The sequence below is a fragment of the Colias croceus genome, chromosome 1 (assembly GCF_905220415.1).
Source record: "Colias croceus chromosome 1, ilColCroc2.1".
Classification (NCBI taxonomy): domain Eukaryota; kingdom Metazoa; phylum Arthropoda; class Insecta; order Lepidoptera; family Pieridae; genus Colias; species Colias croceus.
In genome coordinates this window covers 9,660,469-9,771,325 of record NC_059537.1, presented here as the reverse complement: position 1 = coordinate 9,771,325, position 110,857 = coordinate 9,660,469, and the positions used below count along the sequence as shown (strand labels likewise).

Here is a 110,857-nt window from a genome sequence, read left to right as displayed (position 1 = left end):
ATGACTTTCGCTTTTGGGATTTTTATATAAATAATGGGAGCGTACGATCGAAATTGGATACTTTAACAGTGTAGGCACAGTAGGTTACATTATTTTTATTATTACTTTCAATTTAAAAATTCTATACATAAAGAAAAAAATTTTGGCTACATCAAAACATTACATTACATCTGGGGGCACGGTAGTGCCCCCGCCAAGACGAGCAAAGCGAACAAGCGAAGCGCACGGGCACTACCTACCTTTTCTCGAAGCGCTTCGACGTTTTTTTGAACCCTCATAACTTGGGTTTGGATTATGCTAGATCAACAAAATTTTCGGGATATATTGCCAATAGCGGACTTATTGAAAATATTAAGTTTTAATTACATTAGCTTTTATACTTCAGATTTTATTTATATCTAAAAAACGCTAATTTCGTCACTGACTCACTGATGATCATCAAAATTCTTAAGGTATTTCCTAATGTCCTAGAAAGCTGAAATTTTGTATGTAAGCTAGTATTAGCACACAAACAACAAAAAAATTATAAAACTTGTAACTTTCATCCCCCAACCCCTTAAACTAGGGGATGGGAGTTTGTATGAGACCTGTAATTTTAAATTAAATTTTGATGACGCTAGAGGTCTAATCTAATAATCTAAAACTTGGTTCCCCTAGATATATATATGTATAGGTACTCCTTGTTAAAAAAAAATTAAAACTTTAATCGACATACTTATAAAATTTTGTTACAAACAACTTACAAAAAGAAATGAAATCCCACCAAAAACATTTTCATGTAAAATGTTGCCAAGACGAGCCCATTTATGACTCGCACTGTCAAAAAGTTATCAGATCTCATGTAGAGCGAAGCTTCTAACACTACACGCCCTAACTCTACAAGGCCTAACTTCACAAACTCTACACCTTAGTCAAAATATGTGGCTTGGCCGTTCGTTACTACAAGAACTATTGTATAACACAAAAGTAATGCACAGTGAATTAATTTTTCACCTTACGCCGATGTGAATGTAGCGAAATGGCCAAGCCACATATTTTGACTAAGGTGTAGAGTTTGTGAAGTTAGGCCTTGTAGAGTTAGGGCGTGTAGTGTTAGAAGCTTCGCTCTACACTTTTTGACAGTGCGAGTCATAAATGGGCTCGTCTTGGCAACATTTTACATGAAAATGTTTTTGGTGGGATACATATGTGTGAATGGAAAATATCACAAAGATTAGATAGAGCAGGCTCCAAGGAGATGTTCGTTTGCAAAAATAGCGGACCAAAATCTGACTTCTGATATATATTGTATAGATCCCAGACATCCTATAGACAGATGTTGCCAACTAGTTTTGTGGTCCCCCTCCCCCCAACCCGGTAATTAAATATGGCGGCATACAAAGAAAAAAATAAAAATTTCCAAAACATGTCGTGTGTGGTATCAAATGAAAGAGCTTATTGATTAGATCACGAATATATAGCATACTATAACATTTCTTACACTTTCTCTAAGATTTTTTAGAAAATTTACGAAAATGCTCCATTTTTGAGTTAACTTTAAACCACTATAGATTGTAAACTCATGAATATATATTTTAAATAATTAACTATAGTCCATTGTTTACGTTTCAATAAGTAGTTCGTAATATAATATAAGGTGAGCTATATGTATGTGGTGGATTTGATGACCCCACAAAATGTTTTAAATTGCAAGGCGCAACTTTCACTGAAGTTACCGATTTGAAATCTAATCACACAGAGGCTGATTCAAGAATGTTCTGCAATATTTTTCATTCTGTAAACACAACGACAGTGCAGATATAATTATTCTAAGCCCTGACACCGATATTTTTGTATTAGGCCTTTATTTCTGGCATAAACTTGAAAATATACTCGCCATCTTTGAATTCTCCCCTCACTCCCCCATGCAACTATTTCACTGTACGAATTATTGAATCGTAAACAATGAACTATTGTTAATTATTTAAAATAAGAATTTAAGAAATATATTCATGAGTTTTCAATCTATAGTGGTTTAAAGTTAACTCAAAAATGGAGCATTTTCGTAAATTTTCTAAAAAATCTTAGAGAAAGTGTAAGAAATGTTATGGTATGTTATATATTCGTGATCTACTCAATAAGCTCTTTCATTTGATACCCCACACGGCATGTTTTGGAAATTTTTATTTTTTTCTTTGTATGCCATATTTAATTACCTACCGGGTTGGGGGGAGGGGGACCACAAAACTGGTTGGCAACATCTGTCTATAGGATGTCTGGGATCTATACAATATATATCAGAAGTCAGATTTAGGTCCGCTATTTTTGCAAACGAAACTCCACTGAGAGTCCGGTCTAAGAAGGAATTTCATTCATTGACATCTGATAATTTTCTGTATTATTTTTGAATCGCAGGATAGATACGATTTTATTGCAAGTAGCAAAAATGCATTATAGGTACTATTAATTAATTAATTAATCAATCGAATTATACTATTCGTATACCAATACCAGCAAATCTGTAAATTAACCGACTGTAACTGACATTATGAGACTTAAATTTGACCCATTTACAACAAACCGATTCTATTCAAACTTAATAGTTTTTTAAACTAACGGGTCCGCCAAATAACATTTTTTTTTTTAAAATGCTATTAAAAAAAACTACTAAATATTTTTTCAAATTTCTTTTTTTATTTGAAAGTACAATCCTTCCGGTTAATGATGGAATATAATTTCATTCAAATGGCTGCCTCGGCTGGCCATGCAGTACCCTACACGATCGGTCCAATTTTTGAGTACATTATCGACTGTGTGCAGCTGTATTTCACCAATGGCTTCACGAATATTGTCCTTTAAAGCGTCAATTGTCTCTGGCTTGTCGGCGTAACACTTATCTTTGACGGCACCCCACAAATAATAGTCCAACGGTGTCAAATCGCAGCTCCGAGGTGGCCAAACGACATCAGCTCTGCGGCTGATAATGCGATTTTCAAAAACAGGGCGCAAAACATCAAGTGTAGCGTCGGCTGTGTGGCACGTTGCGCCGTCCTGTTGAAACCAAATGTTGCCTATATCCTCCTCTTCAATTTCTGTGAACAAAAACTCGTTCAACATGGCCCGATAACGATCGCCATTGACTGTAACGGCGCCACCTTGCTCATTTTCGAAGAAAAATGGCCCAATTATGCCTCTGGACCAAAATCCGCACCAAACAGTGACTCGTTTTGGGTGCACCGGCTTTTCAATGAATGCGTGCGGGTTTTCTGTGCCCCAAATGCGACAATTCTGCTTGTTTACATACCCGCCAAGTTCGAAATGAGCTTCATCTGAAAAGATGATTTTTTTGGCAAAATCCGCATCTTCTGCAAGTCGATCGCAGGCCCACTTAGCGAAGCGAAAACGCATTGGATGGTCAGTTGGCTTCAACTCCTGAACCAATTGGATTTTGTACGGCGTCATACCAAGGTCTTTACGCAAAATTCGTCTCAATGATGTCTCCGAAATGTCTAATTGTTGAGAACGACGGTGAACTGATGTTGATGGCGTTTCACGCACACTATCGGCCACAGCAGCAATATTCTCGGGTGTACGCACTGTTTTTGGCTTTTCACGCGTTGGTTTATCGATGAGGATGCCAGTTTCTTTCACTTTTTTCACAAGGTAACGAACATACGGAGCTGACGGTGCTTCATTTCTTCCAAAATCCGTACGCAATTTTCGCACACATTATGCAACATTACCATGATTTTCAAAGTAATGTCGCAATATTTCCCAGCGTTGTTCAAGCGTATACACAACCATATTCGTTCAGCGGAAGGATAAAACTAATTATCTGTCAAATTAGGCATGAGCTAAGTGTTGCCATTCACGAAATAAGCACTAGTTGAAAAAAAAAAAGTTAGATGGCGGACCCTGTATTAGATATTTTTTAAATATTTTAAACTGTATTAAAGTTTATTAACGTAGGAATACGGATATATTGATGAAGATTTTCTTTAAGGGTCATACTATACGAGCGGTTTTCCCGCTGCGGGAATCCGCTCGCCAAAGCTGCCGCAGACCATCAAACTACATGCTTTCTGTTCATTTGAATTTTGAACATCACGAGCGAGCGCCGAGGTCCCGCCCGGAATGATGTAACGTAGCGGGAAACCGCCGCGCCCGTTTAGTTTAACATATAAGTAATAGAACGATACAACTTTAAGCCGTGTCTTAATTATGATATACATATATTAGGGAATAGAATTGCGGACTTCATCACTAATGTGTGCGATCAACTTTTAGTTTCCTTCCCTTTTATAATTATTATACTAGCTGTGCCGCGCAGTTTCACCCGCGTGGCTCCGCTCCTGCTGGTTTTAGCGTGATAATATAGGTATAGCCTATATTACTCGCGGATAATGTAGCTTTCGAATGGTGAAAGAATTTTTAAAAGCGGTCCAGTAGTTTATGAGCCTATTCATAACAATCAAACAAACAAACAAAATTTCCTCTTTATAATATTAGTGTAGATATGTATTTTTATCATAAGACCATTGTTATCGCTTCCTTTCCCGTTTTGCTTAAAAATAATCAATCTTTTCGGTAATCTAATTGCTATATTTAATTGTCATTGTTTGCATTCAACGAACAAAAAAGACAGTTCTTTAAAATGTAGAACATTCGAAAACTATTTGTGATTTTACCCATTTTTTATGGATTTTATGTTTTTAAAGTGAAACTTTTATTACATCGTCTCAAACTTTTTGGTCTGTGTAGCGCATATCGCGTGACGCACGATACGTACGATAACTATCGTACAAATACGATAATTTTTAGTTAAATGTGTATAGTGTGAAAAAAAGTTTCACTTTTACCGTGGTTTCATAAAACCACACAACATTTTTTTTCTTTACAATTTTAGTGATGTTAATTCTGAATTGACTGCAGATAAGTAATCAAACAATAAATTCATTTGCAGATGTTTTTTATTAACTGGAGTGATCCGTGAAACCAAAACATTCGATACCAGGATCACATGAACGCAGAAGAGTTGCGAAGTTCGAATAGGGGTGGTTTTGTGACTGTGTGCATTTGGAGAGCTTCGCTTGTGTGCTGAAACGGATGAAATTACTGAGAGGGATGGGTGATGTGGGCGTGGCCTAGAAAATATTGTTTATAAACAAGCCTGAAATTCAAAACAATGTATCAGGGTACGATGATGGAAAAGAGCTTGTGTTTTATAGTTGGTCAGATATATTGGCTACTTGGATGAGTGCCGAGAGCCCGCTCTATATTGTTAAAATTCTTCATTAATTTCCTGAAAGTTTTATAAAGAGGTTACGAACAGTATTTTTAGGGTTCCGTACCTCAAAAGGAAAAAACGGAACCCTTATAGGATCACTTTGTTGTCCGTCTGTCCGTCCGTCCGTCCGTCTGTCAAGACCCTTTTTCTCAGGAACGCGTGGAGGTATGAAGCTGAAATTTATATTAATTACTCAGGTCTACTGTCCCTGTGAAGCTGTGAAAAAATCAAACTTCTAAGCCAACTTACTTATTTATTTATTTCTTTATTTCAGGCAACAAAATATGTAGTTACAGTTAAAGGTCTTAATATAACTTCAAAAAACGCAATCAAAAGATACAGCCGTTTATGCTGCAAATTTTCGACACTTGCAAGGGAATCAAAACCTACAGGGTGCTTCCCGTGAACTCAGAATATTGAAATTTGGTTCGAAGCAACGTCTTATAGCATAGATAAAGGAAAAATTACGAAAACCATAAATTTTTAGTTACATCACATAATATATATTTTTTTTAATAATTTTAAACTTACTACCCATTTTCTCATAAACGTGTAGAGGTATTAAATTGAAATTCATACCAAATACTCAGATCTATAATACCTTTAAGCTGTAACAAAATCAAACTTCTATGTCAACGCAATCAAAAGAAACAGCAATTTAAGCTGCATATTTTGAAACTCGCAAGTACTCGCAAGGGAATCAAAACCTAAAGGGTACTTCCAGTCGACCTAGAATCTTGAAATTTGGCATGAAGCAACGTTTCATAGCACACATAAAGTAAAAATTCCGAAAACCTTTAAATTTTTAGTTACATTACAAAATATATATTTATTTTTTAATAAATATAAACTTATTACTTTTTTCCTCATGAACGCGTAGAGCTATCAAGTTGAAATTCATATCAAATACTTAGATCTAATTGCCTTTAATCCGTGAAAAAAAAAAAATTCTAAGTCAACGCAAAAACGCAAAACGCAAAAGTACAACCATTGATACCGCATATTTTGAAACTCGCAACTACACGCAAGGAAATTAAAGCCTAAAGACCACTTCCCGTTGACATAGAATCTCGAAATTTGGTAAGAAGCAATAGCTTACAGCACAGGTAACAGAAAAATTCAGAAAAGCTTAAAATTTTAAGTAGTTAAGGTAAAGGCTCCTAATACGGCGGTAGTCAAAATCGCTTCCTAATACGGTGGTATTTCTTTTTTCGAGTTTTATTCCTGTTTTATAAATTTTAAGTACACCAAAACGTAAGCTATTTATTCCAAATTTATTACTCCATGACTTAACTAACGTTTGCAAGTATAGCACATAGACAACACAACAAGATCAATCAATCTGTGTAACGGCATCGACATGAGAGGTGTTTCCATACAAACGCGAAACAACAAAAGTAAGTACACTAATATTTATAAACTAAGTTTTTCGTATTAAAAAGCCGTTCAAGTTTGTATATGTATTGTTTATTGCATTTTCCTACTATTACACTCACTATTTAAATAGCTTGTTTCATATTTGTAAGTCATTTTCTACCCAAAAAATAAGAAATAAAATACCGCCGTAATACGATACAAATTTTATAGATTAATCCTAATACGGTGGCATAACTCCGAAATAGGAAAAATACTGGGCATGTTTAATTGTTTATAACTTTAATTTTATTTACTTATTGAATTAATTCCAAGATTAGTTGGAATAATTATTAATCTGATAAATTAGAAACCATATTCTGCGGTATGTTTTCTTAATTAGAAATCCAGTTAAATATGAAAATGGTTGAGTACAAAATGTTTGTTTCTTAGAAGGGGTAAAAATAGGAAGGTGTATTTTAATGTATCACAAATCATTTATTTTGTATAACTGTTGATTTGAGTTTTACACATCTGAGCCAAAAAACTGTTATCATTTGATTAAGCATTTACATTCTCTTGTTTATCGAATTTTTGATGGGTCAGAATTAGGATTATTAAAAACACGAGTAGTTTTCCTATTACGGTGGTAGATATTTCCAGGTAACTCTGTATTAGGTTATATATGATCTCCTATTACGGCCCTATTTCATAGAACTTAAAATTACCAGATTTAGGGTTGCGTAAATAAATAAGAAGTTTTGTGTCTTTTTTTGTGGATTCTTATTTGATATGCGTGTTTTTTTTCCGATAAAACTAAAAGCATAAATGAAACACATTAAAAGTGAATCAACGTAATCAAACCAATGGTTAATGAATAAAAATCTTACAATTTACTTTACTAACACATTCCTATTATTTAACAAATATTATTTGTACGGAACTTCAATGTATATAATATCTGACCCTCCGTATTAGGAGCCGCCTACCGCAGTATTAGGCTCTGACCAAAATCATACCTCCGTATTAGGGAAAATCGACATGACTATTTAAATATTTTTTTAAAATAAGAAATATTATGAAAATAAACATAGACTCAACAGCAATACAAAATTTAAGTTCCACTTTTAAGGATAAAGTGGTTTGGCACCTTTAGAAATACTTACAAATGCTTATTTTTGATACTTACTTTCAAATGTTGCGAAATACCTCCGTATTAGGTGCTTTTACCTTATACCACCAAAAAAATTGTGATTGTAAACATAATTGTAGTTACAGCAATGACCGCGAGTGTCGTTATGAACGAACTTTTTTTAAACCTTGCAGGTTTGTACGGAACCCTCGGTGCGCGAGTCCGACTCGCACTTGGCCGGTTTTTTACTGAATACAAGATAATAGATACTTTTACGAAAAGAACTAAATGTAATTAAACTGAAATGTTTAGACTTAAACCACCCCAGTTTTTAACCTAGAAATACTTTGAAGGTTTTGTGGTTCATGAAGAAGATTTCTTTGTTTATCTACACAAATACTACCTACCTATATGATACAAGCAGTTGCATAGAGTTATAAGAAACTTATTTTTAATGCATCTTTGTTTCATTTTATTTCTATTACTTACATTTAGTTATGTGTGCTTTGGTCTTATTATTTATATGAATTTATAAAAAATAAACGAATAAATTATAATTCCATAGGAAAAATTTGATTTTGTTTGATTGCATTAAATAGGCTCTGAATTACAATTATTTTACCATTAGATAGCAAAATCACTCTTGTGTGGCATAGCCTATATATTATGTTGTTTTCAATTAATAAATCCAGGTGGAACCTGAACGAGTGGCTAGGCTTTTTTTGAAATATCATCTATTATGTCGACGGAAAAGCATCTTATAAGTGATATTAATCTTAATTTCGTGATTGATGGGCTCTCAAACTATTTATAGATTAGATTAAAATAAATTTAAATACCCCTTGCATCAATAAAAATATTAAATGATTGAATTTGTTGCTTTAAAATTAAAATGATTACAGCCTGAGATTGGCCGATTTATCTATACTAATCTTTGATACCAAAATTATAAAGAGAAATACTAATTGTACAGAGCTACTTGACCGATTTAAACTACTTTTATTATCATTAATACAAAGCTACTAAATATTGCAATTTGTGTATCGTGATGGCACAACGTCGCGTAGTAAAAGAATGTAGTCTTAATACTGTAGATAGATAATTCCTATATGAAGAAAGTCCTAAATATTTTAAAATTACACCCGTTTCATCATCTTTTATTTATTTATTTAAATAGGTACACACCGCAGCTGACAATTTTGACTTATTATACACAAATTTAATCACAATCATGTTGCGGTAAAATGCCAGCCTAATTGTATGTACACAGCACAATATTATTTATTGAGGTTAAATTTATCGTTAAGGTGATAAACAGATGAGACATGCATAAAATCTGGACTCTCTTAGTTATTCAAAGGGCAGTTGAATAATTTTTACAGAAAGATTAATCTGTTTACTTATGTTAGTCATTAATATAGGTATCATTGATGTAAATTATTCATTGAAATTGCGTATTACTACCTATTTTGATAAAACGATTGTAATTTGCACATGTTGATAATGCTTGTTTCTTAGATATGTCATATTATGATATACCTAACTGCGTGTATCAGGTAGTTTACCTAAATATGGAATGTAACATTTGAAAGTAGTTTGTCCTTTACATTTGATTGTTTTTTCACATCACTTCTCATTATTTTCATGGTAAAAGTGGCTTATTATAAGAACAATTTAATTCAATGAAAGCTTATTTAAATAGGCGAGTCCACACAGAGTAAACAGCCTCTCTAAGCAATGAAGCGTGAAGCAGCTCCGTCGTATGGACACAAAAGGTGACTTGGCTGACAAAAACGGCAGGCATGTGCTTTTGTGCTTTTTAACCGACTTCAAAGAAGGAGGTTATCAATTCCGCCGGTATGTTTTTTTATGTATGTACACCGATTACTCCGAGGTTTCTGAACCGATTTACGTGATTCTTTTCGTTTTTTGTTCGATGCGGGATGGTGTCGAATTGGTCCCATAAAAATTTTATTCGGATGGGCCCAGTAGTTTTTATTTTATGAGCATTTTTGTCTGTATTTGTAAATGTTGCAAGTGCAAGTTTGAACTCGGTTGTTTTTAACGCAGTTATCACTTGTGCTCCTTTGAGCCACGTCCATACTGAACGCAGCTTCAAGCGGAAAATGCTAGACGACAGTAGAAACAGTCCCGCTTAAATTTAATGGATTTAAAATTTATTATTATTGCATTGAAATGCTTTATAATAGATTAGCTTTTTAAGGAATAAAAAAGAAATCGATCACAAGACGGGATTCGTCCTTTTGCCATACCGCGGCAATGCTTAGATTCGTGGGTCGCCTCAGCAATCAGAGTTATTTGTTCATTTTTCAAACAGAACTTTCTTGAAGGAATTGACGTCAGAACAATAAACTATCTTTAAAGTTATCATAATTAAATATGACATGATATAAAGATAGCAATATTGGTATGGTCAATCGAGGTATTAGCTTGTGAGAAATCGGATTGAGATAGGATTATTTTTTTATCATTGTTTATCAATATTGCACTGCTTTATATTTGTTAAGTGGCTTGAAAAGGCATATACAATATTAAAGGATATGCGTAATATTTGTAGTTAGGTAAACATCGTATTTTATACGATTGAAGGCTGAAATAAATTGGAACAAAGTTCATTCATATACAAACAAATATATATGAGGTTTCAATTATTTTTATATTATTATTTGTTGAGACGCCGCGGCCGTATAGAGGTGATTTTAAGATTCGTATAATATTTTTGGGTCACAGTGGGGTTTTGGTCAGTAGGAATCCGACATAACCCGCGGCCCTTTCCTCGGAGGCCGTGGGTATCTATGCAAGATTTCCCCACTTTAAAAAAAAAAGTATCAATATTTTCGAAGAAAAAAATCGCAATTGATAGATGAATAGTGCTAACATTTCAACGACTCATTTTTTTGAATATTCATGATTACGGTTATAATATGGCAGCATATCATAAGATTGTTTATGAGCATAATATTATGAGCCCTCTTCACAATCGAGAGCGTTGGCCCAACAAATAATCGACGACGATTGCCGGCATAACGACGATAAATTATATGAATAAACATCTACGATGGTGGCCGAAGACATTTAGGCTCTATACACTATCGTGATTGTCTGTACTCGCTCAACACTACCCATTGTGAAGACCATAACATCAACTTGATAAATATAATTTGATTCAAGTAAGGTATATGTTATGTGTTAGAAATATAACATCATATTATAAAAAAGGGGATGAAATTATAAATAGGTCATTGTAAAAAAATATTGAAATAATTTATTTGAATAGTTTTTTCAGTGTCAGAGTTTCATCAGTATTCAGCATATTCAAGATTAGTAAAAGATATGTCTTTTCTAGATTCTTAGAAAGGCCATTTTGATCCAGTGCTGAGTGCATAGAGTCCAGATCTGTAATAATAATAAAAATATATTAAAGTATTTATTCATACAAGATTAGTCTAGTCAAATCAAAGCTTGTATTGCGTGAAATATTGTAAGAACTGGAAACTAAATTCATTTTATTTCATTTACAATAAGCTTTTTTTAAATGAGGCATTGTTATTATATGTTATACTAGCGGTCCGCCCCGGCTTCGCCCGTGGTACATATTCACGTTTTCTCTACATAAGAACCATCCTCGTACTTCAAGGAATATAATAAAAAAAGAATTAAAGAAATCGGTTCAGCTGTTCTAAAGTTATGCGCTCACCAACACATTTTGGGATTCATTTTTTTATTATAGATTAAATATCAGCAGTGTAGAATGACTATAATAAAGGGATCAATTATTTTATCAATCAACTAATCGATTCCCTTTTTATACTATAATAAACTTAAAAAGAAAAATATACGAACCCTCGCTTATTTAGATCAGCGCTACCCATACGCAGTGTGGATCCTGTGCATCGGTTCCTCTGAGCGTCGTTAAGGTTTCCGCACTTTTGTCCATTGAAGCGGGTTCTGTACACAACACTAGCAGCGAACAACTCGTATGCTCGGCTGTGAGAGCACGTGCTCACCAAGCAACCGGGCTGACGGTTCCTTCCACCGTTCGGGTAAAAATCAGCGTCAGAAATCGGATCGAAAATACCCAACAGGCCTCCGTCAGTGTGAATCGATTCTACGTACACGCCGTCGCTTTTTCTAAGAGCATTCGAGTTTCTGCCCCATTGAGGACCAGCAGGGTCAAGACCTGATAGAGAAGATAAAGATTAATTTTATTTGCCACACCCAAATCTATACTAATATTATAAAGCTGTAGAGTTTGTTTGTTTGTTTGATCGCGCTAATCTGAGGAACTACTGGTCCAATTTGAAAAATTCTTTCTGTGTTATATAGCCCAGTCATCGAGGAAGGCTATATGCTGTATATCATCACGCTAAGACCAACAGGAGCAGAGCCATGCGGGTGAAACCGCGGAGCGCAGCTAGTATAAAATAATGTGGACTAGTCAGTGACAAAATATTCCCATTTCTTACCTGTAATACGTCCAACTCGGTTGTTAACTGTCCTGCCTGCGTTTCCTACAACGTGAGCTCCCAAACTGAATCCAACTAAATGCACATTGTTCCAGTTACCGCCGAAATTGTTGATCAGCCATTGCAGGAATCTGAAAAAAAATTAACAAATGTTATAACATAATAATTAATTACTATAAAATGAAACGGTTAACACTTAGTAAGTACGTACTGTCCGAGATGTTGGCCAACGCTTGGAACAGCGCGTACTGATGTCGTGTATGTGCCCATAGCTGCTCTACGCCAGTCAACGATTATAACATTAAAATCGTCGATTTGCAGTAAGGCATCCCGAATTTGGGGATTCATTTTTGAAGTCCCTTTGCTGTTCCAGCCGTGAACTATAGCTTTGATGGGTCTATTGGGATTAAAGTTAGAATTCCGAATGGAGTTCTGGTCGTTGTGCCTTAAAACTTGGTGACTGTGGGGATTGCGTCTGAAAAAAATAGGTATTGTGTTCAGTATAAAATCGATTATTTCTATAGTATCCATATTGATAAGAATAAATACGAACACAAATACCTTGTATAGAGCCAATATTCATTATTAGCTCCATTAAGGCCTACAGCGTCCGCAGCAGGTGCATGTAAGTCAACAATATGTGGAACCTCGTCACCGTCGGGCATCCAAATGTAGCGGCTAACTCCTTCTACATAATGACTATTATCACCTGGCGTGGAGGAAATTCTGCCTCCAGCGCACACTATGAAAATAAAAATGATAGTTAATTACCTATTATTCTATTGTTGTATAAATAACTGATGCTATTTTACTTACATGCTACGAGGGATGTAAGCACCACAAGGAGCTTCATTTTTCGCAGACGGTACGTTAAGCACGAGCCATTCGTTTTTATTGTGGGTATATCTTTAAATTATCTAATAATTATTATCAACGATAATTGTTTTTTTTGTTAATCAGATTGGATAATAAACATGGTACATCGATTTTAATACTTTCTTTGTTACTATGTACCTATTAATGCTAAGTTCTAGATATATTTGCATAGCTTATGAATTAAAAGTTTTAATAGCTGGCTTGCATGCACGATTTATTTACGTCTTTCTTTTAAACCAACCCCTCCAGTATAATAATTATACTTATTACATTCCGATCCTGCAACCTGTACACCATGGATCCTTGGAGCATCCATGGAGCCTTTTGTGAATATTTTTGCATGTGTTGTTGTTAATTATGTTATTTTGGTACGACAAATAATCCATACTACTCAATATTATAAATGCGAAAGTAACTCTGTCTGTCTGTCTGTTACTCAATTTTGATACCTGAAGGACATAGCTACTTTTTATTGCGAAATATGTACCACGGGCGAAGCCGGGGCGGACCGCTAGTTAAAAATAAAATAAATAAACAGATTATTTTTTATGAACTGTAATCTTACTTTACTTATTTTTCAATTTTAAATCTTGATTAAAGATAAAGAAATATTTAAAAGACGCTCTCAAAAGGTTGTTGATCGATTACTGAAGGAAACAAAGAAGAGTTAAATAGTATAGTACTTACCTTGTAAGTTGTAATTTGACTTCTAGGTACAGATTATTATTATAATAATTATCATTTGATGCATTTACTCTTTAGAAAAGAAAATTTGAAAATCTTTATTTTTTAGTGTTTATTCGCGCTAAATCCTTTAGCTTTCTAGTAGTATTCTAGGTATCTATTATATTGATATTATCTATTAATATAATAATAAAATATTGTCCTAATAATAATATTTACACTTGTTTACACAAAGTTGCTCGTGCGCGCTAGCTCTAACTATCCAGTAATATTTATTTTAAACGAATAGTAATTCAAAAAAATATCATTTTTTTATATAATAATAACAGAATATTAGCAATGAATCGATAAAACTTAAGCCATGTATTATTAATTACTCATTATGATATTTAGCAGCAATATTGTTCTTATCTGAATGTACTTGTAATGCCTATTATAATATCTAGAATTTTATCAAACCGTTGATTTGCAATCAAATATATAGGAAAAAAAAATCAGGATAAAGCCTATCCTATGTGTTAATCCAAGTTACCCTCTATATTTGTGCTAAATTTCATTGTAATCGGCTCAGTAGTATTTGCGTGAAAGAGTAACAAACACACACACAAACATCCACACAAACATCCACACAATTTTTTGCATTTATAATATTAGTAGAAAGTAGTTTTCGTCATTTTAGCTGTAAAATACAAGCAAAATAGTAAACATTTGAAATTAATATACGCAATAATTAAACGGTAATGTGTGCCTGTGTGGTGGTATATTATTATGGTACCGTCGGTGCTACTCTTATGCAACTCTTATCACTAAATTATATAAATATTCATTAAGATATTTGAAACTATTGAATGTAGGTGCTTATGTTATTAAACTGAAAAATATATACGCGAGTATAGCATAAGGTAAAGGCTCCTAATACGGCGGTAGTCAAAATCGCTTCCTAATACGGTGGTATTTCTATTTTCGAGTTTTATTCCTGTTTTATAAATTTTAAGTACACCAAAACGTAAGCTATTTATTCCAAATTTATTACTCCATGACTTAACTAACGTTTGCAAGTATAGCACATAGACAACACAACAAGATCAATCAATCTGTGTAACGGCATCGACATGAGAGGTGTTTCCATACAAACGCGAAACAACAAAAGTAAGTACACTAATATTTATAAACTAAGTTTTTCGTATTAAAAAGCCGTTCAAGTTTGTATATGTATTGTTTATTGCATTTTCCTACTATTACACTCACTATTTAAATAGCTTGTTTCATATTTGTAAGTCATTTTCTACCCAAAAAATAAGAAATAAAATACCGCCGTGATATGATACAAATTTTATAGATTAATCCTAATACGGTGGCATAACTCCGAAATAGGAAAAATACTGGGCATGTTTAATTGTTTATAACTTTCATTTTATTCACTTATTGAATTAATTCCAAGATTAGTTGGAATAATTATTAATCTGATAAATTAGAAACCATATTCTGCGGTATGTTTTCTTAATTAGAAATCCTGTTAAATATGAAAATGGTTGAGTACAAAATGTTTGTTTCTTAGAAGGGGTAAAAATAGGAAGGGGTGTATTTTAATGTATCACAAATCATTTATTTTGTATAACTGTTGATTTGAGTTTTACACATCTGAGCCAAAAAACTGTTATCATTTGATTAAGCATTTACATTCTCTTGTTTATCGAATTTTTGGTGGGTCAGAATTAGGATTATTAAAAACACGAGTAGTTTTCCTATTACGGTGGTAGATATTTCCAGGTAACTCTGTATTAGGTTATATATGATCTCCTATTACGGCCCTATTTCATAGAACTTAAAATTACCAGATTTAGGGTTGCGTAAATAAATAAGAAGTTTTGTGTCTTTTTTTGTGGATTCTTATTTGATATGCGTATTTTTTTTTCCGATAAAACTAAAAGCATAAATGAAACACATTAAAAGTGAATCAACGTAATCAAACCAATGGTTAATGAATAAAAAACTTACAATTTACTTTACTAACACATTCCTATTATTTAACAAATATTATTTGCACGGAACTTCAATGTATATAATATCTGACCCTCCGTATTAGGAGCCGCCTACCGCAGTATTAGGCTCTGACCAAAATCATACCTCCGTATTAGGGAAAATCGACATGACTATTTAAATATTTTTTTAAAATAAGAAATATCATGAAAATAAACATAGACTCAACAGCAATACAAAATTTAAGTTCCACTTTTAACGATAAAGTGGTTTGGCACCTTTAGAAAGACTTACAAATGCTTATTTTTGATACTTACTTTCAAATGTTGCGAAATACCTCCGTATTAGGTGCTTTTACCTTAGTAGGTATTAATGATCATAACCATATCTTGGATAATCCATACTTAATATTATAAATACGAAAGTAACTCTGTCTGTCTGTTTGTTACTCAATCACGCCTTAACTACTGAACCAATTTGCATGAAATTTGGTATAGAGATATTTTGATACCCGAGAAAGGACATAGGCTACTTTTTACCCCGGGAAATAGGATAGATTTTATCACGGAAATCCCACGAAAACGGGAACTATTGACTGCGCGGGCGAAGCTGCGGGTGGAAAGCTAGTTATAAATAAAAGAAAGATAAAAAATAATTGCGTTCGAATATTTATCCTGCTAATAAAATAATAGCCAAATTTCAGACAGCTTCATTTATTTCCTTTCCATAACAAATAGATTGTGAAATATGCGACTAGTTTTACTTTCTTTTACTTTTAGTAATTAAAACATCTAGAATCTGTAACTACATTCTTGCAAATAAATATAATTTGAATTTTAATTTGAATTTAGGTGTTCTCACGATGATTGAGCAGAAATTGGGGACTTTTCAAAAAGGCGACTTTGAACCAGTCGTAAGGCCAAATATTCCACTCCACACTTCCACTCCACTGAAAATAAATATAAAAACATTAGTTATCTAGTTTTTTATTTAATATAATATGATCTTATTTAATTTGAACTTAAAATTATACCAAAGAAAAAGTCAATGATTTATATCTAGCAAATTATGCTATTTTCTAACATCTATCAGAATTGTATAAACTTACGATTGCTTGTTGAAATCTGTGTTACACATTGGAAAATTTGCGCCTGCGCATTTTTTCTTGCGAGCTTCATTTAGATTTACATATCTCCTCGCATTCAGATGACATCTGATAGTATCAGCAAAGAGTTCATAAGAGCGGCTGTGTGAACATGTGCCGATGATGCAGCTGGGTTGTGGGTTTCCTCCACCATTGGGGTAGATTTATATATAATATAGAAAATAGTACCTCGTAAATAGCCAATATGCATTGTTAGCACCATTTCTAGCGTTTAAAAAGCTTTTATCCGCTGGTTCTTCAAGATCAACAAGGCGGGGTACTCCCTCACCGTCGGGTATCCACACGTAGCAGCTCTCCCCCTCTACATAGTGACTGTTGTCGCCTGGTTTGCTCGGAATCGCGTTACCAGCACACACTATGATGCCTTTTTTCTTTAAATATCTTTATTACACAATTTTAATACGCAATAATTGGATAGTATGTGCCTGAAAATTATTACGTTTCTACTCATACACAATTATTATGCTTAGTTTACTTATATTCCTTTCTAGAAAATTTTGAGTCATTAGGTACATTTAGAAATTGTATAATTTACTTAAAATTACGATGAAAAAAGAACTTCTGAACTTCACCGGGAGACACGATTTGCTTATTATGACAAATTACAAATAATTTTTGATTAAATTAACCCAATAGTTCTATTGATTATTTTAATTCTACTTACGTACTACGTTAACCAACAATGCAACAAGCACTTTCATTGTTATAAACTCAGTTATAAAGATGCCACTGCAAAACATCAATGGATATATATTTACGCGTCTATCTTTTAAATATCTGTCCAATCACTGTGTTATATTTATATATTATTAAATAGGCAATTAACGATATTATTGGTATATTGAAACGACTCTATGGATTGATCGTTCAAATCAAAGGATGCGCAAGATAAAGTGCTTAACTGCGTAATAATTGCTTGATTAAATTAATAATTTTCAAAGTGTTATCCTGTGGCACTCATATTGTATTAACTATAAGTCTTTCAATAATAAGATTCACATTTAATATAATTTATTTTATTCAAATTATTAAGACTAATTGTGAGTCTGCATTCGAACTTGCAGTTCGCTTTACCTCAGGCGTGTACCTAGGGCCTCATTTCAGAGCTAATCAAGCTGTTCAAGCCTTATTAATAAAATAATAATATTAAGCATACTAGTGGTCCGCCCCGGCTTCGCCCGTGGTACCTACATGTTTAAACTATCCTATCTCTCAAGTTGGATCGAACTGCACATGGTGTGTAAAAAAAAAAAAAAAAAGAATTTTATTATAATCGGTTAAGTGGTTTAGGAGTCCATTGAGGACAAACATTGTGACACGAGATTTATATATATTAAGATTTCGGTGTTTATACTCTAGCTTTCCGCTAGCGGCTTCGCCCGCGTAGTAAGGAAAAACCTGCATAGGTCTGTTATTTTTTTTACGCTTTAGAACTAAATATTCTCACTATAAAAAGCCTACTCACTAAAAAAGTATGTGTAGCAATTTTGCATTCACTAACTAAACTTTAGTACCGTGTGAACTATGTATATGAATGATTTATAATAACTAATTAAAAAAAATCCTTTACCTCAATTTTTTTCAAAACTTAAAAATATAATAATTGCTAAACCTCAATTAGATTTGAAAAACAGTTAAAAGTAAGATAGAATTACTGGAGTGAAAGCTATTACGAAAATGAGTAGGCACATAGAGTCACGCTAAGTTGTCCAATGCTGTCACTTAAGTCACCACCATCTTGTAGAAGGCAACTGTAGACACCAATAAATCGAGAGTGGATGTACTCGTGTAGCCTTTACCTGCTGAGGCTCATGCGATTACATGCGACTCCAGTAGATTTACTTGCGAGAGTCTGGATGCAACAACAAGAAAACAAAAAAAAAAACATGTCATAAATTAAAAGATAATAAAAGTCTTGGGTAATAATTTATTTGGAAATATGAAAATTAAAATTGTCATTGTTTTATCATTTTTAATTTATTATCATATTCTCCTTTCACTATGGCCCCAAATTCCAGCATAAATTATTTTTTAGAAAGGCCATTCGGAACCAGTTGAAAGGCCGTAAAGTCCACTTCTGAAATATACAAAAATCAAAATTAATATATTAATACCATTCCTATGAAATTTACTTTCCTCACTTACAAAGTTATGTAACAAAGTAATTCATGCAAAAGACAAAATCGTATCTGCATTGAGTGTGTTAAGGTCTTTATCGTATAAACAACAATAAAAATCATCCATCATTTTATCAGAATCAGGATTTTGGTCAAGCGAAGTTAAACTTACCCTCGCTTACTAAAGTCAGTGTTGCCCATAAGGAAGTTAGCTCCAGTGCAGTTATTGTTGCGTGCCTCGTTCAGATCGGCGCATCGTCTTCCAATGAAATTATTGTATATTACACTAGCTGCAAACAGTTCATATGCACGGACGTGGGAGCAGTTGCTGAGAGAGCAACCAGGTTGGCGGTTGGTACCACCATTGGGATAGAAATTAGCGTCACCGATCGGGTCGAATATACCCAAGAGACCACCATCGGTGTGAATGCACTCGACATATACGGCATCATTCCGGTTCAAGGCATTGGAGCTATCGCTCCATTGGGGGCCAGCTGGATCTAGACCTGAAATTTAAAAATCAAGTTAATTTAGTTAGTTAATTTTTATTTCTTCATGCAACGCCTGAACAGATTTATTCATTTGAAGATTTCTTAACTCAATTGATATGGTCGCTAATGATTGTTATGTAGTTGACAACTTTGTTACTTATTGGATTGCGTTGTGATAATTTTTTTACAAGCATTGTTTTTATGGGATTCTTATATCATATAGTCGATCAGTCAAACTTTATAATTAATTATAGATATCGTACCTGAAATGCGCGCAATACGGCCACGAACGGTACGTCCTGCATTGCCAATAACGTGAGCACCCAAACTAGCGCCAATTAAGTGTACGTTATTCCAATTGCCCCCGTGATTGTTGATTAACCACTGCACGAAGTTGCCAAGATGTTGGCCCACGCTGGGCACATTTCTAACAACATTGGTGTAAGGACCACTAGCTACTATGCTCCAATCTAGTGAAATAACGTTATTGTCACCCTCGTGTAGCAAGGCATCAACGGCAAGACGTGCGGAGGTTCCATTGCCGTTCCATCCGTGAACAACAACCGTAAGAGGGCGGTCCCTGTTGTAGTTAGAGTTCCTCACGGAGTCGTTGTCGTTGATTCTCAGAAGTTGGTGATTGTTTGGATTACGTCTGAAATAAAAAGAAAATACATTCACTGAATGATTCAAGTAATATTCATTGTGATCACTTCATATGACGTTTTGTCTCATGTCGTAAAACTTTTTGCTCTTGATATTTATGTTTCTTCGCGATGTTTTTCCTTAATCGATTAGAGCAGATAAATTGTAAAATCAATTGAGTTTTGTTTGATCTTAAAGTCTTTTATGAATCTTGAATTTAAATTTAGTTGCTTATAAGTAAGTAATTACCTGGTAAAAAGCCAGTACTCGTTGTTAGCCCCATTCCTAGCGTCCGAGAAACTTTCATCCGCTGGTTCTTCAAGATCAACAAGGCGGGGTACTCCCTCACCGTCGGGTATCCACACGTAGCGGCTCTCCCCCTCTACATAGTGACTGTTGTCTCCTGGTATGGTGGGGATGGCGTGACCAGCACACACTGAAACCATTAAAATAACTTTTCTAAAAGGCAATTCACACAAGGAAAACCAAGTGAAATATTCATTTATGTATGGTATATAATATACACTATATAAACATATAAATAAAAATACGTGTATAAATGTATGTATATACACCTCAATTGAAAAATCGTCTCTGTCTATAACTGTAAAATTTTAGTTGCTCTCTCTGTATTTTTAGTCGCTCACATAGTAACTTAGCCGCAAAGTTTTAATTACTCAAATTTTTTAATCACAACACAGAATAATAACTAGTAGCTAGATCACAACCCACATTTAGTACGCTTATTAAGTATTATTATTAAACAATATTCGTCGTTTGTTTGATTGATTTGTCGCTTCTGAAGTTATACGAGTAAAAACAGTATGTCATCCTCCTACTAATAATATTATAAATGCGAACGTTTTTGAGGATGGATGGATGTTTTTTACTAGTTCACGCAAATACTGCTGAACCGATTACAATGAAATTTTTTGTGCAGGTAGTTGAAGACCCAGAAAAAATTTTCTTCGAAAACGGGGCGGAGACGCGGGCGGAAATCTAGATAATCACTAAGTTTTTTTTAGTCGCTCGTTCATTATGGCCCATTTTTTTCATATTTTCAGGCAGAAAATAAACGTTTTCTTATTTAAACATAGTTATGGTTTTGACAGGTGCGGTGATTAAGGTAAAAGCACCTAATACGGAGGTATTTCGCAACATTTGAAAGTAAGTATCAAAAATAAGCATTTGTAAGTATTTCTAAAGGTGCCAAACCACTTTATCGTTAAAAGTGGAACTTAAATTTTGTATTGCTGTTGAGTCTATGTTTATTTTCATAATATTTCTTATTTTAAAAAAATATTTAAATAGTCATGTCGATTTTCCCTAATACGGAGGTATGATTTTGGTCAGAGCCTAATACTGCGGTAGGCGGCTCCTAATACGGAGGGTCAGATATTATATACATTGAAGTTCCGTACAAATAATATTTGTTAAATAATAGGAATGTGTTAGGAAAGTAAATTGTAAGTTTTTTATTCATTAACCATTGGTTTGATTACGTTGATTCACTTTTAATGTGTTTCATTTATGCTTTTAGTTTTATCGGAAAAAAAACACGCATATCAAATAAGAATCCACAAAAAAAGACACAAAACTTCTTATTTATTTACGCAACCCTAAATCTGGTAATTTTAAGTTCTATGAAATAGGGCCGTAATAGGAGATCATATATAACCTAATACAGAGTTACCTGGAAATATCTACCACCGTAGTAGGAAAACTACTCGTGTTTTTAATAATCCTAATTCTGACCCATCAAAAATTCGATAAACAAGAGAATGTAAATGCTTAATCAAATGATAACAGTTTTTTGGCTCAGATGTGTAAAACTCAAATCAACAGTTATACAAAATAAATGATTTGTGATACATTAAAATACACCTTCCTATTTTTACCCCTTCTAAGAAACAAACATTTTGTACTCAACCATTTTCATATTTAACTGGATTTCTAATTAAGAAAACATACCGCAGAATATGGTTTCTAATTTATCAGATTAATAATTATTCCAACTAATCTTGGAATTAATTCAATAAGTAAATAAAATTAAAGTTATAAACAATTAAACATGCCCAGTATTTTTCCTATTTCGGAGTTATGCCACCGTATTAGGATTAATCTATAAAATTTGTATCGTATTACGGCGGTATTTTATTTCTTATTTTTTGGGTAGAAAATGACTTACAAATATGAAACAAGCTATTTAAATAGTGAGTGTAATAGTAGGAAAATGCAATAAACAATACATATACAAACTTGAACGGCTTTTTAATACGAAAAACTTAGTTTATAAATATTAGTGTACTTACTTTTGTTGTTTCGCGTTTGTATGGAAACACCTCTCATGTCGATGCCGTTACACAGATTGATTGATCTTGTTGTGTTGTCTATGTGCTATACTTGCAAACGTTAGTTAAGTCATGGAGTAATAAATTTGGAATAAATAGCTTACGTTTTGGTGTACTTAAAATTTATAAAACAGGAATAAAACTCGAAAAAAGAAATACCACCGTATTAGGAAGCGATTTTGACTACCGCCGTATTAGGAGCCTTTACCTTATGCTATACTCGCGTATATATTTTTCAGTTTAATAACATAAGCACCTACATTCAATAGTTTCAAATATATGAATCGGATTTTTTGATACCTTTTCACATAATATTTTGACGAGTCTACACTGTTTGCTTATATTATCATTTTAGAAACATCACAATAAATAAAATATGTATACTTCTAGATAATAAATTATTAAGCTTTCTATTTATTAGGGAAAAAATGTTTTAAATTGGTCAAATACCGACGAGATTTTAACGTTCACTTCTTACGTTACTAATAGTTTTCCCACCCTTCTTTGCGTTTTCAGTGAGTCCTTTTTATAGCTAAATTTAACAGTCAGAAAAAGAAGATCTTTTTCAAATATTTCAGATACCAAAACTTACTACATACTACGAAGAATTTATAAAGTTTATTTAAAAACATAAAAAAAAATATATCGAAATATAAAGGAAAAAATGTTGTGTGGTTTTATGAAACCACGGTAAAAGTGAAACTTTTTTTCACACTATAGACATTTAACTAAAAATTATCGTATTTGTACGATAATTATCGTACATATCGTGCGTCACGCGACATGCGCTACTCAGACCAAAAAGTTTGAGACGATGTAATAAAAGTTTCACTTTAAATATTATGTTTGAATTAAAAATGTTTACTCACGTGCAACTAGGGCGGACAATATCACAAGAAACCTCATTTTGAAAGACGGTACTGCACACAGCAATCGATTTTTATAATAAAGACTATCTTCGAATTATCTTTGTTGTCTTATCATTCTATGGCCTATAGACGAATGGCAGAAACACTAAAGAGTAGAATCAGCTCTTAATACTAATTGGATTAAGCTTATGATTTTTTGCTAATGGTTCGCTCACACGAGAAAAATATTTCTACCCAGCCGTAAATTGGTAAAATTGTTGAAAGGCAAATACCTATTTCTCGTTATTCCAGTACTTGGAAAAAAAAACCACGGCAATTGTTTAAAAATAGGTTTTCACGATTTTTTTTTCATTTAGTTTTTGAAGTGAAACTTCTTTATCGGGGTTGGTAAAAAATTTAGTGTAACATTTTTTCGTTACGCGCCATCTTTTTCTTGTCCATACCACGCGTGATTCGACGTATTTCTGTAAAGTTACACATAGAAAATTATTTTTTGAAAAATAAGGTCTTAAAGAAGGTCATAAGAAGACGCACACATTTTTTTTACCATTGAATATTACCTCGAATTTTTTTAATTCACTTAACGAAATTTTGGTATTTTATTTTTAGTAATGCTTTGAACAATTTCACTAAAATACACCTTTGGATACGAAATTTTGTACTTAAGAACGTCCAGTGACTAGAACATAAATAGCTAAGATTAGTCGTATATTCAAATGATCTATCAAAATAGTAGTAAAAATACATTCAGTGGTTCCTTCTTACGCAGTTTCTTATTAAAATAAAACCGCAGGGATTATTACAATGACTGGCTGATGCAAGATCTTAAGACTCCGAATGTAATAATGCGCATAAACGTAAATTAAATTAAGACCCGTATCCGTAATTACAATTAAAATTAAACATGTGTTTACTCAAGCCATACCATTGCTTTGGTCTATCCTTAATCTAGATATTGCAGTAAAAAATCTATACTAATTTTATAAAGCTGAAGAGTTTGTTTGTTTGAACGCGCTAATCTCAGGAACTACTGGTCTGATTTGAAAAATTATTTCAGTCATAGCCAATTTATCGAGGAAGGCTATAGGCTACAAATCATCACGCTAAGACCAACATGAGCGGAGCAATGCGGGTAAAACCGCGGAGCACAGCTAGTGTAGGTATAAAATTATTCACAAAAATCGTTTCGCCGCCATTCACGTAGACAAGCCGCCGATAAAAGGTAGTTATGTTTAATGAGATTATTTATCTTGATTATATAATGCCTATTATATACATATAATGATTTGATGACAGCTAGATAATTATAATGAATGGGTCTTTAGAATTCTTTATCTTCAGACTGTATAGTTTATGTCTTATAAAGGAATGCAATGCATAACCTAGAGGCAGGAAAGTAGTAGAATAACTACGCGTTAGTACACGCGTACTGTGTTAGCCACTCTACTCTAAATTGTAATACTCTACTCTACAAATGGGTTTCTGCATTAGTACAGTAAGTGGGATAGTTAATACTCTACCGCTCTACTCTACCGTTTACTCTACCCTGTAGAGCGGCCATAAATACGAACAAATTCACGTCAATCTTAAGTATCATATTATTTATCTGTAAAGTATCTTATTTTTTATAAATTCCGAACAATTTAATGTGAGCGTGGTCACGAGAAGAACATGATATGTTACATGTTATGTTGATAGTCATACAAAAAAAATATTTCAGGTCTTACTCAACCTATTTCTCCGAAGTTAGTTTACAGACTTGAACCTTTGAAAATAGTCTCATTCGTATTCATTAAATTATAATCTAAAGCAGATTAGGTATATCATTGAAATACTGAATAACACTGAATATGACTTTTCGTTTACACTAATTAATAATTACGAAAGAATGCTCTTGCTCTGCCAGGGCCGCCAGACCCCACATTAGTCAACGGGGTCGTACTTATTTTATTTGTATTCATCTGTATAATTTTATTATCCTAGAAGTTCAGAAATAAATTAAAGAATATGAATGCAATTATTTAGGCTGAATAAATGCAGACAGCAGTACACTATACATTATAGCATCAGAAGTGTCAAATATCTTTTTATCTGGGGGCACGGTAGTGCCCCCGCCAAGACGAGCAAAGCGAACAAGCGGAGCGCACGGGCACTACCTACCTTTTCTCGAAGCGCTTCGACGTTTTTTTGAACCCTCATAACTTGGGTTTGGATTATGCTAGATCAACAAAATTTTCGGGATATATTGCCAATAGCGGACTTATTGAAAATATTAAGTTTTAATTACATTAGCTTTTATACTTCAGATTTTATTTATATCTAAAAAACGCTAATTTCGTCACTGACTCACTGATGATCATCAAAATTCTTAAGGTATTTCCTAATGTCCTAGAAAGCTGAAATTTTGTATGTAAGCTAGTATTAGCAAACAAACAAGAAAAAAATTATAAAACTTGTAACTTTCATCCCCCAACCCCTTAAACTAGGGAATGGGAGTTTGTATGAGACCTGTAATTTTAAATTAAATTTTGATGACGCTAGAGGTCTAATCTAATAATCTAAAACTTGGTTCCCCTAGATATATATATGCATAGGTACTCCTTGTTAAAAAAAAAATTAATCGACATATAAAATTTTGTTACAAACAACTTACAAAAAGAAATGAAATCCCACCAAAAACATTTTCATGTAAAATGTTGCCAAGACGAGCCCATATGACTCGCACTGTGAAAAAGTTATCAGATCTCATGTAGAGCCAAGCTTCTAACACTACACGCCCTAACTCTACAAGGCCTAACTTCACAAACTCTACACCTTAGTCAAAATATGTGGCTTGGCCGTTCGTTACTACAAGAACTATTGTATAACACAAAAGTAATGAACAGTGAATTAATTAATTTTTCACCTTACGCCGATGTGAATGTAGCGAAATGGCCAAGCCACATATTTTGACTGAGGTGTAGAGTTTGTGAAGTTAGGCCTTGTAGAGTTAGGGCGTGTAGTGTTAGAAGCTTGGCTCTACATGAGATCTGATAACTTTTTCACAGTGCGAGTCATATGGGCTCGTCTTGGCAACATTTTACATGAAAATGTTTTTGGTGGGATTATAATATTATAATAATCTATAATTTTTTTCATATCAACCGTACATAGAAACCCACACAAACTGTGTTAACGAGATTATAAAACTCCCTCCGTATCATAACGATTGACAATCGAATGTGTTGCAAACATAATACAAATTTTAGGTAATAATTTATTCAGAAATATAATCAATAAAACGTTCATTGTTTATCTTTTTACACTTATTGAGTATTGTACTGTGTCGTCATGTTCCCAAATTCCAGCTTATATGATTTTTTAGAAGGGCCATTCGGAACCAGTTGAAAGGCCGTATAGTCCAGTTCTGAAATATAAAAAAAGAATTGAATGAATGTATAATATATTTTCTAAAAATATTTGAAGATATAATCGATTTTTTTTTGACTAAAAAAAAATATGGTAAAGTAGTAGGTATATGAAATATACAAAATCGTATCTGCATTTAACGTCTTTATGTAAATAACAATGACAGTTATCATCGTATGAGAGAACCAGGATTCTAGTAACGTGAAGTTGAACTGACCCTCGCTTGCTAAAGTCAGTGTTGCCCATATGTAAATTACTGCCGGTGCAGCTATTGTTGCGTGCCTCGTTCAGATCGGTGCATCGTCTTCCAATGAAACTATTGTATCTTACGCTAGCTGCAAACAGTTCATATGCACGGTCATGGGAGCAGAGACTGAGAGAGCAGCCAGGTTGACGGTTAGTTCCCCCATTGGGATAGAAATTAGCGCCACAGATCGGGTCCAAGATGCCCAAGAGACCACCATCGGTGTGGATGCACTCGACATATACACCATCATTGCGATTCAAGCCATTAGGGTTATCGCTCCATTGAGGACCAGCTGGATCCAGACCTGAAATTTAAAAATCAAGTTTATTTTATGAAAAATATTGTTATGAAAAACAATTTAAAACAATCTTATTTAATATTAAAATTAACGTCATAGTTTATTGCTATATTCATTTAAAATATAGAAGATTGCTCTCAATTGATATGGTCACTAAATATTGTTATGTGGTTGGTTGCAAGAATTTTTTTATAAGCAATGTTTTAATGGTATTCTTATAATAGTCAATCTGATCAACAATATAATTTATTATAGATATCGAACCCGAAATGCGCGCAATACGGCCACGAACGGTACGTCCTGCATTGCCAATAATGTGAGCACCCAAACTAGCGCCAATTAAGTGTACGTTATTCCAATTGCCACCGTGATTGTTGATTAACCATTGCACGAAGTTGCCAAGATGTTGGCCCACGCTGGGCACATTTCTCACAGCAGTGGTGTATGGGCTACTGGCTACTATACTCCAATCCAATGAGATAACGTTATTATCACCATCGTGCAGCAAGGCATCTCGGATAAGAGGATTGAGAGGGGAGTTTCCACTACTGGTCCATCCGTGAACAATAACTATAAGAGGGCGGTCCTTGTTGTAGTTAGAGTTCCTTATGGAGTCATCGTCGTTTATTCTCAGAAGTTGGTGATTGTTTGGATTAAGTCTGAAATAAAAAAGAAAATACATTCACAAAATTATTCAAGTAATATTCATCATAATCAACTTTTATTTCTGGTTCTATAGGACAAATAAGTACTTCATATTATGATGCTTTGTCTCATATCGTAGTTATGTTCGCGATGCTTTCCTTGATCGATGATAAAAATTTAAAATTGACTTTTGCACGAACAGTCTTCACAGGCAACTTTAATTTAAATTTGGTTACGTATAAATTAATAATTACCTGGTAAAAAGCCAGTACTCATTGTTAGCCCCATTCCCTGCGTCCAAAGAACTTTCATCTACTGGTTCTTCAAGATCAACAAGGCGGAGTACTCCCTCACCGTCGGGTATCCACACGTAGCGGCTCTCCCCCTCTACATAGTGACTGTTGTCCCCTAGTGTGGTGGGGATGGCGTGACCAGCACACACTGAAACCATATAAATTTTATAAAAAGGACATAAATTAGGAATGCCTGTCTTGAACTCCTAAATGAATGAATTTTATAACCTTGCTATTATAGATAGAGCTTATGTTCGAGCGTTCCGAAAAGACAGGACCCTATTAAGGAAACTTTACTGTCTTGTTGTTACTGTAAATTAAAATTTTAAGTTACAAAACGAATTAATGGGAATTATATAATTACTAAGTGAGCGATGAGAAATCAATCGAACAGCGACTTACAAACATTGATTGAATAAAAAAAAAATTAAATTGTAACGTTATAAAAAAACTAAAGCAATATAAAAGAAAATATGTTTGAAGTTAAAATGTTTACTCACGTGCAACTAGGGCGGACAATATCACTAGAAACTTCATTTTCTTAAGACGGCTCTGCAGACAGAGCAATCGATTTTTATAATTAAGACTATCTTCGAATTATCTTTGTTTTCTTATCATTCCATGGCCTCTAGACAAATGGCAGAAACGAATCCGCTAACGATACTAATTGGATTAAGCTTATAATTTTTGCTAATGGTTCGCTCACACGGTACCAATGTGTAGGCAATCTCTAGGCGTAAATTGGTGAAATTGTTTAAAATTAACGAAAGACAAAACATGTCCCGTTATTCCAGTACTTGGAAAAAGTCAAGGCCAAATTTAAAAATAATAATTATAGGTTTTGCACGATTTTCACCATAACAATTTTTTTTTCTTTTGAACCCTGTGAACAGAGCATTACTCGCTAGGATTTGGATAGAAATGAAACAGATGATAAGCGTTTTGCTATTTGTCTAAGCCCCCATGTATCTTCAGTCTTCACATCTCGTCTTCGGATTTTAAAATTATCTGTTGTCAAAATAGTCCAGAGATTAGGTACTACAAAATATGTAGAATTTATAGGTACTTACCACTTATTTCATACGCTATATATTTTTATTATTGTTTATGATGACCGATTTAAATTCTCATTTTTGAAATTGAACTGAACGCATTGCATGATTCCTTTTGCTTTTTGAGTCATGCTACTGTTGCATGAATACCATAAAATAAATAAATGAAATAGGGAATTATTGTTTTACAACCTAAAAGCTTATATAAGTAGCCTATGTCATAACCACAATAATTATGATATAACAATCACACCTCATGAGTCAAAATACTTTCAGCAGTTCCTGCTTTCGAAGTGTGAGAGTAAAATAAAACCGCAAGGATTATTACAAGGACAGGTTGATGAATAATTTTAATGGGCTAGTAAGAGAGTGCGCGCACGTAGCGACGCAACTCCCCATAGAGTTGATGGGGGAGACAAAATAGTTGCGGAAACAAAAGTTGCTCTTGCGCGCTAGCTCTAAGACTCCAAACGTTTACCACCATCACGTGGACCAAGCCGCGAGTAAAAGTAGATAATGAGATTATTTTTCTTGATTATAATCAATAATCTTATTAGGTATAATGTTTTAACGTCACCTAGATAATTATAATGAATGGGTCTTTGGATTTTTTTATCTTCAGACTGCATACCTACCTAGTTTATGACCTATAAAGGAATGCAAAATAGCATTAAATGTATAAAACTCAATCATATATTTATTCAATTAGACTTCTTCTAGAAGCACTTTTGAATCGTCACTACATTTTTAACATTTACCACCGATTCGGAAAGCAGTATCTATGGAGAATCACCAGCAAGAAACTCCATATTTGCTCTTTTAATTATCTATCTATACATATAATAAATCTGTAGAAGGGTCAATTCTGTACATTGAAAATATTGAAAAAATAAATAGCAGGAGGTGTTACTTGGATTTTTTCTGTCTGTCTGTCTGTCTGTCTGTCTGTCTGTATGTTCAGGCATCACGTGAAAACTAACGGTTCGATTTCGATGAAACTTGGTATAATTATACCTTATTATCCTGGGCATAAAATAGGATACTTTTTATCCCGGAAAAAATACGTAGAAAAAAATAAATCTTAATTTTTCCGCGCGGACGGAGTCGCGGGCGGAAGCTAGTCTGAAATATTACTTACATTTGAATCATTTTACAAAATGAAAGGGACATATTAAAACAGGTTTTTACGCGACAACTTTCCGTTGATTTAATTCTTCCATATTATGATATTCATAATAACTTGAACCGATACAATTTAAGAAAAATAAATGCATTTTTCGGTTTTCGGTCGGTCAGGTTATCTTCAAAAAGTATTATATTTATATTTGGAAAATTAACTTTCTCTACGAATTGACTCAAAAGAGTCAATATTATTTCATATTATTTCTTAACGTATTTGTTGAAATATTAAATCTTGTCCTTTTATTGTATTAAGTATCACCTTACTACTATTAGTATCGCTTTTTAATGTGGCTATCAATAAAGAACGTTGTCTCCTTAAGGTGACTAGTAGAGCAAAACGCGAGTTTGCTGCTAAATTATAATGCTTTAAAGTATATGATTAACTGCAGTAAAAAATCTCATATAGATATATGATATTCTTCAGGAGATAAACTAGCTAGATAGTGTGTTGAAAACACAATACAACTTATTTTACTCGATAGAAAAAAATCACAAAGGTACCTCTAAAAAAATCTTTTGATGCTTGAAAACCATACTAAACTACATGCAATCATTCTGTTTTTTTGGCAAATAATTCTACAAGCAACATACTAAGATAAATACTGTGTTATTTTTTTAGTCCAATCAATAGATTTCGTGTAAATCGCAAATTCTTATTCCCAAACCAAAAACGTACGCATGTGTGCGTGAACGCCTGTGTACCGACACTACCGGCCGAGGCCCGTTCGTAATGATTCGCGTATGGCGTCGGGCTGCAGCTGTGGCGCGGTGTGTGTGTGTGAGTGGAATGAAATGCTTACTCAGGGCAGCGCCTTAAGTTGTTTTAATATACTCTCTACTATCATCACTACATAGAATAAAACAAAGTCATTTTCTCTGTCCCTATGTCCCCTTGTCCCGTTGTATGCTTAAATCTTTAAAACTACGGAACGGATTTTGACGCGGTTTTTTAATAGATAGAGTAATTCAAGAGAAAGGTTTAAGTGTATAATTTAATAGGTTTTACACAAAGCGGGCGAAGCCGCGGGCGGTTAACTAGTTATTTTATAATAATATCATCAATATATACAGAAATTAAAGATAAATGAAGAAGTCACACATATCGTCGACAATTTATTTAACTTATAAATAAACATTGATGTTTTTTCAACATAACACTTTTGAGACGACATTACCGGTCCAGTTGAATAGCAATAAGTTTCCTTAGAACGGCCAAGAACGTCCAGTTGTTAAAGCATACAGTCCAGTTCTGAAATAGACACAAAATTAATAAATATATTTTCCAAAAACACAAATTTAACAAGTTACTTTAATAAAATATGGAGGCTAGGTAGCTATTGGAAAAAAATCAATAAACAAAAAACATTCTGTCTATAATACAAAGTAGGTACGGATTTCATAATATACCTATTCTGAATGGAATGACTAAGTTAAATCACTTAATTATTGAAAAATTCAAGCGATACCTACTATTCAAGTACATAAATAATTAATTGTTAACAAAGTTTTAATATTTTTACAACTTCTATGGAGTGACCTATTTTATCTATACATATAATAAATCTGTAGAAGGGTCAATTCTGTACATTGAAAATATTGAAAAAATAAATAGCAGGGGGTGTTACTGGATCGATACCAAACCCAAATATGTGATTAAAAAAATTTTTGTCTGTCTGTCTGTCTGTCTGTATGTGAAGGCATCACGTGAAAACTAGCGGTTCGATTTCGATGAAACTTGGTATAATTATACCTTATTATCCTGGGCGTAAAATAGGATACTTTTTATCCTGGAAAAATACGAGGAAAAAAAATAATCTTAATTTTTCAGTTTTATCCATAGACGTTGTTCCGTAGAACCGCGAACACACGTTGCGTATTATTATAGGCCTAGCCGTATTTGGGAATTGGGTCCAATAGATATTTATAAGATTTTATTGTCAGAGGTACCTACTCAAAATGGAGAAATAATATACCTATTCTCTTCTATTATCCACGCGAAGACCGACATCCGCGCGGACGGAGTCGCGGGCGGAAGCTAGTAAGTAATATTAATTTATCTTATAAGGTTCTCCTGTGATAAATATTTCTTACTAGCTTTCCACCCGCGGCATCGCCCGCGCAGTCAAAGAAAAACCCGCATAGTTCCTGTTCCCGTGGGATTTCCGGGATAAAATCTATCCTGTGTCCTTTCTCGGGTATCAAAATATCTCTACACCAAATTTTATGCAAATTGGTTCAGTAGTTAAGGCGTGATTGAGTAACAGACAGACAGGACAGAGTTACTTTCGTATTTATAATATTAACAATAAGTTTAGCTAAATATTGCATAATTGATTGAAAATATTGCTGGAGAAATGGCAGTTCATAATGTCCAATTAAAGAATAAACCAACCCGCGCTTGTTTAGATCACGATTTCCCATGCGAAGATTAGCACCGGTGCATCTGTTGTTCCTTGCTTCATTTAGGTTAGCGCACCGTCTGCCATTGAAGTTGTTGTATCTAACACTAGCGGCAAAAAGTTCATAGGCGCGGCTGTGAGAGCAAGTACTGACAGCACATCCAGGCTGTGCGTTTCTTCCACCGTTAGGATAGAAATCCGCATCAGCGATTGGGTCGAAGATTCCCAGCAGTCCACCGTCGGTGTGGATAGCTTCAACATATACGCCGTCACGACTGTTCAGAGCGCGCGAGTTACCGCCCCATTGAGGGCCAGCAGGATCGAGACCTACAATTTGTATATTAATAACATTTGAAGTAAAATTCCAGTTACATAATTTTTCAATAATTTACCTGTGACTCGAACAGGACGGCCTCCAACGGTACGTCCAGCATTCCCAACAATATGTGCTCCCAAACTGAAGCCAATTAGATGGAAGTTGTTCCAATTTCCTCCGACTGTGTTAATAACAAATTGTAAGAATTGTCCAAGATGCTGGCCAACGCTTGGGACATCACGCACAGAGGTGGTGTAAGCGCCACTAGCAGCATTTCTCCAGTCAACGACGATAACATTAACATCGGCTACATCAAGATATGCCGAAGTAATCAAAGGATTTATTTCTGAATTTCCATTGCTGTTCCATCCGTGAACGACAACTTTCGTTTGTCTGTTACTACGGTAATTAGAGTTACGCACAGAATTAGCGTTATTGTGAATCAGAACTTGACGGTTGTTGCGGTTGTTCCTAGAAAAATAGTTTGATATTTAAAAGTCTGCAAATATGTTGCTTCTTGAAATAGGGAATGATTGATGATTCGCCGTACGAAATACAGTAGCAGTCACATGCTACTATTTGACGCTGATTTTCTGTGGAGAAATGGTCCAAGTTGTCTGTAATCTGGGCCAACTCAAGCCAAGACGTGCTTTACTTGCACAGTGAAATTGAGAACTTAGAATGTGATTAATATACGTTTAAATAAATATTTTTTTTACCTCGTAAACAGCCAGTATTCATTCCGAGCTCCAGCATTTCTGCTCATGTCAGGTTCCTCCTCAGCTTGAAGGTCTACGAGGCGAGGAATACCTTCACCATCAGGCATCCAGATGTAGCGGCTTTCTCCTTCCACATATTGGCTATTGTCCCCGGGGATAGTGGGGATAACGCTACACGTACACACTGCAAATAGAACAATTATTAAGCATTCTCTAGTATTGTCACCATCAGCAACGTTAACAGTTTTTATTGTCAGTAGTGGCTGATTTACATAATTAGCCCAATAATTAATCTTTTAACTTGCAAACGGAAAATTAATGACATGTCAAATCAAGAATACAATATGTATTTGAATAGCTATGCAGAATTATAGCCTTTCTTGACGACTGAACTAATTTTCAGTAGCGTTTTGTTTATATCAAGGACTGATTATTATAAATACTAAAATAATTATATTATACGTTTAATACATAATATTATATCTTATCTCAAATGATATGTTTAATGTGCAGAGAGGACATTTTTGGGATATCGAATAATTTAAAGGTTTCTCAGTTTCACAACAAATGTTTTTCTTATTTTCTCCACTATTGTTAACTTGAGGATGTTAGACTTTATATTAAAAATGTAATAATTAGTATTAGTTTTGTGTATATTTTTTCTCTGAGGTGGCGGGAATGTCGATAATTTTTCAATTGATTTCAAAAAAGGAGGAGTTTTTCCATTCGATCGTATTCTTTTTGGTTTGTTACCTCAGTGGTTCAGAGCTTTCGACTGGGCTTACTGATTTTGATTATTCTTGTTGTTATTCAAATCTCAGATGTGGTTCCATTTTAATATGGTTGTATTTTGACAATATGAAATCGATATAGTTTTCTTGTTACAAAAGAATTATTATGTTTACAATTATTTTAATTAAACTTCAATTCTATTATAAAGTTTATTGCAACATAATTCATTCCCTTCTTTGAGCCAACGAACGTGGCAACTCCTTAATATATTTTAAATAAAATTAACTCTATTAATCAATAGGAATATTATCTCTAATTACTAATAATAGATAACAGTTAGAAGTCCCGTGTCACCCTGTGGGTATGGGGCAGATGCAATAAACATCTGTTTCACTTATCGATTTTCTGTACAGATAAGTAGGTGATCCACCTCTGTTCCCTGCTAGACCGTGGCATATTTTTTGTATGTCACCCCCTGGAATCGAAGCCAGGACCACTTAGTTCTACGCTAAATCGTTAACAACTCTAACAAGGAGGCGGCAAAAATATATTTTATTTTTAACGTCAACACCTGTAAGTGCATTTATAATCTACATGCTAGTATCTATCGATTTCGCATAATTCTAAAAGCACTAACAAATATTCAATAAACTCTTTATAAATTATATGAATTAAATGAATCTTTACTTACAAGTAATGGTAGCAAGTAATAAAATTGCAGACTTCATCACTTTATTTTTAAATGGCCGAATCTGAGCGACCAACACTGAGTTACATTGCTTTATATATTGCACAATATTCGTTTTATCTTTAGGAAAGTTATCGCTACCCTTCCCATCTTCTATTAATAAATTATCTTTTATGTTATCTAATTTTCAAAATTAAATCTTTTTTCCCTCTCTTAAAACGACGTTGCTTAAAGGCAAACTCAAAAACAAACTGATAATAATTTGATGATAACATTAATTAATTTGAACCAGAGAAGATTATATATTTTTTTTATTAATCATTATAACAACAAAGGTATTTTTCATAATGTGTCAAAAATTAAAACATAACGCAAATTTTAGGCAATAATTTATTTATAAATATAAAAATCATGGTCATTGTTGATCTATTTAGACTTTTTAAGTATTAGGTTACTCTGCCAGACATTACTCTGCCATCGTGTTTCCAAATTCCAGTATAGGTAAATGATTTTTTCAGAAAGGCCATGAAGAACCAGTCGAAAGGCCATATAGTCCAGTTCTGAAATATCAAAAAGAACCGAATTTTTATATGATATATTTTCTATGAAAATTTGTAAATTATTAGCAATAAAGAAATATGGTAATATATGAAGTTGAACTTACCCTCGCTTGCTGAAGTCAGTGTTGCCCATACGCAAGTTGCTGCCGGTACAATTATTGTTACGTGCCTCGTCAAGATTGGCGCATCGTCTTCCATTGAATCCGTTGTATATAATGCTAGAAGCAAAAAATTCAAAGGCACGGCCGTGGGAGCAGCCGCTGAGAGAGCAGCCAGGTTGGCGGTTGGTACCACCATTGGGGTAGAAGTCAGCGTCACCGATCGGGTTGAAGATGCCCAAGAGACCACCATCGGTGTGGATGTTTTCGACATATACACCATCATTGCGATTCAAGACATTGGGGTTATCGCTCCATTGAGGACCAGCTGGATCCAGACCTGACATTTAAAAATTAAGAACGTTATTTTTATTATTTTGGTCATATTAGGTTACATTATTTATTTAATTAGTAATTGGTTCAGAAACAATGAAGTTATCCACAAATATACATTTAAAATATTATATGGTACTTTTTTGAAGTAATATAACCATAATACATAATATTTGGTTCATTTAAGGAAAAAGTAATCAGAAAAAAAAGAAATAATTTCGATTATCAAAAGTACTACCCATAATTCTTATATCATGTAGTCGATCAGACCAACAACAACATTTATTACAGACTAGCTTCCGCCCGCGACTCCGTCCGCGCGGATGTCGGTCTTCGCGTGGATGGTTTATTTCTCCATTTTGAGACCTCTGACAATAACATCTTATAAATATCTATTGGACCCAATAGATATTTATAAGATGATCTATAAATTTTACCAAGTTTCATCGAAATCGAACCGCTAGTTTTCACGTGATGCCTTCACATACAGACAGACAGACAGACAGACAGACAGACAGACAAAAATTTTTTTAATCACATATTTGGGTTTGGTATCGATCCAGTAACACCCCCTGGTAATTATTTTTTCAATATTTTCAATGTACAGAATTGACCCTTCTACAGATTTATTATATGTATAGAAAATTTTACCTGTAATGCGCCCAATCCGTCTACGAACGGTACGTCCTGCATTGCCAATAATGTGAGCACCCAAACTGAAGCCAATTAAGTGTACGTTGTTCCAATTGCCACCGTGATTGTTGATTAACCACTGCACAAAATTTCCAAGATGTTGGCCCACGCTTGGCACATCTCTAACAGAAGTGGTGTAAGCACTGCTAGCTGCTCTGCGCCAGTCCATTACAATAACGTTATTGTCACCAACGTGCAGCAAGGCATCTCGGATAAGAGGATTGAGAGCAGTGTTTCCATCGGCTTTCCATCCGTGAACAATCACCATAAGAGGGCGGTTCCTGTCGTAGTTAGAGTTTCTTACGGAGTTATTGTCATTGATTCTTAGAAGTTGGTGATTGTTTGGATTACGTCTGAAATAAAAAGAAAATACATTCACAAATTTTTTCAAGTAATATTCATTGTGATCAACCTTGATTTTCTTAGGTAAATTGTAAAATTAATTGACTTTTGCACGAACTTAAGTGTTCTAGGACTTCTAGGCCTCTTTCATTTAATAGAAAATAATTACCTGGTAAAAAGCCAGTACTCGTTGTTAGCCCCATTTCTTGCATCCAAAGGACTCCCAACCGCTGGTTCTTCAAGATCAACAAGGCGGGGTACTCCCTCACCGTCGGGTATCCACACGTAGCGGCTCTCCCCCTCTACATAGTGACTGTTGTCCCCTGGTATGGTGGGGATGGCGTGACCAGCACACACTTGAATTATTTAAAAAAAAACTTTTTATTAATAAATTGTATGTACCCTGTAAGAGTTAACTTGATCTTTTCGACAGACTAGTGATGGGAAACATAAAATATCTGGTAGTTCAAAAATCAACGATTTAAAATACTGGTAGGTGTGACGAGATAGTGTGCCTGCTAATTGTGTCTATTATTTTAAGTGTTCCTATTTAAATGTTACTTTGAAGCAGTAAAAAGCCTTAAAATTTTTGTAGAGCCCTTGCAATCTTCTAAATGAAAAAGCTAAAGAAAGATAAAGGAAAATATCTATTTGAAGTAAAAATGTTTACTCACGTGCAACTAAAGCGGACAATATCACTAGAAACTTCATTTTTTAAAAGATGTCACTGTAAAAAGAGAAAACGATATTTATAATTAAGACTATCTTCGAATTATAGATAATTGTCCTTGTCTTATCATTCCATGTGTTTTCAGTCTTCACGTCTACTTAGACGTCTTTGGCTTTGAAATTATCTATTGTCAGAAAAGACCAGGGATTAAGAATTATCATAAAATATGTGGAAATTAAAGTAACTACTTATTTTAGACGCGATACATTATTTTACCCGATCGATTACAATTTTGATATTTGTAATTGAATTGAACGCTGTACGTTTCTTACTTCTTTGTATGAGACATGTGACTTTTTCATGGATAGATATTGTTAAATAACAATTATTGAAATAGGGGCATTTATTAAATTATAACCGCAAGCATTGCTAGCTAGCAAAACTTTGGTTGAAATTTGGCTGTAATGCGCATGGAGGTAAATTTCACTAAGTCCTCAACTTTTATTCACAATCAGAACTATTTTAACTATTGAAAATCTTTAATTTTATCTTAAATTTAATAATATTACCTAACTTCTTATAAAAAATAATATTTATATATATACTTATTTTTCTACGGAACCTATAAAACGTTTCTTTTTTTCTAATTCTACCAGTAGTTATGTAATATGTATCCGTGTGAAATATATAATATGTCATATCTTCACATTCTTTTTCTGTCTTTTTATATCATTTCTTTTTAATAACGATTTAGATATTTTATCCGTGTCAAAGATAATTGATAATTTGGGAATTTGTAGAGATAAGTTTTTAATGGGGGATCATGATGCACCGCGCTTTATCTTTTAATTAGTTTTAAAATATTTGGCACAGTTGGTCAATTCTGAAATTTAGCACACATATAGAGGGTAACTTGGATTAACACATAGGATAGGTTTTGTCCCGGAAATCCCACTAACTAAGCGGGTTTTCCTTTGAAAACGCGGGCGAAGCCGCGGGTGGTAATCTAGTTTAATAAAAAGTAAAGTTAACATTATTTTAGTAAGAAACGTAAATAGAAAATTTTATTACATTAAGGTTATATTATTTGTGATAACATTTTAGAAAGCTTTTCGAATTTTTCCAACAGCAAAAAGGGTATCTATTCTAAATGATATTTATTGAAATATCAGTAATATTGCACGCCTCATAAGCGAAGCGTTGAGGTGGGTACTACTGTCACTTCGCGCAAAACATCTGATTTTTCCAACTTAAAATGTCTTTATGTATCATACATTGCACTTGTAAGATAATACATACACACACATATTAAGAAAAAACACTATTTTTAACATTCATGATATTTTTGATGTCATTTTTGTTATTTAAACTAGTTAAAAAACAGTTTAAAAAAGTTCTGTCTTGGACGTCCGTGTGTCTGTATGTGCGGAGGATTTTCTTGTTAACACGATAGCGACCGAAATACTTTACTAATCGAGTCTTTTTTTTCTCTTACGCTTAAGTATGCTCAGGAATAGAACCCTTTCATTTTTCAGGGTCTGATTCGATGTGGTTTAATTGTTATTAAATAAACAAAAATAATAATTAATAAATAATTATTAAAAAAAATATTTTATAAAATTGAACATGTAGAAAATAAAAAAACTTTCATGTGCAATTTTGAAAAAAAAATTTTTTTTGTGATTTTTTGTTTAAAAAAAAATTCAAAAATTATTAGATGTTGGCTAACTTTAGAATCATATAATTAGGATATATTTATTAATCCTTCATGTTTGTTTACATATGTCTTGCAGTATTCACGGGTATATTCATTTCACCTCAACCGTATATTCAAACCCCTCCCTATTTCCAGTTCTGCCAACAGATATATTTCCCCTTAATTATGAATTTCCCCTTAACTATGACAATACCGACAACATACATACCGACACAGATCTATGAAAAAGGACACTGGGGGCGCTGGCATGCAAAGGTGGATATATTTACTATTCAGATCCTATAGTTTATGTAAATGAAAGACACCGCACTCTCGTGTGTAAAAGCGGAAGCCGCGTCGTAAATTTTTTTAGTGTAGTATCCTATCTATTTCTGAGATAACTAAGTATATGTGATCATATTTTTTTTTATTGTCTGTGCCCGTCCGCTTTTTACATGAAAAAAAGCCAATATCTAAAAATCGGGGGTACTATAGTTTGAGCTAATAAATAATATTAATTAAAAATAGAGTTTATTATAAAAATATTATAAAAATTGGTCAGTAACGATGGATATACTTTATTTAAGTGTATATTTTGACATAAATTGATATTTGAGTGAAAAAAATTTTTTGGGAAAAAAATGAATTTTACAACCTCAAAATACCGTTCTGATTACGGTATAGTGACTCGAAGAGCTGGCGCACACGTGCTACGCACATGTGTTGAACGGTACTTGGCGCCAGGCTCTATCGAGCCTGTTAATTTTCAATTTAAATTACCATCTAATTTAACAGTAGTGACACCTTGAAAGATCTTGAGACAGTACAAGAGCATTGGCACATGAGAACCTTTATAAATAATCAATTTTATAGTAAAGGATGAGATTATGAGGCGTGCACTTTTGGATTTTCCAAACTTTTTTTAGTATACCTTAAATTATATTTTTTTTATAATTAAGCATTAAGTACCTACAAGGTAATTTATAAGTATTACGTCACATGTTAGATAAATTTGAAGGATATTTTTTATAAATCAAGCGATATACCTAGGTATATATAGGTATACTAATAGTATAAGGATAGTCTAGTACCTAATCGAAATAATTTTAAAACAGAAAATATTTATTAACAGTGAAGGACAGCAGATTTATGCAAATGTTGTCGCGGAAGAATTCCAACCAATAAACGTGGCCCCATCATTAAAGCGGCTCGAGTGAAAACACAGTAGGGTTTTAGTCGGTAAGAATCCGACATAACCCATGGCTCCTTCCCCGGGGGCAGTGGGTATCTTTGGAAGATTTCCCCACTTTAAAAAAAAAAGGTTTATTCAAATGTTGAAATGGTTTTAATATTTTATGTGGTTGACTGGATGTTACTTATTTCCGTGTCGTTACTTGTTAATTATAAAATTATATTATACTTAAATTTTAGATTTTTACAATAATTTTAGTACCTAATACCACGCCTAAAACCTACAAAAAAATCAGCCAAAAATTTCATTAATTATCAGTATTAACTGATGTGTGACAATTTTTATAATCATATCGTTATCATATTCCCAGCCAGGCTCTTATTAAATCTTATCCTACAATAGTTATCGTGATAATTAATTATACAGATTAATTAATCTGTATAATAATTATATAGTAGATAACGATCTTGTAACGATTTAGTTGTAGTCATTACGCTCTTATACTTACACATGATCCTCGACTTTTTCATGTTATGCCTCCTCTACACTACTCGCGAAGTTCCTCGGCGAAGTACGCGGCCGATGTTGAACTGAAATCCGCGGTGCTACACTATACACTCGTTAGCTGGGTCCACACCGGACGATCCACCGCGATCCGATCGCGCGCGGCAGGCGCACGAATCACGGATCGCCTTAGGATCGCTTGGGGCGCATATTTGGGATCGCAAGTTTTTAAAGTGGATCGGCCTAACACGATCCACGATCCATGCTCCGCGATCCTGGATCGCGGATCACGGGATCGCTGGATCGTCCGGTGTGGACCCAGCTATTCAGAACGCACTTCGGGTAACTTCGTGCCCTTTGACTCGGGCGCTTTATTTGTATTATTTATAAATTGTATGCGTATTATATTGGAAAACAGTAACTAACTACCTATCTAGGTATCTATATATTATTACATAATATAATAATAAAATATGTAGAAGGGTCAAATCTGTACATTGAAAATGTTGAAAAAATAAATAGCAGGGTATAACTGGATCGATATTCGATACCAAACCCAAATATGTGATTAAAAAAAATTTTCTCTGTCTGTCTGTCTGTATGTGAAGGCATCACGTGAACGCGACGTAAACGCAACGTGTGTTCGCGGTGCTACAGAACAACGTCTATGGATACAAGTCAATAACTGCGTTAAAAACAACTGACTTCAAACTTGCACTTGCAACATTTACAAATACAGACAAAAATGATAATCACGTAAATCGGTTCAGAAACCTCGGAGTAATCGGTGTACATACATACCGGCCGAATTGATAACCTCCTCCTTTTTTTGAAGTCGGTTAAAAACTGAAAAATTAAGAAAAATTTCTACGTATTTTTCCAGGATAAAAAGTATCCTATTTTATGCCCAGGATAATAAGGTATTATTATACCAAGTTTCACCGAAATCGAACCTTTAGTTTTCACGTGATGCCTGAACATACAGACAGACAGACAAAAATTTTTTTTATCACTTATTTGGGTTTGGTATGGATCCAGTAGGTAACACCCCCTGCTATTTATTTTTTCAATATTTTCAATGACAGAAATCTGTAGAAGGGTCAATTCTGATTAATTTTTTTTATAAGATGTCATTGTCAGCTGATTTACTCAAAATGGGGAACCATACACGCGAAGACCGATATCCGCGCGGACGGAGTCGCGGGCGGAAGCTAGTAGTAATTTAAATTGTTAATTTATTAGTGTAAACTTTTTGTACTAAATAATATTACAACGAATTAAATGTTATATAAAATAATAAGAAAGTTGAAAACTAAATACATATTTGTTTTTAAATATGTACAAGTTGTTAAACACAGTGCTACTAATCATTTAATAATGAATTAAGTCTGTAATAGTCACACCAATAATAACTGATTTCTTTTTGGGCTTATCAGGATTAACGAGGATTTATTTATTTTATCGCTGGCTTTTATTAGGGTTCATTAATATCTATTTTGTATTACAGTTATTATTTATCAATTTAAGTAGATTTTGGCAGTGATTCAATACGATTAATTAATTGTGGCACTCGGGGACTGCCCATGCCGCGGTAAAGCTATTGCATAGCATGCCTGCAAGCCACACCTCCGTGCCCGTCGGAGTGGGGAGTGTGAGGTTTTTTCGTTACGGAATTTCTGGTATCGGTCCCCGCGCTCTAGGCCCGCGATAGAAGCTATGCAATAGCTTAAAAATTCATTTATTTAGTAGATACTAGATACAAACATATTGATATAGCACAATTTAAACTCGACGATCGCCTCAACTAGGTACCTATAAATTTATTTATTTTAGTCCCATCGACTATCTATGTTTTATTTTTAGGTTCACAAAAGGAGAAATCAGGTTAAACAAGAACCCTTAGGAGATAACTCTGTTGTTCATCTGTCTGTTTGTCAAGACCCGTTTCTCAGGAACGCGTGGGGGTATCAAGCTGTAATTTCTACTGAATACTGAAATCTATGGTGCTTTGATGCTGTGAAAAAACCAAACTTATAATCCAACGCAATCAAAGGATACGACATACGTCGACCGTTTATGTGGCAAATTTTCGCTGATTTCGACATACTTCCCGTGAATACAAAGCCTTAAAATTTGTCAAAAAAAGGAAAACAAAAATAGGTTTGTTCAGAACCCTCGGTGCGCGAGTCCAACTCACTCTTGGCCGATTTAATTGTTACCACGATGCTTGTAACTTAGGTACCGCTAAGCTAATCGGTGATACCTACAGCAGAGTTTATTGCTAACGAGATAATTATATTGTATTGGATGACCTTTGGAAGAATCCACATATTAGTAACATCGGTAACAAATCAACAACAGATTTCATAAATAAAATATCTTGCTGAGAACTTGGAAATTGTCGTTTTATTTAACTTAATGTGGATTTCGTGATAACACACAAACTTTAGCGGATTCCCCATATTCTGATAGGATTAGTTACAATTGTTATTTTTTATAAAGCTGAAGAGTTTGTTTGTTTGAACGCGCTAATCTCGGGAACTACTGGTCCGATTTAAAAATTCTTTCGGTGTTAGATAGCTCATTTATCGAGGAAGGTATACATAATTATATCATCACGCTACGACCAACAGATAAGGAGCCACGGGGGTGAAACCGCGCTGAGCAGCTAGTAAATAATAAATCGTGAAAAAATATTTAAATACCACAATTAAGCTCTATGTTAAAGATACTCAAGATAATTAATGAGCTCAAAGGCAGGTTTGAGTGAAACATTTTTCCTATTTTCTATCCCTTTATATTGCCACCATCATCATGCATAATCCCTGTTAAGGATCTTGGGTTTTCCTCAGATAAGTAATGCATATTATCATCGGACAAAATCTTAATATATATATATAAATCTCGTGTCACAATGTTTGTCCTCAATGGACTCCTAAACCACTTAACCGATTATAATAAAATTCGCACACCATGTGCACTTCGATCCAACTTGAGAGATAGGATAGTTTAAATCTCAAATCGTTTTAGAGAAAGCGGGCGAAGCCGCTGGCGGTAAGCTAGTGTTATTATAACGTATTGATAAGATTATGAATTAGCAATGCACGTGTTAGCTCCCTTTGCAAATTCCTTTGTAACCGCTACTGAAAACAACATAACAATTAAAGATATTGGTTTTAATACTGATAATGGAGAACAGAATTGTCTGTTTCTATTAAGGTCTGAAAGAACGGGTTTTCGTTGTTGCACAGTCCCTCTAGTGGCACAGATTACTAAATACTGTCAGTTTATTCAATAAAAAAACGTGTTTATACGATACAATACTAGTACTAGTTATTCCAAGTACTAAGGGCCGATTTTTCAATCCTTGGTTAAAATTTATCCGTCCAATAAAGTATTACACGAACATTTTAAAATATCATGTGTAAACTTTCAAATACGGACAATTAGAATACATTTTTGAAATGGTAGTTTAATACGTTATTCGATGAATAAGTTTTAACCAAGGATTGAAAAATCAGCCCTTAATAAACGAAATGTCAAAGTGTGTTTCGTGTTTTTATTAGTTTGTTTTGTTCTTTCACGTTGCAAGGGCGCGCGGGATAATGATATGAAATCTGTGTCTGGAGAAAGTTGGAGGGACTATGTGAAGGCTACTTTTAAAAGCGTTGAAACATCCCGAAAGGAGACTCCTTTGACGAGACAAGTAAAGCAGCGGTAGGAAACTAGTTCCATACTATTTTATTTTCATTTTTATTGTACGATAGGAAAGCGCTTGACCACGATCTCGCCTGATGTTAAGCTGAGACGTGGCCTAAGATTGAGCCCGCTTCTCTAGAAGGTACCTGTTCACTCTTTTCTTGAAGACTTCCATTGTACTCGTCGGGGAATACAGACTTGGTTTCAGTCCCTGGCGGTTCGAATGAAGAACATTCCATGGAACGTTGAATGAATGTATACTTACTATTAACTAGTAATTAATATAATATAAGGTATATTATCTGTGCTATTTATATACACAACCACTTAAAGGTATGTAAATTATGTTGATAAACGAAAATAACAGATTTGATTGATACCTATTAATAATGAGTTTCTTATCGCGCGGTACACAGGCTAAGGCGGCTAGGCAAGCATCACGAAAAATCATAACATTAAAAAAAAGACGTGTGGCACTCGGGGACACTGCCGCGGTAAAGCTATTGCATGCTATGCCTTCAAGCCTCACCTCCGTGCCCGTCGGAGTGGGGAGCGTGAGGTTTTTCGTTACGGAATTTCTGTATTCGGTCCCCGCGCTCAAGGCCCGCGATAGAAGCTATGCAATAGCTTAAAAACATTAGTTACAATTTTATTAGCATTCCCCACTTATTTCATTTATCATTTTATTCACAAATAATATTGTTACTTTGTTTAATTATGTACCTCTTATAATGCTTAGATATATCAAAACTAAAGGAACTTCGTTCCAATCGGGTGTCCCACATGCGACACCTCGGCCATTTTTAAATATTAACAATGGTTTTACGTATACCCTCACACTACCACTAGCTTAACAGACTGTCTATCTAATAAGCTTAAATAAATAGTGCTAACATATGACGACAGGAATTATTTATTTATTAAATGAGTGGAAAACAAATCTATTTTATATTAGAAGCAAAAAAAAATCAAGAATTTATAAGTACTAGTTAGAATGTAATAAAAGAAGTAATAATATTATTCTGAGGGTAGGTACTGATAGATAGATAGATAGGTAGAGACGTAGGTACACAAAAACTTTATTTTTATTTTATTTTTTATTAACTAGTTAAATAAATAAATAATATTTTTTGTAAAGCAAAAGCAGTTCTTCATTATATAATAAAAGGGCAGTGTTTTAACAAGCCTTTGTTCTTTAGAAAGGCCAAGATGCTCTCGTCAGCAAACCATAGAGGCCGCTCCTGAAAAACAAAAAAAATAAATAAAAATAATATTTTAATAACTATTCTATAAAAACATTTTCTGATTTGACAAAAACAATCAGTAATGTGGTTAATAAAATACGGGTTTTAATTTTTTATGTCTTAGTAAATATAAAACTGCTACAAAAAACTGTGTCTTTTTCTCTTTAATGCGTTAAATTTTCACTTTATACTTAGTAAACTTTGTAGGGTTAATTTTTAATCCTTGGTTAAGACTTATTTGTCGGATTTAAATAACCATTTCAAAAATGTATTCTACTTTTATGACTGTCTTTGTTTACAAGCAACATTTATACAATATTGGACAGCCTAACATAATCACGTTTTCCCTTGTATCAGAAGAAAAATTAGAGTAAAGAAGTAATTATTAACCTGTTACTTGTAAGCGCTACTTACCCACTCTTGGATAGGTTTCCATTACCCATGTTCAGGGTTGCTCCATTACATGTTGAAAGTTCGGCTTCCCAAATATTTCCGCATCGTCTGCCCACTAAGTGATTATGATAAACGGTGGCGGCAAAGAGATCGTTAGCACGACCATGCGAGCATGTGCTCACCCAGCAACCTGGCTGAGGATTCCGACCACCATTGGGATAAAAGTCAGCGTCAGCAATTGAGTCCATAATTCCAAGAATACGACCATCCGTGTGAATGGCTTCAACGTATCTGCCAGAGTTACGATTAAGGGCATTTGAGTTTCCACCCCAAGTAGGACCAGCTGGATCCAATCCTATTTAAAGAAAAATAAATCATAAATTATAATTAAATAATTGTATAATATGATACTAAGCAAAGAATAGAAACGGCATAAGCCATACCTGTGACTCGTCTCGCCTGGCCTCCACCGGTACGGCCAGCGTTGCCAACAACGTGAGCTCCCAAACTGAATCCGACCAAATGAACATTGTTCCAATTCCCACCAGCTGTGTTGAAAACCCATTGGATGAAACGTCCCAGATGGTTTCCGACATCGGGAACTCCACGAGCAGCGGTGTTATAATCTCGGTTGGCAAGTTGCCTCCAGTCAACAACAATTACGTTACAATCTTGAGTGTCGAGAAATGCAGCAGTGATCATTGGGTTCATAGGAGAGTTACCATCATTGTTCCATCCGTGAACGATGACTTTAAGAGGACGGTTTGCTCTATAGTTCGAATTGTGTACGGAGTTTGCGTTACCGTTTATTAATACTTGAGCATTATTGCGATTTTGCCTAGAAGAAAGTTGTTGAATTTGATATTTTTGGTATAATGGCATTCAAATTGAATTGAATTGGTCACGCATTTGCCCCGGTTTGGCGCGAAAGGATGCGGTTTCGAGTCCCACCTCGTGATCGAATTTTTTCTATTCTTTATTAATTTATAGAAGAAAGTTATATTTATGGCAATTATATAAATGTTCAAAAAAATATAATCAAATATTTTTTTGAATGAAATATTACTATACTAACCTAGTAAACAGCCAGTACTGGTTATTTGCACCATTTCTTGATTGAAGAAAAGCCTCGTCTACAGGTTCATGTAAATCTACAAGCTGTGGAACTCCCTCACCATCGGGCATCCAAACATAGCGACTTTCACCTTCTACATAATGGCTGTTATCCCCTGGCACAAGCGGAATGGAGCTACCGGCGCACACTAATAAAAGATAATTGATTATAAGACAATAATGATGTTTTAAGAAAATACGAGTAAATAGATAATAGATAAGAATAAGATAATATAGATAGTAGATATATTCTGTATACAGTGGAAAATAAAGTACTAACGGCCTAAAATTGTTACCAAAAGGATTAGGCTCTTCATAGCGCAGACCAACCGAAACAATTAGAATGACTATATTAGCACGTTGTGTTTGTAACTATATTTATATACACATCTTATCTTATATTGTGTTTTATCTCAAGGAAAAATCATATTCGTTTCAAAAATTTGATGGTCTATATGTTAAATAACGATTGACGCCTATGCATTTTGCACTATTATTATATTTTATCAAATCTCAGGAACTACTGGTCCAATTTGAAAAATTATTTCGGTGTTAGATAGCCCAATTATCGAGGAAGGTTTAAGGCACGCTACGGCCAACAGGAGTGGAGCCACGGGGGTGAAACCGCGCGGAGCAGCTAGTTAAAAATAAAACCCTCAGTTATTAACATTATATTGGCATTGAATAATATAGCATTTGATACTACATACAGCCCAACAACATCTACATTTTGTTATACGATTTATTTATTTGATGATTCATATTATTACAAAATTCGACGAATTATTTTTGCTTTATTACTGCGCCAATTTTAGTTATTTATTTTAGTTTTAGGTTTAACTGTATTCCGTTCCGAAAATATTATGAACATTCACGTACCTACGTTAATTATTTATTATTGGACAAATATATTTTTTTGTTTTTCATGAAGTATTGTGGCAGTTGTGGTCTTTGTAGGTAGTTAGTATTTTTAATGTTTAAGAGCTAGCGCGCAAGAGCAACTTTTGTCTCGGCAACTATTTTGTCTCTCCCATCAACTCTAGTTGCGGAGACAAAAGTTGCTCTTGCGCGCCTAACGCGAATGTAGAGTCTATGACTTTATTTAATGTAATATTAAATAATATTTGTGTTATTATTATTTTTTTAAATATTACCTGATATAATGTTTTTTGTTCAGCATGAATCATAAGGCTCATTATGACTCATTAAAAAAGTCCACATTGAAATTAAATCATTTTTACAAGATGTAAAGGCAATAAATAAAGCTTTGGTGCTTTTAAAATCGCCTTATTCACGGCCTCATATACTAGTTATTATTCTGTGCTAGAATTAAGTTTGCCCAATTATCTATACATATAATAAATCTGTAGAAGGGTCAATTCTGTACATTGAAAATATTGAAAAAATAACTAGCAGGGGGTGTTACTGGATCGATACCAAACCCAAATATGTGATTAAAAAAATTTTTGTCTGTCTGTCTGTCTGTCTGTCTGTCTGTCTGTATGTGAAGACATCACGTGAAAACTACCGGTTCGATTTCGATGAAACTTGGTATAATTATACCTTATTATCCTGGGCGTAAAATAGGATACTTTTTATCCTGGAAAAATACGTAGAAAAAAAATTAATCTCAATTTTTCAGTTATCCATAGACGTTGTTCTGTAGTAGGTACCGCGAACACACGTTGCGTATTATTATAGACCTAACCGTATTTGGGTCCAATAGATATAAACCATCCACGCAAAGACCGACATCCGCGCGGACGGAGTCGCGGGCGGAAGCTAGTGATCTAATACGTTTGTACGTACAAAATATGATTTTCTTTAGAGTTAATCTACTGGTATAAATTGTATTGAAATGGAAAACAACAGGATGAAAAAATACTGTTCGACATATAATAAGATAATACAAATAAATAGCCTCAAAGAAATAAAATTCGTTACAGAATTTCACTTTGTCTGGAATTCGTAACATTATGACAACAAATGACGTTCAAAAATCTTATCATTGAGCGATGTTTTTGTTTATGTGTTTACCTACGTGTTGGTAATATAATTATTTTGTTTTACACACTAAATTTGCTCGATAAAATCAATAATTGTCGATAAGCCGTAATCAATCACAGAAAAGAATTTTCCACGTATGCTGAGTAAGGCTATTTATTCTGTAATAGTTTTGAAGTGAATTCGCGGTGTCGTGTGGTTGAAAATTAATTCACTAAAATATGAAAGCTCATGAGCGCCACGTAAAAGAGAGAGGCGACAGTGCCCTACGTCACGTGATACCACAGCGTGATACCTATTTATGAATATCGTCATCAGATGTCGGATTTAATAATCCAAAAACAAGCCAAGAACTCCCATTATAAAAATTTTTGTTATTCTATAATCGTTTTATAGTATTTTAATTCTACCTCTTATTTCAAATGTTATAATATCATAATATGTTGTATACTATACTTCCTTTCTAAATTCGAATCATTTTAGATATTAACGCCGCCCAGGAACAAACGATTTTTTATACTTAACAATGCAGAAGATAGATTTAATTCATAACATATCTTTAACAGTTAGTAATATTTCCTGTCAATGTTAGGGTTGCCTGGTAGAGATCGCTACCTAGCGATAAGGCCGCCCTTTGCTGTTTCTGTTAAGTCTTGTCTTTGATTTATTTTATTTTCAAGGCAATAAAGCATTTTCATTCAGTCATTCATTCATTTCCCTGCTTCGGTGTACTATGGATTAATGGAACGTGTCTCTTATCAGTTATTTCAGACGCTGATTGTATAAAAATATTTATATATACAATTATACGAGCTCATATTTACCACTCATAATGAAAAGTAAAAAAACTAAAACCCAATTACGACAAAAAACGGCGCTGAAAAAGTATAAAACATGATTTTCAGAATACTGAACTGAACAAAGTTGCTAATGTAGTTGCAAGTAAATGGACACAGTACACTCTAGAATGTGTCTTATGAATAGTGCAAGATGCCTTCGTTGTAAATTGACAATACCAAAACCTGTAATAATGTTAATTGTATATGTAATAATGTTAATTGTATTATATAAATTTATACTACAATTAATTAATTTAATTACGTACTTTATTTTAATGAGAAATACTACAAAACAAATTATGTATTCTCAAAACTAAAATTATTCAATGTTATTGGTAAAAAATAAATAAATTTAATAATAAGAATATGTCGAAAATCTCTACTATTTATAAAATCCTTAAGTTTGTTAGTTATGTACTATCAACGATGTATTACGTAAAAGAAGTAGTCTATGTGTTAGACTAAAACCTTCGTCCTGTGCGTAAAGCGTAGAGGCCGGTTATGAAAAACAAAATAACAATATTATAATGTAAAAATGGTTCGAAAAGGCAGACGTCCATAGTCCCCATAGACCCAGGCTACCAGTCCATTCAACACCCCTATCCATAGACCAGTTTTATTCCTGTCCATTGTTTTTGCAATAATTGTAGGACACACATCGGCCGCGGACTGCCCAGAGCGCCGAGACAAATGTCAAAACGCCAAGGAATAGAATACGCTATCGATAGAAATTGACATAAGCGTACGATGTTTTGCCTAAGGATTCGGTCACCCTACCAGCGACAATGACGACCACGAACAAAATTTTCAACCAGTCGCAATTAAATAAAATTGTGCAAAACATAATTAAAATGACATTTAAGAATTTCCTGTCGTATTGGTGTTTGGAAACATTTTTTTTTAGATCAATGAATAAACAAACAGGTTTTTCATAGAAACGGAGGCTCCTAGAAAAGAATGTATTTAACATTTTTTATAGATAATAATTAGATGATCTACAATTTTGGTTCAGGTGATTGTATGATAAACTTATCGTCTCAGCGAAAAGCGCAAAAAAACCCTATTTTTTTATTAATTGACCTCGAAATTTTTTATTTCCGAGTACTAGAATGACGAGAGATTTAAATATTGATTTTGAACAAATTTCGGCAAGATTGGAATTTTGGTCGTGGTCGTCTTCGTCGTTGGTAGTGTGACCGAACCATTACCAAAATGTCATGAGCTTATGTCAATAATTAGCGTTAGCAGTTTCTATTCCATGGCGTTATGTACGTTTGTCTAAAGGCCCAGGGCTGTATATCTATAGTGCAGTCATGGGCAGGCTGCGGCTGATGTCCCACAACACATTAAAATTCTCTAAAGGGCCTCTGCGTGATGGACCTGTGTCCCCACGTAAGCCTTCCAAAGGACCGGGTATCTTCCTTATGGCGATACCCGTGTATTATGGAGAGAGACATTTTTATAATGTAAAAATGGTTTTAAGGGTATTTGAGAATTATCGCTGATTTACAAAAATAAATGAAAATAAATGGGATCAATATTTTCTACTGTAGCAAACGTATTAATAAAATACACTATCTGATCGTCGTCATGACAGATATTTAATTTTATATTTATAGTTATCTATTGACTATTTATCTTAAAAGTATGTCTAGCCTGCGTTTAATTTAAATAAAAAAAAAAAATATATATGTAGCCAACAACTATACCCAAGATCTTATCCGGGTTAATTTTGAGTATTCTGAACCTCAAAAGGAAAAAAAAATCGGTCAAGTGCGAGTTTTATAGCTGAAATTTATATCGAATACTCAAGTCTACGGTTCCTTCAAGCTGTGAAAAAATCAAACTAAAAAGACAACGTAATCAAATTTCTTTATTATTATTATTTTTTGAATTATGGTACGAGGCGACGCGGACGTCTTATAATATAGGTAGATATAACAATATGATAACTGCGTTAAAAACAACCGACTTCAAACTTGCACTTGCAAAATTTACACATACCTACAAACAAAAATGCTCATAAAATAAAATCTACTGGGCCTAACCGAATAAAATTTTTATGGGACCAATTCGACACCATTCCGCATCGAACAAAAAAAGAATCACGTAAATCGGTTCAGAAACCTCGGAGTAATCGGTGTACATATATAAAAAAAAAACATACCGGCCGAATTGATAAACTCCTCCTTTTTTTTGAAGTCGGTTAAAAATAATTGCGAAAACCGTGATTTTTAATGACATTACAGTTGGTTTTTATTTCATACAAAATAATTACGTCCTTTATTCCTTGCGACCTACACTTGCGAATGTTGACGAACTATAGGTATCTATATAATATTCGGTACAGCGAAAATATAAAATTAATATACTTCTTTAAAATTGCTATCAATTTTCATTTCACTAAACTTTGCATTGACTTTAAGGCAGGCGCTACTACTACAAATATGAATATTTTCAATTTAAAATATTAAAATCTTTGTCTATAAATTTCGCTGGAACGTATATTATCATTGCAGATTTCATTGGAAAAAGGAGGCAAGTATAGGAAGTAGTTAAATACGTAGCTATTACACACACATTAACATACAGCTTACCGCGTTTCGTAGTTTTAAAGATTTAAGCATACAAAGGGACATAGGGAAACAGGGAAGGAAAAAGCGACTTTGTAGTGATGACTATGTAGTGATGATACCGTGCCCACTTCGTGGGGAGAAAAAACATTGTGCAAAAGCATATAATTGATTACAAACGAACACAGTCATAGTAAATGTCATTGAAGAATCTGGATAATACTAGGTACTATCGAGATTAAACTCATTCACCACCTAAGCCTAACGAAAGTTCGTAAAGGTAGTAAGCTTCTGTGTTCTGTGAATATAGAATAATCTCACAAATTATGCCTGATTTTTTGACGTGACAACGTCTTATAATTCGATAGAGCCGGCTGCACGCACGAAAAAACATGACTCATGCGGCGTTACCTCGCTCTGAGGCGTTCCGTAAGGCCTTGAAGTGCAAGCGAGAGCGCGGAACGAGCGACAAAGAAGCACAATCGTTGTCACGTTCAACTATCGTCAGTAAACCGACTTTACAGACAACCAATTTTTTTTTTATCTTCCACAGTAAACGTTCCCAATATTTACATAGATTTTTAACAGGCCAAATCCAATATAGTCCTTTTGCTTTGGCCTATTAAAAACCACGAGGTGTTAATTTGCTCCTTTTTATTGAAGGGAGTGCTAATATTATAAGAATCTTACAAATGAGCTTGAATTTCTACAATCAAAATCTACTCCCATGATTCATAGTTAAAATCAATTTTAGTCATTCCAAAAGGAACCGTATTGTGTATCTGAATTAAAAATATGCCAGCACGAAAAACAGAGTAACTATTTAAAACTTAAAATGTACCAAGATTGCATTTTTAATTTTGCATAGCATTTTTTAAGTGAAGATTTGTTGTTTATATACTTACCTACATATAATTAATTGTATATATTCACTTTATGTAATTGAACCAATTTGCATGAAATTTGGTATAGAGATATTTTGATACCCGAGAATTAGGACATAGGATAGGTTTCATCCCGGAAATCCAATCCCGTTGATGCCGCGGGTGGAAAGCTAGTAGTAAATAAATAAAAACATCCATTTGATTTATAAATAATAATATCACAATATAACGAACAAACAAAACGTCTGATTTTGCCTTTGATCAATAAAAATAAAATAAAGCTCATTTGCTGTTTAAATGGATCAAAAAATACCGACTCTTTATCGCATTGTACTAATAATACGATAATATAATTCTCATATAATTAGAAAAATCACTTACAGCTTACCTCTACGATCTAATCAATCTGTAATCGTACTGATAAAACTAAAAATTATAGGAAATATTAAATACTGATGCACTGATTTTGTTAGTAATAAATTTATTTATGGCTATTGAGTTATAGAACAAACAATTGTTTATATCTATGCTTTTTAGTTTTACTTGCATTGTGAGCTTATAATTTTTTTTTTATAATTCAGAAGGGCCCCGGCTTCGCTTGTGGTATAAATGGTGGAAAGTTTTTACTTAAAAGTAGGCACTCAAAATATTGGAGATAGCTAATTTTGTTGAAAGGAAACATTCCTTTATTTTTTAAAAGAAATAGATATGTATTCAAAATTTTTCACAATACAATCGCCACGACTGGGAATCGATCCATAGGCAAAACAATTTTGAAATCAGTAAGTAGTTCCTGAGATTGACTCTATCAAAACAAACTCTACATATTATGAATTAGCGGTAGGCGCTATGGTTGGGATGATATTAATAAATAAAAAGGTTCACATAATATAATAAATCTAAGAAACACTTCCTTTTACAATTGTTTATAGCAGGTTTTAGAATATCACACATTTAATTAATCTTATTATTAAATGACATGGTGGTTTCATGAAATTGTCTGTTAAGAGCACTTCATTTAGTAAATCTTTAATCCCACCAAAAACATTTTCATGTAAAATGTTGCCAAGACGAGCCCATATGACTCGCACTGTCAAAAAGTTATCAGATCTCATGTAGAGCCAAGCTTCTAACACTACACGCCCTAACAAGGCCTAACTTCACAAACTCTACACCTTAGTCAAAATATGTGGCTTGGCCATTTCGCTACATTCACATCGGCGTAAGGTGAAAAATTAATTCACTGTTCATTACTTTTGTGTTATACAATAGTTCTTGTAGTAACGAACGGCCAAGCCACATATTTTGATTAAGTTGTAGAGTTTGTGAAGTTAGGCCTTGTTAGGGCGTGTAGTGTTAGAAGCTTGGCTCTACATGAGATCTGATAACTTTTTGACAGTGCGAGTCATATGGGCTCGTCTTGGCAACATTTTACATGAAAAATGTTTTTGGTGGGATTTCATTTCTTTTTGTAAGTTGTTTGTAACAAAATTTTATATGTCGATTATTTTTTTTTTTTTTTTTTAACAATGAGTACCTATACATATATATTATATATCTAGGGAACCAAGTTTTAGATTATTAGATTAGACCTCTAGCGTCATCAAAATTTAATTTAAAATTACAGGTCTCATACAAACTCCCATCCCCTAGTTTAAGGGGTTGGGGGATGAAAGTTACAAGTTTTATAATTTTTTTGTTGTTTGTGTACTAATACTAGCTTACATACAAAATTTCAGCTTTCTAGGACATTAGGAAATACCTTAAGAATTTTGATGATCATCAGTGAGTCAGTGACGAAATTAGCGTTTTTTAGATATAAATAAAATCTGAAGTATAAAAGCTAATGTAATTAAAACTTAATATTTTCAATAATTCCGCTATTGGCAATATATCCCGAAAATTTTGTTGATCTAGCATAATCCAAACCCAAGTTATGAGGGTTCAAAAAAACGTCGAAGCGCTTCGAGAAAAGGTAGGTAGTGCCCGTGCGCTTCGCTTGTTCGCTTGGCTCGTCTTGGCGGGGGCACTACCGTGCCCCCAGATAGCTGACCTTATTATTCCATTAATGCATTATCTAACGAAATGTTACAGATTCAAGTAATCAAGGAAATGACGATAAAAATATATCTTAGATGGTTATCTTTTAATTAAGAGTTTTAAGATAATTCGAAAATTGTAAATACCCAACGTTATCAAGTAGAGGTATAATGTAAAATGAAACGGAAATAGCTATGTAAATAATATCTAATACGTACATACATAAATAATTCTAATCGTGACCGGTATAACACTATGAACACTATATTTATGATAAAATTCTCAAAATCACAAACTGTGCAGAATATTCAATCAAATCATTGTATTGAAGTTTTTAATCACAATCATATTATGGCGAATATATTTTTTAATATTTTTAAACTGTATTTATATTTAAGATATTATACTTAAGAAGATAGAAGACGATATCTATCTAATATATAAAAATCAATGCCACTTTTCGTTGTAATTCCATAACTCGAGAACGGCTGAACCGATTTCGATAATTCTTTTTTTATTATATTCCTTGAAGTACGAGGATGGTTCTTATGTAGAGAAAACGTTAATATGTACCACGGGCGAAGCCGGGGCGGACCGCTAGTAATATATAAAAATCAATGCCACTTTTCGTTGTAATTCCATAACTCGAGAACGGCTGAACCGATTTCGATAATTCTTTTTTTATTATATTCCTTGAAGTACGAGGATGGTTCTTATGTAGAGAAAACGTAAACATGTACCACGGGCGAAGCCGGGGCGGACCGCTAGTAGATTATATATTATGATTCTAAAAGGGTACCTAGAGTAACTAAATATATAATTTCTGAAGCTCCTTAGAGAAGTCAAGTTCAATTAATAAATGTGTGAGTTTGCTGAAACATCAGACACCAGATTATCTTCTATTACGAAAAATATCAATGGCAGAATATGGTTCTAATGCACTTGGACAATTTATTTTTGGTGTAGGCTTAAATTTCGATAAAATTTCAAATTACATATTATAATATCTCAATCTTGCAATAAATCACAATATAGGCAGCATTCAGTAGTCTCTTTTTAAGCTATCATATATAATGCTATCAGACGTTTTTATGGACAAAATGCACATTATCTATATGTCGGTATTAAAATTTCCCAGAAGGTAGCGATCGCAGATAATTTGGTTTATATAAAATACGATGATATAGTTTATTATCGACTCTTTGAAGTTTGCCAACAATGTATTTGGTAGTTAAATGTGCGCTCATCCTGTGCGCTGCTTTGGCAGGTAGGATTGGTTTAAAAGTGATTAAAGTTAGTGATGAAAAAAAAAGTGTTTTAGCAAAAAGAAAACGACTACAAATTGTGCTTTGTATACAGTGTGTTTTGTGAATGTGTGTGTTATGTTAACTAGGAGTTTATAAAGTTTAGAGTGTAAAATATATAATTTTAATACGAAGCATGATAGTGTTGATGTGGAATGGATTATGATATTTTCATATTGCCTTTTATAATATTATAATGTTTTATTGATATCAGCCATTTGATCTTTTCTACTGAACAGGATCAGTGAAATTATCTTTTTAATCCATTTTTGTCAGCAGATTATAATATTAATACCCAAGATAATTATGTACTTATTTAATAATTGGTATCGACAATTCAATTGAGATATAGAAATATATAATTAATAGGTATAATGTTAATTAAATGTGATATAAGAAAATACAATTAATATATATCTACCATATAAAAATGTGGTATGTCGAAGTATTAATATGAGAATAATATATATAGAAGAAAGTATAGTTCAGAAAGAAAACCTCCGTCGTGGCGAAAGCCTATGTAATAACTAATAGGAAACTATTACATAGGTACATTTAAACATCAACAAAACTTAATTAGTTCTGATAATAATCATAGATACCTAGAGGAATAAAACAATTTTACCTAAACTAAATATAAGAGATATGAGTGATTGACTGGCTGGCTGATGAAATACTCTTTTATGTACCTACTTATAAATCGCTTGACGACGACATATTTTTACACTGAAACAATTATTTTAATTGTAATATTTTTCTTTCAGCGCATGGATACCCTATGCAGACAACGGATGTTATCTTCCATTTATTTACCCCGTTCGTATAAAATAACTATTAATTTTTAGTTTTATAGAGTTGAGATGCTTTAATAAATATTTGAACTTCAGCAATTTTATTGATAAGTGCCGAAAAGCAACAAGCGGGTTCTAATTCAACCTCGTGATATCAATTTATCTATTCTTTATTTTGTTTTAATAGGTTTTCCTGCAGAATACATCACAATATTACGTGTCTTCTATATAATATAATATAATAATTGAAGAGTTTATTTGGACGCGCTCACATCCGGAACTTCCTACTGGGCCGATTTCAAAAAACGTTTTCACAGTTGGATATACCTAACGTGAAACGTTATAATATATTAGATGGGTGACCATACGCATCCCTGAGTGTTAAAGATATAGACTGTAAATAATACATACCAAGGTGAAATCGAACAACTATTCATATTTATAAAATCATAAGTTTGTAAATTATATAAACGATATTATAAGATAGTTGTATAAAAAGGTGAAAATATCAAGATAAGGTTAAATCTTTTTCAGGACTAACCCCACGGTGAGCCAGCCCCTTCTGCCTTCCATAGTTTCTATTTCTATGTCCTCGTTCTCTAACAGTCGCAAAACAATTATTGCCATACATAGTGACGGAGATGATGTCTCTGGCAACTTTGTCGCTCATGTTGTGCCAGGTGAGATTTAATAAGGCAATTAAAACTTTATTAAAACGACGTTATTGGCCTTTAATTTTTTTAACTTGCCTGAAATTATTAGTAGTTTAGTAAAGATATGACTTCTGTGGTTATAGTAGGTACCTAAACGAAACATAAAGACCTGCAATTTTTGTTTGACTATAGAAAGGTTGCCTGGTACAGATTGCTGCTCAGCAATAAGGCCGCCTCTTGTACAAACTATGGCTTTTTTTGTATTATAATGTTATTTTGTCCTAATTTTTGTTTGTGCAATAAAGTGTTATAAATAAATAAATAAATAAAGGATATTATGATTTAGTCGTACATTCTATATTTCAAGGCAATTTTTTGTATACATAAATTGGAAATAGTTTTAAATTTGGGTTTTAACTAAAAAACGCAAGAAGAGTAGAAAATAAATAAGCAATTCAAGTATCTATTATTAACTGTAATTTTTATTATTAAAAAAGGGTTACCATTGACACATTGCTCATTTTAGCTCACCTCCGCGCCGAAGACGTCAACATATTAGTAGTAGATTGGAGCCGTGGTTCCTTCGGCTACTCCGTGGGTGTGGCTAACGTTCCCCAGCTCGGTGACCTTGTTGCTGATTTCGTGAACATTCTGATAAACAGTTTTGGGTACAATGTTAACCTTATCCGGATTGTCGGGTTTGGCCTGGGCGCTCATGCGGCTGGAGCAGCTTCCAGGAAGATTAATGGCGTTGTTCCTCACATTGTCGGTATGTTGTGCCTATAGGACTTCAATTAGGTTACGAAGTTAGTAAAGAAGTTGTATCATTATAAAAATTACTTAAGTGAATGCAAAAAGAAGTTAGTTATGTTACACATCAATATAACAATAAATTAATTATTTTTTGTAATTTAAAGTAATTATAATTATTTTTTGTAATCTAATGTTGCAGCTCTCGACCCCCCACTTCTCGGTTGGACGCACAACCCTCACAAGCTGAAGGCTGATGATGCAGCTTTTGTTGAGGTCCTGCATACATCAGCGGGGGCATATGGCTATGGCGGTCCCATGGGAAAGATCGACTTCTACGCTAACGGCGGTACTGAACAACCAATGTGTGGCGAGGACTACACATGCTCTCACTTGTACGCCTACGTGTACTATGGAGAATCGATCACTGCTGATGCTACAAATGCAGCTAAATTCGTCGGAAGGGCCTGTGCGTCTCGAGATGATGCTGAACAGCTGAATTGCGATGGTAACCGTGACGCTACTTTCGGAGGCACGGCTGTTAAATCCACGTATGTATATTTTTATTTTATTTCTTACTTAACTAATTAGCCTAGTGTTAATAATAATAAATAAAAAACACTTTATTGCACACACAAAACAAAACAAAAACAAACAAAAATAATACACAAACAATGAAGCGGTACAAATAGGCGGCCTTATCGCTAAGAAGCGATATCTTCCAGGCATAGTATGTTAAGATAGTGTTGTAGTGGAAATGAATATCATTGTTACATGGAAGAGTTACAAAAAATAGCAGTAAATTAATTACGACGTGTGAAGACGTAATATTGATCTATAACATGCATTTTCTTTTCAGGGAGTCCGGCATTTACGTCTTCCTCACAAACTTGCGCCCACCCTTCGCATTGGGATGAATTCAGCGCTCTCCAAAAAAATAAAAAAATAAATTATACTTTTAATGCAAGCTGGTTTCGTTTTTAATTTTTCCTTCTTATGCTTACATAATATCATATCCTTAAGATACACGATAATAAACAAGATGAAATTTTGTAAATACACCTAGCGGTAAACATAAGAAATTTCAAAGAACATTAAATATTTCTCATTTTTAAAGAGCACTTATGATTTAGGTACTCGCCACACCTTGGGTCTAAAATCTGTTAAATTTAAATACTGTATGTTTATTACCTAAAATTTAATTCAAATTTAATGGAAATGCTTTATAAATGGGCAATTATTATTAAAGAATAGGAATAAATTGATCACAGAACTTGAGGATTCCAACGCGCATCTTTCGCCTTGAAAATTTCTCATTTATTGGCGATGATGCTCGCTCTGTGTGCAGAAGCCTATTCTGATGTGCGTATTATTAAATTTAATTTCAGATTTGTTCTATAAGAAAAGTTCCTGCTTTAAAATTACAACTATATCTATAACTAGAAGTAAATTTATCAGTTGGTTGACAACACAAATGTAATCTCCATTGATAAAATATTTCAATTATAATTATTTATATCAGTTAATTATGTTTTTTTAATGTTCAATTGTGATATACTTGTTTGGCTTTGAAGAATAGAAACATGTTGAAATTGATATTAATTTTCTTAATTTATTTCTTTGCTGTTTGTGCAGGTAAGATTTTTATAGACTATTTTTTTAAAGAGGGCCCCTCTTTGAACGAGCTTTGTGGTGAAGTAATAAACCTTACCATAATTGATTACTTTTTTCCTTTTAGTTATAAACGAAAGCTAATAATTAAATTGACGAAGTAAAACTTTTTCTGTAGGTAATTGAATTAAAAAAATATTTTAAAATAATGCTTTCAAGTTTCAATACATAATATTTTACGTAACATTCACGTCAAGTGGCATGCACGAACTATGATAATAAACTCTATTTAAATTAAGAATATTTATAATCTGTTTCAGCTTCACCGACTGACAGAATAATAAGAAAGTTGGATTCTGGCTTCCGTTACCAGTATGCCGAGGATTCCGATGGAAAGCTACATTTTGTAGATTTGTGGATGCCAATAACTGACCTTGCTGCAGTGGCACGTTTTAACCCCCAAACTACTAATGTCTACCATTTGTTCACAAGGTAAAATCTTAAAAGAAATTACTTAAATTAATGAAATTAACAAGGGTTGTGCAAAAATTCATGTTGAGTGGTTTTAAAGACATTGTTATTTTTTTTTTGCATTTTCAGATCGAATCCTTCTAGAAGTCAACCCCTTCAATTCAATAATGTCAATCTTCTACAACAATCAAATTATGATAGCAGCAAAAGAACAATCGTTCTTATCCATGGCTGGATGAACTCAGCCACTTCGGATTTCAACATGGCTCTTATACCAGGTTAGTTTGTACGTTTCTCAGTAAGTATGGACCACTTTCTAAATATCAACCATTATTATTAAATCCAAAATTCTTTCGTAAATTAAAACAGTCATCGTTTTTATGATGCCTTAAAAACTTTGTTCGCGTCTTTCTTCAAAATCTATCTTTATGTTAAAATTTTTAAATTCAGTTTTAGCATTTTAGTGTACCTACAAACGGAATATAGATAGATACACACGCATTCAAAACATTATAATATGTAATAAATTAAATCATCTACTATAAAAAATGAAGAGTCTATATTATACTTATCCATTCTTTTTTAATTTCCATTTTAGTAATTCTAGCAGCTGCCGACGTGAACGTCATTGTCGTGGACTGGTCTTCTGGAGCAAATTCTATTAACTACAGAATTGTTAACTGGAACAGCGTAACTTCAGGACAAGCAGTGGCTAGATTTATAGACTGGGTTAATGACCTAACTGGATCTAACCCGGGACAATATCATATAATTGGTCACGGCGTTGGTGGCCACCAAGCTGGTGTGGTTGGCAGAAATGTTCGGGGACAAATTAATTATGTTACAGGTATGTATTCTGATTTTTGAAGCGATGTTTCGACACAGATACATCTTACACTTAATTATATTGTGTAATAAACTTACTCATTACTTATTAAACGAAGAAGATTTAGTGCAGAAATAATTTACTGTTTAATTTAATATTAAGATAATAGCATTTAAATGCTTTATAATTATTTCAGTCACATTCACTTTTAGCGCATTTAAATAAAATACAATAATTAAGAAGTAAATAGTTATAACTTCGTAAAGAGAGCGTAAAATTAAATCTACTAATGATTATATCTGTTTAAGAAGTAAAATTTTCAGCAATTTCAGATCACTGGCTTAATATTTTGATAATTTTGCAGGTTTAGACCCAGCTTTAATCGGATGGGTGAATAACATCGATCGATTTGCTCCCAACGACGCTCTCTACACAGAAGTGATTCACACAAACTACGGTGTCAATGGTTATTTGGCTGATCTAGCCCAAGTGGATTTCTATCCTAATGGGGGTATTTCCATGCCTGGCTGCAACTCGAATGAATGCGACCATGCCAGAAGTTTCTTTTACTTCGCTGAATCAATAACATCGGGAGGCTTTACTGGCACAGAATGCTTGAATTATTATGCAGCTGTATTGAGATTGTGTGATTTCTCGGGCCGCTTACAAATGGGTGGATTGACACCGAAAGTTGGGTACGTATTGTTTTGAAACGATGGCAAATGATATTGGTGTTTGGAATCAAATAGATGATATGAATTATCGATAATTTTGGGTAATCTAAAATTAATGCATAATAAAGATTACGACAAAATTAGTAATGTTGGGAAAATTTTCGACATATATTTTATTTTGAGCAAATTATAGTTTTTTACTAAATTGATATATTTTTTCAGGCAAACTGGTGTCTATTACTTGGAGACGAACCCCGCTCGTCCATTCTCCCAGGGATAATTTCCTTGTTAAATGTTACGTCGAAATAAAACACGATTAAAACATTTAAAACGTTTATTTATCCTAGTGTACGTTAAAGCAATAAATAGGACGAGAAGTGTTACTTCAGTTACTAGAGAGCTAGGCAAGCTTAAACTATTTTTTATCAAATGCTGTTTTGTACTTCTGTAATTAATAATATTTTATCACAGTTGGTTAGGATGTTTTAGGTTTTTAGATGCTCTTCGTTGGGTTTCTGGTTGTATAGTAGCAGGGGCAATAGTGGTTGTAATATTACGTTTTGAGGGTATATCTAGAAGGCTACTTAGAAATGCTACACCCTGTTCTGCTGTTTGGTAGACGCTGACTAAAAATGATTCAGCGTCGAATGTGTTTTCTTCTGTTGTTGGTTCTTCGGTTGATCTAGAAATAATGTTATTATAGATTAAGACGATGTAAGGTTAAAAAGATGTTTTAAATATAAATGTATTACGTCATTTACTATTTTAACTACAAAAAATTCATTATATTCACCTATCGTTAAATATAATTTAAGATTCTTATAGAAGAATACTTGAACATTTTAAAAGGAATGATTTATATAGAAGGCTCAATTATTTGTCATCTTATTTTTAAATTGACTTGACGTATGTATATTTTTTGTCAAACAGTCAAGCGCTTGAAAACGATTTCTAAAATAATTAATTATAATAATTTCATACTACTTACTCTTCCTCAGCAGGAGGATCTTCCATTTCCATACCACCAGGTGTAGACTTAAAGCAGCCAATAGGGAAGTCCAATTGAGCTTCTCCCAATAGCTTTGGTTCCAATTCTAGGCAACCTCTCAGACCATCAGCGGTTGGTGCCAAGTCACTGAACTTGGCGCACACTTGGGCGAATTTGCCAAACACTTGGAGGCATATTGGTGCGGGGTTTGAGCCTGTAAATCGATACGAAATAATAATTACTTTTAATAAAAAAAATGTGTGCGTGTATAACTAGTGTACACACGTAAGAAGTGAAACTTCTTTATGACCTTATTTTTCAAAAAAATAATTTACTATATGCAACTTTACAGAAATACGTCAAATCACGCGTAGTAGGCATAAGAAAAAGATGGCGCGTAACGGAAAAATGTCACGCGTAACGAAAAAATGTTACACTTAATTTTTTCCAACCCCGATAAAGAAGTTTCACTTCAAAAACTAAACTATCAAATCAGAAATAAGTCTGCAACAGATTTAAAGAGGACAAAGAGGCATCAGCTTTTAAAAATCAAATTCGGAAGCATTCATTTTGAAGCCAATAAATATCATATTCGGTTCAAACCAAAAAAAAAAAAAAAGCAGTCGAATTGAGAAAATACTCAGGTATTTTTTAATTACTAATTTCACAAGTAATTATATGTATATGAGTAACATCTGTAGTAACTTATAATACCTAAACTATATTAATATTGCAAACTTCAATAGTAGGTAAATTAATTGATTGAACCCGAACCCACATCTAATGTATTAAATACGTGTTCTATATATTGATATAAACGAAGGAATGAAAACAATATTTTGTGCACTTTTAACGAACAAGTGCACTGTTTGTGCATAACCGGAACATTATAACTGTTTCTGTTGCAATGCAAGAGCGCACTGCGATATTATTTTACTATCTACTATCTAACAAAAACAATTACTACATCATAAAAACGTCCTAAATATTACTTTCTGAGTTTTATAGCTACGCTCAGTACGCTGATTTGCATTTGAGCGGTAAAGAAAAAACTGAATGTGAGATCATTAGGTACATCTATGTGTATCCTCAATTTTGATTTATTGTGAAAAGTTTCAACGTAAAACGTTTTTATATGTTAGTTTTGATCAAAGACAAAATCTACAATTATATTTACTCCATGTTATATTTAGGTACTTAATTATAAGTTTAATAATACTATGAATATCAGAACGGCAATCTGAGGAAAATAAACAAGTGAAATTAGCGACATCGTTAAAGCTTGCTATAAGCTTTCTAAATATTACGATAGTACTGGAAAGTCAACTTTCTATAAATAAACCTGAATAAACCTTAATACGAGGCTCAATATTTATCTACACGCCTAAATAAATATATTTACCTTGTATTTTCGAACTGTGTAGAAGGTTTTTTCCATACGAAACATTTACGGAGAAGCCATCTTCGGGTGACAGATATTTCATGTGAACGCATCCTGAAATTTACAAAATATGGGGATAGATTATTCCAAGTAAATAATATGCGAGATCATTATAATATAACTAGGACCTCGCGGACAACAAATGTACAAAATATAATTATTTCTATATTTTATGTATACCTTATTGCATACTCTACATTTCTGCCAATTTTTCTGATTGAGTAAAACATACTTCGCACTTATAAAAATAAAATATAAAATTGACGACATTAGACATTACAAGTATTCCTACTGTGTATATTGTGTGATAAAAAAACTCACGATTCGTTGATATAATTTCTGATCGTGGCAAATATGCAATAAACAAGTATATTATAAGTAATATAATATGTTCTAATAAAAAAACTACGTGTAATTTTTTAACGTGCATAATAATATATACTGTGTCTAATTTTGTACATTCAAAGTTAGAGGCCTACATATACCTTATATACATATTATTTAGCATTTCACTCGCGTGAAACCGAGTGAAAAGTAGTCTTTGATTGATCTAGACCACTAGTAGATATTATGTCTGTGTACAAAATTTCATACATATACGATCAGCTGTTCGTGAAAAAAAAAAACAATGATAAATCCATCGTCACAAACTTTCGCATTTATAATAAAATATATTAAGAGGACATATTAGGCTTAATGTTTAAGAAGTAAATTTAAGAAAATATTTACCTGGTCCTCCCAAATCGACGAATGTAATATTAAAATCGACGCAGCAAACACAAGCCGGCCCCTTGCACAAACAATTTCTATTCGGTTGGTCATTTCTTAATTCTGGTATCTCTATTAATTTCTTGCCATCCTCCCAATCCAGGAAATCTAAAAATGTATATAGTTATTGAATATTTTATTGTTTGAAGATAAAATTTAAAAAAGAGCTTATAAAGTTATTCGTTATTAATATGAAATTATATTTTTTTGTATCAATTAACTAGTTAATAATTTTAATCATCCAACAAATTTAATAAAATATTCATAAGTAATTTTAAATTAAACACACTTGATTTTTTAAATATCCAACAATAAATTAAAATTCACCTCGAATTAAATTGGTCTACTTTTCAAAATTCAATTGTTTTCTAAATTCTAATGTTCTATCAAAGTTTATTTATATTCTTCTCCAAAGCCTCAACATGTAGGGAATACAAATTCTCTTAAACATGCTAACGATTATAACATTTTTAGGCTGTATGACACTTTCTCATGCGAGAACTTTCACTGCGTTTGGTCACGACCATTGGCGGTCGTTGTACGATGTGAAGGACCGAGATATTTGTTGATTATATAACACTTCTTGAGTAACGCCTGTTATTGTTATGCATTACAAGCTCTGCTTATGTTAGAAACGATTATTCGTGTATTTATGAATTATTAATGAAACTAATAATTACTGCATTTAGCATTAATTAATTAAATTTGAAGAGGATTTAATAGAGTTCATTTATAAAAATGGGTTTCAGAAATCAAATTGAAATGCACTTATACCGATGAAGATGAATATTCATAACTCACCCAATATACTCGCGCTGTGGACGAGAGCTAAAATCGCCACAAACAGCGAAAGTGTTAGCTTATTCATCTCGTGACACCGGTCAATTTATGATATACGAATAATGAATTATAAAAGCGCGGTACAGGCGTACAGAATGAGGCGATCGTTGCCAGAGCTCAGCCAACACTGCTCCTTGCCTCCGATCTCCGGCCGTTTCACCTCGCTTACTATCACAATAGACGGTGAAATTTTAAATAAAATATAACGATGTAGTAATGCACTGGTGAGATGCATCGAGAAAGCTGTGGGAGATTTCATCCTATGATGAAGGGGGATTGGGAAAATGCGTTTTATGGTATGATTAATTATTAGTGTTAAACTAGTTTGATCAATATTTTCAGATAATGGTCAAAATATGTGCCTGCGCTTATATGGTCTTATTGCTCCAGTGGGCTAGATTATAATTTTAAGAAGTTCAATACCGCAATATTTTAGATATCATTTTCGTTACTAATCATTTCTGCGCTTATGTTAATAAATTGTAAAATTTATCTGTCTATCTTTCACTACAACGGACTAGGACTAACGGAAGGAATTATTATCTATATTTTTGGGCAGTTGTTTTTATGAAATGGAGAGATTCTGTAAGAGCTTTTTCTATCTTTACTAGAATGAAAACATTATTAGTATTATGGGTGTTATAATATTAATATACATGTATTTCATTATTACGAACTGTAAATGAAACTAGTTTTTTCTAAAACTATGTCAAGTTCAAGGTTATCTATGTAGAGTTCATTGACTCTTTACTCTAGTAAAAATAATATTTGTAGAAGTCATTTCCTTTTACGGAACAATAGATGAATGTTAAAAAAATGATGTTATGAGAGAATTAATAATTACACTTGTTAAAAAACAAAGTTCGATGAAGTGTAAGTATTCGTGCATACATGCAACGCGTTGATTAATATTGATAGGTTTTAGAATTCGGAAGTGATACCGTAACATATTCCTTTTTTCATAATGGAACAATTTTCCTTTTTATGCTCATTTATGTGGTAATATTTATAACGTAATATAGCGATTACTTGGTAGCAGAACTTTTTATTTTTAAGTAATAATTATACATAATTATTAAAAGATCACTAAGTTTTATGTAATTGAGTTAATAATAAACCGCAGTATGATTTGATAACGTAATCATAAGAACAAGAAATTTTGTCAATACCAAAACGAAAAACAAACATCAGACCGTAGTCAGACTGAATACAACTTTCTCTCACTAGAAAGTGACCCTAACAGTGTTTCGCTTTAGCGACGGGTGTTGTTTTATACGTGATACCGTAAACATATACATAATAGTTTAGTATTTTATGTTAACACTGAATTAATTATATTTGAGTTTAGGAAGAGACTTTTGAATACATTGATAAATTATTATGATACAAATAATTCCAGTTAAATTAAACTTAGTTATATGCAAAAAGTAGGACTTTCTTCTTATATTGTAAATTTATATTTGAAAATCTGTATACTTAATAATTTATTACATTACATTCATTAAAACATATTATATCGATTGAAATAATATATTTTATTATAAATTGTTCTATCTCTATATTAACATTTAATTGGTTTTCCTTTGATTTAAAGAAATATTTTCATTGACATATAAATATTTCTAAGTTATAAATACATAGGGAATTTGAAATATGCAATGAAAACCACGATATATGCATGTAATGTAAATTCTACAAATTCTAGATTATACCTCAACGAAAACAAACGCAACTTTCTAGTGGTTTACTGTATCCGAGATCAATACACCCATTATGGATGTTTCTCGAACTTCCACTATACCCCCTCTATAACGTCCGCGCTACATATTATAATTCTGTCAAAGCTGCAATACTATACAACAAAATTAGTATGCTATAGAGTGAAATATGAAAGTAAGATATACAGACACAGGCCTTTGTATATTTTGTATAGATGTTTTGTACTACACGATTATATCAATGTAAATTATAATTTACAACACTGTTTTATCGTCACTCAATAGCGTGTTAAAATCGTTTCCTCATCCTTAACTATTATACTTTGTAAATTAGTCCGTGCGCTTGACACTAAATTCTACATCGGCGGCCAAGTGCGTCTGCCATCCCTCCCTCACGATTCCTTCGAGTCGGATAGAGATAGTCGACTCTTGTTTTCTTGTTTTCCTTTCTCGCACGTCACTTCGCATTTCTCCGGCGAGTCCAAGTGGTTATAATATGAAATCAGTGCTACATACGTCGGCGTCGCTTGCGTTTTAGGGCTGGTCAGTTATTTGTTACTAATAATAATTATACGTTAATTGTACGTGAACAGCCGTGCAGGTGTGACTACGATTGGGAATCGCGATATATATTTTTCTGTTTGGACAGTTACTTAATTTATAACATAAAAGCTAACGAGTAACGTAAGTATTTCATTTTTTTAATAACGAAAAAGTTAAATTTCTAGAATTGGTAAAAAGTAAAAGCTTCTAATAAAATGTTTATGGTAAAGTTCATATCAAAGACTTAAACGGGATCGAGGCTTTAAACTTAAATGCTATTATTTTAATTGATGGTGATAACTTTTATTTTAAAGCTTCTATTATGAAAAGTTTATTTTATTAATTGTTCAACATTTTGAAATTAAGTTCTTGTATAATATAATTATATGTAATGTGTAATTTTAAATATTATGTGTTGTAAAGTTATGTATTGAATTGTGAGCAAAATATTTATTTTAATTTTCTTAACTTTCAGGCAGGGTTGGGCTCCACGATGAAGCTCTCCCTGGTTTTTGAACTACTTTTAATTTTTGTGCTTATAGCATTTGCTGCATCCAAAAACATACGTAAGTAATTATATGCTCTTGTAATTATAGTAATATGTATAATATTCATCAAAATTATATGTTATAATTTTAAATATGGACTTGGATCAAATAATATTTTAGTAATATTATCCACACTTATATGTACCTTGAAATTATATAATTATTGAATCTCGAGCATTGTCCGATTAAAAAGGAGAAAGTGTGTCCGCTCATTTCTATGTATTTTTGTACGAAAATGGTATGCGATTAAAAGAACAAGCTCGCGTGACTAAGTTATACATGAATACTTCTGAAAGATCAATAATTATTAGATATTAATGTTCGATTATTATGTTTTATATTGACGTTTATATAATTTGTTTTTAGATAAACGGAAAAATAATAATAAAGGACTTCGTAATAAAGAAGATGATGTCAAAATCGAAGAAAGTAGTCTAAATAGATACTGCAAATGTTCGGAATCATTATGCAACTGCTGCAGGGACTTCGCAGTTCCGGTTGTTAATTTGAACGGTCCAGGTACGTAATCTCTTTTTCTGGTACTCTATTAAAAGATGATTTTTCCTTGATATGTGAATAATATTCATTGAATCATTTTTTTTTATTTTAGGATGTGCTTCACTGATGTATTTGACGGGTGATAAAATGTCGATATCACTGAGTTTTGGCAAGAAAGTGATCACAAACCGCACTGTTGCAAGTACGTATGACTCAATTATTTGATCAACTTTAATAATGAGAATTAATTGATTTAAATGGTTATTTTCAAATTATCAGGTCGTAAGCCGAGTCCAGTCTGCATGCCTCTACCAGGAGGTGTATCAAAGTTCTGTGGACGTGTTTACAACATCGCAAGGACAGGAGAAGACTTCCGTGCTTGTCTCGGTTTAGAACTACAAGCTAAAAGCACTGTTGAAGCCGCAGTGAGAGTATCCTGCTTTAAGTTCGGTCCTCGAGGTGTCACATCTGAACCAGCTGACCCCCTGCCATTGGTTCCTCAAGAAGAAACGGAGGCGGAAGACGATGACGATGACGATGATGATGAAGAAGAAGACGACTTCGGTCTGGGTGCCGATGATGACGATGATGAAGTCGATGATGACGACGATGATGACGACGGTTAGTAATAATTATTGTAATACATTATTCCATTTTTATTAAATTTCAAAACGAACAAGAAACATTAGTACATTACCGAATAATGTCAAAATTAACATTGTACATATTATATTATAACATTGATATGTAAAGTATTTAATTATTGATTTATAATATCATTATGATAATTTTTATAACATGTATATTGAATATTCACTTTGATAGTAAATTTTCAGTTTTTAAACGACTTTTTTCTCTTTTTTAGGAGAAATAGATGCCGTCAACGATGTCGATGCTGCGGATTATACAGGTTTTAGTCTTTTAGGAGAAGACTTATTAGGAGACCTGTTCGGATCATCCGGCGGTAAAAAACCCAACAACAAGAATAGAAATAAACAAGCCCCAAGTTCTTCAACTTCTACCACTACCCGTCGACCAAGGCCAAACCGACGTACTACTAGAAGACCTAATACTAGAACTACACCAAGACCAGTAACGAGAACAACCACTGTTCGAGTAAGACCCGTAAATAGGCGTCCAACACGTAGACCAGGAAGAAGGCCTACTCGACGCCCTGGTGCAAGTACTACTAGTGCAGACAGTTTTCCTGAATCAAGTATTTCTACTGCTTCTGATTCTGTATCCGCTAGTTCTGAAGTGCAAGTGCAAGACAGTCACACATCAACAACAGTAGGTGTTCAAAGCTCTTCAGCAAGTATGGAAAATACTCAAACGAGTGAAAAAATTGTTTCAATGAATGATAATCCTTCTTCAACAATTGTTTCAACAACACCGATAACTGCAACCAGTTTTGAAGACCCCGGTCTCGAAATGTCATTAGCTCATATCACAGGTCAACTTTCTGTAATGCCAGTTACTCAGATCATTCCCACTTTATCCAAAGAGGAAACCAAATCTAGTGAAGAACAAACTTATGAGCAAGTTCAAACTATAACGCCTAAGCCTCACTCAACTATTCCATTTGCCACGGTTGTTGACGATGATGAAGTGAAAGAAGACATGGTACAGATTGTACAGAGCCTTGATTCTCATTCTGCTGAACATGAAGCTGACAAGGAAGTTACTGGAGATGAGAGTCGTGGTCATAATCATTTTCCAAACCATCATTATGAAGGACTTGTTTTACCGAAGAAAAAACACAGAGGTGAACAATTTGATTTAGAAGACTTAGATGTTCTTGATTTAACTAAAATTGGTGAAAGTGTCGGTCATCAGCTAGGCATTTTTGGCCGTCATAAAAGGCAAAACAAAAACAAAGACAATAAGCCTCATAAACATAAAAAGCAACATAACAATGATTATGATGATGTACTTGGAATTGATGCTCTTAACGAAAGCTTAGGGTTACCTGATATCGAAGTCGGAAGAAGAAGAAGTGGTAGGAGGCAAAATAAAATGATGCGTGGGGAATGGTCACAGAAATAAATGAGGAATTTAAATAGTAATTTATTAATTTTAGCTTATTTATTTATTTTAAATTATTCATCTCTGTAAATAGTTAATTTATTCTGAATGTATATTTTTTACAAGTATAGCGATTTAATAAAATATTTGACTTTTTATTTTACCATATTAAAGTAATAATTTAATTAATAATAATTTTTAAAAAGTAGTAATAAATAAATGGATAGTAGTGATTAAAATTAATTATACAATGCTTTAATTTCAAAAAATGTATCCAAAAGAGGTCATATAGCTTACATATGCAAACTTATCGTCTTATATGCGAAACAACAAACTTCGACCATAAGTACTCGTAATTTAAAGTGTGTTTGTATTTTTTACATTTCAAATAATTTCATTTTAATAATCCACCGGTAGGTATAAACCCAACTGCACACTTTGTTTATAAATTATTTATTATAACGATTATAATTATATTTTTGTGCTTACATTTTAACTGTAAGAAATACATTTCTGTGCTATAATTATTGTGTATTTGAAACGCATCACGTTTTTCTAAATAAAAAATATAAATCTGTAACTTTCGCTCGACATGGAAGAGCCTAAGCGCCAGCATATTTTTCCTCTTTTCTTGTAAAAAATGGCACCTTCAACATCCATATGCAAGAATTATACAAACTTGACTAAGTTTATTTCTGATTATATTTTACTATGTATCAAGATTTAATTAATTTCATTGTATGTATATAAGCAGTATTGTCCTTTTTGAGTCAAACTACAGTGAAACTTAGGGAGATGAAGCAAAATAAAAATGTTATCCATACTAATATTATAAATGCGAAAGTAACTCTGTATGTCTGTCTGTTACTCAATCACGCCTTAACTACTGAACCAATTTGCATGAAATTTGGTATAGAGATATTTTGATACCCGATAAAGGACATAGGCTACTTTTTACCCCGGGACATAGGATAGGTTTTATCCCGGAAATCCCACGGGAACGGGAACTATGCGGGTTTTTCTTTGACTGCGCGGGTGAAGGCGCGGGTGGAAAGCTAGTAACTAATAAAGTATTAAAATTACATCTTGCTTCCTTGTAAAATTTTGTGCAAACAATAAAATGCAAAAGGAGTAACTTCCAATTTGCGTACCCAATACAGAAAGTAGGAATCCGAACTGTCACTTGCAGTACCTACTCAAGACTTTCTCCTGACAATGTATTTAAATTTTAAACTTGTTATGTTCAATGACCGTACCGCAGGAACGAGCTATTGAAACTCTGTTAGTGGACGTTTAAATAGGTGGAGTCGTCATGCTATACAACAATTTCAATCAGTAAGTCGGCCGCAACTGTTGTAATTAAGGCACCATAACTTTCTCAAAGCAATGGTTCAATTAAAATATTCCATTTTATTCCTTTACACACTCATACATATTTGCCAGAGTAGACATGGTAAGTCTTTATCGTGATATACATTTTTCAAATATTATACGCTTCTTCCGAATAAGACTAAATCAACATTACTTATAGGTCAAATAATATCAAACAAAGACTGTAGCTATGAAAAAATAAACTTTGTCATCCCAAAAGAGATATGGAGACAAGCACTCAACCCAACTCCTGTATTAAAATCGCCTGTCACTATAGTAGTGCCAGTACACATCGCGGATAATGATGAGGGTGATATCGATGAAGACGTTGATAATGAAGTACTGGAAGATGCAGAAGACCCTATTGAACCTTTACCTGCTCAGGACCCAATTGAATCGTTACCTGAAGACCCAATTAGTGATATATCTGTGACATCCATAGCACCAACAGTTGCTGATGTAACACAGAAGCCAACAATACAAAATGAAGCAACAGAGTCGCCTATTCAAGGTGTGAACGGGACAGTCATAAGGTTTCCATGTAGATGCAATACTGAGCAATGTGGATGTTGTACTGGTGCTCTATTACAGCGATTCAGGATGAAAGTCTGTGGAAATATTTCATTTATTCCTGAAGATTTCGTATTTGATGTCAGACTAAGTGTTAATAACAACACAGTTGTGCGTCGCAGAGTTTCTGGTAAAATATTTTTACAAAGCTTAATTTTAAATTTTACTTTCGAATAGAAAAACGTAGTAAGAATAATGATTGTTTCAATGAAACTTTAATGTACCTAGATATAAAAGCATGTAAAATAATAGTGGATTACTTTGTCTAAATATTTATAAGTTGAGACGAAAAATTTATGATAGTAGTAAGTAGTGATTCTTTATTATAATTATGTACTTTGTTTTTAACAGCAAGCGACCCACCACCAATATGCATTAACCCAAGAAGAGCACCGTTTGTGCGAGTTTGCGCTGAAATAAGCAATATAAGAATTAGGAATGGAAATGCATTCGCTTGTTTGGATATCAATGCTGATATAGGTGGTTTCACAATCTATTCAGCTTCGTTCAGATGTTTCGGGTAAATAATTTAAATCAGATTGCTTTTTTTATATATTTGCAAATTTCTTGACATTATGTTTTTACAGACTAGGTACATCTGGAGTACAAACGGGTTTAAAGCCGAAGCCAGTATCATCAGGACCTAAACCTGTAAATTTATTTGGAAATAATAATAATAATCAACAAGAAGGAACTATATTTGATGCAGCGAGTGGGCTCTTCGGTGGTGGTTCTGACGGTCCTTTAGATGCTATTGGCGATGCTCTGGGTGACTTTTTTGATGGCAGAAGTATGAATTAAATTAATTAAAGAGCAAAGATTATTTATTAAATTATTATTAATGTAATGTAAGAAATATCTTAATATTTATTAAAACTAATGCAATCTCTTTTGTTTTTGAATTAATAACATTAACTATATTGTGAAAGTTGGTAAAACCCGATTAATATGTTTCGCTTCTTCGATAAAACCTGTTTAAATCTCATCAAGTGCACAGACTCGAGCCTTATTCACACAACAAACTTACTCACAAGTTCGCGCCATTCTGTGTTTTAACATTATAATGGTTAAAATTCCGTTTTTCGTGCTCGTGACAGTGACCCTGTTTTTTCAAGCATCTGGAAATATAGCCGGTAAGTATCGATATATTTTTACTACTCAATTGTAAAGAATTGGGTTTAATTAAAAAATATAAACAATATTATCTTTAATTATAGGTAATGAATCTGTTAACGTGACTAATTTCAATACTCAAGAAACTGAATGGCCTGATAACTCAGCATTGGTGTCGAGATTAAAGATGGGCAATTTTACGATTTTATCACACTTTGCTCGGCAAGAACAAGAGGATGGACAAAATGGCTCTTCAACTTCTACGAATAGACGTTGTACTTGTTCTTTAGGCGTATGCAAATGTTGCACTGGATATGTTTTAGATCTATTCAAGCAGAAGGCTTGTATGAGAGTTACATATCACCCTGGAGATTTTGCATTTGACGTTGCTATGTCTATGAACGATAGAATTCTATACGAGAACTCTATCTCAGGTATTTATATTTCAATTATAATATGATTTTAAAATTATGTGTAAATTTCGTGAAACTTATTAATTAATGTGTGAATTTTAGGCAAAAATCCACGTCCCATATGCATTAATCCACCTCGAATGCCGAATTTAAAGATATGTGCCCGGTTTTATAACGTATTTTTCCCTGGCAGAAACTTTCACTTCTGCTTGGCTATGACAGGAAGATGGAGATCATTAGAGCTGTTTAATTTGGTCTTTGATTGCTTAAGGTATGGCAAATTTTATCTAATTTCATTTGTATGTTGTATTAAAGTTAATTGTTTGTGGTGAATCTGAAATTAATTATAATTGTTAACACTTTTTCCGGCGAAAGTTATGATTCTCTTTAATTTTTTTCATTTGTACAAAAGAAAGTAAAATATATTACTATGTTAAAAATATAGGTGTTTATTATTTCTTATTGCACACAATAATAATTATTATGTTTATTAAAATTGAATCTGAAATTTTTATTCAATGTTAAATGTGATTTTTAAATTTCAGAATGGGAGCAAACGGTTTAGCCATGGTAAGACCAGAAGAAAATGGTGGGTTGCCCATTCCCAATCCACAAGGAGGAGTTGATGCTGTGGTAGATGCTGGCGAAGATGATATCGAAGAATACGACGAACAGAATATAGTTCGATCACTCCTTGAGATATTCGATCGTTAATGAATGCACATATTATGCATTTAAATTAGAATTTCATATTTTATCTTAGAGATAGTCGGCACAAACATTAAATTATTTATTTATAATTACACTGTGTTTTAATTTTAACAGATCATGTACAATATTGTTAAAAAAGTTAACGTTGCGTGAAGACTGGGTGCACACAGCTCAATTGCACGAATGGAAAACGTGATAATATATAATTTATACCTCGTTATCTTATTGTGTCTCTCGATAAACTGAGAAAATGGTCGGGCATGATATTGAAAATGGCTATTTAATGATGACCAGTGGTGGTGCGTCTACATGCGCAGGAGTTTCTCTAGAAAGTCCCGCAAGTCAGTTGCGTTCGAGCAGAGCACATCTTGCATACAAATCGACATCGATCCTTTATATCTGTTTGATTTGACGTAACATACCTATGTCCCGTCATTTGATTTGTATACTTTGAGAAAGCAAGTTTGGAACCTTATATTCGCGGTAATATATACCTACTTATAGCATAATGAAAATGAAAGGGATCGTTTTGTTTTTGTTTGTGGCCGGCTGCGGTGTGACCTCATCATTGGGTAAGTATATCAAATTTTATATATATCTTTATAATTTTTATGCACAAAAACTATTACATGTTTTGCATTTATTTAATGAATTAATGAATAATTTTAGGTCACGGAAAATCTTTTGGTTTGTGGAATAATGAAGACAACGTTATGGATGTTACTGATTTCTCTGTTTATTATGATTTAAATACAAATGAGGTAATAATATTATCATATACTAATTCGTAAACATAAAATATATTGTTTGGTATGATATAACGTATATGTAACATTTCGTTAACTTTATGTAAATCATGAGAATTTGCATACAATTTGGATAAATATTTGATTTATTTTTTAGACAATACGGCGGATGATGCCCAGGCCCTGGTACAGGCCTGGATGGTTCATACGTCTCCCATTCATGGGTGGACCCTGCCAATGTAAAGAGTTGAAATGCACCTGCTGTACTGGAATAAGATTCCAAGCATTAAACTATGATAGACGTAGTAAGTACAATACAGTCTATGTTTCTTCTTTGAATAAATAATTTACTCTGAAGTTGTAATAGGCGCAAAAGTCCTTAATTCTTGCTTTGAATTGTTTATGAAAAGTCCTTAATTCTTGCTTTGAATTTTGAATTGTTTTCAGACTTCTTGCACTAAGTTTTATTATTGGAATTTTATTAAAATCTAGGATTGAATGAAAATATTAATTATTATGTGCGGATAGTTTGTTTTCTACATTCCTACTATTTTTAAATACTCATTTTTTTTCCTCTTCCTCTTCTCCAGGGCTAGGTATTTTGTTAAACGTCACAGATTACGCCAATTATTATGACAGTTTGTTCTACTGATTAATTTAAAGATTGATTTAAAAATGTACTTTCTTTTCAGCATGTACAATAATAGAGTATGAGCCCGAAGACTCGATGTTCACTATGGAAGTCAAAATGAGCAACGTCACAGTATATCAAAGAATGTTCTCAGGTATGTCACAGTGGCCCTAATTGAATACCACATTAGGGTGACATAGTTACATATTATGTATCCGTTTCAGAACCGTTACGAATCGATTTAGTTTTATAAGGTCATATATTAGGCTTTCCCTCCTAATGTGCAAAATTGATATCGGTGTTATTGTTTTCAATTGACTACGAAAGAAAAAATGCGAACTCATGTATTACCTAAGTACTGTTTCCTTATGTTATGATGATGTTTTAAAGGGAACCAAAATATAAAATATTTTAAATGGATGGAAAATAGGAGAAACCTATAAAATACCTAGACAAGGAACAAAAAATTAATTCTCTATTCGAATTTGATAAAATGGCAAATAACTATTGTCTAGCGAAATAACTCCAAGTTTTAGATTTAGGATTTAGATTAATAGTCATATATTGTGTACCTAGTTAAAAAATACGCTTAAACCACAGTTGACAGATATATACGTACAAACTCATGAAATTATTGTATTGTCACCGATCGAATCGATCTATCTATCTTCCCTGTCGGTTTGTGACTCAGATTCGAATTTGAAGGACTCGCTTACATACAAACATCTTTATTTTACAAACTGATTCTCTAAACGAAAAAGTTGGTGTCGAGCAAAACAAACCGTCACCACAGACTAATAATAATATACTACGTATACAACCGTCACGGTTGTAACATTTAGGCGGCAATCCACAAAGTCCTAACCAAGTAACACACATTCCTAAATAGGTAGGTATATAAAAATAAAAACGTCAATTAAACTAAGAAAAACCGAACAGAATAAAAGAAACGTTAAAATATTGCAAATGATAATAATTTAACTCCAATTAAGTGCAATAAATCATACTTCATTACCTACGTAGTAAATCTTTTTATAGTTTGTGATTTATCATACATTTATTCATACTAGATATGCTAGAAGTAATATGGTTTTGATGAGATATAACGAATTAATAGTAAATCACTTGAAAGTTATTCAGAGCCATGCGAGCCCAAGAATTCCATGAATCATATGAAAGTAGAGTTTTTACTTTATTTATCATCGATTGCAGTTAGCGTAAATGTTTAGTTACGAATTGTATACGTAGTATATTATCATTAGTCTGTGGTTACGATCTTTATAAAAAGTATGCAAAGTAAATTTAAAAATTAAACTCTATTATTATGGATTAAGGCTTGGTCCTTGGAGCCTGGAAGATATAGGTCATAACACTGTGTGGTGTATAACTCACAGGGTACTTCCCATGAACATAGAATGTTGCAATTTTGTAAGAAGCAATGTAATTACAACATATACCAAAGTACCTAAATAATAAAATAAACCGGCCAAGTGCGAGTCGGACTCCCGCACGAAGGGGTTCCGTACTATGTGGACCCCCTATTATTATTTTTTTTAATTTTTAGTAGTTATTTGTTGTTATACCGGCAACGGAAATACTGTGAAAATTTCAGCTTTCTAGCTCTCACGGTTTATGAGATACAGCCTGGAGAAAGACAGACAGACAGACAGCCGAGGCTTAGTAATCCTGTTTTACCCTTTTGGTACGGAACCCTAAAAACAGCTTTATACGGAACCCTCGATGCAGGAGTTCGACTCGCACTTGTTTTTTTTAGGTGTGGGATGCTTTTACCCAATGTCCTCGTGGAACAACAATAACATTAAAATTTAAAACTAATTTCGTAAATAATAATTATTATTAATGTATTTTTTGCAGCTCGTAATCCACCGCCCTTCTGTGTACCCATTCCTGTGCCATATTTACCACCGGGCCTCGTTGATATGTGCATTCGGCTTTTCGATGTATCCGTTGTGGATCAAAAATTCCACGTGTGCATGGATATGGATACACGAATCGACAAAGCTCCCGTTTTGGTATGTATTGCGTATTAGGTACATAAAATAATGGAACTTACCATTGTTTTTTTGTAGGTATGTTCTATTTGTATGAAAAGTAGATTTTTACATCGATATTAGGTACCTAGGTAATCTACAATATCAAATATGTTGACCTAACAAAGTTTTTAATACCAGAATTAAGGCGATTGTGATGATATTCAAAACAAATGTAAGACAAAAAAGAGATCCTTAAAAAATTACCAAAGTAGTTACGAAATTGATGTAAAAAAAATATGAGCCCCGAGCGCGCGGCCCGATCGGAGTTCGGACCACGACACAATAGATTTTCTATTGTGTCTGTGATTCCGGGGCTGAGTTATTACGGGCCCTTAGTACCTAGATGAAAACGGCAAAATGGACTGTTATCTATGAGCTATAATTGAAAATATTGAAGTTTTTTCGCACTGAAATTTCTAATATTTTCAATTATAGCTCATAGATAACAGTCCATTTTGCCATTTTCACCTACTAAGGGCCCTTACCTAAGTATTACAGGTAGTCAGGGATATTTTTTTTACACCAATTTCGTAACTACTTTGGTAATTTTTTAAGGATCTCTTTTTTGTCTTACATCTGTTTTGAATATCATCACAATCGCCTTAATTCTGGTATTAAAAACACGATTGGAAAAATTTTGCTCGATAAAAAAAAAATCCTGTAGTTACCTCTAAAATATCATATAAAATGCTCATTACAACCGTATTTTACGATAATTATTCGTATAAAATCACAAATACATAGGTATTTACCTTCTCGATTTAACATGGAGCTGTTATAGCAATTCTCCTACATACCTTTTAATATAAAACTTCTAGATTCTTCACTGGGACTGTATGGACATGGGACCCGGTGGCATCGGTTTGTCCAAACCAGGAAACAACAACAACATCGCATCTGAATCCACGAGTGTAACCACTACGCCAGAGCCGCCACAAGTTGATAGCGATGTCTTTGATCCCGTTAATGCAGACAAAGAAACTACAACAAACGCAGTATTCAGGAATAGCATTAAATATATATAAATATTCACTGTGTTTTATTTACCGAATGGGATTTATTTATTTGCAGTTTGCACTGTTTCACTCGTAGTCGTAGCACTTGAATATCACTCGCATCAATCGAAATTAATAATAGATTAATACATTATTTGTTCACACCTTGTTCACACCAATAAAAATTAAAAATTACAGCTCACACTTCACAATTAATTAATTATTAAAAGACTCGAAGCCGAATGTGGAATAAAATAACAAATTCGAAGTTCGAACTATGTTTTTTAAATAACTTATAATTCTGGCAAATATTGGCGGGAACCTGAGGCGGGAACCAAGGCGGGAACGATGATAGCTCGCAGCCAAGTCTATAATCTATGGAAATCAAATAGTTCCTTTTTTCTTGTATGGCAATAAGACTGAATTATTTTTCAAATTTTAAAAGTAGCGAAAAAAATAATATTAAGATCTTAGATTAAGATCTAAACATACGTAAGTAATACTAATTATTAAAGAAACAGCACATTTCAATACAAAAAAGAAAAAGAAAATGCGAACTGACCAAGGAATGTAGCTGACTACTCGCGCAGTATTTGCGTAGAAAAAATATTCATAATCGTTGGTAAAAAGGTACCTACTATCAAAATCGGTTCATCCATCGAAATCGCTGCTGAAGCGAAAGTGCTGAGATAAATTATTATTAGAAAAATTATAAAATAGAAGTCCTGCTTCGTGGGCTCGTGGCTGTACCTTAGTAACCTGCACCCACAACCTGTACCTACCTTTTACAGACGTCCGGGAAAAGTAAATTCTCACGATTATATGGCACTGTAGTAACCAGGGGCAAGGGATTCTAATACTAAGTATTTCGTTGAATCTAGGTTTGAAATATTTTGAATGCAACGTGAGCATGCGCAATGCAACTTTTTTGAAATGTCACTTAATTATTAAAAATTAAAAATTAAACAATAAAACATCAATAATTAAATGTTCGAAAAAACGTTATTTATTGAAGAACAAACGATAATAAATGTTTATAAATTAAAAAACGACGTGTGGCACGGTAAAGCTATTCCATGCTATGCCTTCAAGCCACACCTCCGCCCGTCGGAGTTGGGAGCGTGAGGTTTTTTTGTTACCAGGGGCAAGGGATTCATACTAAGTATTTCGTTGAATCTAGGTTTGAAATATTTTGAATGCAACGTGAGCATGCGCAATGCAACTTTTTTGAAATGTCACTTAATTATTAAAAATTAAAAATTAAACAATAAAACATCAATAATTAAATGTTCGAAAAAACGTTATTTATTGAAGAACAAACGATAATAAATGTTTATAAATTAAAAAACGACGTGTGGCACGGTAAAGCTATTCCATGCTAATTATTAAAGCTCCTATCGCGGGCCTTGAGCGCGGGGACCGAATCCAGAAATTCCGTAATGAAAAAACCTCACGCTTCCCACTCCGACGGGCACGGAGGTGTGGCTTGAAGGCATAGCATGCAATAGCTTTACCGCGGCAGTCCCCGAGTGCCACACGTCTTTTAATTTTATTTTATTTATTGTTCATAAACAATTAACGAACAAACAATTATTTATAGCAAATAATTAAGAACAAACCACGAACAAACGGGCATACTAAAAAGTAAAAATTTAAAACCCTTTAGTTTCTGTGATCTGTGTTTAAAACTAATTTTTTTTTTTTGCGGAGGCCAAGTTTGGTGAGCTCAAGAAGCCTAAAGTGTATTAGATAATATTATAAGCTTCTTGGGTGAGCTAGGGTGAGCTGGGACATTGACAGCTGATAGCTGGAGTAACTATAGGTACTTATTATAGGTACATTATATTGTCTTCTGTGGATAGCTGACAAATGACAACCATATGACAACTGACAACTGACAAGTCAAATGTCAATTGTCAAGTTACTATTTTATTCTATGCGGTGCTTCAATATTCAGCGATTTCAGCTTTGTTCAAAGTGTAAATCCCTTTTTGAAATTATTTTAAAAAGAAAATATTGAATAATTCATTATCCATTTATGATATATATTATGTTTTAAGTTTGCCGTACATTGCTATTCGAGTGAAGGTGATTACTATAAGAATATTTTCCAATTCGGTTTCTGTTTCTTGTAGGTCCTCTATATTGTCCGACTTTAAAAATGGGTGATAGCGATGATTATTATTATGGTGACGGGTTAGTAAAATAAGCTTGCACGGTGTGTGTTATATGGCTTTATGTGTGCAAGTTTAAATTCGTAACTTATAACTGTATACTATGTCATTCTGTTGATGATATAATATAATAATGCTTACAAAATTGAAGCACCAGTATGCTTAGTGTTAAATATTGCTTGGAGATGTTGAAAAATCTTACTTCTACCACACGCATTTGACAATTTCTGTATAAAACATTTTAAGTACCTACATATTACAAATATTTTTAGCACACTATTCTTACACACACCTCTATTTCTTTTCCTAAATATTTAAAGACCTATGTAATAACTCAGCCCCTGGAATCACAGATGTCGTGGCCCAATCGGGCCGCTCGCGGCTCAATGGGTTATAGATAGATCCACTCAAAGAAGCATTTTTATAAGGGCCAATTTTTCAATGCTTGGATAAAACTTATCCGTCCAATAAATTAGACGATAATATTTAAGGGCGGCCGTACACGGACCGCTTCAAGCAGTTGAGACCGACCGCTTCACCGCTCGGTCGCGGCGAACTATAGGCATTCATGCACCGCCGTACACGTGACGGCTCGAGCCGTCGCGACCGCTTCAAGCCGTCAACTGCATGACGAAATTCCACTGTGCCGTTGACGGCTCGCGAGCGGTCGTGAGGCATACACTGACTGCTCGAGCCGTTGACTGCGCTAGAGCCGTCGACGGCTCCCTATACCCCTGAAAATCAATGACTTGACTAGTCAAAAAAATCAACGGCTCGAGCGGTTGGTAGCGACGGCTCGAGCGGTCAACAACCGACGGCTCGAGCAGTTGACGCCGACCGCTCGAGCCGTCCGTGTACGTCGCTCAGCCGTTAACTGCTCGAGCGGTCCGTGTACGGCCGCCCTAAATGTCACGTAAACTGTCAAATACGGGCAATTAGAATACGTTTTTAAAATGGTAGTTTTATACATTATTCAACGAATAAGTTTTATTCAAGCATTGAAAAATCGACCCTAATTATAATAGCTTTACATAAGTATCAAGGATCATTTTAAATAGTTGGAACAAACTAAATTTATTCAATATGAGTGTAACAATGTAATATATAAAACAAATGCTGTTTATCTGTATTTTTTGGACTTATGATTGAAGTTTGAAACACATTTTGGTTATTGTTTAGGGAAAAAGTGAAAACCAAACTATAATCTATTTATATAAAATAATATAAAGACAAACATATTTTCCAAAGAAGTATAAAAATAAGTACCTATCATCAATAAATATACAAAAACAATTCTTGATATTGTCAACTTATTTTGACATTTAACTTTTGAACACTTATTTTTGTAAAATGAAATTACTATTCATGTTTGTCTTGTTTCTGTTTTTGTGTTGTGTTTCTGTAATTTGTAAAACTATATTTTATTCCTATAGAGCCATGGATTCCCTGGGCACAGCACCGGAGGTGACCTATAATTGGGTGGACATTACAAGTGATTTCTTTAAACACATACAAGGTAAAGACATTTACACTATTTATTTAAATTAAATACACATAACAGGTCACAATCTTGCTGGGTCCATAGGCGCCACATCAATTTCACATGCAGATCGCAACCCAACAAAATGTGTACAATTACTACTACAATGGGATACAGCTTACAGTTATCTAAAGCGTATTACAATAAATTCATATTTAAAAATTCGATAATTTACAATGTACTGTAAATTTAATTACTAGCTGTGCTGTGCAGTTTCAGCTGTGGATGGACACGCATGCAAAATCAAGTTTTTTTATAGCTCATATGTTATCTGATGTATAACTTATATCCTGTAAAGTTTCATCCAAATCCCTCCAGTAGTTTTTACCTGAAAGAGAATTTGGCTCGATTTTTTATAACTAATATACTAATAAGGCATTTTTATTAGATCTGCAGTTAGGTGAACTGCTTCATGATGGCCACCTCTTTGGACTGTTTGAGGCTATGTCAGCAATTGAGATGATGGACCCCAAGATGGACGCCGGCATCATGTGCAATAGAGGCAACCCAAAACCTTTGAATTTTCAACAGGCGGTAGCAGTAAGTTAAACCTTTTTTTTCCAATTTTTTTTTCAAATTGTTCTACTTATTTAAGGCCATATATTTTGATTTTTCAACTTATTTTTGGTATTAATATTATCCCTACTTTATGCGAAAGTCACTCTGTCTGTCTGTCTGTTACGCTTTCCCGCTTAAACCTCTCAACCGATTTTGATGAAATTTGGCACAGACAATCTTTAGACCCTGAGAAAGAACATAGGCTACCTTTTATTGCAAAATATGTACCACTAGTTTTACATAGTTCAATATTATACTTATGTAAAATATATAAGACACAATTAGAAATCCAACTCTGATACATTGCTATGTTATTTATTCACCTTCCTGTCATTTGAAATGAAGGTATATTGAAAGCTTTTCACATTGATATAGGAATAATTTTACATTTTCCAGTGTGGCAAGTTGAAAATTGATGACTTGGAACCCAGCGAGTTGATAGGCATAATAGATGCGACCATGGCTTGTATTGTATCCTGGCTGGAGGGACATTCACTAGCACAAACAGTGTTTACCAATCTATACCTTCATCAGCCGTACTCTATACCAAATAAGACATTGAAGGCATACTGTGTTGCCGTTTATAAATTACTGGACTGCATCAGGGAATGTATTAATAAGTAATTTCTCTTTAATTTTTATTGTTTATAATGAATTGGGTGATAAGTGAATAGTTTTTGAAGTGAAACTTCTTTATCGGGGTTGGAAAAAAATTTAGTGTAACATTTTTTCGTTACGCGTGACATTTTTCCGTTACGCGCCATCTTTTTCTTATCCCTACCACGCGTGATTCGACGTATTTCTGTAAAGTTGCATAATGCATATAGTAAATTATTTTTTGAAAAATAAGGTCATAAATAAGTTTCACTTCTTACGTGTGTACACTAGTACACGCACACATTTTTTTGTTTGTTAGTGTTTTAAGCTGCTTTCATAAATTGCAGATTTTAACTTTACCTTTTGTTGTTCAGTATTATGTACAATTTTATACTGTGATGATGGTTAATACATCATAAATATTACAATAAAGTTTACGCACATGTGAAATCTATACTAATATTATAAAGCTAAAGAGTCTGTTTGTTTGAACGCGCAAATCTCGGGAACTACTGGTTCCGATTTGAAAAAATCTTTCGGTGGTAGATAGCCCATTTACCGAGGAAAGCTATAGGCTATATATCATCATGCTAAGACCAACAGGAGCGGAGCAATGCGGGTGAAACCGCGGGGAACAGCTAGTAATAAAATAATTTGTCTAATCTAAAACAGCATAAAAGTTAGATTACCCACTAGCAAAAGAAATTTATTGGTGAAACAGTTCTGATTTTTATTCCAGAAAAAATTTTTGTTTAAAATTATTATGTTATTATTAACATTTTTCAGAGCCCAAGTATTTGAAGAAGAGGATTTCCTTCCAGTTTGCTATGGTTATAGATTAGGGTCTACTCCGCAGTCTGGTAACTCGAATGACGCAAGTCTAGATGTCACAGAACAGAAATGTATCGCCATGCTACGAGAACAGGAAGAGGAATTGAATAAGAAAGCAAAGAGTATTGAAGATGAGGTATGTTTTGCTTAATTTTTTTCTGTCTTATAGTTGTAGTCTATTGATTAAAATTCACATAAAATATTGCAAAAACTATTTTAAAAATGAGTGATTTTAGCAACAGAATTGGCAAGGATGAGCTTAAAATTTCATAAAAAATATGGTTTGTTTGTGTAAGGAACATTTCTATCAATAACTTTAGCTATAAATGATTTTATATTTTATATTCTTTGGTTTTATTTCGTTCTAAATTTATTGGTTCTATTAGTATATTCTTATTGTAAATAGTATAAACAAGCGAACAATTAAAGTGATTGAATATTTTCAGGCTAACAACGGCTGGGCAGCTCTAGCCGCTCGAATAAGGTTCACTAGAATGTTCTATCAAGCACTTCTGTTAATAACGAAACGAGACTCCCAGTCTGGGGCGGATTGCGTCGCATTGTTAAATGGATGCTCTGAAATGATGAAGGTTATCATAAAAACCGCTGGGAAAGGAACTCAACCTGTTGAAAATTGTAAGTTTTTATTAAAAGGTATTAATAAATATTTTACGTCTTAATAAATAGTTCCCGTTCCCGAGGGATTTCCGGGATTAAACCTATCCTATGTCCTTTCTCGGGTATCAAAATATCTCTAACCAAATTTCATGCAAATTGGTTCAGTAGTTAAGGCGTGATTGAGTAACAGACAGACAGACAGAGTTACTTTCGCATTTATAATATTAGTATGGATTGGGAAATTGATTAGTTTGAACTTAGTCAATTATCCCAAAGCTTTGAATTAATTCCATTTTTATGTCAATCACACAATATGTAATAGTAAATAGATATTGTAAATCACTTCATTCAAGTCATATCTATTTAGTATTTTCTAGTTTTGTCATATCTATTTATAAAGACTATGTACGCCACTTGAGCTAGCGCGCAAGAGCAACTTTTGTCTACGCAACTATTTTGTCTCTCCCATCAACTCCATGGGCGAGTAAGAAAGTGCGCGCACGTAGCGACGCAACTTCCTATACACTAATATAACTGTACTGTTTACTGCTTTTTCATCACTGCTTTGATCATAAGTATTTTATTTGAATCATGTGTAACAAATTTTTTTATTGCATACTTCAGCTGACGCACCAAATCCAATGGGTTTTGAGCCAATGATAAACCAACGCTTACTGCCGCCCACGTTTCCTCGCTACACGAGAATCAAACCTCGTCCTGAGGCTTTACAATATTTTGACGAGCTTGTCACAAGATTGCGACACGCGTGGAAAATCACGTCTTGTACTAATTTTCATACTGCTTTGGTAAGATTTGTTGTAATTGTATTTTGTTTGTTGATATGAAAAAAGTGCTAATACAAAAAAAAAAAACTAAATCGTATTCATATTTAAAAAGTTAGTGGCTTATCTAGCTGTGCTGTCGACTTAGGAATTAGGATGAGGTTTATAAAAAAACCGTTATTTTAATCTAAGAAATAATCAATAGCGTAATAAATTTTAGGAATGAAACATGCCACTTTGCCATGCCACTGTAAATAGTATTACTAATAATACATATAGTATTACTAATAATACATATAGTATTACTAATAAGTAATAATACATATAGTATTACTAATAATAGTATATTTTTAAACGATTTTCTTACTTGTTTTATTTTGCTTCTAGCTCCTATACTACAACGATTGCCCCCTTGGTAACATTATATTATACTTCAATGGCAATCCATAGGTATACGTTTCATTCCTGTCGATTCTGGGTTTTTGGTTTATACATTTTTGGACATGTCCTTTATATTCGTTCATCTTAAATACAATATTTTCCAGGATTTCTTCATGGAATTCAGCCGGCAACGTGCGTGCATTCTCTCACGATCAGCGCTACAGTTACTATACTTGAGTCCATCCCCCGCTTCTATGGCGTCCATGGCTCAAGGTGCTTTGAACACTGGTCCAGTTGGTCAGACGAGACCACATCATGTGTTTATCGAGATTTTAAGGGATTCGGTCAAGTGTTTTGTTAATCCGCCTGCGTTGACCGCTAAATCTACGTCTGGTGCGCCTCCAGTGAGTAATATATCATTTCTTAATATGTTTTCCCAGTATGTGCTGATACATCTATTAATGTAATTGCCTGTTTGTATTAGACAAACTCACAAAAAAGAACATCATATACTATTCTTTGCAAAAATGACTATAATAAATGATGATTTTTTTCACAAATCATCTATGATATGAAATATTGAAAATGTATTATTTGTCGCTGACGTAATATGTGATTTGTATTTCATTAAGCAATTTCGATCATTATCCGTATATTTCAAATTATCAGTCCACATTGTTTGTATCATTGCCTCTAGCCAGATTAATTTAATTTTTTACTCTAATAACATATTAATTCTATAATACCAATATATTTAAACAAATAATATTAATTTTTCTCAGGCACGTGAATTCGTAGAGAATTTCCTAGCGCGTTGCGTGCGTCCGTTCGCCGTGTTACTGCAAGTGTGCGGCCACAACCGCGCGAGACAACGCGACAAACTCGCCATGTTGCTTGATGAGTTCGCGACTTTGCAAGAAGAGGTTATAATTGTTTATTTTTAAATCACAAAATGCAATTTAAATATTTGATAATTTTCCTAGGAGGTTATTTTTAAATATTCAACTAAATATTTTAGTGAAAATCCATTTACATGAAGTAAATGGATTTTCACTAAAATATTTTTTATCCACTAGTATTTTATTATTTTGGATTTGTTGTTTTCATCAAACAAACATGCTCTAATATGATTTATAATTTACAATTTACATATTTTGAATATAAATTCTTTTATTAATATTATTAGCTTTTCGCCCGCGTTTGCAAAGGAAAACCCGCATAGTTCCCGTTCCCGTGGGATTTCCGAGATTAGCTATCCTATGTGTTAATCCAAGTTACCCTCTATAAGTGTGCTAAATTTCATTATGCGATTATGCGTGAAAACCATAATACATACAAACCTTTCCTCTTTATAATATTAGTATAGATTTATCACACTTTTTCTTGAAAGGGGTACTCAACGAGTTCCAATATTGCACATCTAGATCACAAACAAATAAATAATTCTAATTATTTATTTTTCCAGGCGGAAAGTGTAGACGCGTTAGTTAGTAGTGCGGCGGGAACTCCGCCGCGTGCGTGCTTCGGCACTTGGATATTGTACCACGTGTTGAGAGTTATGATCGCTTATCTATTGAGTGGCTTGGAGCTTGAATTGTACAGTGTACATGAGTACCATTATATATTTTGGTGAGTGTATTTTGTATTATGTGATTAATTAATGGAGATTTCTACAATACCCTGGCTTTAGTAATAATTATAATTTATTCATTATAGTTTAACAAACACACCAACACTTCCTTTCCCATAAATTTATTTTATTTTGAAAGTAAAATTTGTCATATTCATTTCGATTTTTCTTTTTGCCTTATTTTTCCTTAAAATCACTCTATCGTTTGGATTGCACTGTATGGAGACATGTTAATCTAAAATTCTAGTAGAAATAAATAATGAGGCATTTTCACTGTTTTCTTCTGGCACGACCTTATCACTTAATGAAGGTGTGAAATATTATGTGAAAATAAATATGTTTTTGTTACCATTAGGTATCTATACGAGTTCCTCTACGGCTGGCTGGTATCAGCGCTCGGTCGAGCTGAAGGTCTCTCCGGAGAAGCGGGAAGACGATGCGAAAAGAAAAGTGGCGCCCGAAAGTTGAAGAAACGTGCTCGCCCTTACGCAAGGGAGGGGTTATTGTGCCAAGTACTGCAAAATATGTGTGGAGGGTACTACAAGGTACGTGTACTTAGGTATTCTAGTGCCTAAAGGTAATGATAGGTAGGTGTAATTAGAAAAGTGGCGCCCGCAAGCTGAAGAAACGTGCTCGCCCGTATGCTAGGGAGGGGCTATTGTGCCAAGTACTGCAAAATATGTGTGGAGGGATAAGGTAGGTGTAATTACGTATTTAGTGCCTTAATTAAGATTAAGATAGTGTTTTAGTTACGTACAGCACTAGATATTGTTTTGTGCCAAGTACTGCAGAACATGTGTGGAGGGCACTATAAGGCAGGTGATCTCAGTATGTAGCTCTTATTTATAAAAGATTTAAATACCTATTTGCCCGCGGCTTCGTTCACGTGGTTAAAGGAAAATTATCGCGGGAATGAGATTTTCACCTAGCCTAGGACGCTATAGCTCCAAACCATCTCCAGATACATCATACAATAAAATTGCTCCATCGCGACGCGATAGAAAGACAAACAAACAACCTTATTTGTGAGTTATTTTTTTGCCCGATCATTGCTTTGTAATGTCTGACCAAATAATTATTTGTATTTTATACATTTTCAGGCGCTCGTAGCGTTCAAGCTGCAAGGCAAGATCCGCCAGCCCCAATCGCAGTTCGACAACGAAGCGGTGCGCTACAAGCACAGGTTCGCGCCGCTCTCCGTGCTCACACCGCCGCAGGTGCACTACCACGAGTTCTGTGAAATGACACAACCACTACAGTAAGAATTAAGAATTTATTAAATAAGTTTTTTTTGCTGACATTATAGACACTTTTTAGCTGACACCCCTACCAAACTACTGTTTAACAGCAATTCTGCTAAGATGCACAGGTTCGCACACGAGTTCTGTGAAATGACACAACCACTACAGTAAGAATTTATTAAATAATTTTTTTTTTGCTGACGGTACATGGTGGAATAAACGACAAAACCCTTTTTTGCCGACGGTATAACCAATCCCAGTTCGACAACGAAGCGGTGCGCTACAACAGTAAGTACTTTTTTGTTGACGTCACAAGGCGTAACAAATTACAGGTTAAGTTTTGCTGACAGTACGAATCGGAACAAACGACAGTTTTTTGCTGACAGTACAGTAAACAGCAACTTAACAGTAAGGCGCTCTACAAGCACAGGTTCGCGCCGCTCTCCGTGCTCACACCGCCGCAGGTGCACTACCACGAGTTCTGTGAAATGACACAACCGTTGCAGTAAGTTATTATTAAATAAGTTTTTTTAAAGCTATTGCATAGCTTCTATCGCGGGCCTTGAGCGCGGGGACCGAATCGAGAAATTCCGCAACGAAAAAACCTCACGCTCCCCACTCCGACGGGTGGAGGTGTGGCTTGAAGGCATAGCATGCAGTAGCTTTACCGCGGCAGTGCCAAACGTCGTTTTTTTTTGTAAGAGATTGTTCTGTGAAATGATACAACCACTACAATAAGAATTTATCAAATAAATTTATTAAATAATTTTTTTTTGCTGACATTAAAATTCTACTAGCCGCTGGAGTGGGAGTCGAGCATGCTTCGGCACGAATTGGGCCACGCTCGCACCGGGGAAGGTACCACACCCTCACAGAATATCGGCGCCATAGTGACAGTTTACTGTCGCGTTCCGTACGGTGAGTGAGGGGTCCGGAGGCCCACATCCCTTCCCATCCCCTACCCATCCTCTCCTACCCCATCCTCATTCCCTCCCATCCTCGCCCCTTCTACCTAACTTCTTCTAAATCCCTTTGTGGACAGCAACACATCCACTTCCCAGTGGAGTGGATGTTTATGGGCGGCGTGTATCGCTTAACACCAGGCGACGCGTCTGCTCGTTTGCTGTCCAATAGCATAAAAAAAAAAAAAAAAAAAAAAAAAAAAAAAAAAAAGCCACTTTTTAGCTGACGGTAAAACTAACACCCCTACCAGACTACTGTTTAACAGCAATTCTGCTAAGATGCGCTACATGCATAAGTTCTCACACGAGTTCTGTGAAATGACACAACCACTACAGTAAGAATTTATTAAATACGTTTTTTTTGCCGACATTAAAATTCTACTAGCCACTTTTTAGCTGACGGTAAAACTAACACCCCTACCAAACTACTGTTTAACAGCAATTCTGCTAAGATGAGCTACATGCATAAGTTCTCACACGAGTTCTGTGAAATGACACAACCACTACAGTAAGAATTTATTAAATACGTTTTTTTTTGCCGACATTAAAATTCTACTAGCCACTTTTTAGCTGACGGTAAAAGAGACACCCCTGCCAAACTACTGTTTAACAGCAATTCTGCTAAGATGCGCTACATGCATTCGCACACGAGTTCTGTGAAATGACACAACCACTAAAACTAAGAATTTATTAAATACGTTTTTTTTTTGCTGACATTAAAATTCTACTAGCCACTTTTTAGCTGACGGTAAAAGTGACACCCCTATCAAACTACTGTTTAACAGCAATTCTGATAAGATGCGCTACATGCACAGGTTCGCACACGAGTTCTGTGAAATGACACAACCGTTGCAGTAAGTACTTTTTTGCTGACGGTACAAGGCGGAACAAACGACAGAACTTTTTTTTTGCTGACGGTACAATAAACTGCAGCTTAATAGTAAGGTGCGCTACAAGCACACAAAAGAAAACAAGATTTGCAAATATCCATTTTTAACTTTCCTCAGTTGTTAAAATGTAGTTATTGTTGCAGGTATGAAAATCCTGTGATTTTGTACTTTGGCGGTTGCAAGCATTTCCAGCAAGCAAGGAATCTCTTGGAGACTATCACAACACCTGATCAAGAGGTAATATAAATTTTATGACATAGATTTACCATTTCATACAGCACTTCGAATATACGCAAATAAAATAAATGAATCAATAAGGTAGTCTGTAAAAGTATTTATGTAAACTCCATGAGCAAAATCTTTTTCATCCAACTCTGTCCTGAAAGTAAATCAAATGTAACAAAAAGATATTGTAAAGTAGCACTTCGTAGTCCGAGGTCTCCAAATAAAAAGCCTTATTTCACCTTATCATTATTGTCCTTGATTTGCTCATTTTCAACCTTTCATGCTCTATCTTTATATTTATAAGAAGACACAAACATTGGTTGCGATTATAATATTTTTTTTCCTTCTTCTTTGCAGGTCACGGATCTACTAAAAGTTGCAAAAACTAATTTCATAGTTCTAAAGTTATTAGCAGATGGCCATAAGAAAGACTCCACAACTCAACCGGAATTCGATTTCTCTGTACATAGACATTTTCCTATTATCAAATTGGTTTAAATATATTGTATTTTATTTATAAAAGCTAGTCCTTTATGTATGAGATATTATACGCTCAAATATACATGTTTTGCAAGTGTAATTCGTTTTTATTATTCCTTTCAATATTTTCTAATTGTATTTCAGTGATGTACTTATATGAATATAAAGGAGGATGACCACGGGTGGTATCGGTAAAATTTGAGTTGTGCCACGTATTCGTGATATTGTTAATTCCTATTTGTATTTGTAATGATCATATGTATCACTATTAAGTCTTAATTATACCGGATAAATTGAAATAATATAAAAAGTTTGTGTTTTGAAACATGTATGACCACATATGGAATCGGTAAAATACTAATTGTGTCACGTGTTCGTGATATTGTTAATTCCTATTTGTATTTATAATGATCATATTTATCACTATTAAGTCGTAATTATACCACATAAATAGAAATAAAAGTAAAAGTTTTTGTTTTGACACATATATATAACTCTCTTGCAAGCGTCCTGCGTCTTATGTCATAGTTTCTATTTGAAATGAATCTTGAATGAATGTGTTCGACGCAATGTTCGACGTAATTTATTTTGAAATAGGTAATGTTTATTACGATTTACTTTTCACATTTATCTTGTAAATTGAAATATTACCTATGTAATAAATGTAAAACTTAACGTTCATCGTTAGTTTAAACTCGATAAAGTATTTTTTTGAAGTGTTGAATAAAACTATTGTTTTATTTTTATTGTCGCGAACTGCGGCTTATTTATATAAAAACTTTAATCGTTTCTAAAAGTACTAACATCAAGCGTTAAATTGAGCTATATTTCATCTTGACACAATAAGTTTGATTGCGATACCAAGTGCCATAGGGTGTATTCAGAAAGAAAGCTTGAAACTTATAAGCAAGAAGCTTATATCCTCTAATACACTGGAGATTGCACTATGACCATTAACTTGAAACAAGAAACTATGACATTCAATGACGTCAGTCATGTTATTTGTCTCTTTCTGTCGAGTGACCACGCTGGTTTGTAAATTCAGGATTTTTCAAAATAGAAAAAACTAAAAATCATGGTCTATAAATAATAACGACATATATTTTTAACAGTATTTATATTATAATATTATGGTCATACTTTATAGGTAGGTACATACAATTTTAATTGGTATAGAATGATAGTTATAAATAACTTTTGGCTACAAAACTTGGATATGAACCGATATATAGCATTAACATCCTTTGTAAATAGAGGAAAGTTGTGTTTTGCATCAGATGCTGTTTACCAAATTGTTAGCTACTCAGATCTTCTTTTTAAACGCGTTGCTTCGACGGGTCAATTTCAAGCCAGAATCATCAAAGAAAAACTGTTTATAGCAGCCTTGCACAAATTTCAGCTAACTTTACAAAGTTTATTTTTCAAAAGGTATTTTTTTCTGGGTCGTAATCCTCAGTAACCTTGATGGGCACATATATTTCTTTTTATTTTACTTTTTGGAAAGCTGAAATACGTAAAACAAAAAAATATGAGGTAAGTTAAAAAAGTATAAATTTCAATGTAAAAACGAACAATCTTATAACTACATGTGAGTGCAATACCGATGTCATGTGTTGTTTCATTACTAGTAACAATCTTTAAAATGGTGTTCTAAATTTTCATCATAATATTGTTATTACAATATATTCTCTTCGCTATCCATAAAAACTTGTCATCATGGTTACCTTACTTGTTAAATCTGTTTATTGAAAACTTGTTGAAAAATGATAAAGTATTAGGGAAATAACAAATTTAACATGACTGCTTACTAAAATGATGCTAAATTAGACAATTTTTGCCATTGAAATGATTCTAAACAGGTAAATGCAGGAGTATTGAGGAATATTGTAAATAACGTAAATATACACTTGCCTGTGAAATTCTATGCCAGAATTTGGTGTCCAAACACTTCTGCAATTTTGCACAATACAATGCATTCTTTATATTCGGAAAATATTCATTAAATAAGCAACAATATTAACTTAAATATTCGAAGCGACGCAATTTTTTTGACACACATGCCATATTGACAAAGTGAGAGTTGCTACAATTTTATTATGGTGACTACCCATAATCAGGGAGTATCGCTTTTTAATAATTGGTTCAGATACTTAGTTTATTTAGCATAAATAATAATTGTCTCATCCAACAATGCTTCTGAATGACGTTGTTGGCAATTTATCAACAAACTCATGTACAAAAACTAACCTTTTGCACAGAATATTACAGCATACATAGTAGCCTTGGGAAAACTTCGTATTAACAGTGGCAATACCAAGTTAGGTGTGAAAGTGATAAAAAACATGAACTGGGCAATATTTTCTTGTTACACGTCAATGTTCATACCGAAATCTCCAGTGTATTAGATATAAGCTAAGAGCAATTAACCTATAGAGTTCTTATATTAAGACAGAACAAAATACATATTTTCTAATCTACTTACTCTTAGTCAATAACAGCATAAGCCAGATTGAGATAGCGATAGAGTATCTGCACTGTCTTCAAACGTAGCGCGCCGGCAGTCAGTTTGTTTTCCAACCAGCTGGTGGGCTCAGTGCGTCAAGTGTTTTTAACGAAATATTTAGAAAATATAAAGTGTACAGTGTTTCTTTTTATTTGTCAGTGTGCTAAAATAACTATTGTATGTTTAGCAACCGGCTATCACTAGTCGAATGGGAGTTTTGCATAAAAACAATGTAAAAATATCTTTCCATCGGTAAGTGATTTTCAGCAAATTGATAAATATTTATGTTTTAAACCTATTTGAAGGTTTTATCAAGCGCTTTTTTGTAATTTTATGTTGTAACTGTAACATTTACCCACTTTATGGGGTTGTGGAATATAAAATAATGAAATAATTTTTAAAAAACGTCACAATAATATCACGTTTGGCATTTTGTTTACCACCGTAGTGTTGTAACACATCTAGCGTATATTATCGATTTATGACAAAAAATCGATTTCATATTAACGTTGATTTATTTATTTTGTTTCATAAATCAGATTTATATGTAGTTGTTGTTGCAAATAATAGATGTAAATTTTTTACCGCAGGAAAATAAAACATACCACGTGGTTGTTTTATTTGCCCTATGTGTTTTAGTTTTCGTTTGTTGTTTATTAATTTCTCTTTCAGATTATTAATAAATTCATTTTGTTTTAGATTTCCAGAGCTAAATAAAAAATGGGTATAAAACGTGAGACATGAGTTGATTGGACGCCGCCACAATTTGCAATATTGTGTTCACTGCATTTCGAGCCTACGTGTTATCAAGATGGATACTCTAGAAGAATTGTGCAATCTTACGCTTACGTTTTTTTTTTGTTCCTGTAGATAATAAATACATTTGATTAAAGAGAGTGAATTTTTATTTTGAAATTTTTTACACATAAGTTACCTACTTTAAATGTGTAACTATGTGAAAATTAAACGGTTGATTAAATGACAGTTCTCATAGATGAGAAACTACTATTGAAATACATACTTAATATACATGCGTTTTCAAAGAAAAACCCGCATAGTTCCCATTCCTGTTGGATTTACGGGATCAAAAGTAATTTTTCCAAATTTCATTGTAATCGGTTTAGTAGTATTCGCGTGAAAGAGTAACAAACATCCATCCTCACAAACTTTCGATTTATTAGTAGGATGTTAGGAAAATGTTTTCATTAAGACTGTCCTTTTATTAACTTGTTAAAATGCTGCATGATTCCTTCATGCTGACTGTGCCTTTCTCCTCACTCCTTTAACTTTATCATCATTTCCTTCTTTATTTTAAATTACATTTCAAGTTTTAAAATTTCTTTTATAATGTACTACTTTTCCGCCCGCGTTTTTAAAGAAAATCCTGCACAGTTCCCGTTCACGTGGGATTTCCGGGATAAAACCTAACCTATGTGTGTATGTACAAAATTTCATTGTAATCGGTTCCGCAGTGAAAGAGTAACATCCCTTCTCACATAATTTCGCATTTATTATATACCTAGGATTAAACAAATAATGTATTCAACTGAAATTAATTATAAGTTTTGTTTTTTTATTATTTATTATTTCACGAAACCGTAAATGCAAAATACATTCACGATTTTATCGATTGAAGCACATCCCATCACTATCACCTTCTATCTATCTAAATACGTACCTATAGTAAAAATGGTGCCATGCTAAGAGCAATTAACCTATAGAGTACTTGTATCGAGCGTATACAATTTACATATATTTGTTTCTCTCTATCTAAAGAAAACGTCGTATGAAAGAATGAGACAGCTATAGACAACAAGCTACGTTTCAACATAGTCATGGCACCATTTTTACTATAGGTACGTTTAGGTACGTATTTAGATAGATAGAAGGTGATAGTGATGGGATGTGCTTCAATCGATAAAATCGTGAATGTATTTTGCATTTACGGTTTCGTGAAATAATAAATAATAAAAAAAACAAAACTTATAATTAATTTCAGTTGAATACATTATTTGTTTAATCCTACGTATATAATAAATGCGAAATTATGTGAGAAGGGATGTTACTCTTTCACTGCGGAACCGATTACAATGAAATTTTGTACATACACACATAGGTTAGGTTTTATCCCGGAAATCCCACGTGAACGGGAACTGTGCAGGATTTTCTTTAAAAACGCGGGCGGAAAGTTAGTACATTATAAAAGAAATTTTAAAACTTGAAATGTAATTTAAAATAAAGAAGGAAATGATGATAAAGTTAAAGGAGTGAGGAGAAAGGCACAGTCAGCATGAAGGAATCATGCAGCATTTTAACAAGTTAATAAAAGGACAGTCTTAATGAAAACATTTTCCTAACATCCTACTAATAAATCGAAAGTTTGTGAGGATGGATGTTTGTTACTCTTTCACGCGAATACTACTAAACCGATTACAATGAAATTCGGAAAAATTACTTTTGATCCCGTAAATCCAACAGGAATGGGAACTATGCGGGTTTTTCTTTGAAAACGCATGTATATTAAGTATGTATTTCAATAGTAGTTTCTCATCTATGAGAACTGTCATTTAATCAACCGTTTAATTTTCACATAGTTACACATTTAAAGTAGGTAACTTATGTGTAAAAAATTTCAAAATAAAAATTTACTCTCTTTAATCAAATGTATTTATTATCTACAGGAACAAAAAAAAAACGTAAGCGTAAGATTGCACAATTCTTCTAGAGTATCCATCTCGATAACACGTAGGCTCGAAATGCAGTGAACACAATATTGCAAATTGTGGCGGCGTCCAATCAACTCATGTCTCACGTTTTATACCCATTTTTTATTTAGCTCTGGAAATCTAAAACAAAATGAATTTATTAATAATCTGAAAGAGAAATTAATAAACAACAAACGAAAACTAAAACACATAGGGCAAATAAAACAACCACATGGTATGTTTTATTTTCCTGCGGTAAAAAATTTACATCTATTATTTGCAACAACAACTACATATAAATCTGATTTATGAAACAAAATAAATAAATCAACGTTAATATGAAATAGATTTTTTGTCATAAATCGATAATATACGCTAGATGTGTTACAACACTACGGTGGTAAACAAAATGCCAAACGTGATATTATTGTGACGTTTTTTAAAAATTATTTCATTATTTTATATTCCACAATCCCATAAAGTGGGTAAATGTTACAGTTACAACATAAAATTACAAAAAAGCGCTTGATAAAACCTTCAAATAGGTTTAAAACATAAATATTTATCAATTTGCTGAAAATCACTTACCGATGGAAAGATATTTTTACATTGTTTTTATCCAAAACTCCCATTCGACTAGTGATAGCCGGTTGCTAAACATACAATAGTTATTTTAGCACACTGACAAATAAAAAGAAACACTGTACACTTTATATTTTCTAAATATTTCGTTAAAAACACTTGACGCACTGAGCCCACCAGCTGGTTGGAAAACAAACTGACTGCCGGCGCGCTACGTTTGAAGACAGTGAAGATACTCTATCGCTATCTCAATCTGGCTTATGCTGTTATTGACTAAGAGTAAGTAGATTAGAAAATATGTATTTTGTTCTGTCTTAATATAAGAACTCTATAGGTTAATTGCTCTTAGGTGCCATGACTATGTTGAAACGTAGCTTGTTGTCTATAGCTGTCTCATTCTTTCATACGACGTTTTCTTTAGATAGAGAGAAACAAATATATGTAAATTGTATACGCTCGATACAAGTACTCTATAGGTTAATTGCTCTTAGGATATAAGCTTCTTGCTTATAAGCGCTTATCGGTGCTTGTCAATGCTGGTTTTGACAAGCTTGTCAATGCTGGTTTTGACAAGCTGGTTTGAGCATTGACAAGCGCCGATAAGCGCTTATAAGTTTCAAGCTTTCTTTCTGAATACGCCCATAGTCACTTGGGCAATCTCCTTTCCAATCGTTTTTTTTTAATTCACAAATTAACTACCGCCACACCCCGGACACTCCATACAAAATGATTGTTTTGACAGTCACACTGTAGAGACTGCAAATGTGTGTGTTAACGCTTTATGGTTGGCACATTTGTGACTAGCGTAAAAAAAATTCGCGTTTTTCTGATGAAATACATCCGTAAACAGCACAATATTTAACCATTTTCTACGAAAAACGATAATCACAAATCCAAAATAATAAAATTACTTTATGTCAATTTGATTAATGTTGTCAATCTTCGTTGCGTTTCGTCTGTGGTTTCGTCTAAGACGTCGTTGGTATCGTCCTTGCGGGGAAATGGGTACCACATGTCTGATCGTGCGGGGTGAGGTAAGTGTTTAATTTTGGCGGGAGGCGGAGAGTGTCCGTTCTGTAGCGTTTAGCTACTATTATGTATTCTGTGCTACCGCCAAAAATACGAACTGAAGAACTGAGAAACTATGTGTGTGTGAACGAATATGATATGAATATGATCGTGTCTATAATGTGTGTTTGATGTTTTTTTATATAAGTAGATATTTATAGTATTTTAGTTTAGAATATATAATTAGTGTTTCAATTACGTAAGACAGAACTAGAAAAATGTTATGAGGCTTTTGAAAGTCATTGGGAGTAAAAAATAAAACCAAATTTATTAATATATTTACTTTATTCAAGTATAAGTACATAAACTATACATATCATTATATGATAATAGTTTATTGTTTTTATTATAATATCTATTGTAACAACTTTGATCTACAGTAACATTATTTTCAATAGGCACCCGTTTTGTTTTTAACCACTCAAATTAATATTGTAATATACATTAATACAACTTAGATTTCACAAAAATAGCTATCAGAGACACAATATAAATCTTTGGTATTTCAGTGTATAAATTAATATAATTGAGATTACCATGAAATTCATAACTAAAACTACAGATTATTAAAATACTATACTTAAAACATAATACATAGTGCCGCATATTATGCAACAACCACATATGCGAACTATTACAATATTATATGGTCACAAAAATAATAAATAATATAAGCCGCGCAGATAGAGAATAGATCTGAAGATGGCGTCCGCTCGCATGCGTTCTCGCCACATCTCGCTGACTCTATTGCTGTCGAGTTTGATTGTTATTTGATTGTTACATATTTATTTTCCTTATATTTTTGTTACGAACTTTAAAAACAAAAAAAAAAACGATGTTAGAGAACTTAATTTGCCAATCGTAGCATAAGTACCCGTCGCCATCTTCAGATCTATTCTCTATCTGCGCGGGTTATACGTAATTTGTTTGATTTTGATTGAACAATTTGAAATTATTCCTACATACTAAGCGATTAACGATAATGATAATAAAATACCTATAGGTACTCAATAATTCTATAATTTGTTTCCATCTGTAATCGGTTCAAATATGCTCTCGCATATTAGGGCGGCCGTACACGGACCGCTTCAAGCGGTTGAGACCGACGGCTTGAAGCGGCGACTGCTCGGTGAACTATATTTTTCAAAGCTGAGTAGACAAAGATTGCAATTTTGCTAGTTGCTTATTAAATCTCATGTATAAAATTACAAGAGTAAATTATTTGGCCAATAAATTATTTACGTCTCAATTTTTATGTAATACTCCTTTATAATATTATAGTCTTCTTATTTTACTTATTTAATTTGCAAGCAATGTACAGTAAATTTAATTTTCCTCTTCATCATCTGAGTCAGCGTCCGAGACGTCAGTGTAGCAATCGTGTTCAATGGCGTTTACGTTCAAAAAATCCATTGCTTGAGGCCCTGAAAAATATAGTCTACATTAGTACAATATAAGAGTAATCCGTAACAGGTAAATATTATGTTGATAAATTTTTAAAGTATAGAAAAAATCGATCACGAGGCGAGATTCGAATCCGCGTCTTTCGCCATACCGAGCAACCTGACCCGAGTTTTCTGTTCTTCAAAAAGAATGTAAATATATTGTATGTATATGTTGTTGTATTTTTGTTGTATGCTGTATATATTGTATGAATGTAAATGCTTAAAAAATATGTATCATTTAAAAAGCATTTGAGTGCTACTAAACTAGATATCAAAACCTTATGTTTGTGAAATTTAAGGCTTGAAAAGGTATTTATTTAAAAACAAATAAGAAGAGAAGAAAATTTTCTATAAGGGTAAGTTTGTTTCAGATCATAATTTTCTTTAATAGGTATTTCATCAGCATTAGGGTGGTTGCAGAGCTTGACCGACCGTCAGTGCGTACCGTCGGTCCTGACGATACGCATCAACAATTGTATGACTATGACACTAATTGCGCATGACAATACGCGTGCGTATGGTCGGTCTAGCTATGAACGGTTTTATGAATTTCCTGTATGTTTAATTCAACGACATTAATTTATCAAATAGCTTCCATAGATATTATCACTTTAACTGTCGGGAATTTGTTGCTGGATATATTTATCGGATTCAATTTTGCTAATAAATAAATTGTATATAAGGACTGTTCTTGGATCTGTTCATAATATCTACTAGCTGCGCTCCGCGGTCTCACCCACGTGGCTCCTCTTAGCTTAATAATAATTATATACCTACCCTACAGCCTTCCTCGATGATTGGGCTATCCAACACTGAAATAATTTTTCAAATCGGACCAGTAGTTCCAGAGATTAGCGCGTTCAATCAAACAAACAAACTCTTCAGCTTTATAATATTAGTATAGATGACAAAGGATTTAATCACCTTCAGTATATACTACGCTGGCTCCAAAGTCCTGGACCGGTGTAGGTGTTATAGGACGGTCTACTTTAATAACAGCTGTCGCATTTTCTTCTTTCTCCCCTTCTTCTTCATCACTCTCTATTATTATTTCTATTTCTTCGCAATCCTCAACCTGGAAATATTATATTTCTAAATTGGATTATATTCTTACTTTCTCATATTTTTATACCTACAACGGATTTCTTATTGGTATCTACCTAACAAGGAATATACTACTCTCTACCGAGAGCTACCTAATCTTAAAGCTTAAGAAGAAGCCACAAATAATACCTCCCAAAGTTAAGTTAATTATGATCGTAGGTAAAATATCAATGATCATATATTATTACCTTGATAATTTTACCAAACGTGACACTTGAAAATATGATAATATAGATCATATAGCATATGATATATATAGCTATATAGCTTTTATATATAGCTTTTTTTCTTTCTTTCTTTCTTTCTTTCATGCATCTTAGGATTAATTTAGTTTATGCTTAAGTCTAGTAATTTTTGAGTTCGTTTAAAACAATAAAAAAATAAATATCTCCTCTTTAATAATAGTACCTGTCTATGTACAAAATAAGAATCTTTTTATTTTTATATGGTTGTTTATACATGAGAAACAAACCGGCAAATCAAAGGATTGTTGTTTATTTCTGAATTCTTGTCGGAGTTGAGCTGATGTCGGCGTGGCTGCCACTTTGCTATGACAGGGCGATGGAGTACCACGACTGCTGCAGCCTTCATTCACTTGATACCCTACTTCCAAGTTTAGCGCTAAATTCGGGTTTCCAGCAAACCTTCGTTTACGGAGTTGACAGCCGGATTCTTCTTCCATTGTGGGACTGAAATTTAATTGCGGTTTATACCTTAATTTGAGACGATTCCTTGACGATACTGTGATCGTGAGATAGTCAGAGTAAAATCGCTCTTACGATCTAGAAGAAGCTTTAGGTAGGACACATCTGAGCTGATCATCCTATCCCTAAAGGAAACGTGAATTAGATATTATTCAATGTATAGATAATATTATGTATCGCAGTTTATACCGCGTTAGTAAGGGCGCGTTTATATGACATGGAATGTTACCGCGCGCCGAAAGTACGGTGACCGCGCGGCGGCCGCGCGCTCAGCCACGTCACTGCGAACCCGGACCATTTCCAGTTGAACGTAAAGTTGAAATTAATTTGAGTAACTAACTGCGCGGTGGCCGCGCGGCCTCCACGCGATCGAGCGCGCAGCCACCGCGCGGCGGCCGCCGCGCAGTTAGTTACTCAAAGTTAATTTCAACTTTACGTCCTTGTTAATAAAACATAAATTTGCTATAACTGAACAGCCACCGCGCGGTCGCCGCGCGGCGGCCGCGCGGTGACCGCGCTCGTCGTCTAACTGTAGCCTAATGGGAGGACTCATAAAGCTTAATTTATTTCCTTTCATTAAGTGAATAAGGAAATAATTATTCTACAAATTATGATAGAGGTTTATAACTTTGCGCTAAATGCTTTTCAAAGCGGTCATTGTATTCAATCAATCGTCATTACGTCATCATTATCATTAACACACATTGCATGCATTTACACTCATAAAGAGATTTCACATTTTATTTTATACCTAGTTTTATTTTAATTATGATGATTAATTATGTGCTCATAAATTATTCGGAATCAGTACATATAGGAGAAATCATTTAAGAGGGCTTATTCAATTTAACGCAAGTCAAAATCTCCGCGATCTATTACGATAGATCGCGGCTTGCGCTATCCTTTTACTATGAACAGCAAAGGTCCACAGGAGAGCGCCGAGCAACATGTCCTCTCTCTGGAAAGGCTCGCTGCCGACTGATTTTAATCGGGTCGCGCGCAGTGTTTTATAGTACTTTAAAAAAAATTGTAGAAAAATAATAGAGGTACCTTAGTTGATTTTTTAAATTTTATCTTATAAGTAATACGTTCTTTTATTACAATATGTATAAATTATATTCAACTAAGTCAAATATCTTGGTGAAAATAATCATTTTGTCGACTATAATTTCTAAAAAAAATCACATTGTTCGGATTTTAATTTCGTAAGTTAGGAGTCCAAAATAAAAAAAATATTTTAACTAACTATTTTAATAAGGATTTTTGCAGTTAGTTAAAAAAAAATGTGTGTTAGATCTGTCAGCAATTTCAGATATTTTTAGCTTCGAAATTGACACTAAAAGTGAAATCAAGTAATCATCGGCTCAGTTATCTTCTTGGTATTCACAAATACTGTATTAATTGAAAAAAACTCTTAACTAACTATACAGGGTTACTTGTAAAACACCAGCAACCTCGCAGGACAAGATAGCTAACATCATAAGTAACAACATTTGTTCTACGACTTTTGGTAATTTGTTAGATTTTATTTTCATACAAAAATAAATATTCATTTAATTTTCCGTTGGAATATTATAAACTCTACGCGCATTCCAAAAATTACGTAAACAAGAAGCGAACGGGAGGGGGAAGGGGGCGTCGCGTCGTCCTTTCGATAATGAATAGAACATAGACTTACAAATGTTAGGAGAGTACAATAAAAGCTTAAAAAATCATTTAAAAATAATTTATTGCGTTATGCCAAAAGTCGTAGAACAAATGTTGTTACTTATGATGTTAGCTATCTTGTCCTGCGAGGTTGCCGGTGTTTTACAAATAACCCTGTATAGACAATAAAATTTCCTAAAATTATTAGTAATTCATATGTTTGTAAGATAAGTGGTTGAAGGACAATCTGGTTTGAAAAATCACATATTTGAGCCAAACAGCGCACGGACCGCGTACACGGCCTTAATATCAACTAGCTGTAGCTTTACGCCGCGCCAGCGGCTTCGCCTGCGTAGGCCAAGAAATTTAGTACTTACCAAAAGATGTTTCATGGCAGTAAAAAGTAGCCTATGTTATTCCGTAGCCTCCTAAATATCTACAGATACCGAAATAATAATATCATAAAATCGCTTCGTTTGACGAAAAATTAAGACAATTAATAAGTACACTTTCGCATATTAGTTAGTAACTATGTAGTTAATTTTCATCTATTTACCTTCTCTTAAACATATTTATATCCTCCATCGAGGTAGGTAGGTAGGTTAGGTTGGTACCTATGTGGTTGTAGGAATTTTGACAAAAAGGATTTCGATTTTGTTACAAAGTTTCTGTTGTTTTTTTTTATTTAATCAATAGTGCTTGAGGAAATTTGTAAAGGACATTTTGAATTTATTGTTTAATCTCGTTCATACTGGTTTAATTTGATTGTTTATTAATTTATAGTTAATTTATAATTTACACTATATATAACACATATCTCTCTACGTGGTAGACTGTAGAGTAGATAAGTTCATCAATAAAATAAGTAAAATAATATTATGAGATAAGATCGGACTTCAATTTTCAAAAATGTTATGCCAAAATATTATTAAAGATACACCCCACTTTCAGTATTCCTGAAATGAAAAACAAACAGTTTGAAATAAAAATCACCTCAACTACTTCGTGCACACACAAAAAAATATGAACACAATTCAGTAGAACAGTTCCAGTTAACAACAAAATTCACTAGGTAACTATATCACTCTGTAACCCACATTGGTCACGACTAGACCAAGGACTCAAACTCGACTCGCGAAGAAGCCTTAGGATTTAATCCTTAGCTTAGCACAAACTGCGAAACCTTTTGTGATGACATTGAATATATTTTAATGTTATTAATTTCGAATTATTATTATGATGTAGCAAACGCCAGAGAAGAATTTTATCGAAAACCAATTTTTAATTTTATCCAAGTGCGTATGATTGACTCTACAATACATTTTTTTAAATGCGATATACAAATTATATTTTTTAACCGACTTGTACAAGAGATCATCAGTTCAAGAGTATGTTTTTTTTTCTATTTTGTAGTAAGTATACAGTACCTTACAGTACACAGTAGTGTACTAAAATTATGAAATTAATTTAATCGAACTTTTAACAAAAAAAGTGTCTTTATCAAATTTACTCACTCATTTTCCACCGCGAGATAGAGATCTTTTGAATATAGCCTTTTAATTAACCAACTTAAAATATCAATGCCATCTAAATTTCAGCTCGCAATATTGAACAGTTTATATCGCTGTGTTTTTTAATTAAAAGAGCAATAATTTTGTACCTACTCGTACGAGATTGTTCACACAGCTTAAAATCTTGGCAAACACCCAAATGTAAGCTTGATTAAATTACAACATACTAGGTACAGTATAATGAAGCTATTGTAGAAACTTTATACGTATTGTTTGATTACATGAAATGAAATAAAACTCATTTTAAAGCGTGTATTAATAAAATAACATATTAATATCTCATCATTATAAAGTCTTCATACAAGATTTTATATTGTATATAGCTTGGTACTTTTTAAATAAACATTCTCAGAATGAAAGCGATACAATAACAAAATTCGGTGTCAAAATGAATACTAAAATTATGCTCTGCAATTATTATATTTTCAGAAGAAGAAAAATGTTTTCCAGCCCCGACACTTGTATGTTTTCACCACCCACTTCAATGCTAATACTTTATCATTTGTTAAGTATACATAATACATAACATCATTAACTAATTATATATTTGATTTTACCATTCATATAATAAACGCGAAAAATGAATCCGAATTTTATCACTACGAATAACTAGATAATATTCATGTATGGAATATAATATTTTATCGATATTTAGTTAATAAATTCGTTTTTATTCTAACATTACCTACAACCTGAATAATTAATACCTAAGTCTATGTTTTCAAGAATCACACCTGAATCTTTGTACATTAGTTTCTTCTAATCTTTCTATCATTGCTTTCTTATTTCTCAGATTTTGATGTTGTTAGAATGTCGTCTTTTGTGAGTGAACGTGAGTCACTTTTCTAATGTGCATTATTTATTTTAATAATGTATTATGTATTATTATATAACCTCTCAGCAGTTATAATAATAGTTTCACAGCCATGGGCTCAAGGTGGGGCAACAATAAAAAAATAATATGTAACTAGCAACTGTATGTACCCAAAGTCATATCCAGGTCTTCGAACCTCAAATGCCGGTGGCACGGCCGGCGGCTGTGCCGCCGGCATTTGCGAAGGCATTTGCGAAGGCATTTGCGAAGGCATTTGCGAAGGCATTTGCGAAGGCATTTGCGAAGGCATTTGCGAAGGCATTTGCGAAGGCATTTGCGAAGGCATTTGCGAAGGCATTTGCGAAGGCATTTGCGAAGGCATTTGCGAAGGCATTTGCGAGGGCATTTGCGAGGGCATTTGCGAGGGCATTTGCGAGGGCATTTGCGAGGGCATTTGCGAGGGCATTTGCGAGGGCATTTGCGAGGGCATTTGCGAGGGCATTTGCGAGGGCATTTGCGAGGGCATTTGCGAGGGCATTTGCGAGGGCATTTGCGAGGGCATTTGCGAGGACATTTGCGAAGGCATTTGCGAAGGCATTTGCGAACGCGCTTGCGAACGCGCTTGCGAACGCGCTTGCGAACGCGCTTGCGAACGCGCTTGCGAACGCGCTTGCGAACGCGCTTGCGAACGCGCTTGCGAACGCGCTTGCGAACGCGCTTGCGAACGCGCTTGCGAACGCGCTTGCGAACGCGCTTGCGAACGCGCTTGCGAACGCGCTTGCGAACGCGCTTGCGAACGCGCTTGCGAACGCGCTTGCGAACGCGCTTGCGAACGCGCTTGCGAACGCGCTTGCGAACGCGCTTGCGAACGCGCTTGCGAACGCGCTTGCGAACGCGCTTGCGAACGCGCTTGCGAACGCGCTTGCGAACGCGCTTGCGAACGCGCTTGCGAACGCGCTTGCGAACGCGCTTGCGAACGCGCTTGCGAACGCGCTTGCGAACGCGCTTGCGAACGCGCTTGCGAACGCGCTTGCGAACGCGCTTGCGAACGCGCTTGCGAACGCGCTTGCGAACGCGCTTGCGAACGCGCTTGCGAACGCGCTTGCGAACGCGCTTGCGAACGCGCTTGCGAACGCGCTTGCGAACGCGCTTGCGAACGCGCTTGCGAACGCGCTTGCGAACGCGCTTGCGAACGCGCTTGCGAACGCGCTTGCGAACGCGCTTGCGAACGCGCTTGCGAACGCGCTTGCGAACGCGCTTGCGAACGCGCTTGCGAACGCGCTTGCGAACGCGCTTGCGAACGCGCTTGCGAACGCGCTTGCGAACGCGCTTGCGAACGCGCTTGCGAACGCGCTTGCGAACGCGCTTGCGAACGCGCTTGCGAACGCGCTTGCGAACGCGCTTGCGAACGCGCTTGCGAACGCGCTTGCGAACGCGCTTGCGAACGCGCTTGCGAACGCGCTTGCGAACGCGCTTGCGAACGCGCTTGCGAACGCGCTTGCGAACGCGCTTGCGAACGCTCTTGCGAACGCGCTTGCGAACGCGCTTGCGAACGCGCTTGCGAACGCGCTTGCGAACGCGCTTGCGAACGCGCTTGCGAACGCGCTTGCGAACGCGCTTGCGAACGCGCTGGCGAACGCGCTTGCGAACGCGCTTGCGAACGCGCTTGCGAACGCGCTTGCGAACGCGCTTGCGAACGCGCTTGCGAACGCGCTTGCGAACGCGCTTGCGAACGCGCTTGCGAACGCGCTTGCGAACGCGCTTGCGAACGCGCTTGCGAACGCGCTTGCGAACGCGCTTGCGAAAGCGCTTGCGAACGCGCTTGCGAACGCGCTTGCGAACGCGCTTGCGAACGCGCTTGCGAACGCGCTTGCGAACGCGCTTGCGAACGCGCTTGCGAACGCGCTTGCGAACGCGCTTGCGAACGCGCTTGCGAACGCGCTTGCGAACGCGCTTGCGAACGCTCTTGCGAACGCGCTTGCGAACGCTCTTGCGAACGCGCTTGCGAACGCGCTTGCGAACGCGCTTGCGAACGCGCTTGCGAACGCGCTTGCGAACGCGCTTGCGAACGCGCTTGCGAACGCGCTTGCGAACGCGCTTGCGAACGCGCTTGCGAACGCGCTTGCGAACGCGCTTGCGAACGCGCTTGCGAACGCGCTTGCGAACGCGCTTGCGAACGCGCTTGCGAACGCGCTTGCGAACGCGCTTGCGAACGCGCTTGCGAACGCGCTTGCGAACGCATTTGCGATGGCATCTTCTTTACCTTGAAAACTTTTTTATAACACTCACTTTATTCTGTGTAATATTTTCTGAAAGTTTTTTTTTCTAAGGCCCATATTTTTTTGAGTTGTAACTCACGTGACACGTTCTTTAGAACGTGAAACTTAAAACAAAATTGAAATTGGATAAAATAGAGGGGTAACTAACTGTACTACACTCATTTTTCTTACAGTTTATGTAACATAGAAGCCTCAGCTATTTTC

The 110,857-nt window shown here is 34.0% G+C and overlaps 15 protein-coding genes across 18 annotated transcripts; 6 read left to right on the top strand and 9 right to left on the bottom strand.

The window, feature by feature from the left end:
- Positions 1-11,061: 11,061 nt before the first annotated feature.
- On the bottom strand, positions 11,062-17,636 carry LOC123692032 (pancreatic triacylglycerol lipase-like). The gene is made up of 6 exons (XM_045636660.1): positions 17,608-17,636; positions 12,800-12,980; positions 12,450-12,713; positions 12,239-12,369; positions 11,616-11,952; positions 11,062-11,168 (listed from the first exon to the last, which is right to left on the bottom strand). Exons 2-6 carry the CDS (start codon positions 12,901-12,903, stop codon positions 11,123-11,125), a joined length of 882 nt encoding a protein of 293 aa, XP_045492616.1. The 5' UTR covers positions 12,904-12,980; positions 17,608-17,636; the 3' UTR covers positions 11,062-11,122.
- LOC123692606 lies at positions 16,447-17,644 on the bottom strand. Its single transcript, XM_045637397.1, has 3 exons — positions 17,625-17,644; positions 17,112-17,324; positions 16,447-16,727 (listed from the first exon to the last, which is right to left on the bottom strand). Exons 1-3 carry the CDS (start codon positions 17,642-17,644, stop codon positions 16,667-16,669), a joined length of 294 nt encoding a protein of 97 aa, XP_045493353.1. The 3' UTR covers positions 16,447-16,666.
- Positions 17,645-18,863: 1,219 nt separating this feature from the next.
- On the bottom strand, positions 18,864-23,479 carry LOC123691935 (pancreatic triacylglycerol lipase-like). The gene is made up of 5 exons (XM_045636532.1): positions 23,414-23,479; positions 20,443-20,629; positions 19,815-20,203; positions 19,233-19,566; positions 18,864-19,020 (listed from the first exon to the last, which is right to left on the bottom strand). The coding sequence occupies exons 1-5, from the start codon at positions 23,448-23,450 to the stop codon at positions 18,975-18,977; spliced, it is 993 nt and encodes a 330-aa protein (XP_045492488.1). The 5' UTR covers positions 23,451-23,479; the 3' UTR covers positions 18,864-18,974.
- Positions 23,480-26,773: 3,294 nt separating this feature from the next.
- Positions 26,774-28,856, bottom strand: LOC123691942 (lipase member I-like). Its single transcript, XM_045636540.1, has 5 exons — positions 28,805-28,856; positions 28,266-28,452; positions 27,631-28,025; positions 27,039-27,372; positions 26,774-26,819 (listed from the first exon to the last, which is right to left on the bottom strand). Exons 1-5 carry the CDS (start codon positions 28,839-28,841, stop codon positions 26,774-26,776), a joined length of 999 nt encoding a protein of 332 aa, XP_045492496.1. The 5' UTR covers positions 28,842-28,856.
- Positions 28,857-31,741: 2,885 nt separating this feature from the next.
- On the bottom strand, positions 31,742-34,172 carry LOC123692286 (pancreatic triacylglycerol lipase-like). Its single transcript, XM_045637014.1, has 4 exons — positions 33,973-34,172; positions 33,330-33,724; positions 32,931-33,264; positions 31,742-31,787 (listed from the first exon to the last, which is right to left on the bottom strand). The coding sequence occupies exons 1-4, from the start codon at positions 34,077-34,079 to the stop codon at positions 31,742-31,744; spliced, it is 882 nt and encodes a 293-aa protein (XP_045492970.1). The 5' UTR covers positions 34,080-34,172.
- Positions 34,173-35,892: 1,720 nt separating this feature from the next.
- On the bottom strand, positions 35,893-38,129 carry LOC123691908 (pancreatic lipase-related protein 2-like). The gene is made up of 5 exons (XM_045636494.1): positions 38,093-38,129; positions 37,588-37,774; positions 37,035-37,429; positions 36,057-36,390; positions 35,893-35,952 (listed from the first exon to the last, which is right to left on the bottom strand). Exons 1-5 carry the CDS (start codon positions 38,127-38,129, stop codon positions 35,907-35,909), a joined length of 999 nt encoding a protein of 332 aa, XP_045492450.1. The 3' UTR covers positions 35,893-35,906.
- Positions 38,130-46,374: 8,245 nt separating this feature from the next.
- On the bottom strand, positions 46,375-48,246 carry LOC123692014 (lipase member H-A-like). The gene is made up of 5 exons (XM_045636637.1): positions 48,210-48,246; positions 47,892-48,078; positions 47,260-47,654; positions 46,838-47,171; positions 46,375-46,420 (listed from the first exon to the last, which is right to left on the bottom strand). Exons 1-5 carry the CDS (start codon positions 48,244-48,246, stop codon positions 46,375-46,377), a joined length of 999 nt encoding a protein of 332 aa, XP_045492593.1.
- Positions 48,247-57,487: 9,241 nt separating this feature from the next.
- LOC123692515 (pancreatic triacylglycerol lipase-like) lies at positions 57,488-60,713 on the top strand. The gene is made up of 6 exons (XM_045637306.1): positions 57,488-57,536; positions 58,338-58,389; positions 58,899-59,044; positions 59,544-59,786; positions 59,970-60,318; positions 60,627-60,713. The coding sequence occupies exons 1-6, from the start codon at positions 57,488-57,490 to the stop codon at positions 60,682-60,684; spliced, it is 897 nt and encodes a 298-aa protein (XP_045493262.1). The 3' UTR covers positions 60,685-60,713.
- A 1,080-nt stretch (positions 60,714-61,793) lies between these two features.
- Positions 61,794-63,629, top strand: LOC123692041 (pancreatic triacylglycerol lipase-like). Its single transcript, XM_045636666.1, has 5 exons — positions 61,794-61,870; positions 61,979-62,127; positions 62,448-62,696; positions 63,040-63,370; positions 63,572-63,629. Exons 1-5 carry the CDS (start codon positions 61,797-61,799, stop codon positions 63,627-63,629), a joined length of 861 nt encoding a protein of 286 aa, XP_045492622.1. The 5' UTR covers positions 61,794-61,796.
- Positions 63,630-63,669: 40 nt separating this feature from the next.
- LOC123692318 lies at positions 63,670-67,554 on the bottom strand. Its single transcript, XM_045637057.1, has 5 exons — positions 67,348-67,554; positions 66,508-66,654; positions 65,740-65,832; positions 64,338-64,551; positions 63,670-64,031 (listed from the first exon to the last, which is right to left on the bottom strand). Exons 1-5 carry the CDS (start codon positions 67,412-67,414, stop codon positions 63,815-63,817), a joined length of 738 nt encoding a protein of 245 aa, XP_045493013.1. The 5' UTR covers positions 67,415-67,554; the 3' UTR covers positions 63,670-63,814.
- Positions 67,555-69,592: 2,038 nt separating this feature from the next.
- Positions 69,593-72,844, top strand: LOC123691619. Its single transcript, XM_045636108.1, has 6 exons — positions 69,593-69,788; positions 70,123-70,213; positions 70,562-70,714; positions 70,806-70,895; positions 70,973-71,314; positions 71,559-72,844. The coding sequence occupies exons 2-6, from the start codon at positions 70,141-70,143 to the stop codon at positions 72,737-72,739; spliced, it is 1,839 nt and encodes a 612-aa protein (XP_045492064.1). The 5' UTR covers positions 69,593-69,788; positions 70,123-70,140; the 3' UTR covers positions 72,740-72,844.
- Positions 72,845-74,011: 1,167 nt separating this feature from the next.
- LOC123692422 lies at positions 74,012-76,988 on the top strand. Its single transcript, XM_045637203.1, has 8 exons — positions 74,012-74,171; positions 74,250-74,789; positions 75,011-75,179; positions 75,247-75,454; positions 75,642-75,792; positions 75,877-76,206; positions 76,288-76,456; positions 76,731-76,988. The coding sequence occupies exons 1-8, from the start codon at positions 74,105-74,107 to the stop codon at positions 76,897-76,899; spliced, it is 1,803 nt and encodes a 600-aa protein (XP_045493159.1). The 5' UTR covers positions 74,012-74,104; the 3' UTR covers positions 76,900-76,988.
- A 214-nt stretch (positions 76,989-77,202) lies between these two features.
- LOC123692092 lies at positions 77,203-81,355 on the top strand. The gene is made up of 6 exons (XM_045636739.1): positions 77,203-77,468; positions 77,566-77,657; positions 77,800-77,947; positions 78,335-78,427; positions 80,149-80,306; positions 81,146-81,355. The coding sequence occupies exons 1-6, from the start codon at positions 77,405-77,407 to the stop codon at positions 81,350-81,352; spliced, it is 762 nt and encodes a 253-aa protein (XP_045492695.1). The 5' UTR covers positions 77,203-77,404; the 3' UTR covers positions 81,353-81,355.
- Positions 81,356-83,255: 1,900 nt separating this feature from the next.
- Positions 83,256-94,331, top strand: LOC123691593 (N-alpha-acetyltransferase 35, NatC auxiliary subunit). Of its 2 annotated transcripts, none has more exons than XM_045636072.1 (14): positions 83,256-83,410; positions 84,930-85,012; positions 85,425-85,576; positions 85,991-86,214; positions 86,978-87,158; positions 87,469-87,658; positions 88,265-88,446; positions 88,968-89,207; positions 89,586-89,726; positions 90,269-90,432; positions 90,789-90,978; positions 91,534-91,691; positions 93,670-93,763; positions 94,109-94,331. In XM_045636072.1, the coding sequence occupies exons 2-14, from the start codon at positions 84,934-84,936 to the stop codon at positions 94,247-94,249; spliced, it is 2,136 nt and encodes a 711-aa protein (XP_045492028.1). In that variant the 5' UTR covers positions 83,256-83,410; positions 84,930-84,933; the 3' UTR covers positions 94,250-94,331. The 2 variants fall into 2 exon arrangements, with proteins under 2 accessions (XP_045492028.1, XP_045492022.1); XM_045636066.1 differs by lacking the exon at positions 83,256-83,410 and adding an exon at positions 83,416-83,518.
- A 7,533-nt stretch (positions 94,332-101,864) lies between these two features.
- LOC123692195 lies at positions 101,865-107,119 on the bottom strand. Of its 3 annotated transcripts, none has more exons than XM_045636901.1 (4): positions 106,546-107,105; positions 104,111-104,327; positions 103,459-103,609; positions 101,865-102,513 (listed from the first exon to the last, which is right to left on the bottom strand). In XM_045636901.1, the coding sequence occupies exons 1-4, from the start codon at positions 106,572-106,574 to the stop codon at positions 102,416-102,418; spliced, it is 495 nt and encodes a 164-aa protein (XP_045492857.1). In that variant the 5' UTR covers positions 106,575-107,105; the 3' UTR covers positions 101,865-102,415. The 3 variants fall into 3 exon arrangements, with proteins under 3 accessions (XP_045492857.1, XP_045492870.1, XP_045492861.1); XM_045636914.1 differs by lacking the exon at positions 106,546-107,105 and adding an exon at positions 104,418-104,441; XM_045636905.1 differs by having other exon boundaries at positions 101,866-102,513; positions 106,983-107,119.
- Positions 107,120-110,857: the final 3,738 nt, after the last annotated feature.

Excerpts from the sequence above, each read along its gene's own strand:
- LOC123692032 (XM_045636660.1), bottom strand. The coding sequence starts at position 12,903 with ATGCCCGACGGTGACGAGGTTCCACATATTGTTGACTTACATGCACCT. Across the intron at positions 12,714-12,799 it reads GAATATTGGCTCTATACAAG|ACGCAATCCCCACAGTCACC; the intron begins GTATTTGTGTTC and ends TATTTTTTTCAG. Across the intron at positions 11,169-11,615 it reads GCTGATCTAAATAAGCGAGG|ATCTGGACTCTATGCACTCA; the intron begins GTTCGTATATTT and ends TTATTATTACAG.
- LOC123692041 (XM_045636666.1), top strand. The coding sequence starts at position 61,797 with ATGCCAATAACTGACCTTGCTGCAGTGGCACGTTTTAACCCCCAAACT. Across the intron at positions 62,128-62,447 it reads CAACATGGCTCTTATACCAG|TAATTCTAGCAGCTGCCGAC; the intron begins GTTAGTTTGTAC and ends TTTCCATTTTAG. Across the intron at positions 63,371-63,571 it reads GGATTGACACCGAAAGTTGG|GCAAACTGGTGTCTATTACT; the intron begins GTACGTATTGTT and ends ATATTTTTTCAG.
- LOC123691593 (XM_045636066.1), top strand. The coding sequence starts at position 83,484 with ATGGGTGATAGCGATGATTATTATTATGGTGACGG. Across the intron at positions 85,577-85,990 it reads ATTTTCAACAGGCGGTAGCA|TGTGGCAAGTTGAAAATTGA; the intron begins GTAAGTTAAACC and ends TACATTTTCCAG. Across the intron at positions 89,208-89,585 it reads CTACGTCTGGTGCGCCTCCA|GCACGTGAATTCGTAGAGAA; the intron begins GTGAGTAATATA and ends AATTTTTCTCAG.
- LOC123692195 (XM_045636901.1), bottom strand. The coding sequence starts at position 106,574 with ATGGAGGATATAAATATGTTTAAGAGAAG. Across the intron at positions 104,328-106,545 it reads ATAAATATGTTTAAGAGAAG|TCCCACAATGGAAGAAGAAT; the intron begins GTAAATAGATGA and ends ATTAAATTTCAG. Across the intron at positions 102,514-103,458 it reads CAGCGTAGTATATACTGAAG|GGCCTCAAGCAATGGATTTT; the intron begins GTGATTAAATCC and ends TATATTTTTCAG.
- LOC123692318 (XM_045637057.1), bottom strand. The coding sequence starts at position 67,414 with ATGAATAAGCTAACACTTTCGCTGTTTGTGGCGATTTTAGCTCTCGTC. Across the intron at positions 66,655-67,347 it reads CCACAGCGCGAGTATATTGG|ATTTCCTGGATTGGGAGGAT; the intron begins GTGAGTTATGAA and ends ATACATTTTTAG. Across the intron at positions 64,552-65,739 it reads ACACAGTTCGAAAATACAAG|GCTCAAACCCCGCACCAATA; the intron begins GTAAATATATTT and ends ATCGATTTACAG.
- LOC123692286 (XM_045637014.1), bottom strand. The coding sequence starts at position 34,079 with ATGCCTGATGGTGAAGGTATTCCTCGCCTCGTAGACCTTCAAGCTGAG. Across the intron at positions 33,725-33,972 it reads GAATACTGGCTGTTTACGAG|GAACAACCGCAACAACCGTC; the intron begins GTAAAAAAAATA and ends CTATTTTTCTAG. Across the intron at positions 31,788-32,930 it reads CGTGATCTAAACAAGCGCGG|AACTGGACTGTATGCTTTAA; the intron begins GTTGGTTTATTC and ends TGTCTATTTCAG.
- LOC123691935 (XM_045636532.1), bottom strand. The coding sequence starts at position 23,450 with ATGAGGTTTCTTGTGATATTGTCCGCCCTAGTTGCAC. Across the intron at positions 20,204-20,442 it reads GAGTACTGGCTTTTTACCAG|ACGTAATCCAAACAATCACC; the intron begins GTAATTACTTAC and ends TTTTTATTTCAG. Across the intron at positions 19,021-19,232 it reads ACTGACTTTAGTAAGCGAGG|AAGTGGACTTTACGGCCTTT; the intron begins GTAAGTTTAACT and ends TGTATATTTCAG.
- LOC123692422 (XM_045637203.1), top strand. The coding sequence starts at position 74,105 with ATGGTTCAATTAAAATATTCCATTTTATTCCTTTACACACTCATACAT. Across the intron at positions 74,790-75,010 it reads TGTGCGTCGCAGAGTTTCTG|CAAGCGACCCACCACCAATA; the intron begins GTAAAATATTTT and ends TGTTTTTAACAG. Across the intron at positions 75,793-75,876 it reads AGCATCTGGAAATATAGCCG|GTAATGAATCTGTTAACGTG; the intron begins GTAAGTATCGAT and ends CTTTAATTATAG.
- LOC123691908 (XM_045636494.1), bottom strand. The coding sequence starts at position 38,129 with ATGAAGTTTCTAGTGATATTGTCCGCTTTAGTTGCAC. Across the intron at positions 37,775-38,092 it reads ATTGTCCGCTTTAGTTGCAC|TGTGTGCTGGTCACGCCATC; the intron begins GTGAGTAAACAT and ends AAATAATTCAAG. Across the intron at positions 36,391-37,034 it reads ACGGATTGGGCGCATTACAG|GTCTGGATCCAGCTGGTCCT; the intron begins GTAAAATTTTCT and ends TTTAAATGTCAG.
- LOC123692014 (XM_045636637.1), bottom strand. The coding sequence starts at position 48,246 with ATGAAGAGCCTAATCCTTTTGGTAACAATTTTAGGCC. Across the intron at positions 48,079-48,209 it reads TTTGGTAACAATTTTAGGCC|TGTGCGCCGGTAGCTCCATT; the intron begins GTTAGTACTTTA and ends ATCTTTTATTAG. Across the intron at positions 46,421-46,837 it reads GGAAACCTATCCAAGAGTGG|GAGCGGCCTCTATGGTTTGC; the intron begins GTAAGTAGCGCT and ends TTTGTTTTTCAG.
- LOC123691942 (XM_045636540.1), bottom strand. The coding sequence starts at position 28,841 with ATGAAGTTTCTAGTGATATTGTCCGCCCTAGTTGCAC. Across the intron at positions 27,373-27,630 it reads CCGTATTGCGCGCATTTCGG|GTCTGGATCCAGCTGGTCCT; the intron begins GTTCGATATCTA and ends TTTAAATTTCAG. Across the intron at positions 26,820-27,038 it reads ACTGACTTTAGCAAGCGAGG|AACTGGACTATACGGCCTTT; the intron begins GTCAGTTCAACT and ends TTTATATTTCAG.
- LOC123692606 (XM_045637397.1), bottom strand. The coding sequence starts at position 17,644 with ATGAAAGTGCTTGTTGCATT. Across the intron at positions 17,325-17,624 it reads ATGAAAGTGCTTGTTGCATT|ATATTTAAAGAAAAAAGGCA; the intron begins GTTGGTTAACGT and ends TGTGTAATAAAG. Across the intron at positions 16,728-17,111 it reads GCATATTGGCTATTTACGAG|TGGAGTGGAAGTGTGGAGTG; the intron begins GTACTATTTTCT and ends ATTTATTTTCAG.
- LOC123691619 (XM_045636108.1), top strand. The coding sequence starts at position 70,141 with ATGAAGCTCTCCCTGGTTTTTGAACTACTTTTAATTTTTGTGCTTATA. Across the intron at positions 70,214-70,561 it reads TGCTGCATCCAAAAACATAC|ATAAACGGAAAAATAATAAT; the intron begins GTAAGTAATTAT and ends ATTTGTTTTTAG. Across the intron at positions 70,715-70,805 it reads TGTTAATTTGAACGGTCCAG|GATGTGCTTCACTGATGTAT; the intron begins GTACGTAATCTC and ends TTTTTATTTTAG.
- LOC123692092 (XM_045636739.1), top strand. The coding sequence starts at position 77,405 with ATGAAAATGAAAGGGATCGTTTTGTTTTTGTTTGTGGCCGGCTGCGGT. Across the intron at positions 77,948-78,334 it reads ATTAAACTATGATAGACGTA|CATGTACAATAATAGAGTAT; the intron begins GTAAGTACAATA and ends CTTTCTTTTCAG. Across the intron at positions 80,307-81,145 it reads TCGACAAAGCTCCCGTTTTG|ATTCTTCACTGGGACTGTAT; the intron begins GTATGTATTGCG and ends TAAAACTTCTAG.
- LOC123692515 (XM_045637306.1), top strand. The coding sequence starts at position 57,488 with ATGTATTTGGTAGTTAAATGTGCGCTCATCCTGTGCGCTGCTTTGGCA. Across the intron at positions 58,390-58,898 it reads ATCTTCCATTTATTTACCCC|GACTAACCCCACGGTGAGCC; the intron begins GTTCGTATAAAA and ends AATCTTTTTCAG. Across the intron at positions 59,787-59,969 it reads CGTTGTTCCTCACATTGTCG|CTCTCGACCCCCCACTTCTC; the intron begins GTATGTTGTGCC and ends CTAATGTTGCAG.